The sequence below is a fragment of the Hemicordylus capensis genome, chromosome 2 (genome assembly GCF_027244095.1).
Source record: "Hemicordylus capensis ecotype Gifberg chromosome 2, rHemCap1.1.pri, whole genome shotgun sequence".
NCBI lineage: Eukaryota > Metazoa > Chordata > Lepidosauria > Squamata > Cordylidae > Hemicordylus > Hemicordylus capensis.
This window is the reverse complement of record NC_069658.1, coordinates 157,820,686-157,964,864: the sequence shown is the minus strand read 5'-3', so window position 1 is coordinate 157,964,864 and position 144,179 is coordinate 157,820,686. Positions and strand designations below refer to the sequence as shown.

General features: G+C 45.6%; 2 protein-coding genes and 1 pseudogene across 9 annotated transcripts; 1 reads left to right on the top strand and 2 right to left on the bottom strand.

Moving 5' to 3' along the window:
* Positions 1–45,177: 45,177 nt before the first annotated feature.
* Positions 45,178–125,560, bottom strand: LOC128347162 (C-type lectin domain family 12 member B-like). Of its 8 annotated transcripts, none has more exons than XM_053301381.1 (9): positions 125,442–125,560; positions 117,698–117,970; positions 70,636–70,728; positions 68,331–68,375; positions 66,610–66,708; positions 64,968–65,111; positions 60,660–60,814; positions 46,893–47,008; positions 45,178–45,548 (listed from the first exon to the last, which is right to left on the bottom strand). In XM_053301381.1, the coding sequence occupies exons 2-9, from the start codon at positions 117,894–117,896 to the stop codon at positions 45,413–45,415; spliced, it is 987 nt and encodes a 328-aa protein (XP_053157356.1). In that variant the 5' UTR covers positions 117,897–117,970; positions 125,442–125,560; the 3' UTR covers positions 45,178–45,412. The 8 variants fall into 8 exon arrangements, with proteins under 8 accessions (XP_053157356.1, XP_053157360.1, XP_053157357.1 ...); XM_053301385.1 differs by having other exon boundaries at positions 60,660–60,745; XM_053301382.1 differs by lacking the exon at positions 125,442–125,560 and adding an exon at positions 123,920–124,182.
* LOC128347161 (olfactory receptor 10T2-like) lies at positions 84,406–85,969 on the bottom strand (annotated as a pseudogene).
* On the top strand, positions 119,176–120,144 carry LOC128343697 (olfactory receptor 10T2-like). The gene has a single exon (XM_053293132.1). It carries the CDS (start codon positions 119,176–119,178, stop codon positions 120,142–120,144), a length of 969 nt encoding a protein of 322 aa, XP_053149107.1.
* Positions 125,561–144,179: the final 18,619 nt, after the last annotated feature.

Genomic DNA, 144,179 nt, shown 5'->3' with positions numbered 1-144,179 from the left:
GTAACCTAGAACTGGTAGCCCGCCTTAATTCCAAGAAAGGAATCCCCGTTTTTCAATTCCAAATGGGAATCAAAGTCCTTAAACCCACCCACCCCCAACTCTTCTTCCCTTCCAGATCTGACTACTGGAGTAGAGAAAATGGAAAGAGCTGAGGTAGGGATCCATTCAGAAAAGGGCCTTCCTCCCTAGAGCCCAGGACAGTTCAGCAGTTCCTCTCCTGGCTGAATAACTATTGTTCCCATCAGCAAACCAAACAGCAACTTTGTCATTTTTGTCTAAATCTATCAACAGTTGAGGGGAATTCAGAATATTTGGGGGTAGTGCCTGAGTCAATAACAAAACTATTCCTCTCATTTCTGGTTGCTACATTGAAAGACTTGTCTTTTTGAGTCAGTCTCTCTTTCTCTCTCTCGCTCTCGCTCTCGCTCTCTCTCTCTCTCCCCTGTTCTTTCAATCCAACCTGCTGTTTGCTTCTCTGTCTGTAAAAAACAGGTATCCTCCTTTCTATTGTATAGACAGACTGTCAGTCATCTCTGGAGCTATGCTGACCAGGTTTTCCTCCTCTAGGTTTCTTTCTGCAGTTGCCGCCTTTAGGATCTGGGCAATGAGCGTTCAAGCCTGGAGCATGTGCCTTTCCTGAGAGAAGTCCACCATCAAGTGTGTCATGTTGTCACTCACGTTGGGGTTCAAAGGCAGGTTGGAAGCTGGTGCCATTGTGACACTGAAGAGCAGACATCAGGAAACAGACTTCCCCAAGTCTTCAAACGTCATCAGGCAATGGCTATGCTGTTCACCATAATATCAGTTGTCAGCTCTACAGCCCTATGAAAGCAATGTAGCTGCAGCTTATAGCAGCGAGCAATGTTGGTATCCAAGCAGTTGTGGAAAGCTAAACAACACTTGAGATTGACCCTCATGGTTGTCCACTGGCCCTTTTTCGGACAGGGAACTCCCTCTACTTGTAAACCTCATGAGCTGGTGAGGACTCAGCCGTTAAGAGTTCAGAAAACTTTCGCTCTCCACCTGAAAGAGACATCCCACTTCTCAGAGAAGTTGAAGGTCACCCCTTCAAACCTGCACATACACTTCACTCAAGCCATTTCCAGACTTCTCTTCCTTGGGTCTGCACCCAAACGGACCAACACCAGCATCCATGAACTCATTCTTCTACCTGAATATTGGCCCCTCCAGCTATGACTGATGCATTGCCTCCAAGCAGGCTTTGAAGTATGACTCCAGAGGCAGCATGGAGAAGACAAGTGGCTGCCTCTCTGTGGTTGACTGCTGCACTATTACGTCAGTAGCCTCCTCCCTCCTTCACTTCCACGGGGTCTCCTCCTCTCCAAGCATGGGAAGGAGAGCTCTGCTGTTCCCCAAACAAGAGGGTCCAGAGGGAAGCCAGGCAGCTGTTCAGAGCTTCCTTCCACTTGGGGCATCAGCTCTTGGCTTTGAGACTCAGAGGGAGGGAGGGAGAATCCTGCTGCTGCGTCTTCCGCCATCCTCCGCTGAATAATGCCAAAGTCAGCGATGAAGAGGCAGAGTGGAGAAGGCTAAGCAGCCACCGACCTGCTCCACGCTGCCTCCTGGCAGGCAAGTGACAGCATCGCCACACTCTGGAAAGAGCAGAGAGCAGTGGCCAGAGGGCAGAGCCAGCAAAGTGATGTGTGTCCCCTCAGGTGAGAATCAGTGTCAGGATTGCGCTGAAGGAAGGAGTCCCCGTGTCGGGCTGAAACAAGAGCACATCCCAGCAACCAAGGTGGCTCTCGGGATGAATGGCAGTGGGCGGAGGTGGAGGGGTCTGCTCTGAGGGGCCTGTGGTGGTGGTTTTGCTTTCAACATGGTGGGGAAGAGAGTCCTCTGATTTCTCAGATCAACAGACATATGAACAGGAAGGGTGAGGTTTGGAAGAACTTCTACTACTACTACTATTGATATACCGCTTTTCGACACAAGTTTCCAAAGCAGTTTACGTGGAGTAAGAATAGAGGAATAAAGATGGCTCCCTGCCCCCAAAGGCTCACAATCTACAGAGAAAGCTAAGATTGACACCAGCAACCACCACTGGAGGGTTACTGGGCAGGGGGTGGGTAGGGCCAACTGCTCCCCCGTGCGGCCTCTGTTCAATAAAGAGAATCAGCCCTTTGAAAAGGTGCCTCTTTGCCTGCTTGGCAGGGGATGCCTCCAAGTCCTGATGCAACCACTAGAGGCAAGAGGACCAATGGCCATTGCTGAGGCTCATGACACATCCTCTTTTATGACACCTCCGGGGCTCAGCTGCTCTTTGTGGGTGAGTTAGGCGAGGAGGGAGGAGGTGAGGTGGAGAGGAGTTGGAAAGATAGCGAGGAAAAAGTGTATTAGAGAGTCTGTTTCTGTTTCTGTTTATCCATCTATTTATTCATCCATTTCTTTATTTATCCATTTATTTATTTATCTATTTATCCATTTATTTATCCATTCAGTGTTACAGTTACTGTTAGTGTTTGTTATTTTGTTGCTTGTTGTTTGTTGTTTGTTTGGGGTGGTTTTGGGAGGGGTCTAGGGGGGAGGGGGGACAGTCAGCTTTTAGTAAGAGGAGGGATAGTTAGTCAGGGGGGAATAGTTAGACAGGGAGGGAAATGGGGGAGAAGACGAAGAAACGCTTCTTTGCACGGTGAGTAGGATTCCATAACAGCTTTGCCTTGCTCCCTCTGTTCAGGGCCAGGTCTGACTAGAGACCCCCGCCTGCCTGCCTGCCCACCTGCCCGATTAGGAAGGGCACCAGCTCTGAAGATGCCTACTGTGACGTGCTTCACGGAGGTCCCAATTGTAGGGGGGAATAATTGAATCAACCCCTCCTTTAGCAGAGCTCCCGATTAAATGAGCTCAGAGTAGAGGAGGAGGCTGGGTCGCAAGCAGGAGGAGAGGGCTGGAGCGCCTAGGAGTGTGCAGTCCGGCACCAGCAGCACCACCTCTAAGTTCAGCTGCCTGGTGTCCCTGGCAGTGCCTTTGGAGCCTGTAATTCTGCCTCCGTGTTCCACCCCTCCGCTCTTTCGTGGCCCTTTTCTGCACCTTTCCCAGCTCTAACATAATCTGGCTGAGCTGGACTGACCAGAACTGCACCCCATTTGTCAAAGGTCTCAGCCCCAAAGCGTTGGAGCAGCTGTCTCCACCCAATTCCTCAGCCAGAAGGAGGACGGTGCACCACCTGGAAGCCTATTGGGCTTCCTATATTGCTGCCCCACCTTCTGTTCTGCACTCCTTCCCTGCCCCATTGGCCCCCTCTCCTGCAAATGTCTGTTTAAGGGTCGCATTCTCACCTTCTCCCTGCTCTCTTCTAGGTTGCGAAGAGTCTGCCTTTGCTTTAGGCAGATCTTTAAGTCCTCCCCCACCAGTGACTCCGAAAAGGGCAAGCCCCCCAGAGGGAGGTTCTGGCGACGTATTGAGCCAATTCCAGCGCCACCTCCAACTCCCTCAGGGGTCACTCTGGAAGTCTCGGGAGTCACCATCGGTGAGGAGGTGCCCCAGGCTCCTGGGGAATGGTTGGGACTGGGGCTGACTCTTTGGGGAGTGTGGGACAGCTGGTGCTTGGGAGCCCGGGAGCCAGCCTGAATTCCAACAAAGGGAATTCACCTTGCTTAATTCCTCATGGGAATTCCTGAATCCCCCCTCCCTTCCCATTCTTCTTCCTTTCCAGATCTGACTACTGCAGTGGAGAAAATGGACAGAGCTGAGGTAGGGAACCATTGAGTAGAGGGCCTTCCTCCACAGAGCCCAGGACATTTCTGTGATAGGCATTTGCCCCATCCGGGATCTGGGAGCACCCACTCTCTGCTTGGATCCTTTTCCCAGTTCTGCAGTCTCCCTGAGAAGCAGCAGCTGCAGAATATTCTATGGAGCGGGTGGTGTCCCCAGAAAGGACTTGAGAGCAGCCCACCAAGTCTGGGTGCCCACTCCATTTACAGGAAGGCACGGAGAGTCCTTCCATCACTAACAGTTCAGTGCTTCTAATTTTCAGGTCATCTACAGCTGCCAGTTTTTGTCATCTGTCATCCAGGATGTTAAAGATGCCAAGTCATCAGGCTCTAATATGCTTTCCTATAGTAAAGACGATGCCATGGAGGCCGTACTCGTGAATGAGATGTGGCAGGGAATGGAAGGGAATGCCCAAGCGAGGGCTCAGTCCAAAGTGTGTGTTTGGGGATGGAGCTATCCCAAGGAAGTCCGTGGGTAGTGACCAACTCTCTTCTGCTCTTTGATCTCTGCCAGGAAATTATGGAGGATGTCAAGAATCATCCAGACCCTGGGTTCCTGCTGCGGTTAAGCCTGGACGCCGTCACGGAACTCAGCTATACTTATAGCTCACAGGGATTCTATAGGAGGGGGTTGCGTCACGGAAGGGCAGGGGCAAACCAGGCAAGATCTGTAATTGGATCTCCCCTTTGAAAAAAGATAGCCATTAATTTTAAGGTTTTTGTTGTATGAAAAAATCTGGTTAAGTACTACGGCTTTTTGCGAATACGGACTCCACAGATCGGGATTGGTCTTTTGGGGGGAAAGAGGCGAAACCATCACAGACCAGTCATTGTTTTTTTACGCTTGCTGGGTTGCCATGTTCCTATTCTGTAGCGGAGCTTCCACTGGCTGGATCACCAGCCCTCCTCACACTACAAAATCTAATCTTTCTCCCTCCAGCAAAATGAAGCCGGCTATGGCATTCAATCTAAAGGCAGCAGTCCTGAACGTGGCGGTGTCTGGGATGAACCAGCTGTACCTGGGATTCAGCCTGAATTCCAACAAAGGGAATTCCCGTTGGTTAATTCCTCATGGGAACTCAAGTCCTGAATCCCCCCTCCCTTCCCATTCTTCTTCCCTTCCATGTCTGACAACTGTACTGGAGGAAGTGGACAGAGCTGAGTTAGGGAACCATTGAGTAGAGGGCCTTCCACCACAGAGCTCAGGACATTTCTGTGAGAGGCATTTCTTCCATCCGGGATCTGGGAGCACCCACTCTCTGCTCGGATCCTTTTCCCAGTTCTGCAGTCTCCCTGAGAAGCAGCAGCTGCAGAATATTCCATGGAGCGGGTGGTGTCCCCAGAAAGGACTTGAGAGCAGCCCACCAAGTCAGGGTGCCTGCTCCATTTCCAGGAAGGCACGGAGAGTCCTTCCATCACTAACAGTTCAGTGCTTCTAATTTTCAGGTCATCTACAGCTGCCAGTTTTTGTCATCCGTCATCCAGGATGTTAAAGACGCCAAGTCATCAGGCTCTAATATGCTTTCCTATAATAAAGACGACGCCATGGAGACCGTACTGGTGATTGAGATGCGGCAGAGAATGGAAGGGAATGCCCAAGCGAGGGCTCAGTCCAAAGTGTGTGTTTGGGGATGGAGCTATCCCAAGGAAGTCCGTGGGTAGTGACCAACTCTCTTCTGCTCTTTGATCTCTGCCAGGAAATTATGGAGGATGTCAAGAAGCATCCGGACCCTGGGTTCCTGCTGCAGTTAAGCCTGGACGCCGTCACGGAACTCACGTATGCTTATAGCCCACGGGGATTAAATAGGAGGGGGTTGCGTCAGGAAAGGGCAGTGGCAAACCTGGCCAGATCTGTAACTGGATCTCCCGTTTGCGAATCAGGGCCTCTCCAGGTAGGGATTGGTCATTTTTGAAAAAAAGAAGGGAAACCATCACAGACCTGTCGTCGTTTTTGACGCTTGCTGGGTTGCCATGTTCCTCTTCTCTAGAGGAGCTTCCATTGGCTGGATCACCAGCCCGCCTCACACTACGAAATCTCATCCAGCAAAATGAAGCTGCCTATGCCCTTCAATCTCAAGGCAGCAGTCCTCAACGTGGCGGTGTCCGGGCTGAACCAAGTGGACCCAGGGACCCAGGTAAATACTGTACTTCTTGGGCTTTTTTCTCTTGCGAAGAAAACGTGATACCACTGTCAGTACCAGTGATTTTTCAATCTTGTATTCTCAAGACCGGTTGTGTCTCCTACTCATGACTGAGCTTCTCTTTCCACCCTCGAAAGAGAACATGGCATCCTTTAAGGATATGCTCAGGGGGCTGCTGGAGGAGGCCCCCTCTGTCTACAGCATCATTGGCATCTTGAAGGTAAGCGCAATGAAAGCCCTATTGGGATGTTAGGTAGTAGATGCGTGCAGGTGTCTGAACGCTGGTACGTGCATGACTGTAGTGGCATTTCTTTTCAAAGTGAACCTGGGCACGGGCCCCTCACAGGCCTGGTACAGAGAGGGAGTGTCAAGCAATGCCTCTATTCAACAGCATGTATGAATTGCAGTCCCTGTGTCCATACCTGCCCTGTGCACTCTCCACTTTTGGTCCGAGTGTGCAACATAAGGTTTGAATGGGGCTTCTGTCTTCATCCTCTCCGACATCCAAACGTGGCCTGACAGAAAGAGGCAGCAGACCCCATCCTCTTGGTGTATTTAAGATACAAATAGGTCACTTCCTTATTAGAAGCCAACTGGCTGAGAAGACAGAGAAAACCATCACTCCCATAAGCAACTTTCAGAAATATTGAAGATCTTGTCAACTTTATTGGGGGGGGAGATGTTTATATGGAATTAGATCCTCCTTAGACTCCATTGGGACGCAACCAAGGGATGTTCCTGTAGTGGAACAAATTCCTTCCGGGCTTAGCTCTCAGTAGCATGGCAAGGGATGATTTAGGCCAGTGCGATGACTCTGAGCTGCTGTTTCAACCCACAGGAGCTCCACAGGTATATTGAATCAGAGGAGCCCCGGCTGCAGGCTCTGGGCCGAGAAGCCTACGTCTACGTCCTGCAGCATGTGGCCAGACTGCCCAATGTGGAAGTAAGTACCCTGCTGTGGACATGGCTTGGCTCTGCTTCAGCATCCTCTGGGACCCCTTGTCAGCTTCCAGGTTCAGAAGAAGACCTCCCATTGGTCTCTGGTCACACGGGGGCTGCCTGGCAGCACACTTGCTGGAGAGGGGCTGTTTCCACTGGGGCTCACCGAGGAACAGGAGGAACAGGACAGAGTTTTCACCCGCCCCCACCCCATGTCTCTTCTGGCTGCCCAGTGCCCAGAAGAGCCACACTCCATCTTTGGGAATCCTCAACTTTGTTCCCAACTGGGTCATCTTCAATTCTTCACTGTTTTGGATATGGTGTCACATTGACATGAAAGAAACATGTCTGTCTTTATTTCTACAGCTGACCACACACAAGGCTCTCTCCCGCATTGAAGATGACTGGACTCATCATTTGATTAAAAGCACCATCAAAGGTAATGCCAATTTCCAGGGAAGTGGGGCGGGCAGAACTGTCTCCTTGGAATCCCAGAATGGGCCTGGGTGACAAAGGTCATCATTCGACCAAGGAGCCCCAGTTTTGCTCTGACCTCTCTGTGGCAGGCCTCCCAAGTGGGCATGTCTCAAACTCCCAACCCCTCTCACATGGGCAAACACGGTTCTTCTTGGGAAAGTCCTTGCAGCTAAACTGTGAGGTCTGGAAGCCATGCTTGTCTTCCGCTTTGGCAAGCCCAGTGCAAAAAGTGACCCATTAGAACCTCCTCATGTATTCAACATGGACCTGTCCCTCCTTAACTCTTCTCTTAGCCAATTGAAAGAAGAAAACCCAATCTTTTCTCTTCTCTTCCCTTCAGACGATCTTGTCCTGGAGGACTTCGACGAGGAGGAGGAGTTTGAGAATTGTATGAGTATCAGAATGGAGAGGGTAGGAGTGGCTGAATAGCCATTTGAGCCGGAGACTCAATCTTTGGTCTTTTTGTTTGGTTTTCTAGGCTGAGAGAGAACAACCACTCCAACAATAATAGAACTTGGTTACCCAGTGGCAGTAGCTTCAGGACAGACAGCTTTGCACAATGCATCTTTATGTTGCGGGATTCCCTTGGAGATGTCGGGAGTGCCACCGGCTTCGCTGAAGAATTACGCCAATTAATGGAAGATAGGTCTGTCGATAGACAGGTGAGCTCTGGGGAGCCCGGTGAAGGATTGCAGGTATCCCTCTGAGGGCTGGATGCTGAGGAAAAACAGAAGAAAGAACAGGGAAAGGCGGAGAGGACGTGCCCCAGCTTGTGGCCCATTTTATCCTCCGATGCAAATCTCTGGAAAAAAGATGCTTTCCCCCTGCTTAGTTGCCTATGTGCCGTGAGCTTTTGGAGTTGCTTCTTGTGAATGGGTTGGTTGGTGGGTTGGGTATTTTTTGATCTCCCCTTTATGATACTAGTTGGAAAGAAAGTCACTTCTGCTGTATTAGATTGACTGGCCTGGATCATGTGTCGTTCTTTCTTTCTTTCATGACAGGCTGAAACTACTGATGGTTGGGCTGACAGTCCAAATTCCAAAACAGCCATCCCACTTCCTAGAGGAAAGGGCTCTCTCTCTCTCTCTCTCTCTCTCTCTCATTTTATTGAATGTAAGTACAAATAGCTGGCTCTTTCTTTCAGGTTTGAGGTCATTCAGTAATAAGTCTTCCCCAATGCAAACTATTTTGAGGGTTACAATTTTATGTTTTGTCCCCCCCCCCAGTGTTATAGTAGTGGTGCTTGTCAAAGTGAAAGTGGCTCTCATATGGAAACCCTGACACCTTCCGTGCACACGTAAGAAAAGGATCACTGGTTCGTGTTCCCATATGGAATTGTACACAAACATTGAATGCAGGTCTAAACCACCCAGGATCCACCAAGCCAAGTGTCGTCATATACGTTGGCCCACCTGGCCTCAATCAACCTCCTGTCTTGGCTGCTGTCTTTTACTCAGCAGATCCCCATTTCTGTCATCCTGATTCCATCCCTTCGGTCTTGTGTTCCAGACAGCAATTGTGTGTAGGATCTGTAGAGCTTTTGCTCAAATTCCAAGCACAGTGGTCTCACCCTACAGACACACCCTTCAGGTTACTCCTGAAATGGGAAAAATGTTCTTTGGCTCTAATTTCATTTTCTGACATTAGAAACAGGATAGATCCAATTTGTAAGTATTTATTCTTTATAATTTATTCTATTTCTATACCGCCCCTCCAAAAATGGCTCAGGGCAGTTTAAACAGAGAAATAATAAATCAATAAGATGGATCCCTGTCCCCAATGGGCTGACAATCTAAAACAAAACATAAGACAGACACCAGCAACTGTCACTGGAGATACTGTGCTGGGGGTGGATAGGGCCAGTTACTCTCCCCCTCTAAATAAAGAGAATCACCCCATTAAAGGTACCTCTTTGCCAAGTTAGCAGGAGAAGCTATATTACTTCTAATTTGAAAAAGGTACATGATACAGAAACCCAATATTGATGCAAAGCAAAGAATTCATTCGACAGCAAAATCATTTTTTATTATGAACATTTTGCCTTTCCATTATCAAAATGATGTGGTCGCTAAGAGTTGACACCCACTTGACAGCAATCCATCCATCAATCACATGCGTGCCACAAAGAAGCAGTTCTTTTCTGCCCGCATTGCTTCTGCAAGCTCACATTCAGCAGAGTCGTCTCGAGTTGTGAAAGCGTTAGTACATGACCCTCCTCCCTTGAATGAGTATTTGGATCCATCAGTTACCCACTTTAACATTTTAAACGAGATGTTTGCAGATGAAAACTCTCTTCATCCAACGGAACTAGACTCGACAGGTAGTGCAGAGCCTACTGTGGAGGTGTCCGGCAGCTCCTCTTGCACTGTGAAATTGGATCATTTTCCATTTGTGAGCACGGAGGATGTGGACAAGCTGCTTGGGAGACTTCACTTGACTACCTGTTTTCTTGATCCTTGCCCAACATGGCTTATACCATCTAGCAAGGAGGTGATCGGATTAGGTCTTGGAAGCATCATTAATGCTTCTCTGAGGAAGGGCAGGATGCCTCCTTGCCTCAGGAAGGCCATGATTAGACCACTGTTGAAGAAACCTGCATTGGATCCCATTCTAGGCCTGTCTCCAACCTCCCATGGTAGGGCAAGGGGATTGAGAGGGTAGTGCCATCTCAGCTCCAGGAGTCTTGGAAGAAGGAGATGATCAGGGCCCATTTCAAAATGGCTTCCGGGTGGGCTATGGGGTTGAGAAGGACTTGGTCCTTGGTTGGGTGATCTCCAATTGGGAATTGACAGGGGGAGTGTGACCCTGAGGATCCTTGTGGATCTCTCAGCTGATCCTTTTGATATCAGTGAATCATGGCACCTACTGGAGCTCATGAAGGGGTAGGGAGAGGGGTAGGGAGTGAGAGGCACCGCTTTGCGGTGGCTCCACTCCTACTTCTCATGTAGGTCCCAGATGCTGTTGCTTGGAGATTGTTGCTCTTCCAAAGGAGAGCTATTGTATGGGGTTGCACAGGGCTCCATTCTATCTCCAATGCTTTTTAATATCTACATGGAACGGTTCGGGGAAATTGTCCGGGATTTGGAGCAGGGTGTTATCCTATACTGACACCCAAACCTCTTTCTCCATCTCAACTTCATTAGGAAATGGACTAACTTCCCGAAAGACTTACCTGGAGTCCGTGATGAGCTGGATGAGAGAGAACAAACTGAGGCTGAATCCAAGGAAGACAAAGGTACTCATGGTGGGAAGTTGGGACATAGGAAGTGGCTTAGATCTGCCTGTTTTGGATGGAGTGACACTCCCAGAAAGAGCCCGTATGTAGTCTGGGAGTACTTCTGGACCCAAGCCTCTTCCTGGTCTCTCAGGTTGAGGCACTGGCCAGGAGGGCTTTCTATCAGCTTAGGCTGATACGCCAGCTACGTCCATTCCTGGAGATAGACCAGCTGGAAACAGTGGCGCATATGCTAGTAACATCCTGCACTAGTGCCATGCACTGTACATTGGGCAGTTTTTGTCTGCAGTATGCAGAATGTATGTAGAATACAGCAGCCAGGCTGGTCTCTGGGGCTTGGGCCCAAGATATTAAAGGAAATGCTACCTTCTTCATGAACCCTGCTGCTACCTATTCAGATCACCTGGTGAGGTTTGGTTGCAGTTGCCACTGGTTCAGCTGGTGCTGACCCAAAACCGAGCCTTTTCTAGGGTTCCCCAGGACTTTGGAATGTGCATCCTAACTAAATCAAATGTTTCTATATTTCTTTCTATTCTCAGAATTTTTCACCAACTACGAATGAAAAGATTCCTCAGGCAATGCACACACGACACTGTGCTGTCAGTACAGTGTCGCCCGTGAAGCTCGTCACTCCCACCCTGATATCTCTATTGCCTAAAGTCCACAAAAAAGTCTCAGTCATCAGCTCTGATTCCAAAAAAGCTGACTTGGGTATCTACAAACCTTAAGTCTGCACAGTGACTTCCGGGCCAAGACAGGGATCATTACCATCCCAACATAGACTCGAGAGACCGCTCTACTCTCCAAAACACTATCCCATAGGATTCGGCATATTGCTACTGAGAACCTCGACACTGGGACTACTCTCCATCTGATCATGCCTGATCGTTCCACTAACTTCTTCGACGACAGATCTGGCATTGGTGATAGAGGACGCTATCTTCACTCTTGCTCTTGGGCTCCACATCGAAACCAATATCTGGGGAGATTGGACCATCCAGACGCTCGGTCCCGATCACATTCTCCTCAGCACTGCCGGTCTTGGTCTCAGTCAAGACATAAAAGAACTCAACCACCTAAGCAGCCGGACCTTGACCCTCTACCACCAAATTCCTGAACTGAAGAATCCGCCTCAGAGGAAGATGCTGAAACAGCTCTGGACATCGCATGGGGTTCCACACCTTCAGATCCAATTGGAGATCCCAGGCCTCTGTCTCCCTCGGAGTACCTGAAGCTCTTTCAGCACCTGGAGCGAAGAAAGGGAGGGCCAAACTGAATAGCATGCCCTACCATTTTTGAAAAATGCTGGAGCCCAACTTGCCCTCATACATACAAAAAAGGATATTCCCAAGGAGGTGTTAATTCTCTTGGAAGGGTCAATCATGTGGAGCTTTGACTGCAAGAGGATGGATGGCAGAAGAATGTTCTTCAGAGCTGTGTAGTTATTGGGACCATTTTCAGCATTTTTAAAGTGCCAAAATGTCTTCAGAATCCGGTTACAGAATTCAGCTTCTTGAGTCTCAGCTTTCTGTCCCTCTTTGAAAGAAAAAGCCAATTTCTAGCCCCTGTGATTTTAGAAAGCTACGCAAATGGTTCTTAAGAGGATGTTGATACTGTTGAAAGACCCCTGGGCCTTGAATGCTGAAGGACCCTGCTAACGGGGCAAAGAGGCACCTTTTTAACATGGTGATTCTCTTCATTTAGCAGGGGGAGAGTAACTGGCCCTATCCACCCCCAGCACAGCACCTCCAGTGACTCTTGGGTTTCTTTTTAGATTGTCAGCCCTTTGGGGACAGGGATCCATCTTATTTATATATGATTTCTCTATGTAAACTGCTTTGGAAACATTTGTTGAAAGCGGTATAGAAATATTTGTTGTTGTTGATTTCCAGTGTCCAGAGGCCACAACTTCATGGCTGTGTACCCTTCCCTTTCCATTCCTATAGTCAACAGAAGCACAATAGTTTTGTTCAAAGTGAGAGAAATAATGGGAAGTGGTTTAATTTGCACCAGTTATCCCATCGCAGAACTCAACCTTGCCTGTTGCAGAATTTAGGCTGTTGGTGCACACACAGAATTTAAGCTGACAGCACACACAGTGCTGTCTGCATTCAGTTCTTCCACATAGCAGCATCATAAGAAGTTGTGCTCCAGTTCATGGCAAGGCTTTTTTAAAAAATGCATTGCGTTAACCCTCCTCCCCTTTATCTTACATAGGTCCCTGTTTTCCAAATCCACACTCTGTTGGACCGAGTTTATAGAACTCAGGGTACATGTACCGTGTGAAGACCTCAAGTACATCGATGCCGACCATGGTAGATACCTGTGAAGGCATGAGACTGGAAGACCTCAGTACCCAATATACAGGCCAATGGGATCTGGCCCATTGATGAAAGGGAAGACGTCATTCAACTCTACTGACCTGTCTATAAGACACAACAACCTCGATCAGGGATGTCCAACTCAGGGTCTGTGGGCTAGATCTATCCTGTGGCGCTCCACTGTCCAGCAGCCGAGCAGGTCCAGCTGATTCCTGCCGTGAGTGCCGCCACATTCCCTGTCTTCCCTCTCGCCAGCACCGCTGCAGCGACCGCTGAGCAGGGGCCAGGAAGTCCATCACCACCATGGCCGAGAAGCAGCCCTTATCCAGCTCTTCTTTCCCCCATCAGGAAGTCATGGCCAGAAGACTTTTTTCCCTTTTGAGATGCTTTCTTTATTTGCCGAACAGACCCAATAAAGGATGTTTTAATTGAAGGATTTTGTTTTCAGTATCATACAAAAATTAGTGTCTTTCACATTTTCACACCAAGCAAGGACAATACATGGTTTTAATGGTTTTTTTGTTTGTTTCATGTGTACTGTTTATTGTAAACCTCCCAGAGACATACGTTTTGGGTGGTACATAAATACATTCAATAAAATAAATCAATTGATAATGTAACTCTGATCCTGGAATCTTATTTTCTCTCTCTCTCGGAGTAGTTCTTCAAACTGGCCATCATGCAAGCACATCACTTGGAGCATGTGCAGGCAAGGTGTCAGCCTGGGCACTGCTGCCTCCGCTCCTTCCATAAAGAGAGCCAGCGTGGTGTAGTGGTTAGAGTGCTGGACTGGGACTGGGGATACCGGAGTTCAAATCCCCATTTAGCCATGAAAGTAGCTGGGTGACTCTGGGCCAATCACCTCTCTCTCATCCTAACTTCTTTTACAGGGTTGTTGTGAAAGAGAAACTCAAGTATGTAGTACACCGCTCTGGGCTCCTTGGAGGAAGAGCGGGATATAGATGTAATAATAATAATAATAATAATAATGAAACAGTGGACCACCTATTCAGCTGTTGTATATGGCACGTATATGGACATTGCACTCTCGCACTTCCTAGGGTGCACATCCCCCCAAAAAAGATTAATTTCAACTTTAAAACTGCCCAATCTTCCTACTATTGTATTGGCATCCATTCATGCAGTAGTGCTTCAAAAAATTAATCTGTGAAGTAATTAACTTGTGAATGAAGTGGTAATTAATAGAACCTGAAGGGGTTCTGCAGAAAAATATAGTCATAAACATTTTCCATTTCAGAAAATGTTTTGCTCCACATGGTACACTGTGTACAAATATTAGCTGCTTAGAACAAGACGCAAGTCATGTAACATGAGGCCTGAAATCCTATCCACATATACAAGTCCTCTTGAACTGGGATTGACTAAGTTCTGGGTTAATAAGCATAGAACTGAATGGAAATACAGTAGGACACGCAAAAAGCATGCTTTGATTTCATTGCAAGTTAGGGGCCTTTTCAGACAATCTCTGACTTGGCACAATAAATGCACATTAGACAATTGTTACATAGGATTCCACATTCCTCAAGACAATGAATGCTGCAAGAACATTGCAGTTTCCCAGCACTAGCACTGCTAGGAAATGTGATCTCCCCTGATCTAGCTCATCTGAATGCTATGAGAAGAATGCACAACTGGAAGAAGCCCCCACTGGAATGATAAGCAGTTTTTCTCAGCTGCTAGAAATTGGGGGTGGGGGGGAGTCAGGAAGTGTGCAGGGTACAGGGGATCTTTCATCAGAGCTGTGCACAGATATTTGACAGAAAACCGGAGAGCTGGTGTAAATATAGTGGTGACTGAGAGTGTTGGCCTTGGACCAGGGAAACTTGGGTTCAGAATTCAAATCCCTGCTCCACCATGAAGCTCCGTGCATGGGGAAATCTTGGCTGAGTTACACACTCTCTGCCTAACCCACCTCCCAGGGCAATCCCATGTGAGAGCCAGTGTGGTGTAGTGGTTAGAGTGCTGGACTAGGACCGGGGAGACCCAAGTTCAAATCCCCATTCAGCCATGACACTTGCTGGGTGACTCTGGGCCAGTCACTTCTCTCTCAGCCTAACCTACTTCACAGGGTGGTTGTGAAGAGAAACTCAAGGATGTAGGACACTGCTCAGGGCTCCTTGGAGGAAGAGCAGGATATAAATGTAAATAATAATAATTAAAAATGTACACCCAGAATACAGATTTATTCATAACGGTTATAGTTATAGAACACCAGAGAGAAATGAGGCCTCTCATTCCAGTGCGGCTCTACATGCCATTCCAGACCAAGGTACTACTTCCCTTCAGATCAGTGTGGCCAACAAGTTGAAATGATCCCATCTCAAGCAAAAACATCCGGTAATTTGCCTTTCAGGTGCTTGCCCAAGAGTGCTTCTTGCTTGCCCAGTAAGTAAGTAATTGCCGGTCTGAAAAAGCCCCCTTGACCGTCCCCCATCATCTGAATTACAACTCCCATCATCTCATGGGGATGATGGGAACTGTAGGTCAAGCCAAGGTTGCCTCCCCTGTCAAAAAGGCTACTGTTATTATGTAACACACAAAAACCCACAAAAGACTCCAGCCAAGTTTAGCATATGCTTGGATGGGCTGGGGTGGGCAGGCTATCCCCATCAAGCCCTGAACAGCTGCTGATGCTAACCAGGAAGGGAAGAGTACAGACAGGGAGCGCACAGTCTTCCTGGGTAAAAGGGTTTCCCCTCCCTCAGGCAAGAACTTTCTGAGGGCTCCTTCTCCGGCTGACCACTTGGAAGCCAAAGGAGCTCCAGGAGGGGGCAGGATATTTCCGGCTGGAGCAAGCAGGGCTCCCTCTCACCCGAATTTCGCCATTGCTCCAAGAGCTCCTCAGACTGGGAAGACAGAGGCAGTCCCTCCCCAGGCCATGGAAAGTGTCCCCGCCCGCAGGAGGGACGAAATGAGGTCTGGAGATGCTCGCCGTGTGGACCTTCACAGGCCAGCATGGCTGGGTGGCCCCGTCTCCCACATGGCAAGGCTCCCCCAGTCGGGGTTATCGTGCTAGATGGGACGGCAGGGTCGGCTCCTAGCGGGGGCGCGTGCGCGCGGCGGGGGCGACAGGCAGCAAGTCTCCCAGGGCTGGGCCCTGGTTTCTTCCATGCCTCGCGCGGCTGCCTCCCACCATAAGGCTCCCTCCCACTTGTTGCACCCGGCCACCGCCGCAGCAAACTTCGTGGCCTCGCCCGGGTCGCCCAGCAGGCCACCACCACGCCCAAAGCCACCCCCCACCCCACCCCAGCCACGAGGGAAAGTGACAGGAGGAGGAGGAGCGAGAGGCGGGAGGACGGTGCGGGGGAAAGCAGCCAGGCCCGCCTCGGCAAGAGGCACGCTCGTCCCAGGCTGCAACACGGAGGAGGAGGCGACGTTCGCCCGCTCGCCCCCTGCTCATGCGGTGCGCCGCCACCCAAACTGGCCTCTGTCCCCACCACCAGCACCTCGCTCCCCGGCGCCATAGAATCGCCCAGGGAGGGGGAGAAAGGAGGAGGCTGAGCCCCCCAGTGGGCATCGAAAGCCTCTCGCCGAGCAGCAGCAGAGCTGGCAAAGGAGACCGAGGTGGAGAGTTGGGCCAAAAAGCAGAGTCACAGGGGCGCCTCCTCCCGAGTCCCCAGGAAGGAAGGAAAAAAGGGCTTCTCCAGGGGCGTAGCTATAATTGAGCGAAAGGGTTCAAAGAACATGGGGCCCCAGCTCCTAAGGGCCCTCCGGCTCCACCCCTCCCTATTTCCTTCAATATCTTCCTCACTCTGGGGGGCCGCCAGAGAGAGGAATGAACACGCCCCCCCCCAGCTACACCCCTGGGCTTCGCCCTGCTTTGGCTTTCGGGCTTCCCCGCGGGGCAGCCTGGCAACGCACCCAATCAGGGAGAAGACTCAAGCCCCCAAAGGCCGGAACAGGAGGAAAGTCAGCTGCTGCTGCTCCACGAGGCGAAAAAAGGTGCGCAGCTGCAGCCAGACACACACGGAGAGGCAGGCAGGCAGCCGTGCGCGCGCATGCGGGGGGGGCTCGTCTGGCGCCTCGCCAGACTCGCAGAGACCGAAGCCAGCTCGAGGTGTGCCGGGGACCGGACAACAAGGTGCCTGCTGCTGCTTCGGCCACCACAGACGAGTCCCTGGCGGAGCGAGCAAAGCGTTCTACCCAACGGCCCCCTTCGCCCACTCCAAAGCAAACACCGAACAGTTCCGAGCTCTGGGGTCAGCGACTGTTGGCTGTTGTAACTTTATTTCAGTTCCCAGGTCTGATAGTGGCAGTCCTGCTGTCCCAGTTTTCCATCTCCCCCGTTGCCTGTCAGCTTGACATGGCTTCAGGGTGATGCTCAGGCTGCCCTCTTCCCAGAGGAGGGAGAAGCATCAGGGGGTGTCGCACACTGCACCTGCTGGAGCTTCTCGTTGCTCAGGAAAGAGGGCCGGCCGGCCAGCCAGCCAGCCAGCCAGCCTTTTCTCTAGGCAGATCACCGGCCAGTCATCCAGGCCAGGGGCCACCGGATGTCCCTAAATGAGGCATTAATAAAGACTCAAGTGTTCTGAATGGGTTATGCGGTAAAAGTTTGGTTAAAACAGCAGCATCTGCCTCCACTACTTGGGAAAGAGTCTTCCAGGGCTCGGAACCGTTAGGTGTTTGCTTTGGAGAGGGCGAGGGGGGCCGTTGGGTAGGACGCTTTGCTCGCTCCGCCAGAGACTCGACCGCGGCGGCCGAAGCAGCAGCAGCTGCCTGGTCCGGTCCCCCGAGGCACCTCGAGCTGGTTTCAGTCTCTACGGAGACTGGAGAGGCGCCAGACGAGCCCCCCGCATGCGCACAGCTGCCTGCCTGCCTCTCCATGTATGGCTGCTGCAGTGTGCCTTTTTTCGCCTCTTGGAGCAGCAGCATAGGTGTAACGATAGGGGGGGCAGGGGGGCACGTGCCCCGGGTGCCATCTTCCCTGGTCACGTGGGGGGCGCCGCCATGACCCCCGCCTATCCAAAAATTTTAAAAATTTTTTTTTTTAATTTTTTTTAAAAATATATATATATACAAAGTTCTCCGGCAGGGGAGCGCGTCGGCGCTCCCCCCGGAACGTCCCTTCCACGCCCGCGGGTGGCCCCCCCATTGCTTTGCTGGCCACCAGCCTGCCTACCTGGCTTGGTGGCGGGCGCCGCAGCGGGCGCCTTGCTTACTGTGCTGTGCACTGCTTACTGGCGCCGCTGTGGCTGCTGGCTCGCTCTAGATCAGGCGCCAGCCAGAGAGGCCCTCTAGTGGCCCAGCCGCCGGGTCTCTACACGCACGACGCACGCGCGACTCGGCCGGCGGCGTGCCGAGTCGCACTGAGCATGCGTGCGTCGCGTCCATCCTCCCAGCTCCATTTGCCTGGCTGGCTGCACGTGGCACGGTCGTGGACTCGCGCGGAGCTGCCGAGGCGAGGAGAGCGTCATTGCTGGGGCTGCCTGGGGGCTGCAGCAGGCGCAGGCAGGGCAGGACACGGAGGCACACACAACAAGAACGCCGGCGCGCGGGGGAACCAGACCAGACCTCGAGAGAGTCATCATTATTTAAAGAAAAGAAGCCAGCGTGGTGGTGGTCACAACAACAAGGTGTGTGTGTGTTTTTTCTCTCTTCTGGTCTCTGATGCTCTGAATACATTTACTGTTGTGGATGGGGCATGGGGGTGATTGCTCTTCTTGGGATTTGTCTTGAGACCAGAGGCGTAACTAGGGAAAACGGCGCCCGGGGCAAGCAAAGAAATGGCGCCCCCCCCCGCGCCCCCCGCCCCCCCCCAACATACTACATTATACTTAAGTTTTTCCTCACAAGCACCCGCCGCCGCCAAGCCAGGCCACTGACTGGCCGCCAGGTGCCAGCAAAGCAATGGGGGGGGGCACGGGCGGCGTGGAAGGGACCGTTTGTGGGGGAGGGGGCGCCAACGTGCTCCCTTGACTGCTGCAGCACTGCTGCACTGAGCAGGAAACATTTGTATTAACAAAAAATTTAAAAATGGCGGCGCCCCTCACGTGACCAGAAAAGATGGTGCCCGGGGCACGTGCCCCCCCTGCCCCCCCTATAGTTACGCCTCTGTTTGCATTTACTTCTCTACTATCCAAAGATCATGATTTAAGATAGCATTGATTCCATCCCCCACCCCAGCATTCTGGTCCCAAAAAACTGTATTGAAATCCAATTCCCACTTTTTCATGTAATTGCGGCCTGTTTGGTTCCATCTATTTTCACAGAGAATAGATGTTAAGCCTTTAGAACAGAAAATATTGTTTTTGATAAGTTCTAAAAATCCATTGGTTTTCTACCCAAAATCTTAGAGCTTTCCAAATGTAGTATTAAGTTCCTAACTTGAAAACACTCAAGCATGGTATTTCCCCTTAGGAACATAGGAAGCTGCCTTATACTGAGTCAGACCATTGGTCCCCCCAGCTCAATATTGTCTACACTGACGGGCAGTGGCTCTCCAGTGTTTTAGGCAGGCCGGGGTGGGGGGTCCTCTCTCAGCCGTACCAGAGATGCTGCCAGGGCGTGTGTCCCTGGGGCCTTCTGCATGCAAGCCTGCAGGTGCTCTTCTTCCACTCAACGATGGGCCCATCTCCTAAGGGGGGTATCTTACAATGCTCACATGCAGTCACCCAAGGTGGACCTGCATAGCCAAGGGGACAATTCATGCTCACTACCACAAGACCAGCTCTCCTCCTCAGACCAACTCTCTATCAACCTTTTTTGTATCTCGTCCTTAGTGACTATATTGACATTTGATAATATATTATGAAATTTATGCAAGCAGTTCTTCCCCAAATAAGAAGATCTTTTGCATTCAACCCAGAAGTGAAATAAGGTTGTCCTAGAAAGGTACTGATGTGTTTTAGAAAACCAAAGCAACTCCATTTTATTTAGAAAACCTAATTCTAACTTAAAGTAACCCCAGCTCAGAGCCATCAAGGCCTCACATGATCAACGTCATATCTCTCTCCACTAAAATGTATCTAAAGAAACTTGGTTCTCACAGGATTCTCACTGTTCTTTGCTGACAGTTTAGAAAACAGGATGTAACCAAATAAGGAGTGATCACCAGATGAACAATGAATCACTCGCATGCGTACTGTGCCTTAGAACAGTTGGTCAACAGTTGGTCATGGAACCGACCAGAGAGAAGGTGACCTTGGATCTAATTCTGAGTGACACCCAGGACCTGGTGCGTGATGTCAGTGTCATCGACCCTTTAGGGAACAGTGACCACAGTGCCATCAAATTCAGCATACATGTGGGGAGAGAATCACCAAGGATGTCAAACAAAGACATTTTAAATTTCAGAAGAGGAAACTTCTCCAAAATGAGGAGTATGGTGAAAAGAAAGCTGAGGGGGGAAATCAGGAGAGTCACTTCGCTCCAGAGTGCATGGCGTTTACTCAAAACCACAATACTAGAAGCCCAGTTAGATTGTATACCCAAAAGGAGGAAAGGTACCACTAAGTCCAGGAGGATGCCAGCATGGCTAACGGGTACCGTCAAGGAAGCCATAAAAGGGAAAAAGACTTCCTTCCGAAATTGGAAGGCCTGTCCAAACAAAAAGAACAGAAAGGAACACAAACTCTGGCAAAAGAAATGCAAGGTGACAATAAGGGAGGCAAAAAGAGAGTTTGAGGAACATTTAGCCAAAAGTATCAAGGGGAATAACAAAAACTTCTTTAAGTACATCAGAAGCAGGAAACCTGCCAGGGAGGCGGTTGGGCCATTAGACAATGAGGGAGTGAAAGGGATTATTAAGGAGGATATGGAGGTTGCAGAGAAACTGAATGAGTTCTTTGCGTCTGTCTTCACAGCAGAGGATACTGAGCATATACCTGTTCCTGAACCAGGCTTTTTAGGGATGGAGGCTAGAGAGCTGAGTCTGATAGAAGTGACAAGGGATGATGTTCTAAACTGTCTGGAAAAACTGAAAGCTAACAAGTCACCAGGGCCAGATGGCATCCATCCAAGAGTCCTCAAAGAACTCAAATGTGAAATTGCCGACCTCCTTGCTAACATATTTAACTTATCCCTGAAATCGGGCTCTGTACCAGAGGACTGGAGAGTAGCAAATGTAACACCGATTTTCAAAAAGGGATCCAGGGGCGATCCGGGAAATTACAGGCCGGTTAGCCTAACGTCCGTTCCAGGCAAATTGATGGAAAGCATCCTCAAGGATAAAATTGTAAAGCACCTAGAAGAACAGGCCCTGCTGGGAGTGAGCCAGCATGGCTTCTGCAAAGGTAAATCTTGCCTCACCAACCTTTTGGAGTTCTTTGACAGTGTCAACAAGTATGTGGATCAAGGTGATCCAGTTGACATAGTCTACCTGGACTTCCAAAAAGCTTTTGACAAAGTTCCTCATCAAAGACTCCTGAGGAAACTTAGCAGTCATGGAATAAAGGGACAAGTACATGTGTGGATTGCTAACTGGTTGCAAGACAGAAAACAGAGGGTAGGTATAAATGGAGAATTTCACAATGGAGGGAAGTAAGAAGTGGGGTCCCCCAGGGATCTGTACTTGGAACGGTGGTTTTTAATTTATTCATAAATGATCTAGAAGCAGGGGTAAGCAGCGATGTGGCCAAATTTGCAGATGATACCAAACTCTTCCGGGTAGTGAAATCCCAAACGGATTGTGAGCAGCTCCAAAAGGATCTCTCCAAACTGGGGGAGTGGGCGACAAAATGGCAAATGCGGTTCAATGTTAGCAAGTGTAAAGTGATGCACATTGGGACGAAAAACCCCAACTTCAAGTATATGCTGATGGGATCTGAGCTGTCGGTGATGGACCAGGAAAGGGATCTTGGGGTTGTGGTTGACAGCTCGTTGAAAATGTCTATTCAATGTGCGGCAGCTGTGAAAAAGGCAAATTCCATGCTAGGGATCATTAGGAAGGGGACTGAAAATAAAACAGCTAACATTATAATGCCCTTATACAAAACTATGGTGCGACCACACTTGGAGTACTGCGTGCAATTCTGGTCACCACATCTTCAAAAGGACATTGTTGAACTGGAGAAGGTACAGAAGAGGGCAACCAAGATGATCAGGGGCCTAGAGCACCTTTCTTACGAGGCAAGGCTACAACACCTGGGGCTTTTTAGTTTAGAAAAAAGACGACTGCGGTGAGACATGATAGAGGTCTATAAAATCATGCATGGCGTGGAGAAAGTGGAGAGAGAGAGAGATTCTTTTCCCTCTCACACAACACTAGAACCAGGGGTCACTCTATGAAATTGATTGCCAGGAGGTCTAGGACCAACAAATGGAAGTACTTTTTCACACAACGCGTGATCCACTTGTGGAACTCTCTGCCACAGGATGTGGTGACGGCCAACAACCTGGATGGCTTTAAGAGGGGTTTGGATGCCTTCATGGAGGAGAGGTCTATCAATGGCTACTAGTCCGAGGGCTGTGGGCCACCTCCAGCCTCAAGAGTGTGCCTCTGAGTACCAGTTGCAGGGGAGTAATGGCAGGAGAGAGGGCACGCCCTCAACTCCTGCCTGTGGCTTCCAGCGGCATCTGGTGGGCCACTGTGCAAAACAGGATGCTGGACTAGATGGGCCTTGAGCCTGATCTAGCAGGGCTGTTCTTATGTTCTTATGTACTAGATACTTAGTCCACCATTTTGTTGCCACGTATACTATGTCTGGGGTGTCAGCATCATTCAGATTGTCTGTATAAATGTAAGATGCACCTATAACCAATTTGTAATCAGTTTAAGAGCGTAAAGCCCTCTGATTACCTGTTGCAACTGCAGTGCAATAAAATTGCCTCTAATGTATTCCCACTGGGTCTGTTTGATTGGCAAAAAGGCGGACCCAGGGACGAATCGAATTCACATCAGTACCAGCAGGTGAAATATCCGGCATCAAATGCTTTCATCTTTTATCCTGAATAGGTATTTATGGGCAAAACACTCCAGCTTGACATATACCCTGCTGGGGGTCTTATCTGTTGGTGAATGAACAGGAGAGGGATCCTGGGTGTTTTGTGAAATTGAAAGTGTCAGCTCAGTGTGCAGCAGGTGTGAAAAAGGCAAATCCAATTGTGGCATTTCCTCCTCACTAGCATCACCATCCCTGGGCATCCAGGCCTCAGAGGGATGGGGAGGGGCTTCCAAGCACCCTGTTTCTCCTCCATCTGCCAGGGAGAGGAAAGGCCTTGCTCTTCCCCGGGAGCCCATACAGGAAGCCACCCTCCATCTCCCCTGGCTTCCTCATCACTGGCTTCAAGCCCATTATATCTGTTCCCAGGGTCAGCCGCCACCCCTCTTAGCCCCTCCCCTTCCTTCCATTCGCGTCCTCCTGTATTCTGCCTGTTAGTCCTTAAAGGGGCTGCCTTACAGGACTCCATTTCCTCTTTCTCTATCATCCCCAAAGGTCTCTGCAGAGGGGAAGGGCCAACTAGTAGGGATGTGCAAACAGGTTCAACCCTGAACCAGTTCGATGTCGAACCTGTTCAGTTTGACAGTTTGGGGTCGAACCGAATCACCCCCCTTCGGTCTAACATCAGACCAAACCCCGACAGTTCGAGGGGTTCGTGATTTTTTTTAAAATGTGAACTCCCCTTTTTTAAAAATCTTTTTACCCTTTGGGGGAGTTCTTTGGGGCACTGTTGGGGGGCAGTGTCCACGGAGGTTCCCCCTTCCCCCGCTGGCCTCCTCCCTCTCCGGCCCATTCACCTGGTTCTTGAGCCCATTCGAGCCTCTGTAGTTTGGCGTGGTGGTGAAAATGGTGGCTGCCACACATGCGAAAATGGCCTCTGTGGGGCCTAGCATGGCCCAGGGACTCACAGAGACCATTTGTGCATGTGCAGCCGCCACAATTTTGGGCAACATCCCAAACTATGGGCCCAAAACATTTTTCCCCCACTTAAAAAAAAAAAAAAGAACCCCGCCGGGCCGGACCGAACGGGGGGGGGTTCGAGGGGGTGCTGGACTGAACTGGTCCAGTCAGGTTCGAGTCGGACTCCAACCGAACCGGGCCTGGAGTTTCTGTGCACATCTCTATCCACTAGGTCCTGGCTGCAGCCAGGCAATGGCTTGTCAGGCCATTCTGGCCCAGTCATGGGCGGCCATCCTCCCAGCTTCTTCGCCCTCCCCCGCTTCCCAGCATGTTTGCCGTCAGCTTCGTGCATGGCAGGGGGGGGGGTAATGCTTTCAATTTATCATGTATGCATAAAAATTCTGACTTTGAAGAATTTTTTCTTAAAACTTGTGGTCTGTTGATAAGAGAATAATATCTTAGTTCATCACAATAACGTGTCGTGTGTTCACAAAACTCTTTCCTATTCATCTTCTTAAAGAGGTCACACTGGCCAGTTTGTGTCCTGAAAAAGGCACAAGATGGCATTTTTTTCACAGAAGCGAGATGGAGCAATTCAGAGCAATGAAACTAATTCCAGCTGGTCAAGGATGGTGGGGCATGTTTGTAGAGTGGTCACACACCCCATTTCTGCCCCCTCCAAATGTGCACTACGGCTGCTCTGTATGATTGCACCCTTGGAGCAATTAAGGGTGTGCAACCTATACATGATACATGATACATGATACATGATACATGATACATGATACATGATACTCTACTATCACATACCAATGCTAAACCAATTTAAAACTCATACTGGGCATGTCGGGCAATTTCAGAGATGTATCACATGACCTGGGCCCAGCATTCCTGCATTCCTATGATGTAAGCTAGGTACTCACCTGAACCTAGGGTCTTATATATATTTGTTTGTTTGTTTGTTTTTATTTAACATATTTCTATACCGCCCAAAACTTACGTCTCTGGGCGGTTTACAACCAGATTAAAAACAAAGATAAAACATTAGTTTAAAAAAAAAAACAAAGAACAAAAGAAAACAAAACAAAATTTAAAACACAGCAATTGAAAAACAAATTTTAAAAGAATATTCTAAAGACAACATTAAAACAATTAAAACAATATCAGTTAAATGCCTGGTTGGACAGATGTGTCTTTAAAAACTTTTTTAAAATTGTCAGAGATGGGGATGCTCCTATTGCACTAGGGAATGCATTCCAAAGCCTCGGGACAGCAACAGAGAATGCCCGTCCCTGAATAGCCACCAGACGAGCCGGTGGCAAAAGCAGACAGACCTCTCCTGATAATCTCAATGGGTGGTGGGCTTCATGACGAAGAAGATGTTCTCTTAAATACCCAGGGCCCAAGCTGTTTAGGGCTTTATAGGTTATGACCAGCACCTTGTATTTTGCCTGGAAACATATTGGCAGCCAGTATAACTCCTTCAATACAGGAGTAATATGGTCTCTCCTAGATGACCCAGAGATGAGCTTGGCTGCCACATTCTGGACCAACTGTAGTTTCCGGACTACGTACAAGGGCAGCCCCACATAGAGTGCATTGCAATAATCCAGTCTGGAGGTTACCAGCAGATGTACCACTGTTTTGAGGTCGTCTATCTCAAGAAATGGGCGCAGCTGGCGTATCAGCTGAAGCTGTCAAAAGGCACTTCTGGCCGCTGCCTCAATCTGGGACGCCAGAGAGAGACTTGGATCCAGAAGCACCCCTAGACTGTGTACCTGTTCCTTCTAAGGAAGTGTGACCCCATCCAGAACAGGCAGATCAAAATCGTCTCTCAAATTTTGACCCCACACAATGAGTACCTCCATCTTATCTGGATTCAGTCTCAGTTTGTTATCCCTCATCCAGCCCATTACCGACTCCAGACAGGCATTTAGGGAGGTTATGCCCTCTCCCAATGATGCCAACATGGAGATATAGATTTGGGTGTCATCAGCATACTGATAGCACCCTGCACCAAATCTCCTGAGGATCTCTCCCAGCGCTTTCATCCCCTGTAACGACCCATTGACCTGCCAACATTACTTCTTCGGTTTCCCACCACCACTGAGATGGCTGCCCCACAGTCAGTGGACACGCCCCCTGTCGTCTCATCTCCATATCATTCTCCTTTTATTTATTTGTATTTGTAAGGGAGGTACCCTTCTCTTGCTACTTCTAATGGTAGATAAATGCATGGTGGTCAAGGCTCCTGGTCTTTTTCTATCCCTGCATTTGGGCTTTTGGTGATGAGGTGATGAAGTGAAAACCCACTTTTTTGTTTGGAAAAAGATTGGTCAAGTGGAAAGGAAACAGAAAGATGGATGGATGCTCAGCCATGCAGAAATGTTACGTAAAGGAATTGAAGTAAATATCTGGAAAGTTCCTATGATGAGTTGAGCAGTGAGAATCTTCCAAGGCAAAGAAAGGAGGTCTTTCAACATCTGCCTTTCAGACCATGAAGCCCCAAATGCTACTCAGTGCCCAGCTTAACTGCCAGATCACACAGGGATTGCAGTCCAGTCTCTGGGACTCACACTGGGTTTGGTGCTACAGCGTATGCACCAACTCAGCTTTTGATCATATTGATGATATTTTGATCATCTCTCTGAGATAACCTCCCAACCAGTGCTGCACCTTTGGATAATTTTGAATTAAAGGCCTTTGGAGCCCTCCCCCTCTGGAAGTTAAGCATCATCCCCTTACAGACGCACACACAGACACAGACACACACACACAGAGACACACACGGTATTTTTAACACATGGGGTCTTGAGGGCACAAATAGCAACTGAACTCACAAGAATGTAATAAAATAAAACAAGTATATTTATGCAAATATGCATTAGCAGAGACATTTCAACACACAACATAACATAGTCCCGTCTCACATATTTCTTTACGCACTCCCCCCGCGCCCGTCTCTAAAGAATCCAATATTTAAGCAACTGAATTTGCAAGAATGTAAAGATGTAAAAAACAAGGCTGTGTTTTTGTGTGTTTTTGGAGGGCGGATGGAGAAGAGCGTGGGATTTTTAATTGTGTTTTCATGCAGCTTGGGGGGCTGGGTGGGAAAGCAGACCCACCATTCAGAAATGCAGGCAAGAAGTTCGAGATGCTTCACTCTTCTCTTGCAGTGTTGCAATAAATGTGACTAAACCAAAGGGTTGTTGTTGTTTTTAAAGAAAAAAATTATGAAGACGATACTTCCCACTGACCTGCACATACCATATTTTGCACTGAGAGTCCTGGCACTTAAATTAGCTGAATGCAATTGTTTTTACACCCTCCACCCCTAAAATAATTTCCTCATTTGAAAAGGAGAAGCTGCACACACACAGCAGAAACAGAGGCTGAAAAAAAGAACTGAGAAGCAAAGGGAGATCAGAGCCAACATAGAAAGAAGCATCTATTCTTCCTACTTGTTTGGCATTTTCCTCCCCGCTCCCTGCACTTTCCTCTAAACAAACTGATGAGAATTTTTACAGCATGAGTGGTGTCCTGAGTGGTGTCTCTTGTTATTTCCTTGGGCTTAAAGCCCACCCGCAAATTCACACCACCAGAAAGAAGAGGGAAACACGGGCTCTGCTCTCACAACTTCAGCAGATGGTTGTATTGTAAATACATCAGCTCAGAAACAAATCTTACACATATGCAAAGCTGGAGAGGAGCTGAAGCTGTGAGGAGAGGGAGACCCTAACTTTAAAGAGGCAAAAAGCGAAAGTGATCCCCAGAAGAAGAGAGTTAAACAGCAGCTTCCAAACAGAGCAGTGGCAAGAAGAAGAAGAAGTTAAAATGCAGGCAGCGGAAGGTGGGAGGGAAGAGCACCTCTGCTCCCAACTTTCCTGACAGTCCTAGTACCTGCCTAATATTCCCTCCCACCAGCCATGGGGGCACAGTTACCCATGCCAACAATGGATTGGAATCATAACTAGCCAAAAGGGGAAAACTGTTTTTAAGATGGCGGCGGAGGCAGCTGCCTTTTAGAATCGCTCTCTGATTTTAATTAAGGGGTTTTAGATTATTTGATGAACCCTCCCTGTTAGTTGACAGTTGGCTGTAATTATATTGCTGTGTTAACGCTGGATTCTTGAGATTTTTGCTTTTTCTCTCCCGGGTCGTTACAAGCTGCATTTTTCTTCTATCTGTGGCTGCGGTACAACTAACAAGATGGGAAGCAAAAACAAGAATAAGAAACGACCGGACCAAGCAGATAAACAACAGAAAGGAAAAAAACAACAGAAAATGGACAGTTTTATGACAACAAAGGACCTGGAAATGGTTACAAAGTCCTTTCCAATAAAAAACAACTTTGATCCTCTGGAAACTTTACAAAAACAGAAGGACGATTCGCTGGAAGAATGTCAAGGGGAGCCGCTACTGATGTCGGACTCCGTTGAGCCAGAACATCCAGCAGACTCTGAGCAAAGAGAATTTTGTAAGCTATTTGCAAATCACACTTTTAGTACAATGGAAACACTTATTTCCCTTTTGGGCTCTCTGCAAAATATTGAATATAAGCTAGGGTCATTAGAGGAGTCAATGGGGAAGCTATTAGAGGACTATAAAAGGAGAGACAGAACTACTCTAGTCCAAAGCAATTTGAACCAGAAGGAGGAACTGTCTTTAGCTAACCAGCAAATTTGAAATGCTGGACCCCATTTGGAAACGAAAAATCCCAGGGTGCTACAATCTAAAAACATTGTGCTCTGTATTGATTGGGGGAGCCCAAGAAGATTTTTATGGCAGGATAGGCAGGGGGTTCTGGCAGCCCTGAGAACACTTCTTAATGTCTCTCTCTCATCTGCTGAGGTGAACTCTGTGTATTGGCTCCCTCGCTGTAGTTTTTACAAAAGGATAATGATCAAGTTTAATACACCTGGAGTTCCAACAAAACTCATGTACAGGTCCAGACAGTTAAATGCCTGTGGGATTTTCCCAATTAGAGTCTTCGCTGACTCAGAGCCTGTCCCTCTATTCCCTGGCATACAAGGGGTTAAGGTCAAATCAGCACCTGTTGCTGCAAATTCTGACCTTGGACATTCCGTAGACCATACAGCAAGGGCTGGGCTCCTGGCCAAAAGGAGTTTGGCAGAAGGCCCAGGCTTACTGCCTGAGAGCTGGAGAAAGAAAAAGAAAAGTAACAAAAAGCAAAGCCCTGTCTCACTTAGACATGCAGGTAATATAAAGGACATACTTGCAGCATATAGAGGAATCAAGAAAGATTGGGGGCTGGAAGCGAATACTTCAGAAATCCCTCCTGGCTCTCCCAGGATCCAACGCGTGGCAGACACCATGGTGAACCGAGTAAGTCCAAAGAACACTAAAGACTGCCTACAGTTTTCCCACACAAGGGTGGAACCAACAGCTCCGTTTAAAATAAAGCCCCAAGTAACCAACAAAGTTGATAATCCCAGTGCTGACAAGGAGAGTAAGACAGGTGTAGCCCCAATAGAGGAAGATCTTGCTCTGGTACAACACAGTAATACACTTGCATTGGATCTACAGCTGGATGAGAACCCGACTCAGAAGCCTCCTTATTCCCTCAGCCTCCACTTATCAAACACTTCACTACCTTGGGACTCCTGGATTGATGTATCAACCGATGATTCTCCGGCGCACTCATCTCGAATAGAGACATGTATACAAAATGATGCCCTTTGTGCGGAGGAGAGAACTCCAGTGGAACTGGAAATAGACTCGAAACCCCTGTTTGAGACATTAATTGCTCATCGCAATGAAGTCCCTCCCAAGTCATTGGTAGCAGAGATTGCAGAGACGGAAAATAAAACTCAGATCAGTCCATCTTATTCACCTATGGTGGTGAACTTGACTGATCAGGGGGAAAAGTGACATTCACAGGCCAGCCATGCAACCCAAACCATAAAATTACTTTCATGGAATGTCGGCGGTTGGCTACAAAAGGATCAGGACCCCGAGCTATTTGCCTTTATTGCTAAACACGAGGTGTTCCTCCTCCAAGAGACCTGGAGGACTGACAACTTCGATGTTCCCAATTATAAAGTTTTTTTGGCTCCTGCTTCCCGGAGCACCAAAGGAGGCAGAAACATGGGGGGGCTTGCAATAGGTATCTCCTATGGGCTAAGAGCAGAAACCTTGGCTCTCCCTTGTTGCTCTAATATCGCGATGGCAGTCCTGCTTCGCACACATGTAACACAAATTATTATTGTCAATCTGTATATGCCTATTTCACGTCTCAGAATACATAGTAAGTCTCACTGGGGTGACTTGGAAAGATACCTCATGCAGCTGATGATGGACTATCCGAGGGCAGCAATAATGATAGGGGGCGACTGTAATGCCAGAATCAATGCGCTTGAAGATTCAGGTATTGGGGATATGCCCCACTTGACACCAGAAGATTCACCTCTTGCATCAACGCGTATCCTGCTAGACCAGGGCAGTAACTTTACTGGCAGGCTGCTGATACAGCTGGCTAACAAACTAGATCTCCATATTCTTAATGGAGCTGTCAATGGAGACTGCCCTGGCCAATTTACCTTTTTTCTCAGTACAAAACGCTCGATAATAGATTATGTAATGGTATCTAGAGGGCTGATAGACAAAATAATAGAGCTGAAGTTTATTCCAAGACCAGAGAGTGACCATTTCCCTCTGAGGGTCACTTGCCGGCTAACCAATGAGTGGGTCATAGAACCCTCACTCAACCGCAAGGATGACCCAGAGACGAAACCCCCTGTTTTGGCCCAGAGAATTAAGTGGTCCCCAGAGTTGGAGGCTAGACTCACGAGCTGGTGTTATTCAGAAGTGGGGATGGAGGAGCACAAAAAAATAACCCTAGTTTGCATTAAACGGTGTGAAGAACCTGCCCCCGAAGGGGCGTTGGTGTCTCAGACTGAAGTGATTGTCAATTACGAAGCCTTGATTTCCCTACTTATCCCTTTTCTGGTCAGAGGCACTCAAGCCAGGGTCAGGGCTGCCTCACACATATCTTATAACAAACCCTGGTTTGACCAGGACTGTAAAAAGGCGAAAAAAGTACTGTTACAACTCTCGGCTGACCGCAAAATAAATAATACCTTATCTCTAGACACGAAATTCAAACAATATAAGGGAAATTACAAGTCTCTGATTAAAGCCAAAAAGGAGGCCCTGAAAGAAAGACAATGGTCAGAACTTATAACGGCCCTTAATAAAAAGGATGAAGCCAGTTTTTGGCGCTTAGTATCCGGGGTTAATTCGTTCCCCAGACAAATTCCAGTGCCAGAGGAAAGATGGGTAAATCATTTCACCAAAATCTATGCTGCCCCACAAGCACACTTAACCTTTCCATCTCGGCCCAGCATCCCCCCGGAGGAATTGCCTGTATGGCCTCCAGTTACCACTGAAGAAGTGGAGAATCTGATCGGACAGCTAAAGAGAGGCAAATCTCCAGGTAAAGACTACATTCCCCCCGATTTCTTAAGGGCCAATGTTAGCTGGTGGGCTCCGCTCTTAGCCTCCATATTCACTCATATAGACCGAACAACAAATATGCCCAATGGCTGGGGACAGGCAATTGTCGTTCCAATTCACAAAAAAGGCCTGTCTGATGACCCGTCGAATTATAGACCCATAAGTCTATTAAGCGTAATTGGTAAGCTATACGCTAAACATCTAAACTCAAAATTGTTGGACTGGATGGAGAAAGAAAACATCCTAGAACAAGAACAAGCGGGATTCAGAAAAGGAAGATCTGTGATGGATCACTGTTTGGTCCTCCAGAGTTTAATAGAGAAATACGTTGAGGGCAGAAAGGCGCCGTTATATGTCGCCTTTATAGACTTTAAGAGTGCCTTTGACTCAATATCCAGGGATGCTCTGTGGGAGAAATTTGCAAACTCTTCTATCGACAAGAGATTGCTATCTCTAATATATAAACTCTACGAGAACACGAGTCTGAGAGTAAAATGTGACCACAATGGCCAATTATCCAGAGAGATCCCTGTAGAAAGGGGGGTCCGGCAGGGATGCATACTAGCCCCAGCTCTTTTCAATTTCTATGTAAATGGTCTAATCACCCGTCTACGGCAAGTTGAAACTCACGCGCCAAAGATAGGGGACAGGTGTCTACCTATCCTGATGTATGCAGATGACACAGCCTTATTGTCACAGACCAGAGTTGGTCTAAAAAGAGCGTTAGAATGCTTGAGTTTGTTCTGCAATGAGGAATTTCTGGAAATTAACTACACCAAAACTAAAATCGTGAGATTTGCAAAGAAGCAACGGGTTTTTAGATGGTCCATAGCTGGTGCCAGAGTGGAGCAGGTGAAGTCTTACAGATACCTGGGGGTGGTGTTCCAGTTTAATGGTGGTACCTCTACGCACACCAGTGCCGCTAAATTGAATGCCACTCGATCTTCCATGGCAATCAGGAAATTTTTCTGGGCACAAGGTGGTGGCTATATTCCGGCAGCTAATAAAGCCTTTCAGGCTAAAGTGATACCTCAGCTGCTATATGGGATTCAGGTTAGACCACCAAAAGACTTACAAGCTTTAGAAAAAGTACAATCGGGCTTTCTGAGATCACTATTGGGGGTACCAAAATGTGTCCCGAACTCCTTAATACGGATGGAGATTGGGCTATGGAAATTGGAGACCAGGGCCTGGCTGCTCATAATCCTGTATTGGATTAAGACTTATCTTTACCTGGCAGGACTTATACCTCATCTCCTTGCCGCTACCCCACAACCCCGTTGGTGTATGATGGTTGAGGAAAGACTCCGGAAGATGGACTTCTGCCCAGTACAATTGTTAGAACAGGGCGAGTCAACAGCAAGATCCCTAGTCAAACAAAGGCTTAGGGACATAAATTTCCAGGAGGAAAGGGCCTCCGTAAATAGGCCGCTACAATTCCTAAGCACTAAGAAAGACTGGGTCACAGCCTCCTATTTCTATACAATCTATTCACCAAAGCTGCGCTGGGCGTTTACAAGAGCTCGCTTGAATGCTTTACCCTCAGCGATGCTAGTAGGGAAATTTGAGAGAAAACCCTATGAGGAGAGACTATGCCTTTGCGGAGCTGCTCCCGAAACACTGACGCATTTACTGTTACACTGCCCACTTTATACAGATGAGAGAGATTTATTTTTATCTCAGTATCTGAAAGATCTCCAAAGCCACTCAGTGGAGACAATTCTTATATGCTTATTAGAAGACAGGGACCCAACAATATCCCTGGCGGTTGCTAAATTTTGTTACACATTGACCAAACTAAGAGAAGCTAGAGCACAGCAATTGGTTACTGTCAAAGATTCCTGATTTTATATATTTGATGACATTTTAGACTTTGTTTCCATTATTTTCTTTTTACTGTGTATATTCTGCATATATTGATGTTTGATCTAAGATCGTAAATAAACAACAACAACAACCAGCCAACCAAGAAGCAAGGAGATCACCAGCCAATTGGAAATCACTGCCAGAAGACCAATCAGATTTTGTGATGATAGGCAAACAAAATGACAACAAAAATCAACAAATCGATTGGATTCAAATCAGAGTCAATTCGATTGGACCTCAAAAAGCACCACTGAGGCCAATAGTGATTTGATTCACAGCAGGAAGCTGCATGTGGCAGCGGAAAGCAGGAAGGGACCTGCTCTCCTCTCTTTTAAAGATCCCACTCACTGCTTCTGAGGTGTGAATTCTCATTCTATCATAGCAAATGAGATTTTTTTCAATTAGACAACTCTCATGACCCCACTTTCACTTTTTCACACTCTCTACTACTATGAATATGAGGAAGTAATCAATTTAGCACACTTCACCTTATGAAGACAAACCTCAGAAATTCACCAAAATTCACCCCTCTGCCCAATCACTCTCAAATTGGGGACGGGTGGTAGCCTCCACCCATTAGGCACTATCTACCACCCCACCCCACTCTTTTGGGGCAGATCCACTTTCTGCCCCCAAACTGCCCCAAAGTCACTAAAACTTCAAAAATTCTCAAAAAATCAGCCCTTTGTCCAATCCCCCTGAAATTGGGGTGGCAGCCTCCAAACATTAGGCAATACCACCCCACCCCACTATTATGCCCCAGGCCCCACTTTCTGCCCCAATCTGCCCCAAAGACATGAAAACTTCAGAAATTCCCCAAAAATCACCCCTTTGCCCAATCCCCCTGAAATTGGGGTGGTAGCCTGCACCCATTAGGCACTACCACCCCACCCCACTCCTTTTGCCCAGATCCCATGCTATGCCCCCAAACTGCCCCAAAGTCACTAAAACTTCAAAAATTCCCCAAAAATCAGCCCTTTGCCCAATTCCCCTGAAACTGGGGTGGTAGACTCCACCCATTGGGCACTACCACCCCACCCCAAAATTTTGCCCCCGGGACCATTTTTTACCCCCCAAATCAATTCAGATTCAGATTAAATCCAAATCCAAACACAATCAAGGGTGATTCGGGTGGCCCATATTCGGGCACAAAACAGAACAGGGGTGATTCGGTTCGGGTCCCGAACTGAATCACTGAATTCCCGAATTGCACACCCCTAATGCACATCCCTACAGGACAAACCAAAGGAAGAGTTCATTGTGAGTTTTGTGCCAATGAAGGGTTTCGAACAAGGAGACATTGTAACTCAACAAGAAATGAGGCACTTAATGAGGCCAAGCAATTTAGGGATTCCATTGAATAGACTCATATATTGCTAAAAAGGAAAGACACAAGAATCTTGCATGTTTGATGACATTGATGAAATACCAGTAAGTGAAGGTCACAATTGGAGAGAAGCTGCAAAAGAAGGAATTGATTCTTTACACAAAAATAATACATGGACACTCAGAGAGCTGCCTCCAGGAAGAAAGACGGTAGGAAGTCCAAGAGAAAGGGTTTGTGGAGCTAAAAGATTGTCCAGCAGATAATGTGGTGGCAGATAGACTAACCAAGCCACTGCCAAGAGACCGTCTTCACACTTGATGAGAGATGATGGGACGCATAGATTGATGAGGAGGAGTGTTGGAGACTCCATAACCATGGATTCTCAGCACTCATAGATTAGGAATAGAGGCAGAGAGAGTAGGACTGTCCCCTTGTTCTCTCGCTCTGTCCATTTCTACTCTGAGTTTCATCTGATGGGCTGACACTCCTGGTACACTCCCTTCTTCCTTGTTCTCTCTGTTACTTCCTTCCTTCCCTCCCTCCCTCCCCATGAGCTAGTTAGTACAGGGTGCAGGTTTTCTATCTAAGTTTATAACTTCTTTAAAACAAACCCTTGCTGTTTTAGACTTTAAAAAACATTCATCTCCCGACCTCCTCTCTGAGCTCTGTTCTCATCCAACTGCTAAATGAGGAGTGGATTCAAATTCTCCCTTATAATTGGGACATCTGTGAAGCAGGTCACAATAGGCGTGTTCACAGCTGTTGCCCGTCCTAATTGGGTGGGCAGGGGACCCAAGTCAGACCTGGCCCAGGAACAGAAGGAGAAAGGCAAAGCTGTGATGAGATCCTACTTACATTGCGAAGAAGTCTTTCCTCATCTTCTCCCCCATTTCCCTCCCTGTCTAACTATTCCCCCCTGACTAACTATCCCTCCTCTTACTAAAAGCTGACTGGACTTGCTTCAGGACTTGGAGGCCTCCCCTGCCAACCAAGCAAAGAGCCACCTTTTCAAAGGGCTGATTCTCTTTATTGAGCAGAGGCCGCACGGGGGAGAAGTTGGCCCTGCCCACCCCCTGCCCAGTAACCCTCCAGTGGCGGTGGCTGGTGTCAATCTTAGGTTTCTCTGTAGACTGTGAGCCTTTGGGGGCAGGGAGCCATCTTTATTCCTTTATTCTTACTCCACGTAAACTGCTTTGGAAACTTGTGTCGAAAAGCGGTATATCAATAGTAGTAGTAGTAGTAGTAGTAGTAGAAGTTCTTCCACACCTCACCCTTCCTGTTCATATGTCTGTTGATCTGAGAAATCAGAGGACTCTCTTCCCCACCATGTTGAAAGCAAAACCACCACCACAGGCCCCTCAGAGCAGACCCCTCCACCTCCGCCCACTGCCATTCATCCCGAGAGCCACCTTGGTTGCTGGGATGTGCTCTTGTTTCAGCCCGACACGGGGACTCCTTCCTTCAGCGCAATCCTGACACTGATTCTCACCTGAGGGGACACACATCACTTTGCTGGCTCTGCCCTCTGGCCACTGCTCTCTGCTCTTTCCAGAGTGTGGCGATGCTGTCACTTGCCTGCCAGGAGGCAGCGTGGAGCAGGTCGGTGGCTGCTTAGCCTTCTCCACTCTGCCTCTTCATCGCTGACTTTGGCATTATTCAGCGGAGGGTGGCGGAAGAGGCAGCAGCAGGATTCTCCCTCCCTCCCTCCCCTCTGAGTCTCAAAGCCAAGAGCTGATGCCCCAAGTGGAAGGAAGCTCTGAACAGCTGCCTGGCTTCCCTCTGGACCCTCTTGTTTGGGGAACAGCAGGGCTCTCCTTCCCATGCTTGAAGAGGAGGAGACCCAGTGGAAGTGAAGGAGGGAGGAGGCTACTGACGGAATAGTGCAGCAGTCAGCCACAGAGAGGCAGCCCCTTGTCTTCTCCATGCTGCCTCTCACCAGGTGCCCCATGCAAAGAGCCAGCAGCGATCAGCAGGGGGGGGAAACAGGGCCTTTCTTGTATCCCTAATCTAATATGAAGCCCTGAGGAACACCATATGAAAGTTCAGTTTTTGAAAAGCAACAGTCTCTGAGGGACACCATGTGAAATCTGCCTGTGAGGTCGGAACGGAACCACTGCAAAGCAATGCCTCCCACCCCCACCCCCCTCAGACACTCTAGAAGGATACTGTGGTCGATCGTATCAAAAGCCGCCAAGAGATCCAAAAGGATCAACAGAGTTACACTTCCTTTGTCAATTCCCAATTGGAGATCATCCATTAGGCAGACCAAGGCATTCTCCACCCCATAGCCTTACCCAAAGCCAGTTTGAAATGGGTCTAGATAATCAGTTTCTTCCAAAACTCTGTTCTGGGGCTGCCGACAAGGAGGGAGGCTTGGCTGTCTTGCACGCGGGACAGGGCCTTCTCTGTGGCTGCTCCCAGACCCTGGAATGCTCTCCCTGTGGCTATTCGCTCCTCAGTCTTGATCACATTTTTTAGAAAGCATGTCAAATCTGGGCTTTTTACCCAGGCTTTTATATAATTGTCTCTACTGCTGCCTCTTTGTATTTTGTATGGTTATTTTATACTTGTATTTTAAATCATATTTATGTTTTTATATTTTAGCTTAATATTTTAATTGTTTACTTGTATAGTCTTGTTTTAATGTTTCTGTGTGAACTGCCTTGGGATTGTTTGAATGAAAGGTGGTATATACATTTAACAATAGATTAACAAAAATATATGACTGGCTGGAGATAGTATAAGCCTTGTCGAACAAGGGTCAGAAGAAGAGGTGGTAGCTGCACCGTTTCAAGCAGCGTGTCCACATCCTCAGGAGTCACAAACTGAAACTCATCAGCCGAATCACATAAGAGGAGTCACTGGAAAGCTCTGTATCAGACATGGGAGTAATTGTGGGGTCTGAGAGATTGCAATGTATAGGACTTGAGGTGAGTCTTACTCCACTTGTGCTCCAGTTGTCTACCTTGCAATGCAGAAATGAGAAGAAATGGAAGGGGGTGAGGAGATGTAGAGGGGCAGGAGGGTAGTACTGAACCTGGTCTATTGGTGCTGAGCACGTCTCCTCACAGGTGGAAGGCAGCAGAAAAGCAGGAAGAAGGAATGACACGTGACATACAGCTACCATTCACAAGCTTGAGAACCAGTATGCAAAAGATCCGTATAGATTCGGATTCAGTTCTGATCCCAAGAGCAGGGGCTGGGCCAGGAGGACTTGTACTCCAGAACCTGCTTGGAGGCAATGCATCTAGAGGGGCCAATATTCAGGTAGAAGAATGAGTTCATGGATACTGGAGTTGGTCTGTTTGGGTGCACACCCAAGGAAGAGAAGTCTGGAAATGGCTTGAGTGAAGTGTATGTGCAGGTTTGAAGGGGTGACCTTCAACTTCTCTGAGAAGTGGGATGTCTCTTTCAGGTGGAGAGCGAAAGTTTTCTGAACTCTTAACAACTGAGTCCTCACCAGCTCATGAGGTTTACAAGTAGAGGGAGTTCCCTGTCCTAAAAAGGGCAAGTGGGCAACCATGATGGTCTATCTCAAGTGTTGTTTAGCTTTCCACAGCTGCTTGGATACCAACATTGCTCGCTGCTATAAGCTGCAGCTACATTGCTTTCATAGGGCTGTAGAGCTGACAACTGATATTATGGTGAACAGCATAGCCATTGCCTGATGACGTTTGAAGACTTGGGGAAGTCTGTTTCCTGATGTCTGCTCTTCAGAGTCACAATGGCACCAGCTTCCGGCCTGCCTTTGAACCCCAACATGAGTGACAATATGACACACTTGATGGTGGACTTCTCTCAGGAAAGGCACATGCTCCAGGCTTGAACACTCATTGCCCAGATCCTAAAGGCGGCAACTGCAGAAAGAAACCTAGAGGAGGAAAACCTGGTCAACATAGCTCCAGAGATGACTGACAGTCTGTCTACACAATAGAAAGGAGGATACGCTTTTCTGACAGACAAACAGCAGGCTGGACTGAAAGAACAGGAAACAGAGCGGAGGGGGGGGGGCAATAAAAAAGACAAGTCTTTCAATGTAGCAACCAGGAATGAGAGGAATAGTTTTGTTATTGATTCAGGCGCTACCCCAAATATCCTGAATTCCCCTCAACTGTGGATAGATTTAGACAAAAATGACAAAGTTGCTGTTTGGGTTGCTGATGGGAACAATAGTTATTCAGCCAGGAGAGGACCTGCTGAACTGTATTGTAGGCAATTTGAAGGGGAAGTTGAAAAGATTTTGATCCAAGATGCCCTCTTAGTCTCTGATATGGAGAATAACTTGACCTCTGTGGGACATGGAGTCAATCAAAGTTGCAAAGTGACTTTGGAGGACAAAGTTTGCTACATCACCAAAGATGATGATTTCATTATGACAGCCTATGTGCATGCGTAAAGATGTGCTTTTTCAATTGGACTGTGTAACTGAACAGACCAGGCTTGCAGCCTCATGCAAACACAAGAACTGTTCTACCATATTGCCTAAAAGACTAGCACATAGGCAAATACATGTGATAAAGGAGCTTGGGGAAAATGGCCTTAGTAAGGACCTTAAAGTGGAGTCATGCAGAGAAGCTGCCACAAGGGGTCAGTGTTGCTTTCTTAATAAAGGGGTGAGACCCAGCTTTTCTGCACAGAGACAGACAGAGTCATACCATCCTTTGGAGCTCATACATTCTGATGTCATAGGAACATAGGAAGCTGCCATCTCCTGAGTCAGACCATTGGTCCATCTAGCTCAGTATTGTCTACACAGACTGGCAGCGACTTCTCCAAGGTTGCAGGCAGGAATCTCTCTCAGCCCTACCTTGGAGAAGCCAGGGAAGGGACTTGGAACCTTCTGCTCTTCCCAGAGCGGCTCCATCCCCTAAGGGGAATATCTTACAGTGCTAGTCTCCCATTCATATGCAACCAGGGTGGATCCCAACCTTCTCCCAACCTTGGAGAAGCCACTGCCAGTCTGTGCAGACAATACTGAGCTAGATGGACCTATGGTCTGACTCAGTCTATGGCAGCTTCTGATGTGTTCCTAAGTACTTGCAACTCAAATTGCCAGCCAAAGCAATAGACAAGACAACATCTGAATGATGGCTTGGGCACAAACCCTCTCTAAAGCATGTCAAAATGTTTGGATCCAAAGCTTATGCATACGTCCCAAAGGCCAGGAGAATCAAACTCAACCACAAATGCGAACTGGGAGTGTTGGTTGGATATTCGCATGGCCCAAAGGGATAGAGAATCCTTGATCCTACAAAAGGAGAGGTCAGGATCTGCAATGTGGTGTCTTTTGAGGAGAGACAAGGGCCAACTAGAGGTGATGTGCCAGAACTTGTGCCAGAGATGCAGGTGAAAGAGGAACCACGTGAGTGGAGTCTCATGATGCAAGAGCCAGACAATGAACTCAAAGAATCTGTGCCATAACCAGAAGGAGGTTCAGAAGGGGATACAGATTCAGAAGGGGCTGCACAGCCTGAGGCAGAACTGAGGTACTGCTAGAGGCCCAACAAAAGGGTTGCACCCAAAAGGTTCTCACTTGTGACCAAAGGAGGAGAACTACAAGAACCCACCACATGGTGAGAGAAAGAAAAGATGCCAGCTGACACAAGGTGAGACTTGGACAAAAGCAGCATTCGAAGGAATTGATTCCCTGCACAAAAATGAGACTTGAAGACTTGTGTCAATACCCACAGGAAGAAAGACTGTGGGATGCAAGTGGGTCTTCAGAGTTAAGCAGGATGCAGAACAGGAGGTAGAGCGCTACAAGGCAAGGCAAGTAGCCGAGGGATACTCCCAGATCTATGGTGAGGACTACAATGGGACCTTTGCACCACTTGTGCATACACTTCAATTAGGACACTGCTCAGCGTAGCAGCAGCTAGAAAGATGCAAGTTGAACATATGGATGTAAAGACTGCCTTCCTTCATGGGGAAACCAAGGAAGACATCTACATGCCACAGCCACCAGGCTAGGAGGTACCTAGAAAGAAGGGGCTTGTGTTGAAACCGGAAAGGAGCATCTATGGCTTCAAACAAGCAGCCAGAGTGTGGAATGAGAAACGAAATCAACTGCTACTTAAGGAGGGGTTGATGCAAGGAAAAGCTGACCCCCGCCTATATTCCAGATTCAGAGACAATAGATGGACTTACATCCTGCTTTGGGTTGTTGACTTGATTATTACATGTGAGGAAAAACAAGACAGCCATGAGACTGTACAGCACCGGAACAAGGAAAGAGAGGTGAAGGAACTTTGAAACATCTCCTATTACCCTGGCATACAAATACAAAAGAGAAGGGGATGGGACATTCCTTCTCCACCAGAGGCAGAAGATAAAGGATCTTCTCCAATGCCTGGTAGCTTCCTTGGTGCTTTGCTAAATAATCACAAACCCCAACAACAGCCTCCTTGAAGTGAATGACCTTCACTGGGTTTGTTTATGTGTACTTGGTGAAATTACAATGCAGCAACCACATTGTAAATCTCCACAAGCCCATTCTAAGGAGACATGGAGAATCCCAGTGCGATTGTCAAGTTGTACAGAAGGCTTCTGACTGTTAGCAACAAGATGGAGATCAGATCCTAGGAGGCCGTTTTCAGCAACAGTTCCCTGGTGACCACCAGTACCAGGTCTGACCTTTCACACTCTGATTTGCTTGAAGAAAAGTTTTTCCATATATGGGCAAAGCTTAAGTACACCAAAATAGACCTGGGATAACAATAGGGCTGGCTCATTATAAGAGAATAGCAACTCCCGCTTGTATTGTGCCTGCAAAGATGCAGGTCTTTGATTAGAACATTGAAGTCCACTCCCCTCTTCCACAATCTAGTGTGATTTCGGTGCATGACAAGCCACACCAAATAGTTTGAGATGTCTCATGTGCAGCCTGGCTTGCTCTGTACAGGCCTCTGCTACAGGGTAAACTTGTCTCAAGCTAGTTAGATGGTTGTGAACAGGTTCCAAAGCCCAGATTTCTAGATCATATGGGAGTTTTGATGCTGACCATGAAACTTTGATGGAAGAGAGAGAGAGAGAGAGAGAGAGAGAGAGAGAGAGAGAGAGAGAGAGAGAGAGAGAGAGAGATCCAACTCTGCACAAGAGACTCCCATGCTCCTTTGGAATTAGGTCAGAAATTGCACTTACTGTAAAGAAGCTACTATTATTAGTGTTGGACATGGAGTCCCAGTGCATCGACCTTTTGCACTAAGCTCTCCTAGTGACCCCTTGGGGTATTGGGAGTAGAGGTAGTTAGTGAGGGTCTCCTTACCTGTCCCTGCTTGCCTCTACTCTATGGCCCCTGCCTCAACTCTTCAGGTATTTCCAGTAAAGAGTCAGTCCACTTCCTTAGAGAGTAGATGGAAACATCTCTCTCCCCCTTCCTATTCATTATGTAGCTGATAGATAGGACTAAGTTTTCCCTCTCTAAATGTACTTCACCAATACATCTTTTTAGTTTAGATTGTACAACAATCTCCATGCGTGTTCTTCTAATAACGGCAACAACTAAACTCTCCACTCTACTCTGTAACTGGTGTGGGTAGCTTCCTTTTGGCACTTTGCTAAATGATGACAAACCCAAACAATTGGTTCTGCTGTGGAATACATGGACATAGCAAAAAATTAGACCGTGAGTGTTATGAAATGACCTCAGAGGTTATTTCCAGTCATCCTCATATAGTGCGGATAGTTTCCAGGTTCTGTCCAACAGTGCAAAAAGTAGTGAAGTCCCGGGGAGCAGCGAAGTACGTGCATTCGGAGTTGCTGCCATCAGGGGAGATCCTGAGCTGCACCAAGTCCACATGAATCAATCCCAGAAGCAACGGATCAATAAGATGCATAGGTATGTTGTGACCGGACATCTAACCATAACCACATTTCATAACCACATGCTGAGAAGACAGGGATCTATCTATCTATCTATCTATCTATCTATCTATCTATCTATCTATCTATCTATCTATCTATCTCAGGAGTGGATATGAAAATCTTGCAACAAATACTAGTGAGTGGATGCGTTTTTGACCACATTTTGTCTGTTCCTTTTGCTCTTTTGGTTGATGTTGTTTTTGTTTTGTACTGAACGTGTGAAACAACTTTTAATTCAACTAATTACAAAGTAACATTTCTTGTTATAGCTAAAGGAAAATGATAGCTTCTGTTGACTCCACCCCATGCCTATAGGCTTTGCTACCTTTAAAAAAGTTTGCTTTTGCAACAGAAAGTTGGAAGGCCATTGTGGTAGATTCAGTCTAGAACACACAAGTCGACTTGGTGGCAGTGGTTAAATGGGTAATTGGCTGGGAGATCCATGTCTCGTGTTAGCAGCAGAGCTGATCCTCCCAGAGGTGCACCAAGGTAATTTGGGCATCCAGACCACCCAGCTGTGAGCCCCCACCCCCACCCGAGGCTCCCCAAAACCTCCTATGGGGGGCCCACGCCACCAAAGCTCCATTAAAAAACCAAACAAAAAACTCTTACTGTGGCTGAGGGGTGGCAGCGAGGGGGGCGGGACGGCATGGAGCAGTCCATCTCCCTTCTCTCTCTCTCCCCCGGCGGTGATGGGGTGGTAGCAGGAGCCACACTGGGCTCATCTGTTCGGGCCAGTGTCTTTAAGCAACTGAGATACACGCCTGTGCAGTTTAGAGATCGTCACAAGCCCGTGACGTTACGGGTGGCAACTCAAGTTGTTCGGAGGGCAACTCAAGCCATGATATTGTTAAAAACTGAGCCGGCTTCATCCAGGTCAGGGTCTCCTTGGAAGTCCAACTGGTGCTGCCCCACTCCATGATGGAAAGATGTTGCAGAAATGGAATACAGAAGCAAACAACTACTTATTTATATCTCATGTTTCAACACAACTGTTCTCAAAGTGGTTTACATACAAAAAGGAGAAGAAAGTGGCCCCCTGTCCCCCAAAGAGCTCGCAATCTAAAAAGAAGCACAAGGGAAGAAGCTAGTGCCAGTCACGGAAGGAATGCTGTTCTGGAGTTGCCTAACAGAAAACCTGAATTGGTCATAAAGGTCTGGTGCCAGCTGTCCAATGTCTCGGCATGAAATAAAGAGGGCTTGGTGCTCGCATCACCAAGTTCCAGATGTCCTCTTGTCTAATCAAGTGCTGAGCCTCCAGCAGGATTGTAAACTGAGAGCAGGAGCAAGCCCCAAATCCAGCCCTATGGCCATTGGTGCTCCTGTGGAGACAGAGGGGGAACCTTCATGGACCCTTCCCCACCCCACTGCCGCCTCAGACAACTCCCCCAGAAGCGGTAGGGTCTTAAATAAATAAATAAATAAATAAATAAAACTCATGAGCTGGGCGGGGGGCGGGGTGAGGGGTGCCGAACTGAACTGGCCCAGTCCGTTCCAGGTCCAGTTCAGACTCACACCAAACCGAACCAGCCAGTTCACACCAGCTGTGCACACCCTTATCACCCACAAGGTTGCCAGATTTTGTGCAGCTGCTAAGATCCGTCAACAGCTAATTTTCATCCCTTCATCCCAAAGAACTCAATGTGCTTATCCTCAAGTAAGTGTGCATGTGACAATGTCTGTGACTCACACACAGAAGCAGATGCTCTCTTGTCCCTGGGGAACGCATTGTAATGGAGAGACCTCCATTACAATGATGTAATTTACATTACATTCAATCTTCTTGATGGAGATTGAACATTCGGGAGGCAGGAAGTTGGTTGTTTCTACATGATGTATGTTCTGAATGGGGAAGAGTGCCCAAGAGGACTGGCATATTGACCAGTGTTTCTGATACAGCAGCACATGGCAGTAGATTTGAACATTCCTGAGCACAGAAGAGGTGGGGTGAGTGAGCACGTACTTAGACAGACACAAATTCACTCATACAGAGGGAGAGCCACAGATACAGATACACTCACATAGCTGCCTATGCTTGTGCCCCTCCATTGCAGCATTTTTCTTCACACACACACACACACACACACACACACACCCAATCGGTGCTGTTTTCATGACTGCTGACACCACTGCAGTGACTGGCTTGCTTCCCCCAAAGTCTCTTCACAAGAAAAGATGGGCCTGTGTTTATCCATCATTATCCATCAGTGATGCTATGTGGAGGGGAGGGCGAAGATCCCATGAGGCATGCAGAGATTCATTGCATGTTGCAAAGAAGGAGGTGGTGGTGGGTTGTCATTTGTTTTGCTGCTGCATATCTTTTGACTTTTTCTCTGAATTGTGTACAGAATGCAGCATATGTATTTAAAAGAAATAATAATGTCTCCTTGCACTAATTTGAGTGTTTTATATTATACCTCTCTCAAATGCACAAAAGAACACATGTGCACACCAGCTTTATAATCATGTTGCTACATTGCGTGGTGATGTCATCATAACACGGCATAAGAGGCGGCTGTCCAGAAGCAGCCAGCCGCGGCAGCAGAGCGGTGAGGGCAGCAAGTGGGCAGCTGGGAGGGTGATGGAGACCACCCTCGGACAATGGGCTCTGCCCAGCCACCTAACCACTTACCCAGATGACGGGAGGCAAGGGGGCCAAAGGGGGCAAGGGGGCCAAAGCCAGACTTTGTCTGGAGCACCAGTAATCCATGGCCCAGCCCTGCAAACAGCTCTTTTTCAATTAATTAGAAAAGGACCATGTTTGAGAAATCACTTTGCACAAGAGGCTGTTTCCAGGAGTAGATGCCCAGATTTTAGGATTAGTGGGATCTGGGAACTACAGTGTTGGTGACGTTTTGGTGAATATTGTGCTTTGAAGATGATGTTTCTTCTACCTTCTGATACTTATTCTGTCTCCTTAAAAGAGAGAGAGAGAGAGAGAGAGAGAGAGAGAGAGAGCAAAGAACAATAACAACAACAACAACAACAACAGACAATAGTAGTTACTCTTTTACAATATTTATCTGTTTTGCATTTCTGAAGGAGCCTGCAGTGAGGCACAACATTTAAATATAATTTACAGTAAGTTTTAGATTTTAAACGAAATTATAGATAGAATGGTTCATGCAATCCCCTCCTTTCAACAGGGAAGCCAATTCAGCAGAGTTTTCCTAACAACAACAAACAACAAACTATTGCTTCTTAATAAGCAAACATCCTGTTAGTCAGACCTTCTTCTTAAGTCAACTCATAGGCTGCCTTCTCACATATCCAGTGATGGATCGTTTCCGAATGACATCCTGTTTCGCTATAGACATACCAAGAGGACAGGTAGGCACATTCCTCCTGATTCCTGACATTTCTGAGGTAAAACCTAAAGGGAGACAAATGACACCTAATGAGGTTGTGCATCTGTGAAATTTATCCTCTATAAATTCAACATGTAAATGTTTAATCACAATAACAATATCACAAAAGTTTCAATCACTGCTTTGATTGTTGGGATTTATGCCTTCTGAATAGAAGGCAAAGTTCTGAACCTCTTGAGTGAGGTGATAGAATTCTCTGTTGCTGCAATGCTGAGACCAGAAGCGGATCCAGAAGAAAATTACAAGGGGTTCAACAGGAATTTTCCCCCATAAAAGATTCCCCCCACCCCCATATAAAAACATTGGGGCTTGGATTTTCTCTCTTTTGCAAATGCACTATGCCAGTGAGTGTCAAGCTCAAATCTGGTGGTGGGCCAGATTAGATTCTGATGCACCTCTGGGGAGCCACACATAGCCTTGCGCCCACCTCACACCACCTATCTTCCCCCTCCTCTCTGCTCTTTCTCTCATTCTCTCCCCGCCGAATTCACAACTTTTTACACTAAAACTCACTCAGGGAAAGCTTGATTTATTTTATTTTTGGAAGAAATTCTAAACATAGCTCCCAATATAAGATTTTGCATGGACAATCCTACCACTCTTCTTCTCTCCCTTAACAGAGATGTTGCTAGGTATTTTAAAGATCCAGGGCTTGGGCTCACAGCTTCCTCACATTTTGATAAATAAACCATTTCATGCTTTCTTAAAGATATCCAACACTCTCCTCCCTCCCCACTAGCTTGCTTCACAGCTAAAAATGAATCTTTTTCTCCTGCATCAGATTTCTCCTGCAATCAATACGCATACAATTGAGAAGCAGTGTGGTACAGTGATTAGAGTGTTAAGAAAAGGATTGGGGGAATGTGGTCCCCACTCAGTCATGAAACTCACTGTGGGACTTTAGCTGAGACACTCTCTCTCCCCACTCCAAATCTGCCTCACAGGATTGTTGTGAGGATAAAAGTAGGGAGGAAGAAATGGAGGTGTGCATTCACATATCAGCCAAATTTACCCCGAAGTCCCTGAGAGCTAACTCATATACACACACAACACACATTCTGTTCTTCCTCCAAAGAGGTCAGAGTAATGTACAGGTTAATATGATATGTGGTAGCATGTAGTAGTTAGCTGCAATCTAGGACATGCAGCATAAAACCCTCTTTGTAAGTATGATGACAGTCTCTTTTAGACACAATTTGATGCTATCCCTAGTTTTGGACTGAAATTTCATGTCGGATGTTGGACTATAGCTTGATTTGATTCTGAATGCTGGAACAGTTTTGGAAACAAGACTGATTATTCTCAGAGGCAAGATGTAACTTGTTAAACAAAGAAAACCCCAAACATACCATGACATTGAAAGGTACTTTTTACTGCAAGGTACTTCATTAGTCTCAAACCATTGGCCACTTCTGTCCTTATATATTCCAATCCAAAAATTTGTTTGTTGGAAAGTGTTCTGTACCTTAATTGTGAGAGAATGGAAGGTAAGATTAATCTCTTCTTTGTTGTTGTAATTAAAAACACAGGGAGGGAAAGAAAAACATTTTTTCAATAACTGACACATGGATTGCCTGTTATGAACTATATCACTGAATAAGAGAATAATACATTGTGAAAGAATATAAACTATTGTATGTATATTTTATAATCTGCCAGGGAGTGGCAATATTCTATTGTGATTCCATGAAGATTGTAATAAAATACAATCAATCAATCAATCAATCAATCATAATTCAGTCTCACAGAAGGATTTCCAGAAATGATACTTTTGATTGTTCTGCTTCATATGCACTTCATCATGATGCCAGCCAATCACATGCTTTAGCATAGTTTCATATTCATGGAATCTCACATAAAACCCCTTCAGAAAGTAAATATATAGTAAATATATTTATTCCTTGTCCAAGCTGTGTTCCTAGAGTTTGGGTAATCTTAATTCTTAGAGAATATTAACTTGAATATTAACTTGAAAACACAGGGAGCTCTTTTTCCTTTGAAAGACTGATAGCTAATTGTATTTTAAAGAGACACGCTTAATCCAGGAATTTCAATTTGTGACTTTTGAGGATGTGGATAAACTCCTTGGAGGTGTTCAGCCTACCACTTGTCCTTTGAATCCATGCCCAACGTGGCTTATAACATCTAGCAGGGAGGCCTAGTTGGCATCATAAATGCCTCCCTTAGGTAGGGCAGCATGCCTCCATGTTTGAAGGCGGCAATTGTGAGATTCTTTGCTGAAGAAGCCAGCCCTAGAGCCCTCAGTGATGGATAATTATAGGCCAGTCTCTCAACCAGGGGTGTAGCAAGGTTGGAGTGGGCCCAGAGACAAGATTTTAAAATGCCCCCCCCCCGAAGTAAAATTTATATAGATTTATATAGATATATAACCTTTGTGCCACAATAGAACATCATCCTAAATTATTTTTAAAAGGTTTTGTAAATTGTGGACGATGCAAGTCATTTAATGGTACTAGAGAAAGACATACTGTTCTGGTAGCACCAGGTCTTAGCATTTACATCAATTTCGGATGAATACAACTGAAGGAAGCCTGGGCGGGTGCACGACTGGGTGAGTCAGTCTTGTGACTTGCCTCTGGGCCCCCCCCAAGGAAGTGGGCCCCCAGACAACTGTCTCCACTTGCCCTGTTATAGTTACACCCCTGCTCTCAACCTCCCTTGAGTGGTTTAGATAATTGAGACGGTGGTGGCTGATCAATTTCCAGTTTTGGAAGATACTGATTATCTAGATCAATTTCCAACTGGCTTTAGAGCAGGCTATGGGGTGGAGACAGCTTTGGTCGGCCTGTTGGATGATCTCTACCAGGGAATGGACAGAAGGAATGTGACTGATGGTTCTTTTGGACCTTTATGCAGCTTTCAATACTATCGACCATGGTATCCTTCTGGGGGATTTGGGAATAGGTGGCACTGCTTTGCAGTGGTTCTGTTTCTATCTCTTCGGCAGATTCCAGATAGTGTTGCTCAGAGATAGTTGCTCTCTGAAATGATAGCTGTATGGTGTCTCTCAAGGCTCCATCCTATCTCCAATGCATTTTAACATCTACATGAAACCGCTGAGTGAGATCATCAGGAGATTTGGAGCAAGTTGCTATTAATATGCCAATGAAATCATCTTTAGGAAATGGCATACCCCCCCTAAATACCTGCCTACAAGTAGTAACAGACTGGGTGAAGGATAATAAATTGAAGCTGAATCCAAGCAAGACAGAGGTACTCATGGTAAGGGGTATTACTTAGAGTGGCACAATAGATCTTCCCTTTCTGGATGGAGTTGCACTCCCCCCAAAGGAACAGGTACATAGCTTGGGAGTCCTTCTGGACCCAGGTCTCACTCTGGTTTCTTAGATTGAGGCTATGGCCAGGAGCAGTTGTTATCAACTTTGGTTGATGTGACAGCTGCATCCATTCCTTGAAGAAAGTGATCTCAGGACTGTGGTGCACTCTCTGGTAACCTCTATGCTTGACTACTGCAGTTGCTCTCCATGTGGCTGCCTTTGTATGTCGTTCAGAAACTTCAGTTGGTTCAAAATGCAGCAGCTAGATTGGTCTCCGGGGTGTCTCGGAGAGATCATCTTATGCCTGTTTTAAAGCAATTTCATTGGCTACCAATAGGTTTCTGGGCAAAATACAAAGAGCTGGTGATAACCTTTAAAGCCCTAAATGGATTAGAACTGGATTCCCTTGGAGAACTCCTTCTTCTGCATGATCTCTACCCAGGGGCGTACCAAGGTTGGAGTGGGCCCAGGGATGAGATTTTAAAATGGGCCCCTCATTGCTTGCTATCATCTATCTATCTATCTATCTATCTATCTATCTATCCATCCATACACACACACACACTTCACAATATATAATGCACTCACCCTCACCACTCCAGTATGAATATGGCAAATAGTTATAAACATAACTATATAGTTATAAACATAACTATATAGTTATAAACATAACTATATAGTTATAAATATAACTATATTTATATAGTTATATAGTTCACTGCCAGAACGATGATCTGAGGGGGGAAACACTGTTGAACTAATGATGAAGTACCAAATTTGTTTCTGGTTGATTATACAGCTTTGTTCTATCTATCTATCTATCTATCTATCTATCTATCTATCTATCTATCTGCTGCAGCTAATGCATATCCCAGAAAGGCTCCTGCCACTGAGTCTTCCCTAAGCACCAGAGCGCGCGTGCGTGCGTGTGCGTGTGTGTGTGTGTTCTAGTTGCTATAGGATATTGAGGCTACTCCCTTGGAGACAGGGAAAGAAATGTCAAAGAGGGCTTCACAGACTGAGCAGGTATTGCAAAGAATGCTGTTTAATGCAGGGACCAGCACCCATCACGTTTGCTGCAGGGCGTCTAGGGGGGTCAGTGCAAGAGGAAAATGTCCCATCCATATCCAGGAAGGCTTCCCTCTCACCATCAAAGAGCTTTCAAAGTCGTAGATCCAGTCGGCTACTCGATGCCTTTGGCAAACAGGAAGCCGTCAGTTGCCCTTTCCCTCTCCCCACCTCCTAGGTCCAAAGGCCAGGCTGGTTTAGCTTCATCCTCTCTTTCTTTCCCCAGCCTCCTTTTTTTCCATCAGGCACATTTCAAGCCATTTTTTGGCTTCAAATCTCAATGTTTGGTAGGACTTGTTTCCTGAAATCTAATGCATATGGAAGCAGCAGGGGTTGGGAGGGGGGCAGAGGAGAGAGGTGGCCGCGACACCCACTATCACCTACCTATACCTATCCCAATATCTTGGGGTAATGGAGGGAAGTGACCTTTGACTACAGCAAAAGCAGCAGCTGCTGCTGCTCCACAAGAGTTGGTGCTATTCACTTGAGCAGAGCAATGACAGCAGGAGGCAACGGTAACTTGCAAAACGTTTCACCACTCTCCTAGCTTTGGACCTGCCTCCTTCTCTCTCTCCCTTCCTCTCGCAAGTCAGCCAGGATGAAGGGGAGCTTCATGAAGAGGAGCCACCGTGCAGAACCAGGGCGGAGCAAGCCACAGTCAAGATGGCGAATTAGTTCGTTAGTTCGATCACCATGCAGAACCAGGGCAGAGCAAGCCACAGTCAAGATGGCGTGTTAGTTCGATCGCTCTCTCTGTCTCAGCCCATTTATTAGACCTGGCCTTGAGAGTTGGGCAGCTGCACTTGCTAATTTGAACTGAGATTAAAAGAAAATGTCCAAGAAAGAGCCGAAACGAAAAGGAAAAGGAATTAGAGCCTTCCTGGATGATTTGAAGCCAGCTGATATGCCCCCCCCCCTTCACAATGTAGAGGAGGAAGATGATGAAGAGATCCAAGAAGAAGCTCAACCAGAGTTACAAAAACAAGAAAAGCCTTTGGATACTCCCGGGCAAACACTGGAACTACAATCAACTGAACACCTGATAAGGCAGCTTAATAAAGAAATGCAAGTGGAATGGAGTAAATCGTTTACAAAGTCAAGATCTGGCAAGTATAACTGATAAAATTAACAAGCAATTAAGGACCTTGCAATGCAAATCTCTGATATCGGACAAACAGCTAGCAGCACCTTTGATTTGGCTAATAAGAATGGCCTAGAATTATCTACCACTCAGAAAAAGGTGGAGGAGCTAAGAGAGGATATGGTCTTTCTCCAAGATCTCCAATTGCTCTTCAAGGAACCTGAACCGCGGGAGAAGGAAGGGTCCCAAGGGAGGGACAAGGAGAGGACAAAGCGCAAGCCCATTGAGCATAATTGGGCCAATTGGGTGTCGGGGTACACAATCTACATGGGCGTCTGACTGCAGAAATACCCAGAGAGGGGCCCAGCGCTTGTCAAATACTTTGACATCATCCACAGAGCCTTTATGGACTTTGCGGGTAATGCCTGGGAACGCTACGATCAGGCGTTCCGCGAGCGCGCCTCCAACAATGCAGGCATATCTTGGGAACGACAACACCCCGAACTATGGCTCCAGATTATGACGCCCGCCAGGCCTCTTGTGGGCGAGCGCGCTGACAGCAGGCACCTCATTTCCAAAACTCCGGCGGCGTCAGCGGCTTCAGTCGCGGGCACCCAGGGGGTTCGAGGGCCCCTGGTGTGCTGGGAGTTTAACAAGGCCGGGAAGTGCACGCGCTCCCCGTGCAAGTACCGGCATGACTGTGGTTTCTGCGGCGGGCGGCATGCTGGCCTCTACTGCCAAAAGGCCAAAGCCATCAGAGGAAAAGGGGGAGCTTACAACCCTGGGGGGGGGGAGGGCCCAGCAGCTGCTGCTGGAAAAGGGCCCCAGCCCAATTAGAATCCCGGCACTCCGGAGGATTTTGCGCGACTACCCCAAAAGGGAGCACGTACGCTACATAGAAGCAGGTTTTATTGAGGGATTTCGGATACCATGCCAATCCAAGCGGGTCCATAGCTTCGCCCGCAACCTAAAATCCTTGGAGGGAATGGAGCACATAGTAGCTAAAAAGATTGCCAAGGAGGTGTCGCTGGGTAGGGTGCTAGGCCCCTTTACCAGGCTGCCGCTGCCGACGTTGCGTGTATCCCCTTTAGGCGTGGTTCCTAAGAAAGCGCCGGGTGAGTATAGGCTCATCCACCACCTGTCCTATCCAAGAGGCAACTCGGTCAACGATGGCATACCGGCGGAGCTCTGCTCAGTCCGGTATACATCGTTTGATGAGGCCGTGGCCATGATCAGGGGCTGCGGGCCGCGGGCCTTGATGGCAAAGTGCGACATTGAGTCCGCCTTCCGCCTGCTGCCTGTACACCCTGATGACTTTGACCTATTGGGCTTCGCCTTTAAAGGAGGATACTACATCGATAGAGCCCTCCCCATGGGCCGCTCGGTCTCCTGCGCGGCCTTTGAAGCTTTCAGCACCATGCTGGAATGGGCGCTGCGCCGGGAGGCGGGGCTCGGCTCCTCCGCTCACTTTCTAGATGATTTTATTTTTGGAGGAAGGGAGAGCTCTGGCCAATGCCTACACTTGCTGCATATGTTCAGGGCACTCTGCAGTGACCTGGGTGTGCCTTTGGCGAAGGACAAGGCAGAGGGCCCGACCACGAAACTCACATTTTTAGGGATAGAACTGGACACGGTGGGGCAGTTCTCCCGCCTTCCCGAGGACAAACTTGGGACACTGAGGGAGCTGATCAGGGAATGTAAAGGGGCCAAGAAGGTCACGCTACGCAAGTTACAGTCGCTGGTGGGCCACCTTAACTTCGCCTGCAGAGTTGTAGCTCCTGGCCGTCTGTTTTTACGGCGTCTGTGTGACGCCATGTTAGGGTGCAATTGACCCCACTTCCTCATCAGGGTGACCGCCGCCATGAGAGATGATATGGGGCTCTGGCTTACATTCTTAGAGTCATTCAATGGGGTGTCCTTCTGGCGGTCCTCCCAGCTGCTCGAGGCCGATTTTCAGGTGCAGTCCGATGCAGCTGGGGGCCTCGGTTTCGGCCTGTACCTGAGAGGGCGCTGGTGCGCAGAGCGGTGGCCGAGCGATTGGGCCGCGCTTGGTATCATGAGGGATCTCACGTTCCTTGAGCTCTTCCCTATAGTGGTGGCGGCGCACATTTGGGCTGAGTCCTTCAGGGACTCAGTGGTGCGGTTTTGGTGGGATAACATGGCCGTGGTCCAGATCGTCAACAGCCAGACATCCAAGTCTCAGAGGGTGATGGGGTTGGTGCGAGCCCTGGTCTTAACATGCCTTCGTCACAACACGCTCTTCACTGCCCAGCATGTTCCCGGGGTCCAGAACGAGGTGGCAGATGCCCTGTCTCGCTTCCAGATGCAGCGCTTCCAGATGCTGGCCCCCGGAGCCGCCAAGGAGCCCAAGCAGGTGCCCGAATGGTTGTGGAACCTTGGGATGTAGAGGCGTTTAGGGCCATCCAAGCTTCTATAGCGCCCAGGACACGAGTTGCCTACGACAAAAGGGTCAGGGCTTTCCTACAGTTTAGATCCCAGGTAGGATTGGTCCATGTGTGGCCAGTGCCACCCGAGCAGCTTATGCAATACCTGGTGCACCTTCGCGCCCAGGGGCTGGCGGTGAGCACCATGGCCGGCCACCTTGCCGCGCTGGCGTTCTTCCTTAAGTCTAGGGGCCTCCCCGACCATTCCGGGGACTTCAGGGTCTGGCGCATGCTGGAAGGATGGGCAAGGGAGACGCCCACGCAGCCGGATCAACGTAGGCCGGTCACCCCGGAGGAGCTGCAGCTGGCCTTGCAACAACTAGCTGGGGTTTGTTTGTCCCCGTATGAGGAGGCCTTGTTCCGGGCGGCAGCCCTGGTCACCTTCTTTGGAGCCTTCAGGGTGGGGGAGATGTTCCCCAGGGGCAGGCGCGGCCCCGCGGGCAGGGTACTCCAATTTAGCCATCTCATCATAGGTGACTCCAGGGTAGTGCTCCACCTGCGGTTTTCAAAAACTGATCAAAGGGGCAGGGGTCAGAGGGTAGTGCTGCACGCTGCGGGCAATCCGAGCTTTTGCCCCGTGCGTGCGCTGGGGGCCTACACGGCAGCCAGGGGAGTGGCTATGGGTTGCCTCTTTGTCCATGCCGATGGGCACCATGTTACCCAATTTCAATTTTGGGCGGTTATGAGGAAGGCTTTTGTGGAGGCCGGGGTGCCCACACAGAGCTTGGCCCCCCACTCTTTTTGGATTGGGGTGGCCTCCACCGCCGCGCGCATGGGTTACAAGGGCCCGGAATTACGGTGGCTGGGCAGGTGGCGGTCTGGGGTCTACCGCATATGCCCCCCCAACCCCCCCTGACTGTCTTCTCATAGCCATCACTAGCATGTTTATGTGTGCCACTCACCACGCTTTCTCCTCTTGCACAGGGCCTCAGCCAACGGGACCGCGGGCGGCCAGGCAGCGCGCCAGAGTCCTCATACTGGGCCATTCCTTTATTTTCTGGGCACACAAGTGGGCCCAGAGCACCAACCCTGGAACCCAGCTTGGTTAGGGGCGTTGGGCCACGGTAGAGTGGCTAGGCCAGAGGGGCATGTGGAGGGCCCAGTTCCTGCCGATGCTGCGGGAGTACCTAGATGGGAATCCGGCACCGGATGTCCTGCTGCTGCATTTTGGAGGCAACGACCTGGTGGACCAGTCTGGCATTTCACTATCAAGGCAGATTGTCCAGGACCTGTCGGTCATCCTCTCCTGGTGCCCTGGGCTGGTGGTCATTTGGTCTGACATCACCCAGAGGAGAGTCTGGAGGGGGGCGTTAAAGCTGAGCAAGGTAGACAGGGCTAGGCGCGGAGTGAACGCGGCCGTGGCATGCTTTATCGCCACTGAAGGGGGAGGGTGATTCCGCACGATGACGTTGTGTTCTCGCTCCCCCAGCTGTTTAGGGGTGACGGTGTGCACTTGTCCCCCCGGGGTATGAGGTATTTCCTAGATGATTTGCGGCTGGGGCTGGCAACAGTGCTGTTTGGCATGTGGGGTGGCGGGGCGTCAAGCTAGGCTGGGGCCCGCTGTGGCGGGCACAGTGCGGAGGTGAACGGCTAATGCGGTGCGGCACCTTAGGTAAGCTTTTAGCTGTAAAAAGGAGGAGGGGTGGATCCCTTGAGGCTTGACAGATCAGGGATGCCGCCTTGCTCCTACTTCTCTGCAACCGACACCCTTCCGTATGGCTTTACAGCGTCGGGCGGGTGGCGTCTATTGCAGAGACCTGACCTTAGGACGGCGACGAAGGGCGCCCCCTTCTGGGAGGGGGGCCGCCTGGAGCCAAGGTGTCTGCGCCATGAGCCTTTAGGATGGGGCCGCCACGTGGTGGACGCCCCATTCGAGTCCGCACTGTTGCTGCAGTAAATGCCAACCCCAGCTGCCGTGCCCTGCAGGCACTGTTTAAAACTTGTAAGTGGCCAATTCCTCCATAATGCTTTGGTGTCCGTGTCTCCTTGGGTCTGGGTGCAATGAGAAATTTTTACTCTTTCAAGATATAAGTTCATCAACATTGCAGAGATGAAAGGATTTCAAGCCCCTGATGGAGGCTCTTCACGCAAAAGGGATTCGATACCTGAAGAGAAGCAAATCATTTCACCCATACATGAAGCAGCAGCTGAGTTGAAACACCCAGCAGGGAACACAACAGCACAACCTTGAGCTAACTGGCTAATAGCAGAATGTGACTGATAAGACATGAGCTTCTGCCAACCCCGCTCCCCCCCCCCGAAAAACACAACTCTTTTCCTCCCCGCCTTCTCTTTTGTTTTCTTTTTCTTTTTCTTTCTTCTAACAGTCTTCTTGGAAACTAGGCAATGTGACTGTGAAACTGTGAAAACAGCTGGAAGATTTGGTTCAACTTGTTAAATTTCTATAGTAAGGGAATTTTAGGGGAGAGATGAGGAAGAAGGGAAGAGTGTGCTGGGGTGATTAGCTGGGCTGGGGGATTCAAATTAGAGGAGAAAATTCTATTTACCCCAGTGTGGCGATGTAAACCTAGGTTACTTATGGACCGGGTGGCAAAGCAACAATTGGCCCAAACACTAAGAAATATTTTTAACGAAAATGATAAGGAACATACAACACTAGCAATGAGGTGGGATGCGATGAAAGCTGTTATTAGAGAGGAGTGTATTAACCAGATGAGTAGGATTAAAGAACAATTAATACAAGTGAGCGAAAATCTTGAGTTGGAGATTAAACACCTATTAGCAATATTTAATAGAACAGGGTCAAATTGTATCTTTAAGCAATTTAATTCTACAGGAAAGTTATTAAATATTATTTATGCCTCCAAAGTCATCAACCTCCTTAGTGATATGCTCTTCGGACATATTTAAAGTTTTTGACTGTTTAGAGCCAATCTATTTAAAACACGTTTTAAAGAAATTCAAAATTGGCCCCGGATTTCTACGCTTGATCAGGTTTATGGTTTAACTAAAGCCCAAATTAGAATTAACAGCTTTGATTTTGAATGGTTCTCAGTGTTTAGGGGTACTAAACAAGGATGCCCCTTGTCACCTCTATTATTTAACTTAGCATTAGAAACCTTAGCAATTGTGTTGCGAACAAATAACCAAATTAAAGGAGCTAAACTAGGAAATAACATATATTTATTGAATTTATTTCCTGACGATATGGAAATTGTTGGAACCCTTGCAGAACCTAGTTACTCTATCGAATACGTAAAGAAATAATTATATGAATTTGCGGAGATATCAGGGCTGTCAATTTTAATAAATCCCAACTAATGTTTTTTCATATCCCCCCCAATATATAAAGGGAAGTTTCTAGGGATCTGGAAATCCCAATAACGTATAAATTGATTAAATAATTAGGCATTAATATAAAAATATAAAAGTATTTAATAGTTATACTATTAGCCAAGCCAGTTTGGGAAAAACTTAATAAGGATATGAACCACTGGAAAAGACTAAATCTTAAAATATTGGGAAGAATAGCAGTAATAAAAATGAAAGTTCTCTCTTAAATTAATATTTTATTTCAAGCTCTTCCGGCGGAAATGCCTGATAAAATATTTAGGTTATGGAAAAATAAAATTGAGAGATTTTGTTTTAATTTTTTTAAAAAAAGATTAAATAGGAAAATAATTCATAGACCTCAAAAAGAAGCTGGATGAGGACTTCCAAATTTAAAACTGTACTATCAAGCTGCCCAGTTAAGTCATATGGTAGCATTTATAACGGAGGACATATCAAAACAGTGGATACAAATAGAAGAGACACAGGAGCCAGAAAAAGTCTTGAGACAAATAATCTTTCATCCAAACAAATTCAAGGCGGCCAAGAAAATTAATAATGTATTTACTAGGAATATGATCCAGATATGGAAAAAAAAATTAGAATATTAATAGGAGACACCTCTCCTCTAACACCTTTATTAATTTATCTGGATACTGGGGCAGATAAATATGGATTGGCCTTTTTGAAGAAGTTGAAAGAAAATATTTTAATAGAATTTTACAGAAATAAAATGTTGCTCAAGAAGGCAGAGACTGAACAAGAAATAGGCTCTCAAATTCCCTGGCTAGTTTGGGTTCAAATTAGATCCATACTGATGGATACTAGTGTTGAGAACTTTGCTACCAGAGCACTTACAAAGTTTGAGAAATTAGTACTTAGTTATTTGGCTCAACCTAAAGCGATAAGCTCTAAGATACACAAAATGTTAATACAAATAGCGATCGGAGACCCCCCAACAGGGTTAAGGAATGCATGGGAAATGGATTTAGGTAAAAGGATACAGGAGATGCACTGGCTCTCAGTATGGAAGTGGGGGCTTTCTCTTATCATCCATTCAAGAACTCCATTGGAAAACACTACACTGCAGGTATCTAATACCTTCAGTATTAGCTCAATTCTCTCAACAAAATTCTATACAGTGTTGGAGGGATTGTGAATAGGGATGTGCAAACTGGTTTGAATTTGAACTGGTTCAAATTCAAACTGGTTCAGTTTGGGCGTTCGATTTTTAACCGAACCAGGCATTGGGGTCGACCTGCTAGTATGAATTCGAACCAAACAGAACCTGGTTCATTTTGAACTGGTTTGAACCAGTTTGAGCTGGTTCAAGCCTCCAAAACTGGGTTGGATGGTAGGCATCCATGGGTGCCAACTACCACCCAGACCCCAAAGCAATTGGATACTCTTACGATATTTAATGAATTATTATTATTATTATTGCCCATTATTCCCTGCGTGGAGTACCTAGGGGCAAAAACTGGGGTGGGTGGTAGGGACGTAGGGTTGCCTACCACCCACCAAGCAGCAAAGCAATCGGAGACTCCTGCAATTAATTGTGAATTTTTGGGTTTTTTCATTTTTAAAATTCCTTCTATAGGGAATAATGGGGATTCCAGGAAATGTATCACTTCACGTCGGGGGGAAAGGGGTGGACCAGAGTGGAGTGCGGTGGGTGGTAGTGCCCAATGGGGGCAAGGAAGCTACCAGAATTATTTCAAAGGAATTGGGCAAAGGTCTGGTTTTTTGTGATTTGTTGAAGTTTACGCGTCTTTAAGGTTTTTCCCATAGGGAATAATGGAGGTTTCAGCAGCCCCATAACTGCAGTTGGGGGGCACTGGGGTGGCCCAGAGTGAGTGGTGGTGTAGTGCACAGAGGGTGCCAACTCCTCATAGGTTGCTAACCCATGGGGTGCCGGGTTTTGTTGTTTCTGAGGTGTTCTTTCTATAGATTCTCTGGCAGCATATGAGATTTTCAATGACAAACCATGAATCCACTCTCATTTGCTACTAGAGAATCTACACTCAGAACACTTACCACCCACCCCAGTTTTTTGCCCCTAGGTACTCCACATAGGGAAAAATGGGCAATAATAATAAAAAATTTAAAAATTCATTAAATATTGTAGGAGTGTCTGATTGCTTTGGGGTTTGGGTGGTAGTTGGCACCCATGGGTGCCTACCACCCAACCCAGTTTTGGAGGCTCAAACCAGTTCAAACTGGTTTGAACCAGTTTGAAATGGTTCAAGCCAGGTTTGAATTTGAACGGAAGAGAGGTTCGAGCAAAACCATAACCGAACCTCCCCACCCTGGTTCGAACTTGGTTTGAATTTGAACCAAACTGGGCAAACTGGTTTTGTGCACATCCCTAGTTGTAAACAGAAAGGTACATATTACCATATGTGGTGGACATGTGAGGAAATTAAAACACTTTGGGAGAAAATTTTTCTTGAAATTAGTAATATAATGAACCAAAGAGTAGAGTATTCTCTAGACTTGGCTTTTTAACATATTTTTACAGGAAATAATACTAAAGTTGAAGATAAAGTATTAGTTATTTTCTTAATCCTGGCTGCTAAAGCAATTGTGGCACAGCAATGGAAACTACTAGACAACCTAAATGTGGAGAGATGGTACAATAATGTATGGTCATGGGCAATTTTAGAAAAAATTTCAGATAAGCTAAAGATAATGAAAAACTAGAGAAAAGAATCACAATTCTATTGCAGCTGGGCGGGGGGAATCCTTTATTTAGAGCGTAACCAAGGTAATTCTGACCTTATTCATGAAGCATGGAAGCTATGAGTACTTTGATACATTTAAAATAGTAGTTTTACTTCTAGTAGTGGTCTTATAATATCTATATAGTTTCGTTGGCTCATATTATGTATGCTATATTGATTTGTATTGAGCTGTTGATTTGAATTAATTGGAATCAATATAGGTTGAAGTGTTTCAATAAAAAAAAAATCTGGGGCGGTGGGGGGGGGGATCTGCCACCATGCAATGTGACTGACAGGACAGACACTGAGCATGCCTGGAGCTTTTTGAGACATTCTGGGCCATGTAGTGTCCACTGCTTGCTCGCTCACTTGCTCGCTGGTGTGGAGTTAGAGAAGGAGGACTACGATTCCTCACTGGATGGCTGCTTCTTGCCCTGGCGTGAGATGGAGCCAGGCCCCGCTGCCAGAGGTGCCCTCAGAGGCTGTGGGGCCAGGAGACATTTGTCTCCTTTTATCTTATTAATGGCACACCCCTGTCCCCACTGCTTATTGAGATCATTGAGAGAGGTCCATCTCCGTATGCCGCCAGCTCAACTGGCGGTGACTCAGGAGTGGGCCTTTTCTGTAGTTGCTCCTAGGCTGTGGAATGCCCTCCCTATAGACATTCTGGAGAAATGATTGTGGAGAAAGATTCTTCCAACATTGGGAGTGGATTCGATACCATACTGAATCATACTGACATGGTATAGAATAGGAACGGTATGTGGGGACGGGGCTTACCTTAAATGAATAGCTGACTTCTGTGAAGAAAGATTATGCCTTCCAGTAGCTGCAGTGGTAGCAATTCAAAACACTGCCTTTCCCTCCATCTTCTCCGCCTAGAGTGCACAGGACAGGAAGCAACGTCATGACGCTGCTCCCTTTCCCAGTGCATTGTAAGGCGGTATCAGGAAAGGAAAGATATTATTTTGTAACATTGCTGCTGCAGCTGCCAGAAATTGGCTCTTAATATAAGGTAAGCCTCTCTCACCCCACCCACCCCTCAGCATCCTGCTGCGTCAAGCCAATAAGGATGATTGGCTCAATGCAATACTGGCCACCCTCTGCATCATTTGCATGATGCAAAAATGGCCAGGATTGCTAATCTACAGCCCTGTTAATTACCTGTACATTAAAAATGAAAGAAAAAATAATCTAGGGAGGCACATACCCAGTTTCTGCTCTTCTCCTGAGGGATCAAAAGGGTGGAATTCCATGAGGAACAAAAATTCTTACTTTCCTGCCAAGTCTTCTTGCCTGTTGAAATATAGTAGCATGTGGCACCAAATAAATGCCAACTGGTGGGACAGAGTGTGCACTTCAGATCTAGAAGAGAAAACAGTGATCATCCTACTTAACAGGAGCATTTTGCTATCTGTTGTGCATTGCCTTGACACCAAAATAGCATATTTATGTTGTGGTAAATCAGAGCTGAACACTGGCCTTTCATCAGCACAATCCCTAAAGCATGTGCAAAAAATTCAACCAAATCCATTTGAATTTTATTCAAATTCAAATTGATTGATCTTGAAACAGCTTGCACAGAATGGGATTTCTTCGAACTGAATTCACTCAGATTCAATCTGAATTCAATTCGAGTTTAGGCAAATTTGAATCAATTCAAACAAATCCCATTCTGTGCAAGCAGTTTCGGGTTGAATCAATCCGCTCGATTTTTTGCACATCCCTAATAGGGTGTAGAATATACACAAATGAACAATGTGAAGCAGGCATTTTCCTAGTTAAATGAGGTCAAGGAATGTGTACAACATAACAAGAGTATTTTATATATCACCCCTGTGTCTTTGCATATTCTCCATTTCGCCATTATGCTCATTCGACAGTGTATGAAATGCAAAATATTTAAACTGTTATAATTTCATCTGTTTATTAATTATTTTTATTATTGCCACCTGACATTTTCCACAGAGCTATGAAAACAGAAACCCTGTGTCACTGCAAAAAAGAGTGAGATTATCAGCTCTACAGTCTTTCTCTGCAGTCTCAGCAGGTGAAGATTGGGAGGAGGGCACCATTTTTGTTGCTCTTTTCTCCCTCCATGGCGCTTTCCAGATTACCCTCTGCAACGTTGTCGCTATGGATCCACTAAGTGTGCTTCCGCACTTCCTGTGTTGTGACACCGCTGTGGCTGCGCTGACAGCAAGGGCTGTTCACATATCTGATGCCTTCCTTTGGATTTTATTACTTCGTCATAGTGCAAAAACATCGGAACTCAGTTGCAGAAAAGTAGCTGTTTCTTCCGTTGTGGGAGGTCTGCCCCATCACAATGTGGTGTTGAACTGATGTTCCACATTGCGGTGCGATGCTTTCCCCTCATCGTCATTATCAAATGTTTTTGCTTCCTCCTCTTTTATTGCTTTCTCTTTAGCTCTTGGAAGGATCATCTTTTGAGGGGAGGAACATAGAACATAGGAAACTGCCATATACTGAGTCAGACCATTGGTCTATCTAGCTCAGTATTGTCTTCACAGACTGGCAGTGGCTCCTCCAAGGTTGCAGGCAGGAATCTCTCTCAGCCCTATCTTGGAGAAGCCAAGGAGGGAACTTGAAACCTTCTGCTCTTCCCAGAGTGGCTTCATCCCCTGAGGGGAAGATCTTGCAGTGCTCACACATGAAGTCTCCCATTCATATGCAACCAGGGCAGACCCTGCTTAGTTATGGGGACAAGTCATGCTTGCTACCACAAGACCAGCTCTCCACTCCAAGAAAAAAATAGCTCTTCAAAAGACCCCTGAACAAGTCAAGAGATTCTTTCTAAACCTTTGGAAAGAAAAACCTGTGTAATTTAACCAGCTAAGGGTTTATTGATTTCTGATTCCCCACTCCTTTTAGGAGATTTTTAAAAAAAACAATTATCTGCACAGAATCTTGTGCTATGGCCCAATCTCCTTTTTATTTGCTTTGTGGTTTGGGTTTTGCGTTTTGCCAATTGTACCTTGATCTCGCAGACTATATTTCAGTGAAATATAAATTCCATTCCCTTCCGACAGCAGGAACAATCGCTGCATTTGCATGGCCTTTTAAATTGAGGGATTGTGAATTGTTCTGAGCTGAGAATTTATCTTATGCTCGGTCCCTTGGGGCATAAAACTGTTTTGGAATGTCCCTCCATTTAGGACATGGCTTATAGGTTCCCCCTCTCTCTGTCAAGAGAACTGATTTAGAAAGAGTGCTAAGAATGCCCTCTTTCCTAGCATACCATTGACAGTTTGGGGGTGGGCTCAGGCTTCTCGGGGAGGAATCTCTTCAATATCTAAAGAAAGATCCAACTAAGTTAGTGGTCTATTTGTGTGAGGAATTATTGCTAGTTGGAAATTAATGTTTAAGAAGAGAATTTTTCAACCGAGGTGCATTTGTATTCCTATTGCTGAGTGAGTGTGCATTGTTGGTGATTTGGAAAGGGGTATACCCATTGAAAGAGCTTCCAGTTCCTTTTTTTTAAAAAAGACTTTAAAATCATGCTAGCTCTAGTTATTCAAATAGTGATTATTGCAATAAATGGCAAACAGTTACTGCTGAAGGCAAGTGTCTTTCTCTGTGGGTGTGGTAAGGCTCTTCGGAAATCAGACTTTCAGGAATGCAGAACCTCTTCTCAATTACACTGCGTTAAAATTTGACTTTGTTTAGGAAGACATTGGCCAAAACTGGGTGGGAGGAGGGAGCGGAGAACAGGATTCGACAGGGATATGTGAACAGACCTTCTTGGGGGAAATGTCGCAATGGAGGGCAATGTAGGATGGCCTGCCCTGCCCTACTACGTCATCAAAAATGATTTTGACTGTGGTTTGACGAGTGTTGCAGCTTACACCACTTTTTACCAGTGTAAAGCGTGTGATCTGAAAAGTGCCCAGATGGAATTTTTCACACCAAGATTCTGTCCCTGAGGGCTGTACAGATTCAAGCAACAGCCTGCCTATCTCACCTCTCAGGGTTCTGATCTCAAGCCATGCAGATATTCTGAGGCAGCCTCCAGTAAATATCTAACTGTCTCCAGTAAACAATGCCATGGAGAAGCACTCTATTTTGATTGCCTTAGGCAGTGTCCACATTATCAGAAAAACCAATGCAAGAGGAAGCAGAAGAAAGGTTAGTTCAGCACAGGGTGGCTCAGTTTGGTCTTGTGATTCCTCTTGGCATTGTGTCTTTGCACATCCAGGGTTAGCGGTGTGCCCGAACCGGTCCGGCGGCCATTCCAAAGAATGGCCGAACTGCCGGACCGGTCCAGCCCTGCCTGGTTCGGGTCCGGGTGGGGGGTATGCCTTTAAGGGCGGGAGGGCTTGCTTAGCCCTCCCGCCTCCTTGCCCCCGCCAGCGCCCGTATTTAACAGTATAGGGGCGCTGGAAACCAGCCGTCCCCCCGCCGCGGCGAAATAACCCCCAAATCCAGCCAGCCAGCCCTCCATCCCTCCCAGCTAGCTGCCCGCCCACCCACCCACCCACCCGCTCGCTCACCCGCTCACTGGATAAGAAACGAAAGGAGCTCCGGCACAGAGCTCCTCTCGTTCGGAAGGCCTCCTGCAGAATGGTGGCTTGCGCGCGCGCGCATGCACGCGCCGCAAAGCACGCCATTCTCCGGAGGCCCGGTCTACCCACCGGGAAAGGGCCGGGTAGACCGGGCCTCCGATCGCTGAGTAGACCGGGCCTCCGATCGCCGGAGGCCCGGTCTACCCAGCGATTGGAGGCCCGGTCTACCCGCCGGGAAAGGGCCGGGTAGACCGGGCCTCCGATTGCTGGGTAGACCGGGCCTCCGGCGATCGGAGGCCGGGTCTACTCAGCGATCGGAGGCCCGGTCTACACGGCCCTTTCCCGGCGGGTAGACCGGGCCTCCGGAGAACGGCGTGCTTTGTGGTGCGCGCATGCGCGCGCGCACAAGCCGCCATTCTGCAGGAGGCCTTCCGAACGAGAGGAGCTCTGTGCCGGAGCTCCTCTCGTTTCTTATCCAGTGAGCGGGTGAGCGAGCGGGTGGGTGGGTGGGTGGGCGGGCAGCTAGCTGGGAGGGAGGGAGGGCTGGCTGGCTGGATTTGGGGGTTATTTCGCCGCCGCGGCAGGGGGGGCGGCTGGTTTCCAGCGCCCCTATACTGTTAAATACGGGCGCTGGCGGGGGCAAGGAGGCGGGAGGGCTAAGCAAGCCCTCCCCGCCCTAAAAACAAGGCCCCCCTTCGGTGCCGGTCCGGACTTCTCCGGACCGTGCACATCACTATACAGGGTGTGGCATTTACAGCATATAATAGATTGCATCTGCAGCGCCCCCAGGCATACATAATACCACCAATGAACAACTTGCTAGTGGTTTTGCATAAACGCAGATGGAGACCTAGTAGATTGTGACAAAAATCTGACAATTTCTCTTTTACCACACCTCTGCTCTTTATATTTTTGGCTGAAGAGGTTTTGCATTTTGCATTTGCATGTTCAAACCTACATGATGGGTCAAAGTAGAAGAGACAAAGTCCTCTCACCACTGTTTGTGTCCACTTTCTCTCCTTCCAGGCACAAATTTGCTTTAATGTGTAAGATTTTCCTTGATGAATTCATTTTCAGATCTTCCCAAGCCAACTGGAGGTCTCTGTGCTGTACCTGCAAGTCCATGGTAACCTGGATAACTGAAGTTAGGCAAAAAGTTGCTTAGCTGCAATGTCAGAGCAAACCTTGTGCAGTTTTTAAACCCTTTTAAGCAAGAACAAGAAGTGCAGAATGGAAACACATTAAGAAATTTGGCACCACTTTTCATGGTTTAAATAAGGATTGTTGACTTACAGAACTATAAAAAGCAAGTACTCTCTCTCCCATTTGATGCTACAGGAATTCTTTAACATTCATTCAGATATTTATATCTTGAGCCCATTCTCACAACTGAATGAGAGGGCTTGAGGGTGGGCAGTGGGGAAGGCAGCAGAAGCTCACTTTCCCCCAGATGAGCAACCGGCCCCCAGAAATCCCGACAATGCACCGTGCAAGTGCCAATGCTGACAGCATCAATTCAACGGGGTAAAGGAAGCGCTCACGCTCCACTGACCTCGTTTAAGAGCCCGGCTTCTTAGCTGGGCTTGCTGCCGAGGCCCCGCCGGAGTAACTTGGCTCCCGGTCATTCTCATGGGCAGCCAAGCCGGGGTTTAGCTGCCCTAGCCCAGTTTTGGATGTTCGTGAGAGTAGCCTCATAGTGTTCATGGCTTGCAGTTCAGTGATCAGAATGTAACTTTTGCATTCGATTATCTCAAATGTTTACAATATTTGTAATGTTTACAATAAACAAACCGCCTTGGGGTTATCTTTTTAACGAAAGGCGGTATATAAATGCAAAAATAAAAATAAATAAAATAAATAAATATTAACCTGAACTGAAAATGAAGAATAGGTTTTAGACCATTAGGGGATGTGAAGATGGTTTGGTGGGAAGCAGGACTTAAAGTCATCTCCAGCTTTGATTAAAATATAAGCAGAGCAAGAACCTTTGGGTCATGATGCTGGCCTTTCGTTGGAGTTGAGCATTATGAACCTGCCTGATTCAGTTTCTGAGCTGTGCTTGAATATTAATGCTTGGCAGCATCGCTAGTTGCTTTTAATGTTCTATTTTGAGTTGAACTCTTTATTGACAGAACTGGTTGATGTATCTTTGGAAGCTGTTGTTACGGATGCTTTTTAGCTTGTGCAATTGAGGATGTCAAGAGGATTCTTGGAAATCTGAGGCTGACCACCTGCTTGTTCAACCCTCCCCCATTCTAGCTAGTTAAGGCAACCAGAGGAGAATTGGCCAAACGAGTGAAGAGAGTGATTTAATGCAGATCTACCATATGAATCACTGAAAGGGGCCCTCTATGCAAGGTCAAAATAAGGTGATAATTTGTCTCAGCTCTAGTTAGAAGCAAAGCTGAACAAAAATTACTCTTGCATTTTTTGGTTTGGGTCAGATTCACATTTTGACAAATATTTCTCCTATTTGGAAGGGCTTCCATATTTTTATTTGGCTTACTGTATATGTGAATCAGCCCAATCACAGAGAACATCTCCATGCTCACACCAGTTTCCACCAGGAGCATCATTTTCTAGCAGTTGAGGTTTAGTGACACCAAACTGACCAATTAGAGATGTAATAATACTTACACTTAATACCCAGCACTAGCAGGCCTACCAGTAACAGTAAACACAGAATTAATGCAACCAATGCACAAATGCGCCATCTAAAGGATGATGTGGGAATATCTGAAAACAAACAAACAAACAAGAATTGAAATAAGGAAGTGCAAGCTTTGATCCAGGGGCAAAGGGAGACAAATGTCTCCTGGCAAAGCCTCCTCTGAGGGCTCCCCAAGGCCAGTCCCCCCAACAGCACCCAAGAAGCCTGGCAGTCTGTTCCCCGCCCCCCTTGATTGCACTCTCCCCATCAAGCAATGCAATTTCATATCTCCCCACCCGGCTTTTTCCCCACCCTCTCCCCCACTTGCAGGGAAGATGGTATCTCCCAGCATGCTGCCTTTGTCTGTGGAAGGGTGTCACTTGCTCTCAGGTGGAGCTGTGAAAAGCTGCTGTTGCTGAGGGGGAGGAAGGCGAGAGGATGGCAGTGTGTGGGGGCTGAGCCGCAGGTTCGTGGGAGGTGGGAGAGATGCAAGACATCGGGTGCAAAGAGGCGCGGGATCCCACCCAACCTCTTTCAGTCAGAACAGCTCTCTAGCGAGTGCTGAAGCTTCTCTGCTCGAATCCCCCAAATAGGTTTAGGGAACCACCCCGACCCCATACTGGGAGAATGCCCCCTTTTGATGTGCACAAGTGTTCACAATGCGGTTGAGTGGGGGGTGAGAAAGCAGCAGAGGTATAGAAAGAGTGGAATCAAGAAAACACAGGGTTAAACGGAGTGTGTGGAGGGGAGGGGGACTGCGCACGTGCACTGATGAAGGGGTTTCCACCACACTAAACAAAGGAGCTCTCAGAAGCCATATAAATGCCCACTTTATGGCTTAAAGCTTCTACAGTACATTAGATCTACTTAATTCAGTAAATTATCAGATTGTCAAATTGGGGTCCACAGATGTTGTTGGATTAAAACTCCCACCTCCCACCAGCCCGAAGGCCATTGTAGCTGTGGATGATGGGAATTGTAGGTCCAACAATAATTGGAGACCCAGTTTGACAATCTCTAGGTCAGATATAATTTTTTATCCATTTCTGAATTTGGCATGTGTTCTTTACTCATATCACTGGGCTGGGCGCAATAAACTTGGTTCAAATTCTAAAACTAAGCATAAGCACCCCACATGTTTTAAATGGCGCCCCCACCTCTGAGCTTCAGGCTGCCATTCAAAAATGGCTGTTGTTGCCTGTTTAAATAAGAAAGATCCACTTTTAATTTTAGAAAAAAGGGGAAATCTAAGCAGAGATCTCATGCCATTTTTACTTTCCCCCACTCCCAGACACTCCCCTGATCCCCAGATCGTCCTTTCACTGGTCCTTCATGGTTTCAGAGACAGAAGGGGCAGTGGGTAAAGAAATATGTGGTGATTCTCTTTATTTAGAAGGGAGACAGCAACTGGCCCTATCCATCCCTAGAACAGCATCCCTGCAGTGCCTGTTGCCACTGTTGAAAAGCAGTATATAAATATACCGCAAGGGGCCCATTTTAAAATCTCATCTCCGGGCCCACTCCAACCTTGGTATGCCCCTGCTTTGATCCTTCAGTTTTGCAATCTTCAGATTGTTTCTGCCTTCTTGTTTAATATCATTTGGTTATGGGATGTCCAGTGCAGAGATATTTGAATGGAGCAGTTTCCACCAACTCTCACTGCAGGTAAGACAGAAGCATGAGCAACACTTAGCTGATATCAACTTACCCTGAAAGGGTTCTTTGCACTGCAACTCTTTTGGTTTCAATGGCTCTGTGAATACAAGGAAATATAAAACTTAACATTTGCAAATGTATACACTGCTTGGAATATGCAAGTTATTTATCTCCAAGACTGACCTTTGGGAGAGATGGCCAATAGGAAATCAGCAGAACAGAACAAATTATATCCTAAAATTTCCTGTAGAACAGCAATGAGGACTAAAATCTTCTCCCCAACAGTAATCACCTTCCCAGTTATTGCAATACTTTATTTGTGCATGGGGAGATCAATATAGCTCTTACTATGGGGACTACTAATGGAATTGTAAAAATTTTATTTAAAGTGTACTTTTTATAATATAAAAAGTAATATTTTTTATAATGTAAGAACCACAAAATGTTCTTAAATTGCTCCCCCCACGTGCTACAATTTAAACTTGAATTTAAACTTTGCATGATCCTTTCTTTAAATCTTTCCTTCCTCCACTTGCCCTCCAAAACTTGGTTTCCTTCAGAAATGATGCCTGTGTGTTTAGTCGACAATCAGTACAGTCATCCCTCGCCAACCACTAGGGTTCCATTCTGGCAAAACCTTTTTGTTGGCAAATTTGTAGTTGGTGAGGCATTAAAGTATATGGGAAACAGGGGTTTAAGGGAACCCTGACCGCAAAAAGACCTACAAATAAAGGGGGAAATACAAAAAAATTGTATTGTAAATGTAAAAAAAATGTTAAGAGAGAAATAAAAAACAAAAAACAAAAAACACCCTCACAAAAATCTTGTAATATTGTCAAGAATCACCAAAAAGAATGAGCAGATCAAACCTCTGGAAAATTTAAATTGGCAAGGAGCAGCAAGGTCAGCAAGGGTCACCAAGAGGAATGAGCAGATCAAACCTCTGAACCCCCCAAAATCGCTGAACACCCCCCCCCAAATCATTGAAAAACTTTGCCAACTGTGGATATTTGGGTTGCAGTTGGCAAGACCTGTCACAATTTCCTATTCGCATATACTCAAAACCTCAGTTGATAAAACTGTGGTTGAGAAGGGATGACTGTATATCAGTGGTGAGAGATCCTCGTTTTAAACTTCAGAAAGTTTCATGACATCATGGGCTTGTAATGATCTATTGGAACAGTGGCGGTGGGAGGGGGACCTCGCAGTGGGTGAGCCTCATGGCGAGGGTGGTCCAGGTGCCAAAATCATCTAGGTGTGCCACTGCTTGCATTTGCACCCTACCATCGGTCTCTGCACCCCACAGTGCCTGTGTTCAGTTCATTGCTTGCCCCGAGCTTGAGCCAGCCAGAGAGAAGGACCCCAGCTAGAGCAGGTGGCTGTGAAAAACAGCTTTCCTCTTTCGCTCCCCCACAAGCTTCTTTCCCCTTCCCAGGGCTATGTGCTTTAAGCAAATCACCCTCCTTTCACATTCTATCTCCCTATTACCCCCTCAGTAAAGGAACTCTTCATTTTCAAGGCACGTGTCTACTCTCTTTTCTCCATTCCAACATACCCACACTGTGACCAACTTTCCCAAAGTACTTTAAGGTTAATATAACTATTGGCTGGTCTGCACCCATTTGAAGCTAATTCCCCTCACTTAGAGCAAAGCACGGCCATGGAGGGTAGTAACTACCATGCTTCCACACAGACCTGTTAACAACATAGACATCTATAAAATCATGCAGGAGTACTTTTTGAGGTAAACAAGAAACACCTGTTCAGCTTTGCATATCTGATATACACATCACAGATTTATCAACAAAAGGCACAACCCATTCAGAAACATATTTGCCTCAATATGGCCTAGAGCCTTTGGACTCAGGCAGTATGTAAATAAAATAAAATAAAATGAATGAATGATGAATAAATAAATAAATAAATACTGGGCTTCATGAATAGATAAATTCTTCTATATTTATCTGTTTTTAACATTTACATCCCACTCTTCCTGAAAGGCTCAGAGTGGCTTACCATATTCTTTAGCATTAATAATTCTGTCCCCAAAGGGCTCACAATATTTTTTAAAAAGCAAACAAACATTAAAGGGGGGGGGTTCAGAGGGGGGGTCCAGAGTGTACTTCATCCTCCCCAGGCCTATGGAGGGGCCTTGCTGCTTGCCTCATGCTCTGCTGCAGCCTGACGACAATGGCAACAAACACCCAAATTAGCCCATTGGAGAAATCAAAGTCAGCAATGAAGCACATTATAACAAAATAATCAAGTTAGCCTGCTTATTCTATTGTCCAGTCAAAACCCCTTCTTTCATACCTAAGTTATAGCCACCAGTTTACAAAAGAACATAGATAACGTACCTTTCACTTCAACAGTATGAAGTTCATGGACATTTTCTAGTCCATGAGATTTGTGAAAATTCAGCTGTGCATATTCTATTTCCTCTGTCATAGCTGAAGAGAAAAAATTTGCAAGTGAACTAAGAACCATAAAACATTCTGGTCCTTAGGAAGTTTTAGGAAGTTTTGAAATAAACACATCGCAGAGAAGGTTCCCTTTTTAACAAGTGAGCACAGAAACAGAGCAGACAGAAATATTGTAACATTGTGGTCTGACACCATTTCCTAAGCACAGTCATAGGGCATAATTAAGCATTACTAACTGACAGCATAACAATGAAAATGGGCTGGAATTGCTCTTGATTTGGTCAATAGAAGCAACAATGCAGTCAAGACTCCAGCAGATGGCAAGGGGGAGGGTTAAAGCTTTCCACTGAAAATTGTCCCTTCCCCTGAGGCAGCTATTTGCCCCTGAAGGAGCTATTTACTGCCAAAAAAAAAAAAAAAAAAAAATTATCTGGTAGCAAATGAGATTTTCAATACAAACCATGAATCCACTCTCATTTGCTACCAATGAATCTACACTCAGAACACCTCAGAAACAACAGAACCTTGTACCCCATGGGTTAGAAACCCATGGGGGCGGTTGGCACCCTATTTGCACTACACCACCTCTCGCTCGGGATCACTCCAGCACCCCCCAAGTGCAGTTATGGGGCTGCTGAAACCTCCATTATACCTTATGAGGAAAAACCTTAATGCATAAACTTTAACAAATCACCAAAAATCAGCCCTCTGCCCAAATCCTTTGAAAAAATTCTGGTAGCTTCCATGCCCCCCTTGGGCACTACCACCAACCTCACACCACTCTAGCCCACCCCTTTCCACCCAACGTGAAGCAATACACCTCCATTATACCTTATGGGGGGAACCTTAAAGATGCGTAAACTTCAACAATTCACCAAAAATCAGCCCTTTGCCCAACCCCTCTGCAATTTGGGTGGTAGCCTCCACCATTAGGCACTACCACACCACACCACTGTTCTGCCCAATATCCTGCCCCAAAGACACTAAAACTTCAACAATTCACCAAAAATCAGCCCTTTGCCCAACCCCTCTGCAATTTGGGTGGTAGCCTCCACCATTAGGCACTCCCACCCCACCCCACTCTTTTGGTCCTAGGGCCCACTTTCTTGATCTGAATCAATTCTGATTTGGATTTGGATTTGGATTAATTCGAATCCGAATCCAATCTGGGGTGATTTGGATGGGTCAGATTCGGACGCAAAAATGAATTGGGGGTGTAACGATTCAGATCCGAATCAAAACACCAAAAATCCAAATTGCACACCCCTGCTCTAGGGGAGTGTACATAAGACAATTTTAGTTCAAAGCCCCATTCATTTTCAGGACTTGATTTTATATTGGGCTTATTTGAGCTCTAGGCTGTTCAGCTCAGGACGCATAGATAATTCTTTGACCCACAGACAATGTTTTGTCACTAACAGCAAAGCATCATTTGGAGGCCCCACCATGGGTAAAACAAAGTTGGCAGCCAAAAGAAGGAGTGCTGCTCTTGCCAGTGGCAAATCTCCCCCTCACTAAGCTCAAAATGCCCCTCAATTTTATTGCCTACAGGTGGACCAGAGAAATGAGGGGGGGGGGCATTTTATTCCTCAAATGACTGTAATCTCCTGCACATTGTAATTCTGTCATACACGCACTAGTCTCTTTAGAAATAAGGAAATGACAAAGTTGTGAAATCAAAGCAGCACATGATGACAATTCAGGATTCTTGGCAGAATTGTGTCACTGCAGAGTAATATTTGTGCTAGAGGCTACAAACAGCCAATGTGTGCTGAACATCATGTTTTTATCATCCTTTTGTAAGAGCTAAGCTTGGCATGTGATTAGCTTTCTTGCCCACTTAAGAAGAACTCTGAATATTCTATCTACTACCACGTAATGGTGCAGCAGGGAAGTAACTTGCCTAGGGAGCAAGAGGTTGCTGGCTTGAATAGGAAGATTCTGAAAGGCATCATCTCATGCTGCAGATGGCAATGATAAACCCCTCCTGTATTCTACCAAAAAAACCCACTGGCTCTTTGGTCTCCAGGAGTCAACACCGACTCAACGGCACAACTTTACCTCTACCACCATTACCTTTCTGACCCAAAGTTCCAATAAGCATAAGTACCGCAAAGACACTTGCCGTTTGCCTTGCAGCTTCTTTGAATCAAATCAGTAAAATGAAGCAATGAGAATATGGAGGGAGGGAGGAGAGGGCACCAGGAAAAATTGGTAAAGTTCATCAAAGCAAACCTCCCACTCACATTCCTAGACATTTCATATCCAGGATGGCACTTTCAGATGCGTAACCAGGGTGAGGCAGGCAGGGCACGTGCCCTAGGCGCCAGCTGAAGGGGGCGCAAAATGCCTGCCATGCCATGCCCCCAAGCAACACAATTTTTTAAAAAAATTAACCCCCCCAATTCAATCCCAGCGAGCGCCACCAGTTGGGCCCGCTGCTCACCACTGCCGCCGTACCACAGCCCGCACCCCCACACACTCATGCAGGGCGAGTCGCGAGATCTCTGAATCCTGGCGCTTGGCTCCGGTGGGTGGGCGTTCTCCCATTGGCTTGTGGAGAGCATGGGCGGCACCCCGGTGCCGGAATCAGCACATGCCTGCACGCACAAGACGGCCACGTGGGTAAGAGAGACAGAGACTAGGAGCTTGCTGTGGTCGGTACGTGCGATCAGTGTTTGTGTCCTCTCTGTAGGAAAACTTAACCTGCTGCTATGTCGCTGCTTTGAGTCTTCTTTCTCTTCCCCACCTCCCTCCAAGGAGCCCAGGGGGCATATATGCTCCTCTCCCTCACCCCATTATTGTTATTGGAACTGTCTTTTAGTCAGGGCGCAAAGTGGTGGCTTGCTCTTGGTCAGCTAGTGAACTTTATGAGTGGGAGAAGAGGATTTTCAGCTGTAGTCCATCCTCCTCCCCCCTGCCTCCCGTCCCTCCCTCCCTTCTGCTGCTGCCGCCGGGGAGGCTTTTGTGTTTCTTCGGGGTGGTGAGAGAAGGAGAAGCAGGCTGCGGGACTTCTACTTCTGAGTAAACAAGCACTGGCAGGGGCTGTATGGCTGCAACCCTGTGCACATTTCCTTGGAGCAACCCGCGGGGCTCAATGGGGCTTGCTTTTGAGTAGAAGTGCTCAGTCGGGCTGCACAAGGAATGGAGAAGTTAGTTGCTCTGTGCTTGCTCAAGGTGCCTTGCAACCTGAGAAAGAAAGTCCAGGGTCCTGTGCAAGCGGAGGGAGGGAGGAGGAGGAAGAGGAAGCATTTGTGCTTTTGTTTTTTATTCTATTTGTCCTTGTGGAGGAGGGAAACCTCTCACCTCCTTCCCTTCAATCACCCCTGAGGGTTCCTCCTCCCTCCCCCGGACCCCGACCTCCTTTTTTTGATGGCAACATCGCTTCTCTCCCTCTCCCCCCTGTGTTTTTCTTCCACGGGGAGCCTCGGTCCCATCCCCTCTTCACTGCTGCTGCTTATTTCCTTGCTCTTTCTCTCTGTCCTGAGGCAGGAACGAGTATATTGGCTGCATGAAAATGAAGAGCAACCAACTTCTCCATTCCTTGTACAGCCCGACCGAGCACTTTTACTCAAACACAAGCCCCATTGAGCCCCGCGGGTTGCTCCAAGTAAATGTGCACAGGGTTGCAGCCCTGCCAGTGCTTGTTTACTTAGAAGTAGAAGTCCTTCTGGATTGAGTGCTTGCTCCCCAGTAAGTGTGTTCAGGCTTTCAGCGTGAGACACAGCAAAGTTTTACTGCTGCCTTCCAAAAGTGTCCCTCTTCTGACTGAGCCACCGACAAGCACATTTCAGTTTTTTGCCCGTTCCCTGGAGAGTTTTTAAATTCCAAAAGCAAAGTGGATGGGGATGCAGAGAGATAATTTTCTCTTTCTCCTTTTGCTAAATGACTTCAACTTATAGCGTAGCTGTCTACTCGGAAACTGGAGACTAAATTGATATTTAGATATTGATAATTGAAGGGTTGTATTCTTTAACGGGCACTCTCTTTTTTAGTAAACTTTATACAATCCATTAACAATCCTCTCTTCATTTCTCATATCATTTCCATGTTGCTTTTTCAAAAGTTTCCAGCATTGCTAGACTTGCTTCTTTGCTTGAGGTGGGCAGAAATGCAAATCTCTTTATGCAGATTCTGCAGGTAGAGTCTGAAAGGGCTTAGAGTGGGAAGAATATCAAAACACAAGAGTGACTAAACTTACACTGAAGTCTTTGCTCTCTGCTTAAGTATGTTTGTCAGCCACAAGTGAGGAGCATATTTCTAGATAACTCTGCAATGTTGTGGTGTGGAAGGTTTCATTTGTCAAATGAGCGATACACCACAGTTCTAGCTGCGCTCTCTCTCCCTCTCTCTCTCTCTCTAAGAACATAAGAACAGCCCTGCTGGATAAGGCTCAGGGCCCATCTAGTCCAGCATCCTGTTTCGCACAGTGGCCCACCAGATGCCGCTGGAAGCCACAGGCAGGAGTTGAGGGCATGCCCTCTCTCCTGCCATTACTCCCCTGCAACTGGTACTCAGAGGCACACCCTTGAGGCTGGAGGTGGCCCACAGACCTCTGACTAGTAGCCACTGATAGACCTCTCCTCCATGAAGTCATCCAAACCCCTCTTAAAGCCATCCAGGTTGTTGGCCGTCACCACATCCTGTGGCAGAGAGTTCCACAAGTGGATCACGCATTGTGTGAAAATCTCTGAGATGTGATTGCAGCACATATGTATGGCTATAAATTATATACAGTAATTGCATTAAAAAACAACAAAAATTCCAAGGTCTCCCCCATCCTCCCTCAAAAAAAAAACCCATTACCTTGTTTTTATTTTTACATATTTATATTCTTGGAAATTTAGTTGTTTAAATATTGGCTTCTTTAGCGATAGAGAGGGGAGTGGATAAAGAATTATGCAGAATGTGTTAAGTTGTGTGTTGAAATATTTCTGCTAATGCATATTTGCATGAATATACTTGTTTTATATTATTACGTTCTTGTGAGTTTAGTTGCTGTTTGTGCCCTCAAGAACCCACGAGTGCCATGTTGTGTATGTGTGTAGGGGGGAAAGATGCTTGACTTCCCAGTATTGTCTACACTGATGGGCTGCAGCTTTCCCATGGTTTCAAGCAGGAGTCTTTTCCACTCCTACCTGCAGTCTGGAGATGCCAGGGACTGAACCTGGGACATTCTCCATGCAAAACTGATGCTCTTCCCAGAGTGGTCCATTCCCCTAAGGGAATATCTTACTGTACTCATATGTATATATGTATGTATATATGTATTTGATTTCTATACTGCCCTTCCAAAAATGGCTCAGGGCAGTTTACATTAGAGAGAGAGGCTACATTACATGTAGTCTCCTATTTGAATGCAAACCAGGGTGGACCCTGCTTAGCAAAGCGGACAATTCATGCTGGCTACCACAAAACCAGCTCTCCTCCTCCTTGAAAAGAGGCTTGGACAAATTCATGGAGGAAAGGTCTATCAATGGCTACTAGTCAGGTGGCTATAGGCCACCTCCAGCCTAAGAAGTAAGATGCCTCTGAATACCAGTTGCAGGGGAGCAGCAGCAAGAGAGGGGGCATGCGCTCACCTCTTGCCTGTGGGCTTCTCAGAGGCATTTGGTGGGCCACTGTGTGAAGCAGGATGCTAGACTAGATAGGCCTTGGGCCTTATCCAGCAGGGCTGTTCTTATGTCCTTATATTCTTCACTTGTAGCAGCTGGGTCAGTATCTGAGAGAGTGTTTGTTTCTGCCCTCTCCACAGGTATATTTGCCTTGGGACTTGCCAGAGGGGTGGGCTTTTGGTGCAAAACAAAGGACTGTCAGTTTTTGGCTCTCACCTGTGGTATAAAGTCTGTAAGCAGTGGCAGTAAGATATCTTCAGAGTCCATCAGTAATTTTGAATTTTAGAAGTTGAAAACTTGGTTTTTTTAAAAAAAGTAATGGTTTGGACAGGGGCGCAATTTCAGTGCTTGCCCTAGGTGCTATTTTCCCTAGATACACCTCTGGACACTTTTCCTACATCCTGGACAGGACGTTGACTTATGGACTGTCCAGGCCAATTCTGAATATGTGGCAACCCTAGGTGGAACAAATGACAATTGTAGCTACTAAGTGTTATACCTGGTAAACATATTTTAAATGTCAGAAAATGCCTTCCTCTATGGCATATATTTTGTGGTATTTCAAGTCACAGGTGTTAAAATGAAGGCCCAAAGCCTTTCAGTGAATGATACTGCATGGATGTTTGGCACTTTGTGTTATGGGGAAAGGAGGGGCTACCCAAACTATTACAAAAGGTGGACAGACATCGCTACAGTGCAGACCTCCTTTCCTTCAATGCTTCTTTCCTACAATCCTATCTTCCTTTCAACAGTAATTCACTTATCCTGAAATGCATGTACATCTGACTGCTTCTCAGGAAAGCTATAAATGTGTTGTTTATGGCAGGAAGGAATAGCAGGACCCTATTACATATAGGACCGGTGGTTGACATGACTACCATGAAGTAAGTAAGATGGGAACCCGAGGTTCCCGAGGAGTGTGCGCTCCTGCAGGGCATGTTGTTTGAACCCACCAACCTCTGGTTCCTGTGCCAGTTCCTGACTTCTGCCCTATTTCCACCCAAGATTCTCTGCCCAGCTTCAAATGTCAGTGGCAAGTTGGGCAAAGAATCCTGGGCAGAAGTTGGGAACAGGTGGGGGAACTTGTTCTGAGAGGTAACATTGTGTATTTCGTATTTCCATTAGAGGTGTGATTTTCCAACTTTGCCTAGCTTGCCCAAATGCCTTGTCACACAGGGCTGTCACATGGATGAGAGCAAAAACTTGTTGCTTGCTGCCTTAGCAGGCAGAACTAGATCTAGTTGGCTTAAGTTACAAGATAGAAATTGGCTGAATATGGAAAGAAACTCTTAATGGTACAAACAATTCAACAATGAAACAAATTATCTAGGAGAACAACGGGCTCTCCCTCACTGGAGGTCTTTAAGCAGAGGCTGGCCAGCCAACCATCTGTTGTGGAGGCTCTAGATCTGGGTTTCCTTTATGAAGCACAGAGTTGGACTGGATGGTCTTCTAGGCCCCTTAGAAGTCCAAGATTTTACTTCATGTGATCCACCTTGTTTTATAGCTGCTTCCCTCATAAACACAAGAAGAACTTCATTTATGATCAATGATCAGATACACACACAAAAGTCAAACACCCACCAAATCAGTAAGTATAATAATGGTAGCAAGATCAAATTACATCTCGTCGGTGGTCCTTTGTCTGATTTTCATGGCTGTCAAACAAAAGTTGGCTACCTTTTGGGTAATATCTACACACTCACCAGAGATAAGAAAACGTGTGTAATAAGACCCATCCCTACCTGGCCTATTCAATAACAAGGGTGTAATCAACCTGGCATAGAAGGAACAGTACAAAATAACATGTTGTATTGTCTCAAGCATTCCTTCACCACAAGGACAGATCCTATTGGCTTGAGGTGTTTTATTATACCTGCCAAAAGGTACTGCCGAGGGGAGCACATAAAATCTGGCTCTGAAGAATGCTTTATGTAATTTGAAGAAGGTAAGTAATGATAGATATTTTGCTGGAGAATAGCTGATATTTACATAATACTCTCAACTGAGATCATACTGAGATCCTTTTGGTGTTCTACATCCTCTAGTCCATGCCTGCTCAACTTAGGCCCCCCAGCTGTTTTTGAACTACAACTCCCATAATCCTCAGTCACTGTGACCAATAGCCAGGGATTATGGGAACTGTAGGCCAACATCTGCAGGAGGGCCGAAGTTGAGCAGCCCTGCTCTAGTCTCTGCGCAAATACCCTCTGGGCCTGGACAAAGCCCAAGGACAACAGGTACTCAGGGGACAGTCCATAGGACAAGCATTTGTCCCTAAGCACCATCTCTCATCCCAGTTTATAATTGTCAGTGGGCACCAGAGGGGCCAAACCCACAGGGCACAATTTGAGCTTCAGCCAATAGTTGCCCATCAGCTTCCATACTCTTGCCTCCACTCTTAGAATCCCTGACTCCAACCACAAACTTACATTGGACACACATCTAGGTGCACGAAGAATTGCCCTCAAAAATCTGGTTGGACAGTCTCCATCTCCTTATGTTTGATGTAAATTCCTAGTTGTGCGCCATACAAAATTTGGGCCAACTTGGCCTCAAATGGCTTCAGGGCAGCTAGTACCAATTCCCCTCCTTTGCCATAGAAGGATCTTAATATAACTGTGGAGCTCCTCTGAGCTGACTGCATGGTACTGCAGATGTGGGGCTTCCAAGAGCCCGTAGCACTAAGAACTATCCCCAAATATCTAAAGCATTACACCTGTTTGATTTTGTTACCCCCAACTGACCACTTGATTATCTGATGTCCTTTGGTGAATATCAGAACTTTTGTTTTCTGGTAATTAACCTCCAGCTAATTTCCAAACAATACTGTGAGACGCTCCTAAGAGCCCTTTTCAGGCCAATTGGTGTGTGCGAAATTACTGCAGTATTGTCCACATAAAGCAAAAGGGGAACGTGGATACCTGCCAAAATTGGAGCATGAAACAATGGCTTATCCAGACTAGTGGCCAATGAGGAAATGTAAAAATTGAAAAGAGAGGGGGCCAGGATACACCCCTGTCTGACTCCCTTCTTCACAGATATTGCATTTGATAACAACCCCTGAGGGTTACATCTTACTCATAAGTTATCAGAGTACAACTTCTGAATAAGTAAAAGCAACTTCTGAATAAGTAAAAGTCTGTCTATATTGGTTGCTTTGTTTCCCCCCCATAAAATCGACCTAAAAATTGAACCAAACGCAAACCTAAAGTCCACAAATGCCACATAAAGAGCGGACTTGGATCTATCATAATATTCCGCTACTAAATACTGCAGCACCAACACTTGATCAACTGTAGAGTGCCTTTCTCTAAAGCCAGCTTGTACCTTGCCAAGAAAGTACTCTGTTTCTAACCACTCCTAAAATTTCCAAAGGAGGTGTCTTGCGTACAATCTGCTTACTACACTTAGCATACTCATTGGGCGATAATTGGCTGGGTTATCCTTGTTGCCACTTTTGTATAGAGGGACTATGATGTCATTCCCCCCACCCCAGTCATTGGAGACATGTGTTCTGCAGTCCATGTGGGTGAATAATGGGGCCAAAACTGGAATCCACCATTCTAAATTTGCCTTGATTGCCTCTGGTAAAACACAATCGCTTCTGAGGTCTTACATATCTTCAGTGCATCTATTAAGGATTTTATTTCAGGCAGGGGCGGAGCCACCATTGGGACAATGGGTTCAAAGAACCTGGACCGTGCCCAATAAGGGGCCGCGGCCCCGACCCCCCCCCCCCGCATCTGACGTCTGATGGTGCTGGTTTAGCTCCCGAGCGGGGGCCGCACAGCCTCCATTCAAGAGTTAAATGGCCACTGCATTCACGGTGCGGCCAGGAGCGGCTCTTCCCTGCCTTTAAGGCAGGGAAGAGCCGCTCCTGGCTGCACTGCAAATGCAGCACCAGCCTAGGTAGCTCCTGCAGGGGTCATGCCAGAATCTTATAGCGGAGTTCTGAAACTGATCAGCCCATATGCGGACTGCCACCACTATAGGAAAAAATTCTAGGAAGGTCAGGTCCCTGGTAATACCCATGACCTCCCACTGCTTAGGCCACCCAGCCACACACCAGCACCTCCTAAAAAACACGCCAAACCTAAAGCCACCCACAGCGTCAGACTGCACTTGAAGCTCAGCCTCTAGCAGCATCATATCCCACCAAAATGACACCCCGTTATATGAGCCAAGAAAGGTTGTCCACAGTTCCAAATCTGCCCTCATAGCTGCAGTAACCCAAATGCAGAAATGCAGCTCCCTAATCCCTTTCATCGCATCTATAAGGCACTGCAGGAAAGCCTGACCAGGTGCCACCACTCGATAACCAAAATTAAGATGGCCTGCCAGGTAACCTTCCAAACCTGCGAACACTTAGCCAAAAGGGCCCTTAAAGACACCAACTTCTCCTCCAGAAGCTCAGAGCACCCCACCCTAGTATCTAACTCAATACTCAGGAAGGTGAACCTAGTAGCAGGCCTTTCAGTCTTTGCATGGGCCAAGGAAACCTCCAACTCAGTACACAACCCAACATTGATAGATACCCTCCTTTCCTGAAAAAAGAAAATCATCTAAAAAATGAACAGAAGAACTAAGTCCCATCCTGCACCTCACTGCCCATTCCAACATGGAAAGTTGTTCCCTCAAACACAGAGCAGGACACGGAACATCCCAAAGGAAGGGCCTGGTTGATGTAATATTGCCCTTGAAAACAAAAACCCAATAGGTCAAAGTTGGCAGGGTGCACATGAAAGAGGCGGAAGGCCGATTCTATGTCACACTTGGCTAATAATGCACCCCTCCCACAAGAGTAGACCATGTGCACAGCTTCATCAAATGCTGTATACCTCACTGAGCAAAGCTCCTGGGGTATCTCATCATTCACAGAAGCACCCCGAGGGAAGGATAGATGGTGAATCAACCTGAACTCCCCAAGGTCTTCTTGGGTACCTAACCACGCCCAGGGGAGACACTCTCAATATGGATAGAGGCAACTCGGGAAATTTATTTATTTATTTATTCATTCATTCATTCATTTATTTGAGACATTTAATATACTACCCACTCCAAAGGCAGTGCACAAAAAGATGCAAACAGGCAACATTAAAAATTACATTCTAAATTAAAAACTAAAATAACTACCAAAGGACAGAAAAATAAACAACAGGGCAAAAGCCTGGCGAAAAAGAAAAGTCTTCAATAGCGATCTGAAGATTGGTAAGGAAGGGGCTAGCCAGATCTGTAGGGGGATGTAACTGGATGAGAGAGGCGGGTCTGTAGGTGGGCAGGCGCCAGGTCTTGCAAGGCTTTGAAGGTCAGAACAGGACCTTACATTGAGCTCGGAAGCGAATAGGAAATGGACCCAAGACCTAGCCAAGTGTTACTTCCTTCCAAATTTTCCTGACCACCACCTCTTCCATGCCCTGCACTGATCTTAAGTTTCATGCTGACCTATGTTACCTAGGGGGAAGAGCACAGGATGCGAAACCCAAAAGTAAAACCATGCAACAGATAAGATGCCCTGTCCTGCAGCAAATACTTGCACAACAGGCAGACCAGCACTGGGATCTTAATTGGGCTGGGTCCCTTTTCCATTACCTCCACCCTTCTTGTTGCCTGATTGCTGTTCCCTGAAGCCCCCTCTGAACCCTTTGGCACAAGAGGAACTGCTCCCTGAGTGTTGTCCCCCACAGAACCCACAGTTGTGTCAGAATCTACAAGGTGAGCAAGAGCCCTTGGCGGGCTGCACCTGCAACACCACCCCCATGTAAATCATGAAAGTGAACAGCCAATTCGCCCAATTATGCATGATAGGCTTCCGTCTAGACTTTTCCAGATCCCTATTCTCCTCCCCTTATTTGACTACTGGTTCTAGTTCTCTGAAGAGAAGGTGGAACACATCAATGAATTTGTCCCTCCATATCCATTCCTTAACTGCAGGTAAAAGATGATCCCACAAGGGCAGAGACATCTCTCCAGGCAGGCAATGTTTCTGTGAAACATTTCAACACACAACATATTCCTGTGGAGGAATAAGCAGCCTATCCCACCAACTGGAGAATCTATGGAGATTCTGTGTGGAGAATCATGTGGAGAATGTGTGGAGAATCATGCCCTGCTGCTACCATGAGACACCCATCTCCCTGAAAATTACAAGTTTAACTGCTGCTACCAGGTAGACATTTAGGCTTTAGCTGACTCAACAACAACAGCCTTTCAAACCTCTGTGGCCAAAAACAAACTTTAGTAGAGTAGTGGGGTCTATAGGCATGGGGTGGAGTAAATAGAAGCTACAATTTTGCTATAAACAAGTACTTTTACTTTGCAATTAGTTCAATTTAAATTTAAAGTTGTTACACAAGTTTAATACAAAAAACAATAACCATCAACCAAAAAAACATAGGGAATAAACAAAATGTGGGCATAAAAGCATCTATTAACCTGACTCTAACCTAACTTCCTTGAAGAATACCTTTAGCAACTATGGCTTGTCCTTCTCTTGACCTGGTCACAGTACAGGCCTAGGGTTCAATCCAGCCTGGTTATTCTGTGATTTCAGCTCTTGTTACAGCCACAGCACTGATTCTCCCAGCCTGGGCTAGCAATTCTTCAGCTTTGACTGGCCTCACATTCTCCACTTTGACTGGACCCAGTTCATTCAGCTCACCAAGATGTACTTCTTCAATCTCTGAGGCTATTCACATGTGTGTGCAAAACTGGGCTAAAGGAGCCCAGCCTGGTTTTGCACACGCATGTGAAGCGCCAGGATCATGTCCGATCCCGGCAACACCACAGTGGCAAACCCGCTTGTGGAGCCTCCCCTCAAAATGGGGTTAGGAGACTGAGCACTCTCCTAACTCCATTCTGCCAATCGTGTGTCAGCTGGCTGGCAGACTTGGGGGGAGGCAAGAGGGATCCCAATAATGCATCACACACTCATTAACGCATTATTGTCACTCGCCCAGGGGGAAAGAGCTCCTCGTCTGCAGGGAAGGTACGTCTAACCTGCCTTCCCTGCAGTCCACTCTGGAGCCCTTCTCACTGCTCGTGAGAAGAAGCTCACTGAGTCCCCAGCTGTGTCTTCAGAGAGACTCTCCTTCTCTCTCTTTTCCAAAACTGCACACTGCCTTTTCCCAGGACTCTCCAACTTTGACTCATTCTCTGCAAAAACAGCCTTCCAGGGGCGTATCTACCATTAGGCAAGGGGAGGCAGCTGCCTGGGCCCCCCCACGTTTCGAGGCCCCCCCCCAGAGGCAAGTCACATGTGAAGTGTGTGTGTGTGCATCAGAGAGGGGCCCATTTTAAAATTTTGTCTCTGGGCCCACTCCAGCCTCGTTACGCCCCTGCAGCCTTCTATATATACATAATTTTCTCCAACAGTTTTTTAAACAACCCAGTCAGTGTAACACAAAGTTCCCTCCATTTTCCAAAAAGGTCTTCCCTGCAAAACCAAACTGTCAAACTGACATCCTAAATGTGAAACTAAAATACAGCAGGCATGAACTCTTGGCCCTGCCTGCATTCTTTGCAACATAGGGACTTTGCAAGCATTTTATACATACTATTTACAATAAAAAGGGTTTTAGGAATATCAATGCAATAATAATACAATGCATCTACAAGGGCTTATTTACAAAACCCAAGAGGTCTAGGCCTCATTCCTCCACAATTCCGATCCCAAATATTTATTTCCCCACTTTTCCCTTTGTCTCTAAAGCCAAGGTCACATTTGGCTGCCCAGCACAGGTCACAATAAGCACACCTGGTGCAGTGCTGGCCGGCAGTGTGGTGACCACACCATCCGAGACAGACAAAAGAGGATTTGGGAGCCCCCTGGGGGTGTGGAGGCCTTGGACCTTGGCCTGGAAGTCTAGAGGTAAGAGCACCTATGTAGGAGAAAGAGAGGGGACTAAATACAGCACTCTATGTCATCCCTCTCAAGCAACTGATTGGTAGATATCAGGTTCTTAAAATGGGCTCCACTTGTGCAGCTCTAGCACTGATTGTGAGGAGAGCTTCATAGTCTTCTCAAACCATTTCATGTATTTATTTATTTATTTATTTATTTATTTAACAGGAAATTAGAAATTATTTTTAAAGTTAAAATAAACAAATGAATATTGAATATTGCAAATGAATATTGAATATCCAGATAAGTAGGCAGATAATTAAAAATTACTTTAAAATTATATTTGGTCCATATAGCTACAACTATTAATTGCGCACCATACTTCCTCTTCATGGGATAACATTGCTTCCTTCCCTATAACACAGCATTGGGCAAGATGGGTGCATTTCCAGAGGTCCATTAATACTACTTCTCTATCAGATCCTCTTGCTACATATTCTTCTGCCTATGGATTTCTTGAGTGCTATTTGGACATCTTTGTTTTTCAGGCTGTAAACCAGGGGGTTCAGCAAGGGTGTCACCATTGTGTAAGAGACAGCTATCAATGTGTCCTCGTCCAGAGTATATCTGGATTTGGGCCTTAGATAGATAATGGAAGCACATCCAAAGAGCACAACCACCACAATAAGAAGAGAGGCACATGTTGAAAAGTGCACAACCACCACAATAAGAAGAGAGGCACATGTTGAAAAGGCTTTCCGCTTCCCGTCTGCTGTGGGGATTTTCAAGATTGTGTTCAAGATTAAAATATACGAGAGAAGAATCAGTAGGGATGAGCAAAATACCACCAAAAAACAAATAACAAAAATCACAACTTCCCCTATATAGTTTCTGGCACAGCATAGCTCAAGCAAAGGGGCTAAATCACAGAAGAAATGGTTTATTTTATTTGGTCCACAGAAAGGCAATGTAAATATGATTATTGTCTCTGTTGTGGAAAAAAGAAATCCATCTGTTGCTGAAAAACAAACCACTTTGGTACAGAGTCTTTGGTTCATTAGAACGTGGTAATGTAAAGGTTTGCATATGAACACATATCGGTCATAGCCCATCACTGCCAGAAGCATGCAATTTGAGCACCCAAAGCCTAGGAAAATACACATCTGAGTAGCACAGCCAAAGAATGAAATAGTCTTATTTCTCTTACAAGATTTGCAAGCATATTAGGGATAATGGTGAGTGTGTAACAGATTTCCGAAAATGAGAGAATGGAGAGGAAGAAATACATGGGGTGTGTGAAGCCTGTGGTCAACCCTTATTGTAGTGATGATGATGATATTTCCAGCCAAAGTGACCATGTACATGAGGGAGAACACCACAAAAAGCACAATCCGCAGATATGGGAAGCTGGAAAATCCAGTTAGAATGAATTCCATCACCACAGTTTGCTTCTCTGTTTCCATTTGTGTGAAATCTGGGGGAGAAACATTAAAATGTCACAAACTGCAAGAGTGCAAACTAATTGACAACATATACAAAAATATTTGGAAAACATTACACACATGGAAAGCATTCCTTGCAACTCAGCAAGGCATTACAGCTGGTATATACATTTCTATAGAACATTCCTATATCTATTTCTAAAGAAATAAGATATCCACAGTGAGAAAACAATTGGCACAGTTAATGACCTCACATTGAATTTCTGTTAACATGGCTTAACATGGCATCTTCTTGAAGGAGGTTCTGCTGCTAATGGTTGCCCTGAGGACTTCTATGCCTTACTAGGTGGTGAAGGAGTACAGAGACCTGGCCTTCATGGGCAACTAGGAGCTGTTATAAGAAAGTGAATGACGTGAGCTAAAGGAGACTTCAGTAGCACTACAACAGGAATGCACAGCTCAAATGCCCTGGTGGGCCACAAGCACCTATGACTTGGTGTGTGGGGGCCAAGCACATTAACTCACATAAAAATTATCTACATCGTAATGTAAACTATTATTAGTTACTTGTGGATCTCTGCATCATGATGGGACTCACAATTTTAACCAAGATTAGTGACCAGAAAATCAGCCCTGTCCCTGCTCAGTCAATGGGGCCCCTGAACTGCATGCCAACCCCAGGACGGAGTCTGGGGGTAAGGCGAGGGGGATGTGGGATGGTGTCCATGGGCTGTGGCTATGGTGGGAGAGGCCAACTGCACTGAGCTGCAGCTGCTTGTCAGCAGAATAGGCTAAGAGATCTTCATGGCTCCTGCTGTTGCTGTAAGATATTCTTATGCCTTGTTTTGCAGGCCAACAAAACAGTTCCTGCAGGCTGGATCCAACTCCTGGGCCTTATTTAGTTAGTTAGTTAGTTAGTTAGTTAGTACATCTGTATACCTCCCCATACAAAAAAGTCCCTGGGCGGTTCACAGTATAAAGAAATGTGTGTACACAAGGCCTGCACCACAAGGTATTTGAGATTCTGCCGAATACATTTTTTCTCTTGAAACAAACAGAAATTAGGGCACACTAGAGAAAACACCAGTTAAATAAAGTTTTCTTGAGGAGTCTTCCTTAAAAATACTTTCCCCCATTTTACCTTTCCTACCTAGTTGACAATTCAATACAGTGTTGCAAAACCTATCCTCAATATATCCAACCATCTTCTAATCAGTCAATTCATTAAGCACAGGCTGTCTATTCAGACTTGCAGGATCTCTCTGAGGTCTCAGGCCGAGGCCTTTTCCAAATGGGCCACCCAAGATCCTTTTAATGGGAAATGGCAGAAACTGAACCCCAGTCCTTCTACACTCTCTGTCGCTTGGCAAAGTATAGCATTTATGCCTAAGTTTAAAAAAAAAACAATCTGATAAGAATATGGTTAATTTAAAATGTTTTTAAAGCTTAAAGTGCTGTAGAGCATTTGGATGCTTGAGCATTTGTGATTAGAATAAAACATTGAAAGATCTCAAAATATATTGATCAATTATGGATTGAGCAGAAGTGTATAAAGCAGAAAGCTTACATGAAGGCAGACTGTAGGATAGCTGTTCAAAATGACAGTAATTTGCCAAAATATATTTCTTTTTATAGGAGTTGTTTCCAGCATGGAACAATGTAAACAAGTTTCTAAATCTCACAGGATATTGTCTCTGTGGCATTCCAAAGGTTAAAATAAATCAACCATTGCATCATCAGTGGGAGCTGTTAACATCTAGAAATGCATCTAACAGATATGTCTGGGAAAAGCTATATCCAAGGGAATAAATGCACAACTATTCTGACCAATCATGCTGTATCAGAGAAGTCTATGCACACGCGCGCGCGCACACACACACACACACATTCATTGAATTGGTGGGGGAAGTGGGACTGTGCCCATTGGCCATCGCCCATACCAATGTGCTTACTGGTCAAGCCCCCCAGGACTTTGTTATGCAATCAAGAACCCTGATTACCCAATATTCAAGATTTCATGGAGGACCTCTATGTGCAAATAGTTGTACATGCACAAAACCCCTTTCAGATTAATGCTGAATGTGAGGCCAAAGGGGACATGGCCAGTAAATATGATCCAGTTCCCTCATGTACATTCAGTTTGGAAACAAGACTGTTAATTCAGAACTGCAATATCTGAAGAGAAATTAAAATGAGGCACAGGCAGAGCAATGTGCATTTCTGTGGGTGTATGTGTGTGCGCGCACATCTCTGTGTGTGTGTGTGTGGGGGGGGGAATTTGTCTCATATGCTTGATTTTTGAACAAGAAATAACTGTATATTTTTCATTAACATGCTTAATACTTCTTTTAAACAAGTCCTATTGATTTTGATGCAATCAAAAGTTCTTTTTCCCACCCAGTTCCATCACTGACAGATGAAAGTGAGCCAAGTGAGCCTCTTTATATATTATAATAAAGAAAGACACTTTGAGGTATGTGAAAAGTGCTTTCCCTTCAGGTAACCACAGAGATACCGCAGTGGAGGAAATGGAGCCACTTGCTCCCTTCATGTGACACGGATGGCCAGATTAAAATGGCAAGTGGCCTCCACCCAGCTCATGAGAGATCTGACTGGGTAACACAATGTCCAATTCTCTCAGTACCCTCAATTCTCTGAATGTGGGCTAAATGAAGAGAGATATGAAGATGAAGATATAATATTAGGAAATATAGATATAATATTAGATGGGAGAAAAGGTTGGTGACCACGAAGAGCTGAGCAGAGCAGATGAGAGCTGAGAGAAAAAAATAATCACAGAACAACAGAACTCATAGATAGAAAGGAACTTTTTAATGACAGGGACTGTGGAGGAATGAGGCCTAGACCTCTTGGTTTTTTGTAAAACAAACCCTTGAATTGTAAATGAATTGCATTGGTATTCCCCAACCTCTTCTTCTAAATAAGCCTTTGCATTATTTGCACTACCCCTGCTAATTGGGCAAAGAGGCACCTTTTTAACGTGGTGATTCTCTTTATTGAGCATGGGGAGAGCAACTGGCCCTGTCCAGCTCCAGCACAGCATCCATCCAGTGGCTGTTGCTAGTGTCTGCCTTACGTTTCTTTTTAGATTGTGAGCCCTTTGGGGACAGGGAGCCATCTTATTTATTTATTATTTCTCTGTGTAAACCGCTTTGGAAACTTCTGTTGAAAAGCAATATATAAATTCTTCTTGTTGTTGCATTGTTGTATTAATATTCATAAAACCTCTTCATTATTGTATTCTGTGCTCAAAGTCCCTAGGTATGAAAAAACTAGCACGGTCAAACAGTTCATGCCTGTTTTTTTCAGTTTCACATTTAGAATGTCAGTTTGACAATTTGATTTTGGAGGGAAGAGTTGCAAAAGATCAGTTTGTAGGAGAGAAGTCAAGAAGCCATCAACAGGAGAGTCCTGGGAAAGTCAGCAGAGGGGCCTCTCTGAAGACACAGTTGGAGAATCAGAGTTGGAGAGCTGGAATCACACAAGAGCTAGGCTGGATTTAGCCCCAGGCTTGTGCTGTGACCAGGATACAAGACTGCACAGCAGAGGCGTAACTAGGGAAAACGGCACCTAGGGCAAGCACTGAAATTGCCCCCCCCCCCGCTGCTCCCCCCAACATACATCAGACTGACACACACAGTAGGGAGGGGAGAAATCTTCTGTGATAGGGAGTTCCACAGAGTTGGCACCACCACTGAAAAGGCCTTCTCACATGTCACCACCAAACAGCCCTCATAGAGTAAGGCAACATTTGAGAGGCCCTTCCCAGGTTATTTTAGGAGGCAGGCAGACTTCCATGGGAGCGGGGACACAATCCCTAAGCAGTTCTGGACTTCAAAGATAATGATCAACATATTGAATCATACCCATAAATGAAATGGAAACCAGTGCAACTGAACATTAGTATCATATAGATGATACTTCTCTTTTTGGAATTAGTCACTGGAGAAGAGATTTATGTTGAGCTACAAAGATCAGAATTCATGTATGCTCAAGCCCCAGTCAGATGTTATGTTCAACACTCATACGAGTGTGCAGTATGCACAGGTACGGATCTGTGCACAGGTACAGTGTTTCACATGTTATGTTTAATGCAGGTATAGCAGTACACTTCCTATCTGTATCGTGCATTCGAGGGGCCTGCCCAAGGTTCACTTTAAAAATGAACCCAGGTACAGTCATTCACACAAAAACATGTATGAATGTTCAGATATCTGTACACATGTACAACATAATGTCTGAATGGTTTTCCATTTTTGGAGATTCACATATGGTGAAAAGTTGGTCTTCACCATGAATTAGAAGAAAATCTTGTTCTTCATCAGTTCATGACTGTTTCTTCCACAAGCTAAGTTTCCCCTGCATTTCCTAAAGTACAATTATTTCATTTTAAAATAACACTTAATAGTCTTCCAGTACAGTGGGAATCAAGCATTCGTCCACCCTAATGAGGGCTGTATATCTCTTTCCTCCCGAACCTGAGGAAATGTCTGTGCAAAAGGACATTAGCCAGCTAACTTTACCATTGAGCTGTCACCTTTGTTCCTGATAGAGCACTTGTTTCTTTAATAGCCATATAACAGGCTGAAATTCAACAGATGCCATCCTATCACTGTGTGTCTGCAGGAAAAGAAACAGAATCACTGCCAGGAAAAGGGTGGCAGCTATAGCCAGTTGAGTGGAAATTCATCCAAATCTGGATGGTAATTGTTTTCCAGAACCAGTTTTCATTTGAGACATGGTAGTCATATATGCATTAATTAAAAATAACTGAGAAAGCTATGCTTCCCATTATGATGCAATTAATTGCCCAAAGAAGCAGAAATATAATCAGTTGCATGCATTTATGTATGTCTAGTTTCTGTAATGAAGGACTGGAGAAATGGGGGACTGGGATGGTCTATGCATCAGCAAATCTCTGAGTGCATCTACTACCTTGTTCGTTTTTTGCTTTGTATACTTCAAGACCTCTTTAAAGGGGGCCTTTTGCAGCCGGCCATCCCCTACTGACTACAAATTAGCAATAGCACTTAGCACTTACATTTATATACCGCTCTATAGCCGGAGCTCTCTAAGCGGTTTACAATGATTTAGCATATTGCCCCCAACATTCTGGGTACTCATTTTACCGACCTCGGAAGGATGGAAGGCTGAGTCAACCTTGAGCCCCTGGTCAGGATCGAACTTGTAACCTTCTGCTTACAGGGCGGCAGTTTTACCACTGCGCCACCAGGGGCTCATATTATCAGTTACCTGATTGCTGCAATGGGGGAGGGAAAGGAAATGGAAGGCAAGGGGGTGACCCCAGCACTGCAGGGCTGGCCAGACTCCCATGGCTCCTGTCTGCCTGTATTTGCATAAACAGCTGTCTCAGACCCTTCCCTCGGGAATAACAAAGCCACCAGGTTGGTATGGCTTCCTGTGATCTCGAGCATTTCTAAGCCCCAGGGAAAGTAGCATTTAGTAGGAAGGGATCAGTTGGCATCCATATTAATTCTGGGCAACTGAGCAAGAGTGGCTAGCAAGATGATTGCCCTGCACAGTTGATGAGGCTTTTGTTTTGGGGGGAGTGGAGCAGGAAGCAGGAAAAGGGACTTTTGCGTGTCCCACCCCCCATCTACCATTGATACGTGTGTGTGTGTGTGTGTGTGTGTGTGTGTGTGTGTGTGTAAAAGGGTGGGTTTTTTTTGAACACCGGTTTCTCCCATTTCAAACCCACCCCCCGTTTTTCATTTGCAAAAGGAGGAGAAATGCGCTTGATTCATTCGTTTAAAAATACACCAAAAAAACTCCCCTCCAAGGTGTGGGGTCCATTCTCTTTCTCACCTCATCCTTCACTGCCATATCGGTTTTCTCAACCATAAAGAACCTTTTATTGCAGGTTCCGTGACGGGCGGGGGGAGTCATTGAGGGGTAGGTCTTGCACTTTTATAAACAAACCTAAATTGGAATAAACGTTCTGACTCGAGGGGGGGGATACCCTCCTTTCTTATAAATGAAAACCCGAAGGCACAGCGAAACAGCTTCCCCCCCGCTCCCCACAAACCTGGAGAGCCCTTTAGAGCGTTGCAATGATCCGGCTCAGACGCAAAGAGAGGGAAGGAAGAAGGCAGCGCGCAGTACAGGGGTGTGGCTGGGGTTTGTTGAGTCTGCACTGGAGTGTGTGGGGGGGCGAAGGCTCTTGCTCTAATGAGACTAAATAAAAACAAGCTCGCTGGAGGCTTCGCAGCGAGTGGTGGAGGAAACAGGCTGCGGGGTGGGGGGTCAGGTTGGAAAGGCAAAGATTGATAATCCAGTGACCTACTTTTTGGACAATCGGCCCCAAATCAGTTGCTGGAGCTCAAAGAGACCGCAGAGGGAGCTGCAGGAGCGAAGCGTTAGAGCAAAATGGGGGGAAAAAAAGCAATAGTTGGGGAAAGGCAGAGGCGTAACTAGGGGCTGCCCGGCTGCACTGGCCGCCGCGGCTTCATCGAGGAGGAAAGGAACACCCCCCCCTGCTTCCCCGCCGGCACCCCGGAGCGGGGCTAGTGAGGCTGGGCAGATTTGATTTCACAAAAGACAACACACACCTATGGTTAAAAATTGTTTGTCCTCTTGCTTGTCCGCCGCTGGCCAAATCCTTCCTCCGCTCTGCAGTCCGCTCCTTGCCCGACGCACCGCACGAGACAAAGTGCACGTGCAGGTGGCGAGCTCTCCTCCCAGGCCAGACACGCATGCACGGCGTGTCCTCCTCCGTCCCGACGCATGCGCGACTGGTGGCGGGGACTCATCAGAGACTCGGAGACCAGACTATGAAGATGCTGTGGCGCCCAGAGCTGAGCAATGGTGGGGCACCGGGACCGGGGGAGGGGGACTGCTCCTTGCGGACTTGTGTGCCAAAAAAAAAATAATAATAATCACAAAAAATAATTTTTTTTGGCAAAGGCAGGGGATCGCCGGGGGCATTTTTGGGCGCCCCCTGTCAAGTGCCGCCCAGGGCACGTGCCCTGCCTGCCCCCCCTATCATTACGCCCCTGCTGCACAGCCAGTCAGTTGATGAGAAGAGAGTAAATGCAGAAGACTGTGTAGAGACCAGTTTAGTATGCGTTAGTGGATGGATTGCCCCAACCTTTTATTTTTTTCTTGTATTGCTCTTATGGTAAATGTTTTGTGTTCACATTTTTGCTGCGTAAAGAACTCCCAAAGATAATGATTTAATTGCACAATCCCCCCACCCAATTAAATGTTTTTATTACTATTAAAAATCAGAAACTTCTTTAGTTGTCTCCACCCCACAGCTAAAAGCATTTCCACTGTACTGAGTTTTGTTTTGGGTATTTTTTGCAAACATGTAAGGGCTGTTGTTGTAGACCCAGCATAGAAAAGAAAAGTCTACTTGGTGGCAGCTGTTAAAGAATTGATATCACAGGGCTGGTGAGATCTGTAATTCCTCCACACGTGATATCACAAAGTTGGGATAGGCAGCTATTCCTCCTCAGGGACTAACTGCTTTTGTAGTGAGTAACTAACATTGAAGCTGTTCTCATGAGCAGTCAAAACTGCCTCCCAAGTGGCAAACCTGGCTAAGAAGCCGGGCTCTTAAATGAGGTTAAGGGAGCGAGTGCTAACTTAACCCCACTCAGTTGACTGTGGGGCTATTCACATGCGTGTGCAAAACTGGGCTAAGGGAGCCCGGCCTGGTTTTGCACACAAATGTGGATCGCTGAGATCAGGCCTGATCCTGGCAGCTACATGGCGGCAAACCTGCCTAAGTATCTTCCCTTCTAAATGAGGCTAAGGGAGCGAGTGCTCCCTTAACCCCATTTTTGTGACCATATGTCAGCCACAGCTGCTTGCAGCCATGACTGGCACACTCAGGGAGGGAGGAGGATCCCTTACGCAGTACATTATTGGAGCTCCAGTGTTGGGAACCAGGCCTGATTTGTATACTAAATCTGCTTATGAGCTAGCATACAAAATTAGGCCTGTTTCATCAGTGTCACAAAGTGACCAGTTCTTTTATACGGTGACCATGTAGGATCTGTATGCAAGGAAGAAAGGAGATCAAAGCAATCCTAAATGATTCAATGGGCTTTATTGAGTATAAAAGAATAACAACATCAATCTAACTGAGCAGAAAACAGAACAATCTATCAGTGTTACTAACAATATTTCAACCCTAGCCAGCAACAACATTCACCCAGTGTTCCTAACTAACATATGTGTGTGTATTAAATCCTCCTAGAGCCTAACAGAATTCAGATACAGACGGAAAAAGAGGGGAGTAAGGAAGGCTGAGGGCTGGCATGGTTTGGGGAGATCAGGAATTAGTAGAGGGAAGAGAGGGGGAAGGAGAAGAAGGGGAAAGGATGGGGGGGAATCCAAGGCTTGTGGGGTGGCATATTACCAGGGTCAGAGGCTTGAGCGCGGTGTGGCCTTCAGCTGTAGGAGAGAGGCTGTGGCTGGATGGAAACAGGAGCTCGAGAGTGATGATCAAGTGGGCAGTTTGCTCAGAGCAAGGCTGAGAATGAGAGCACCATGGCTGGGGAAGTCTTGATTTCTCACTGCGCAGCCGAAGTCAGACAGTTCCTGTCCATGGACAGAGTTCCTGCTGGTTGCCCCGCGGCTTAGCAGCAAACTCTGGGATGGCTCTTGAGCAAGTATGCTGGTTAGGCAAGATTTCTAGTAGGCAAAAAGCTGCTAGTAGGCAAAAGACTGCTAGCTCTCTGTCCAGTAAGCCCCATTCTTTATAGTTGTATCTTCCTTTGAGCCCCATAGAGTCTACTCAAAATATACTCATCCTTCCTGGGTCCCCAGAAAGGTGACAACTTCCTGTTATCTTCTGGATATTGTCTTTGAGATCTGAAGCCCATCTTCTGTAAGCTGTAAACTTAGAAAGGGAGGGGGGACATTGCCCAAAGCAAATCTGCATCTCTGAGTTGCAAATGGGCACTTTTTCTTGTCCCAGATTTGCCAGCCTGGTCCCAGAAGGTGTAAAAAGGTGTTAGTACAAGGATTAAATCTACAGGTGTTTTCCTAGAGTGGGCTTTCTATAGACAGCAACTGAATATCCCCTTTGGGCATAGCAGAGCAATCATTGACAAAGATTAATCTAGACACTTCTTCCAGACATTATCTGATAATGGGTTAGATTTTAACATTTGGATTGTTCTGGCCTGGCTTTTGTGCTTCTTCGAGTACCCATTTCACAATACAATGCTGGATAACCTCTTCCTTCACAGAGCAGTTGAGACCTGGGTGTCAGTTCACCCTGAGTCCAGGCATTTAATTCATTTCTTAATAAAAAGGAACCAGACACAGGCCTGAATTCCACATACTTCTGGGTTGGTATCTCTGGGTCTAATGTTGGGGAGGGAGGTGTCCCTAACACCAGGGGTGGGGCAACATGCAGTGGCACATCCCGGCACCCCACCTGCAGCAGGAACGGCCACTTGTCTGGGCGGGTGATCCGCCCTCCCAGGGAAGGAATGGAGATTGTCTGTGGGGAAGGCAGGTTAAACCTGCCTTCCCCGTAGACTGTACTGGAGTTCTTCTCACTAATTGTGAGAAGAGCTCCTGTGTGTCAACACTGGCTGCTTTCAGCCGGCTCTGAAACACTGACAGGCACCCACCCAATGCTGGGGGGTTCCCACAATGCATTGTGGGATTTCCGGGAGCCAGGATGACACATCGTGACCCTGCACCTCTGTGCTGCCCACGGCAGCCCTGGATCATCTGGACATGGGAACTCCAGGTTGCTCATCTGCGAGGAAGGCAAGCTTCTGCTGCCTTTCCCGCTGCCCACCCTCAACCCTCTCTCTCAGTCGTGAGATAGGGCTCATTGTTGCAGTGTAACCCCCACCACAGTGGTTTGGGGATGGGTTCATACGTGTTTTCTGGTTATTCATTGTTATAATCGTCAATTGCTTGCATTAATTGTTAAAAGAGCTGGGCCAAATTTGTCTGATAGGGTGAGTGAGAGGCATGCCTATTGGACCCCCTAAACTTCTGAGCCTTGATAAAGGCGGGCAGGGCCAGGCTCAGAAGGCAATGTGAAGATACCTTGTGGGGTAGGAGTTTTATTTTCATCTGGCATCTCCCCCACCCCACCCCTGAATCCCCTTCTGGTTTGGGAGAGGAACTTTGGCTGCAGCTGGGATTTTATCAATCCTCTCTTCTGACTGCTACCTGTTGCTTTCTTGCCTTAATTGCTAAAAAAAATCCTGCAGCTGGGCCAAGTTTGCCTGATAGGGTGAGTGAGAGGCACGCCTTTTGGATTCTGTAAATTTCTGGCCCTCCATCAAGGTGGGCAGCACCTGGGGTGTAGCTGCTGGCATGGCCTGCTTGGGGGAGGGTTACCTGCAGGCAGCTGCCAAAGACCACCACCAAAGGGGGCCAGCCTTTGGCAGTGGCTTTTGGAGATGGGACTTAGGCCTGGGGCATACCTTGTGTCTGTTTCCTAAAGGAAAGAGTCCTGCTTACCACAGTGCTGCTGTTGCCAAACACATTGTTGGGACTAGTGCAGGTATGTGTCTTGGGAAACAAGAGATGGGGAAACAGGGAGTGACTCTGGCACAGCTATTCCAATGATGGCATTGTTAGGTCAACAGGTCACTACAGGGGAAGGAAACAAGAAACCTGATAGATGTTCCTCTTTCCAGCTAGCCTTCCACCCACAGAATTTCTCCTTGCTACTTTGTAATGCCAGGTTGCTCCAAAATAAATCTGAGATCATTCATGACCTGATTATGGATGAAGGAGTCAACCTGGTGTGTAGTACAGAGACTGAACAGGAGCCGCTAGTGATCCGTTCTGGTCTCAGCTTCTCCTGGTGGGATATTCTGTGGTGGAGAAGGTGAGAGGATGTGGATGGGGAGGTGGTGTGGCTGTGGTCTACAAGAATACCATCTCACTTACCAGGATCCCTGTCAGGAAACTGGCCTATGTTGAATACGTGTACCTAAGCCTTGAGAGAGGGCTAGTACTTTCCCCCGCTCCCCTTGGACTGAATTTTTGAACTTTTGATCACCTGCTGTACTGTTTTAATGACTTTTTTGCAGATAAAATCTCTCTTATTCAGTTTGAACTGGATTCCACATTTATTGTAGAGTCTACTAGGGAGGTGTCCAGCAGCTCCTCTTACGGAATCAGATTGGATCACTTTCAGTTTGTGATTTCTGAGGATGTGAACAAACTGCTTTGGACTGTACATCCTACTACCTGTTCTCTTGACCTTGCCCAACTTGGCTCATTTCATCTGCCAGTAGCACTATCAGAGAGGGTCTGCTACATATTATAAATGCTTCTCTGAGGGAGGGCAAGATACCTCCTTGCTTTAAGGAGGCTATTATTAGACAATTTTTCTTTCTTTGTTTTGAACGTCCCCTGAAGTGAAGTAAGTTTATTGTGGTCACAGAGCAGATTAACGATTAATAACAATTAATAGTATTAATAAGAAAATCCAAGAAATTTCAAAGTTTGCAAAATCACAAACTGTTCAAATTACTAATATAGTCTTTATGAGTCCATTGAGTCCCTGGTGGCGCAGTGGTAAAACTGCCGCCCTGTAAGCAGAAGGTTACAAGTTCGATCCTGACCAGGGGCTCAAGGTTGACTCAGCCTTCCATCCTTCCGAGGTCGGTAAAATGAGTACCCAGAATGTTGGGGGGCAATATGCTAAATCATTGTAAACCGCTTAGAGAGCTTTCAGCTATAGAGCGGTATATAAATGTAAGTGCTATAAATGTAAGTGCTATTATGGAGCTTCGACGGCAGGAAACAGAACTTTGCCACATTATCTGAAATTACAGGTTTAAAACTGGTCAGCATAATTTCCGAATAAAATTGGTCTGTGTGACCAGGATAAATGGCTAAAATAGGAGCAATAAATTTGTCAGAAAGCTCCTAAATTTTGGTACCAAGATCTGGTCTAAATATTCAGCCGGTTTATAGTTAAAAGTTTGAGAATCTAAGTATATTCCCTTGGGTAGCCATGCGGACTCCGCCTGCAAATCTGTATCTCAGAGCAATTGCTTTACAAAGCAAAGCGTCTGCTCTAATCCTTGCCCAATCCGAGCTTCTTGAGACGTGCCCAAATGATGCAATTTTAATTTCAGAGCTGATTTCCATTTGGAAATGAAACTGTCTGATAACACTAAAGGGGCAAGGCCAGCCGGAAAGAAGACCAGGCAACCATAATTTAATTATGCAAAACCATACTTTTGCTTTAAGAGTGGTGACCCCTGCTTCCCTACGAAGGACAGCATTTGCTGTACCGCTGGGTACTTCAATCAATCAATCAATCAATCAATCAATTGGGTACTTGAAAAACAGCCCTCAGGAATTTAGTTTGTACTGTTATAAGCTGAGAGAAGTTTTCCAGAGGACCAATCTGCACCCCATAAAGAATTTGGGGATATATCTTGGCATTCAACAATTTTATAGCCGCTGGTACGAAAAAGGCACCCCTGAAGTAATAGAAGGACTTAATCACATTTGCCGTCTGTTGAGCACCTTGGGAAATATAATCAAGATGGGCTTTACGTGTTCCAGTTTGGTGGAATACCACCCCCCAATACTTAAAAACCTTAACCTGTTCAATACTATGCCTGTTTATTGTCCCTTTAAATATTTTGGGGTGCTTTGAAAACGCCATTATCTTGGTCTTAGAATAATTGATCTCTAAAGCCTCCTTCTCAGTATACTTACCTAAGGAAGTTAAAGCACGACTGAGACCTATCCTGGTTTGAGATAAAAGGGCAATATCATCCGCATAGAGCAATAACGAAACATGTCTGCCAACAAGTTTGGGGGGTGCAAATCCAAATCATTAAAATGCAAATCTATTGAGTTTATGTAAAAATTAAACAAAACTGGGGAAAGGAGAATGCCCCCTTATTTTGGATAATTTATTTTGGATAGTTATATCACTGCGGACTGCTGGGTGGCCCATTTTAAATCATTATATACAGCTCCTGTACAACCCACGTGGTCTATGTAGGTAAAAGGTCTGGCCAGAACTAGAGCCCACCAGTCAGATCCTGCCTTCAATAAAGGGTCCTTTCCCTTGCTTACATTATTTAGACTGCCTTCCCCCATGGCCTCTGGTCATGGAATAAGAAACTCATAATTTAATTTCCCAACTACAACCTGGTAAGGCTCCTGGCATAGACCTGATTTCCAGGGAATTGTTGAAGGCAGGATCTGACTGGTGGGCTCTAGTTCTAGCCAGACCTTTTACCTACATAGACCATGTGGGTTCCGGAGGATTGGCACATGGCCATAGTTGTCCCATATATAAAAATGGACTACTGTCAGACCCAGCCAATTATCGGCCAATCAGTCTCTTGTGTGTCATCAACAAATTATATGCGAGGCATTCATGTTATAAACTCATAGACTGGGCAGAGCAAAATAATATTATAAGGGATGAACAGGCTGGCTTTCGATCAGGCCGGTCTATGCGGGATCAGATTTTGACGCTTTCACATCTAGTAGATAAACAACTTAGCAGAAATGTGCCCCTATATGTAGCCTTTATAGATGTTAAGGCTGCATTCGATTCGATCCCTAGAACCCATCTATGGTGTAAACTCGCTAAAACTTCATTAGGCCCCCATTTGCTATTCTTAATTAATTCATTATATGAAAAAACCTTTTTAAGAGTCAAATGTGACATCCAAGGACACTTTTCAAATCCAGTGTGTACATATCTTTCAAAGATATGTAGCCTTTATAGATTTCTGTGAAGAGGAGGCACTGTCCATCAATACCCAAAAAACAAAATTAATGGTTTTTAGTAAGCGTAGGAGATCTTATAAGTGGTCAATCAATGGTAGGAGCCTTCAACAAGTCAAAACATATAAGTATCTGGGCTTCATATTCCATTTGAGGAAATCCTGGAGACCACATTGTGAGTTTGTAACTGCAAATGCCCAAAGATCCATTGTTGCTATTAATTTTTTTTTTTAACTCTAAAGGCGCTCAGAACATCCTGGCAATGCTAAGGGTATATCATGCGAAACCTCGGGCTCAGATGCTATATGGTGCCCAGATTCTTTTAGCTGGGAACTTACAATCTTTTGAAGTTGCTCAGTCAAGGTTCTTACAGGACATCTTCCAACTCCCCAGCTACATCCAGCCCATTACCACCTCCCGGCAGGCATTTAGGGATTCAGTTTTAGCTTAGATATGTGGGTAGAGGGTGTCAAGAACAAATCTGAATTGTATCTGCAATGATAGAACTCATTTGTAAATGGAAACTTCTTGATGGTGGACATGGTGCCGGAGGGCTGTATCTTTTTCTGCTCTTCCCTTTGATCCCCCTTTTCTCTGCAAAAGTTAGTTTTCATTATTTTTAACCACACCTGGAGATTTTTAAACATTTGTGGCCAGACACCAAGTATGACCTTTATGGTTTTTAACTAACAATCACTCCAGGATAGGGAGAAAGAAGCGCCCTCGGGCTAGCCCTACTGCCAGAGCTGCGGAGTTGGAGAAGCAATCGAAGCAATCGAGATTGGAGAAATATTTAACTGCTGACGTAAGCCTTCCATCTATTTTACCATCTCAGAACAGATTTGCTACCCTTGGTGCTCCTGATGACTCCGCCACAGTTAATTGTAAAAAATTAAACACTGACTGGGTACTGACTGATGTTTTGCAGTATCCTCAGGCTGTTCCTGATTTGAATGCCACTCTGTCTCAGTTTTGTAAACCAACAGCGGATACATTGCAATATGTCCTACAACGTATAGGCCGCCTGGAAATGAAAATAAATGCTTTAGCCTGCTCTTTCTCTCAAAGCCAGAGAGGTGCGGTAATAACCCACAGGAATAACTCTTCCCTGTGCCTGGTAACAAGTTTAACTGTATATTACAACCCAATTGCATTACCTTAATGATCTCTCGATCACCCATAAACCACAATAAATGGTTACACAAAGAGGCAATTCTCTGCTCTTTGAGACTGTTAACTTGCTGCCCCATTTACAGCCAGGAACTCATTGAGTTTGAATACCTTCCTGATGTTAATTATAGTCAAAGGATTAAACTCACTTTCAGAAATGACAGAATTCCACATTTACTCTTTAATTGGAAGATGCTTTTAGCTGACTTTGGAATTCAAGCACAGAAGTGTTTTTCTAACTCTCTGGTAGCTCCTCTGATCACAAGAGAGTTGAAGTCACAGCCTCTACCTCCCCATCCCCACCCGGGTATTGATGTCAGCTCCAAGATATCCAGGCAAGTTCTGGTGTCTACTGGCTCTCAAGGCCAAATGACTCAGCCTGCTCATGACCAACTTGCAAAACGAAAACAACTCAGAGACCAAGTAATCTCCTGCTCTGCTATGGCTGCTAATCTCAGTGATCACAATTCCTCCCACACCTTTATTGACATGCTCTCCCAATCGTTATTGGAGCTGCAAGTCAACTCAAAATCCTTGCTAGAGATTGTGGATGACCTGGCGTTCCTGGGAAAGCATAATGATGCAGCTTCCCAATAAAAAAATCTTCTAGAATTTCAGGATATCGAGGCGTGTCCTGTTCCACAGTCTGGGAGGAACTGCCCCCTTGACTCTCAGCCTCTGGGTGACCTCAGCTCCAACCCAGATGTACTCCAGCAGCTCTCCTTGGCTTTCCAGGAGAATGGTCATATACAGAATGACCAGTGGGCAGGCCTTCTTGACAATCCCCACTTCACTGCTGTTTCCTCTATTCTGGACCCTAAATGTCACTCTTCTCTGATGAGAGAGTGCCATCAGCTTGATTCTGATTGACTTGAGGGCTCTTCTCACAAGCGTTCAGTGCTGACCTGGAATGTGAATGGCTGGATTTCCAAAACCTGTGATCCAGATTTCTCTGCTTTTATCACTGGCTTTGACATCCTGCAATTCAGGAAACTTGGCTGATTGGCAATATTTTTCTGCCTGGCTATTCTCATTTTGTATTGGATGCTTTGCCTGAAATAAGAAGAGGAAGACCTATGAGGGGTGTAGCAGTTTTTGTTTCCACCGTGCTTTGCTCCAAAGCGTCCTTACTGGGGAAACTTGGACTCTTTGGCATTAGCTGTTCTAATTAATATTAGAGATTCTAATCTCATCCTGATTAATGTTTATATTCTGCCAGCTGGCTCACAAGCCTACAAGAAGGAGACATTATCTAAATTGGAGATTTTTATCTTAGAAATTCAGGATAATAACACACACGATCATCTGGTCATTGCTGGCTATTTCAACGCCTGCACCAGCACAGATGCTATTACTTTACTCCTCAAAGAATAAGATGGTCTGAGGCCCAATCCTTGCGTATCACTGCTGCACTTAACTCACCCAAAACTTGCCACATGTGTGAGGACATTATGGCTGGATCTTCCAATTTCTTGGAGAGCTCTGTGCTTGATTGTTATGATAGTATCCAGTCCTTACTGTATCCTGTGCTTGTTAACTTTCCTTCCTTATCTAGAAACCATCTAAAATTCCCCTCTCGCCCATGGTTCGATTGGGTTTAGGTTGCTAAAAGAAACTTACTAGGTGCACTTAAAATCTGTGCGGAAGGCTCAACCATGATTAGTGCCCAGGTAGTACATATTATGAAATTACAATATAAGCAACTGTTAAAGTATAAGAAATTCCAGTCAAATAGACAGTCTTGGAGGAAAAAGATTATCTAGGTCCATTTCAAACTGGCTTCTGGGCTGTCTATGGGATGGAGACTGCCTTGGTTGGCCTAGTGGATGATCTCCAATTGGGAATGGACAGAGGAAGTGTGACTCTGTTGGTCCCTTTGGACCTCTCGGCAGCTTTCGATACTATTGACCATAGATTCCTTCTGGAGCATTTGAGGGGGTTGGGAGTGAGAGGCACTGCTCTGCAGTGGTTCTGCTCCTGCCTCTCAGGCAGGTTCCCGATGCTGTCCCTTGGAGACTGTTGTTCTTCAAAATCTGAACTTTTGTATGGTGTCTCTCAGGGCTCCGTATTGTCTCTGATGTTGTTTAACTTCTACATGAAACCGCTGGGAGAGATTATCAGGAAATTTGGTGCAGGGTTTTATCAGTATGCTGATGACACCCAAATCTATTTCTCCATGTCAGCATAATCAGGAAAGGGCATAACCTCCCTAAATGCCTGTCTGGAGGCAGTAATGGGCTGGATGAGGGATAACAAACTGAGACTGAATCCAGATAAAATGGAGGTACTCATTGTGCGTGGTTGAAACTCAGGAGACAATTTTGATCTGCCTGTTCTGGATCGGGTCACACTTCCCCAGAAGGAACAGATGCGCAGTCTGGGGGTGCTTCTGGATCCAAGTCTCTCCCTGTTGTCCCAGGCTGAGGCAGTGGCCAGAGGTGCCTTCTATCAGCTTCGGCTGATACACCAGCTGCATCCATTTCTTGAGATAGATTACCTCAAAACAGTGGTACATCTGCTGGTAACCTCCAGACTGGATTACTGTAATGCGCTCTATATGGGGCTGCCCTTGTACATAGTCCGGAAACTACAGTTGGTTCAGAATGCGGCAGCCAGGCTGCTCTTTGAGTCATCTAGGAGAGACCATATTGCTCCTGTTTTGAAGGAGTTACACTGGCTGCCGATATGTTTCCAGGCAAAATACAAGGTGTTAATTATGACCTATAAAGCCCTAAACAGCTTGGGCCCTGGGTATTTAAGAGAACGTCTTCTTCATTATGAACCCCACCACCCATTGAGATCATCAGGAGAGGTCCGTCTGCATTTGCCACCGGCTTGTCTGGTGGCTACTCAGGGACGGGCCTTCTCTGCTGCTGCCCCAAGGCTTGGAATGAGCTCCCTAGTGAAATGAGCCTCCCCATCTCTGACAATTTTTAAAAAGTTTTTAAATACACATCTGTTCACCCAGGCTTTTAACTGATACTGTTTTGATTGTTTTTACTGTTGTTTTATAATATTGTTTTAAATTTTTTCAAATTGTTGTGTTTTAAATTTTTTGTTCTTAATTAATGTTTTTATTATTATTATTATTATTATTATTATTATTATTATTATTATTATTATTATTATTATTATATCTTGTAATAAACCACCAAGAGATGTAATTTTGGGTGGTATAAAAATATTTTAAATACATACATACATACGTACATACAGAACAATTGCACTGAACTAATAGAGGTGGCCAAATTGAAAAATTCTGCCACGTTTTGGCAGCTTATTTCACCCTCCTTGGAGAGAGCCCCTTCGCCCTCTCCATTTATCATATCAGCAGAGTTTTGAGAGTGTCATTTCCTTGCCCTGTATAAGAAGTCTGATGCTGCAGTGTGTATTATTGACCTGAGTACTAATGATTTACCAAATTAGAATCCTGTCTCCTGCTCAGAAGTCAAAAATCTTATTAAGCAGTTTTAAAAGGGTAAAGCCCCTGGAATTGACTTTACCTCTATCGAAGTTTTGCTGGCTAACCTGGATTGGTGGGTTCTGATGTTAGTTTCTCTATTTACCTATATTGACAACGCGGCCAAAATCCCGAAGAATTGGAGTGTAGCAATAATAATCCCCCACTACAAAATAGGTAAAAGAGATGAACCAGCAAATTACCGTCCCATAAGCCTGTTAAAAACAATTATTAAAATTTACACCAAACATCCTCCAGGTAAACTGATTGACTGGATAGATACCAACAATATTCTAGCCCTTGAACAGGCAGGCTTTAGAGCAGGTTGTTCTAACATAAAAAATACCTTCACTTTGCAGTTTCTAGCAGAAAAATATACCCATAAATCTGGCTCTGCCCTTTATGTAGCTTTTATTTACTTAAAGTCAGCCTTTGATTATATCTCCAGGGAATGACTTTGGCAAAAACGGAAAGACCTTTCTACTGACAATTGGATCTTGCTTTTAATTTCCAACCTATACGTGAACTCTTGTCTGAAGATCCATTGTAACCCGAGAGGCCATTTATCGTCAGAGATCGCCACTTCCAGAGGAGTGAAACAGGGCTGCAACTTAGCACCCATCTTGTTCAATATCTATATTAATTCTGTGGTGACCCGTCTATCTGTCCCCTCTATTCAAGCCCCGAAATTAGCGCACAGGCAAGTCTCTATTCTCCTCTATGTGGGTGACAGGGGCGTATCTAGGGTAGGGCAGGCAGGGCACATGCTCCGGGTGCCACTTTAAGGGGGCACCATTTTCTAAAATTAAAGAATTAAAAAAAATTGCCACCAAAAAGAAAATGGCCACTGCGCATGCTCAAATGGCCTCTGTGAGGCCCTAGGCCATGCCAGGCCTCACAGAGGCCATTTGAGAATGCATGGTGGCCATTTTGTTTTTTAAAAAAGTATTTTTAAAAATGGCCACCACACATGCTCAAATGGTCCATGTGAGGCCCTAGAGGCCAGCGGGGGGAGGGGAGGGGGAACCTTTGCAGACCCACTATGGCCTTTAGTCACTGTACACATTTTCAGATTGGCACTATGCAGTGGTATAGCAAGGTTGGAGTGGGCCCCGAGACAAGATCTGAAAATGCCCCCCCCCACTGAAGCTCAGCTCATGAAGTAAAGAAATCTTAAATGAGACTGAATAGTGGTAACAAAAAGCATATATAGATATAGATATAGATATAGATATAGATATAGATATAGATATAGATATAGATATAGATAGATATATAGATATCTCCTATGTGCCACAATAGAACATCATCATTGTGGACAATGTAAGTCATTTAATGTTACTAGAGAAAGACATGCTGTTCTGGTAGCTCCAGGTCTTAACACTCACATCAGTTTCGGAGGATGAATACAACTGAAGGAAGCCCGGGCGGGTGCGTGGCTGGGGGAGTCAGTCATGTGACTTGCCTCTGGGGGGCCCCCAAGGCAGTGGGCCCCCAGACAACTGTCTCCCCTTGCCCTATTATAGTTACGCCCCTGGCACTATGTACAGAGAATCAGGACTTGTGAATACTGAGCTGAAGCTTATGAGCTAGGATTGTATTCATTTGCTCTTACTTTGCTTCTTGTGATAAGTGAGTTAAATGTGATGTCTTAATAATATGGCTATTAATCGTGAGTTTGTCTTTGAGTCAGTGTGAAATCCTTACTATTAAGGCCCCCTGGAAGTTTCTTTCTTTCTTTCTTTCTTTCTTTTTAACTGTCTTTCTGAAATACTAGAATATATTCCAAGCAGTGACACAGTTTACTCTGCATAGCCTTTAATTATTTTCAGAGTATCTGGGAAAAGTCAAATTCTCCATTTATTTTTAAAACTTATGTAACAGTGGTGCTACAATGCATAGTAGAGAATTAGACAGGCACTTCTGTTTAGTTTTCCAAGTACACCTCCACATAGCATTTGGGTATTTCATGAGCCCCAGCATACTGAAATCTGTAGTTTTCCAGCATTTTTTGCTCTGGCTATGTCCACTGCTAAATAGTTTTTGAAATATTAAAAGATTAACGAGCTCGACTTGTATTTTTCAGCTGATATTATGGTAAAGTTATCTGAAAGATGGGTGTCAGATATTTGGACAGGGGGCGTAATTTCAGTGCTTGCCCTAGGCGCTATTTCCCTAGATACGCCTCTGGTGCGTGACATGGCTATTATGTCCCAGACCCCTATAGGATTAAAACCTGCTCTTGGCTTACTCAGTGACTTTTGTGTTGATGAGTCCATCGAAGTCAATTACCATAAAACAAAGGTATTGGTATTCGCTAAACGTCCAAAACACTTTAAATGGGTCATGCATGGACATATAATTGAACAAGTTTACTCCTTTAAATACTTAGGAGTAGTTTTCCATTCATCTGGTTCCCAGAATGCTCATTTAAACTCTATTATACAGAATGCCCAACTCTCAATAAACAAAATCAAATCATATCACTTCACCCTGGGGGCCTCATTTTTCCCAGCTGCGATTAGACTTTTTTTTGCTAAAGTATACCCTCAACTTTTATATGGAGTTCAATTGAGGCCTTTTAATAACTCTGCACTGCTGAAAGTCATCCAATCCAAATTTATCAGAGCTATCCTGCAGGTCCCCTGCTGTGTGCCCAATGCTTTCATTAGACGTGAAGTAGGTCTTCTTGGGTTGGAGTCGTGTTACTGGAGATGCATTATAAAGTTCTGGTTAAAACTAGCCTTTACCCAAGTGGGTTTGGTCTCCTTAACAATGACTGATGGCTTCAATTGCAAGCGGAAGACTCTGGTTAAAAACAAACTCCTCCAATTCGGCCTTTCTCAAGACAAATTTGCCAGATTAGAGCCAGATCAGGCATTGAGGGTTATTAGTCAACGCATCTTGGATATGGAATTACAAGTGGAAGTGGCTAGCTTTAGGTCTGACATTTATATAGGGAATCAATTTCTCAATTTTAAACCAGCAGAGTACTTGGGTACTTGTACCCAAGGCATGCCCTTACGCTTGCTTACCTTAATGCACTTCCTATGGCTGTTCTGAAAGGAAGATTTATTTGGATCTCGATTTAGCTCTCGACTTTAATTTAGCTCTTGACTTTGTCCATGCGGTTCTGGCGCTATAGAAACCACCCCACATGTCATTTTATATTGTGATTTTTACAGGGATGCTTGCTCAAGATTAATTTTTCCTCTTCTGGAAAAATTTCCTGGACATCCCAATGAATTTTACTTAAAATTTTTGTTGACTAACTCCAACAAGGGGATTATCTGCAGAATGGTAAGGTTTTGCTATATCATTTGTAAGATTTGCTCTGATTCTATGTAATGGTTTTTTATTGTCTGGTCCATGAGCGAAATAAAGATTACTTACTTATTTACTTCTAGATGGTACCGGAGTAGAGGACTGTTTAAAAATAGTCTGGGACATATTATTAATGGATATGCTAACCTTTTCATTTTACCTCAGGAAAGGAAGCAATGATAAGATGAATTTCTATTTTAACAATTGAAATATGTTAGATATTTGAATACATAGTTTAATTAGAACATCCCACCTGAATTCTTTTATTTGATGTATATTGATGTATGCGTACTGTGCATTCTTACCCCCAAATCCTTAATAAAAGCATATACAAAAAGCTGAAGCAAAGACATGTTAGCAACATCTGCTGGTGTTACCTTTGTGTAGTGCACTGACCTGAAAGCTGATTTTGCATCAAAATTATACAATTTAAAAAATGCTAAGCCAACTAATGAAACAATTTTGCTTCTGCAGATAGGATATGATCAACTGAAATTGTGCAACATGCAAAAGAAATATTCATCAGATTTGGTTATTATTATTGTCTACCACAGGAACATAGGAAGCTGCCATATACTGAGTCAGACCATTGGCCCATCTAGCTCAGTATTGTCTTCACAGACTGGCAGCGGCTTCTCCAAGGTTTCAGGCAGGAATCTCTCTCAGCCCTATCTTGGAGGCACCAGGGAGGGAACTTGAAACCTTCTGCTCTTCCCAGAGTGGCTCCATCCCCTGAGGGGAATATCCTGCAGTGCTCACACTTCTAGTCTCCCATTCAAATGCAACCAGGGCAGACCCTACTTAGCTAAGGGGACAAGTCTTGCTTGCTACCACAAGACCAGCTCATTGAGGCTCACAGACAGGCAGTGATATAATTCCAGACTTGCCTTTGGTGAATGAGAGTCAACAAACCCCTGGCTCATAGTGTAGAATCTCCCGGAAGGAGCAGGTACGCAGCTTGGGGGTACTCCTGGACCCAGTCCTCACCCTGGTATCTCAAGTGGAAGCTATGGCCAGGAGTGCTTTCTATCAGCTTTGGCTGATTCGACAGCTGCGTCCATTGCTTGAAGAGGATGATCTCAAAACAGTGTTGCATCAGCTGATAACCTCCAGACTTGACTATTGCAATGCGCTCTACGTGGGGCTGCCTTTGTATGTAGTTCAAAAACTTCAGTTAGTTCAAATTGCAGCAGCCAGATTGGTCTCTGGGGCAACCCGGAGAGACATATTATGCCTGTTTTAAAACAGTTGCACCGGCTGCTGATATGTTTCTAGGCAAAATACAAAGTGCTGGTTATTACCTTTAAAGCCCTGAATGGCTTAGATCCAGGTTACCTTAGAGCGCACATTCTTCTACATGATCCCCACCGCAAGTTAAGGTCATCTGAGGAGGTCCATCTCCAGTTATAACCGATATGTCTGGTGGTGACTCAAAGGCAGGACTTCTCTGTAGCTGCTCCTAGGCTGTGGAATGCACTCCCTGCAGAAATCCGTAATTCGAATTCATTATTGGCCTTCAGGAGAGCCCTTGAGACCTATTTCTTTGGCCTGGTTTTCCAAGGTTTTAAAACTGTTTTAAATGTTTTATTTGTTTTATTTTTATTGATTTATTTTTACATTTTATATCCCGTTCTTCCCCCAAGGAGCCCAGAGTGGTGTACTACATACTTAAGTTTCTCCTTACAACAACCCTGTGAAGTAGGTTAGGCTGAGAGAGAAGTGACTGGCCCAGAGTCACCCAGCAAGTATCATGGCTGAATGGGGATTTGAACTCGGGTCTCCCTAGTCCTAGTCCAGCACTCTAGCCACTACACCACACACACACACACACACACACACACACACACACACACACACACACACACACGTATATCTTGTGAACATCTGTGTTTATATACTAACACAGATGTTCAGAAGATCCATAAATACTATTTCCATCTCTACTGCTGTAGAGGTCTGTGACTGGACAAATTATCCTGTGTACTCTTCCTTATTCCCTTTCACACTTATTTTCAGGTTCTGGGTGGATCAATCAACCCTCAATTCTGTCCGCAGAAGCATGATTACAGACTAATACAATCATTCCACACTTCAGTGTACATCTTAACATAATGCTAATTCTTTATAATTTTAACCAGCCTTCTTTTCACACCATGTGGCTCAATCTGTAGGAGGGCTTTTCATGTAACTGTACGGTTATAAAAAAATTTCACAGCCCTATGTTTATCAAGGTCTTTTTGTTGAAACTAATTCTATCAGAGTTTCTCCTCACCACAACCCTGTGAAGTAGGTTAGGCTGAGAGAGAAGTAGGAGAGGAGAGCTGGTCTTGTGGTAGCAAGCATGACTTGTCCCCATAGCTAAGCAGGGTCTGCCCTGGTTGCATCTGCATGGGAGACTTGATGTGTGAGCACTGCAAGCTATTCCCCTCAGGGGATGAAGCCGTTCTGGGAAGAGCAGAAGGTTTCAAGTTCCCTCCCTGGCGCCTCCAAGATAGGGCTGAGAGAGATTCCTGCCTGAAACCTTGGAGAAGCCGCTGCCAGTCTGAGAAGAAAATACTGAGCTAGATAGCCCAATGGTCTGACTCAGTATATGGCAGTTTCCTATGTTCCTAAGTTCCTAAGTGACTGGCCCAGAGTCACGCAGCAAGTCTCATGGATGAATGGGGATTTGAACTCGGGTCTCCCTGGTCATAGTCCAGCACTCTAACCACATTTTAACTGTTAATTGGTTTTATATTGTTTTTATAGTTTTTTATTTTAACTGTTAATTTATTTTAATTGTTTTTATTTTATTTATTTTCATTTTTGGAAGGGCGGTATAAAGATCAACCAACCAACCAACCAACTAATCAAATTTATAAATGGTTTTAGATGACTTGTAATAGCAAACACATGAGTGGCTTGTGCAATATAGATCTAATCAAATGTCTTGCACAACTAACAATTCACCTTACTGTGGACATTTGGATTTGCATTCAGTGTTGTTACATACATATTTTGCAATGCCCAAAATTAGTAGTGCCTGCAGGGGCACAAAGCTTTTGAAGGGTAAGCCCTTCAAACAGTTAATAGTGCTTGTTGGGGGTCACAGCTGTGCATGTGTGTGTGTGTGTGTGTGTGTGTGTGTGTGTGTGTGTCTTTCTTAAACCCATGTAAGCCAAAAATTCAGAGTACAGCTCATTAATTAAAAGAGGAAGAAGTGTGTTAAGAACACTCGACATGTTAAGCAATGAGCAGTGAGAACAAGAAACAGAGTGGGAGGAAGTTAACATGATGCAATGTCACAAGAAGAAGTGATGATACAGATCGAGGGGAAAGAAAACATTTATGAAATTGGCACACTTTGAAAAGCAGCAAACACATATATGTTGTCTCTAAAGAGCAAAGCTTAATGTATATTTCAGAAGAAAAATAATTACTCTCAAAGTGTCTTGTTTGCCCAACAAAACATCAGGGAACTCAGACAATTAGAAGTTCAGGTCCCTTCAGGAATCATTTATTTGAAAAGTGCTGACTCCCTAATCATGCCCGAGTGGCTTATCTCTCTTTTCATCTGGGAATAAACCTGTCTTCGTTTGAAAGGTGCTATGAGGTGGGGGGCAGGTGGAGGGAATGATGCATTATTCAACTTTTACGTGGTCTCTAACTACACCTAGTGCAGCACATTAGGAATGTGCAAAAATTGATTTTTTCAATTTGATTTGTGCCTGGATTGAATCACCCCTGATTTGTTTTGTGTCTGAATCTGTCCTGCAAATCACCCCAGATTTGATTTGGATTCAATTCAATTTAGATTTGTATTGATTCAGACCACTTATAAAGGTCCTAGCGGCACCATATTTTGGTACTGGGTAGGTCCCTATGAGTGCCACCTACCACCCACATTTCAAGGCAGTGGGGCACTGATTTATTTATTTATTATTTTTTACAGGTTTTGTATATTTCCGCCATAGGAAATAATGGGGATTCGCAGTCACCCTATCCGAACCCTAACATGGATCCCCAGCTTTAATTTATTTTTTATTTTTTATTTATTTTTATTTTTATTTTTTTGAAGATAAGCTTTAGCCCTTGTAGAAGTGGAGTTATGGAGCAAAATGTGTGGTCACTATTTTTCAAGTGTTTGGATTCTTTGGTGTATAATAACTTTTCCTCATACTGAATCCCTATGAGGATTCATTGCACACCTTAATTTCTTCTGTTCATTTCGACTGTCAATGGACAGTGCCAACAGTCAACTGCCATGTGCCAACTCTCTCCTGCAAGGCAGTGAGGTACTCAGTTTATTATTATTTTTAGGAATTTTTGAACTGTTTAGACTCTTTGGTGTGTGATGAATCTTCATAGGGATTCGTTATGAGGAAAGGTTATTAGACACCAAGCAGTCTAAATTCCTAGAACATAAACTGAGTAGTACCCCACTGCCTTGGAGGTGCGAGGGGGGTGTAGCTGGCACATGGCAGTTGACAGCTGGCAGTCAACTGCCAGACATTCAAAATGAATAGAAGAAATGACGGTGTGTAATGAATCCTCATAGGGCTTCATTGAGGAAAAGTTATTATAGACCAAAGAATCCAAACACTTGAAAAATAGTGACCACACATTTTGCTCCATAACTCCACTTCTATAAGGGCTAGAGCTTAGCTTTTTTTTTTTTTAAATGAAAGCTGGGAATCTGGGGGGAATGATAAGAGGAATCCAAATCTCAAAGCAATTTGAATTGAATCTGGCATGATTCAATTTGTACCCAAATCTAGCCAATGGACCTCAGAAGTGATCTGTCTCAAAATCACCCAAATCAGCTGGATTCAGGTACCTGAATCGGTTTGCACATCCTTACAGCACATGGATTTCAGGTATCTGCCTCTGGGAAGCCAACAAGAAGGAGATGAAGGCATGCCTTTCAGAGGCATCCTACATCTAAGCCTAGAGGTAGCCTGTAGCCATCAAGAATCCTAAGGGTACATCACAACCTAAACATTTGTTATTTATTGGTCCCTACAATAACATACATTCTGAGGTATCCTGCACCCTCTTTTTCTCCCTCCTCCAATGTTCTTCTAAGAAGGGAGACATTTTTTGTTGCCATTAGGGAAGCCACATATACAGGTGAAACTCGGAAAATTAGAATATCGTGCAAAAGTCCATTAATTTCAGTAATGCAAATTAAAAGGTGAAACTGATATATGAGACAGACGCATTACATGCAAAGCGAGATAAGTCAAGCCTTAATTTGTTATAATTGTGATGATCATGGCGTACAGCTCATGAAAACCCCAAATCCACAATCCCAGAAAATTAGAATATTACATGGAACCAAGAAGACAAGGATTGTAGAATAGAACAATATCGGACCTCTGAAAAGTATAAGCATGCATATGTATTCAGTACTTGGTTTGGGCCCCTTTTGCAGCAATTACTGCCTCAATGCGGCGTGGCATGGATGCTATCAGCCTGTGGCACTGATGAGGTGTTATGGAAGACCAGGATGCTTCATTAGCGGCCTTCAGCTCTTCTGCATTCTTTGGTCTCATGTCTCTCATCCTTCTCTTGGCAATGCCCCATAGATTCTCTATGGGGTCAGGTCAGGCGAGTTTGCTGGCCAATCAAGCACAGTACACTGTATACTGGGGGTGCTGGGGTGACCCAGAGTGAGTGGTGGTCTAGTGCAAAGAGGGTGCCAACCACCCCCATGGGTTGCTAACCCATGGGGTACTGGGTTTTGTTGTTTCTGAAGTGTTCTGAGTGTAGATTCTTTGGTAGCATATAAGATTTTCAATGACAAACCATGAATCCACTCTCATCTGCTAACCTTAAAGACACATAAACTTCAAAAATCACTTAAAAACCAGCCCTTTGCCCAATTCCTTTCAAATAATTCTGATAGCTACCTGGCCCCCCTTGGGCACTACCACCCACCACACTCTGCTCTAGGCCCCCCCTTTGCCCCCAACGTGAAGCTATACATTTGCTGACACTGCCATGCTTTTTTTATGGAGAAAAACCTTAAAGACGCATAAACTTCAAAAATCACTTAAAAATCAGCCCTTTGCCCAATTCCTTTCAAATAATTCTGATAGCTTCCTTGCCCACCCTAGGAACTACCACCCACCACACTCCGCTCTAGGACACCCCTTTCCCCTTGACATGAAGCTATACATTTGCTGCAATCCTAATTATTCCCCATGAGGAATTCAAAAATACTTTTAAAAATCACCAATAATCAGAGGAGTGTCCAATTGCCTTGGGGGTTTGTGGGTGGTAGGCACCCCTATCTGTCTACCACCCACCCAACTTTTGTACCCCTAGGTGCTCCACAATAGTAGATATGGGCTGGTTTTGGTCCCATTATACTCTATGAGAAAATAATTGAAAATATTTCAAATATTCATAAAAAATTGTAGGACATAAATAGCAAGGGGAGCAGTCTCGCAGCAACTAACAACCACCAAAACAGCAACTTTTTCACACCGTATATACGATGTCCTAGCTCTATATTGCAGGCATTAGATTCGAAACAAGGCATTGGAAATGTGAATGGTACCCTGCTGTCCGCGTAGGGACTGCAGTGTCACGACACAGGAAGTGTGGAAGCACACTTCCGAGATATATCCTGACCCTGTTGTAGGGTCTAGTCTGGAAAGCGCTCAGAAGCACACAGTAAAAAGGAATCTGTCCCTCCCAACACAGATCACACGTTTCAAAAACAGTCCAAAAATGGCCAAAAAGGAATCACTGATGCAGAATGCACTGCCAGCCACAGTGGAGTAACATCACTGGCACAAGTTGCTCTCTCACACACAATTATGTTTGCTTACTTCCTAGCACTGCCGCAGCTGCCACAACAGCACCTTTACCAGCAAGCATAGCCAAATGCTCAACTAAAGCAACTTCAGACACAATTTTTGTTGGAAGTGAAGGACTTTGCGCTGTCTCTTGTCTCAGTGACATAGGAGGACAGACTAGTGAGTCAGAGGGCTAGAGGGTCAAGATATTGATCATCCCTTCTCTACTGTTCTGACACTATCCCTTTGGAATGTAGATTGCTAATCTCAGGGACACTTCCTCTCTCTTCTCTTCCTGTCCTTCTACCTTGCAACATGCAAGCAAGCTCCTCTCCCTGCACCATGTGTGCAGAGAAGATGCAAAATCCATCTGCATCCAGCTAGCTAGCTAGATTAGAGATCCTAACTCCTCACTTTCCTATCCAGAATGGAGTTCTCTAATAAATGCCATATATATTGATTTGAAACTATGAACTGGCTCCAAGTTACTTTACTCTCAGCATACACCTAACTAAACGCCTAACTAAATCCTCTGTGTTGTGCCTCTGTGCACTCTGCTATAATGAAAAGGGGATTCTCTTACCAGAGAGAATTCCCAACATGTTTGGCCGAGTACAACTTGCAATGCAGATTGCAGAGGAGACCAGAACAGTGGGTGAAGCACAAGTTAGTCTCAAGGCCAGACATGGAGCTCATCACAGCAATCACCAAGAAATCTCTCTCTCTCTCTCTCTCTCTCTCTCTCTCTCTCTCTCTCACACACACCCCTCTGCCACTGTCAATTTCTTGCCACAACACCATCTCTCACAAACAAAACAAGCCACAACTCAAGGAAGGAAGGCACCCATGTTCTGCCTTTGTCAATCTGAGAGTCAGCAAAACCAGATAGTTATAGCAGCAAAAGCACAGCAACAGCATATTATACTTGGTGCAGAGAAAACTGTGAAGATAACACAGAGCCTGGACACCATGTTGAGCTGAAACAGAAACTAACTTTAATCTTCCCTTTCCAAACCTTCCCTTTCTCCACACAGAGTGTCATTTAGTTGCCCTGAAATATATACAACTATTATCACAAAACCCACAAAATCAACCTTCCTTAATTCCTTCATCCTCTCTTCCAGATCTATCCTCTTCAAGAGAGGCACACATGTCTCTCTCTGCTCCCCCAGTCCCTTTGAATACATTTTGAAACTCCCGCTTTTTGTGTACCTGCCCCCCCTCCCCAGCCAATGGGGGCACAGTTGCCTATGACAACACTTGATTTGTATGATAACAAGCCAACCAAGAAGCAAGGAGATCACAAGCCAATCAGAAGCCAGTGCCAGAAAACCAATCAGCAAGGGGAAAACAGGCCTCCAAAATGGCACTCGGAACATCAAAACAGGATCCCATTAATACTCTTTTGTCTCCACCATTCCCTGGTATTCATATGCTTACAATCAGTAATCCATGTCTGAATACAGGAGGAATTATTGTTTTCCAGTTCCTTAGAGTGAGCCTTTTGGTCACTTGAAGGTAATGATTCATCTATAACTGCTGCTCACATGGCGGTTCCAATGCAATGAGGCTGTTCCCACAAGCAGACAAGAGCAGGCTAAGGCAGTCAAGCCCACTCTTGGCTGCTTGCGAGAAGTAGCAGGAGGCAAGCAGCTGTGGGTTCCACTACCACGGCAAACCTGCCTGCAAAGCCCGCACTTAAAATATCCCTTAGCCCCCTTTTTTTCCGATTGTCTGCCAGTCGCAGCTGCAAGCAGACTGCAGGATACCCACAATGCACCAGGCACTCGCATGGTACATTATGGGAGTTTGGGGGAGGGGAACAATGCATTCCAGCCCCCAGCCCTCCACACTGCCAGAGGTAGTGGAGAATCTGCGCACCCAGTGCCCTCTGTGGATCGTCAGCGGGGAAGGCCAGGGAACAAAACCTTCCTCCCCACCCACCCGCGAAGCCCTTCTCACAGATCGCGAGAAAGGGCTCGATATCTTTATTGTGGTCAGCAACCAATAGCTGATATATAAAACTTAAAACAAATTAAAATCAAGATAACTAGTTTTTAAAAAAAAGGGGGGGAGCAGTTCTTACTCTGATGACCAATTCTACAAATTTGATGATGAATTCTACAAATAACAACACAAAATTGTGCAACCTTACACGTTATTTCAGTGTTCTGATCAGACAAAACCAGGAAATATAAAATTCGTCAGACCAACCAAGTAACTTTTCAATTAATGGGGTTATTAATTCTCTCCAAGAATCCGGATATATCTGATTCTCAGAGAGAATTAATAACCCCATTAATTGAAAAGTTAATGTAAGGGACGCAATTCCATCTCATTGTCAGTTTATTTCGCTGATCCCAACCACCTCTCACTATGCTCTGAAATCCTAGCAATGTCATTTTGTCTGTCTCTGTCTGTCAGCCGCTGCTTCACTGTGATCTTTAACTTCTCCAGTTCTTCTTTGGCTTGAAGTAATGAGCCCATCCCAATAACATTAAATTCCTTAACCATGATGTTCTTCCATGATGAATTAAATCCATCTTTTAAAACTAAAGCTGCCACCCCTCCCAGCTGTGCAATCTCAATTTCAGCCAATACTGATCATCATTCAGGTCTCAGTTTTATATAAGCCTGTGTCTAACCATAGATTTCATTGGATTTTAATGATTGTTTGGAAAGTGTGGATCTGCAGAGCATCAAATAAATTTGTTTTATTTGCTGGATATCCTTGGTGAGTGATATCAGACTGGAGAGAGACTGCCTCTGGAATTCATAAGTACCTGGGGTTTACTAGAATGGCAGTTCCAAGAAGCAGCCCAATATTCCTCAAAGTCTGTTTTGAATACTTAATTACCTCTTGCCAAAATAGTGTCACAACTGGATAATATGAATGGGACATATGTCAAAGAAGTCATCACTCCATTGCAATGCCATCTGGGATCTGAAATGATCAAACTTATGTACTTTAATGACATTTTTGTTGTTATAGGCCTTAATCTAATGTTCAGAATTTGTTTTTAAAAACCAACACCTGCATGTTTCCATTGACTGCACAATTATGTTTTGCAATTTTATGCAAAACAATTTTATGTTCATTAATATGAACATTTTGTAGTTCATCTAAAGCAGGGGTGCACAACTCAGGCCTCCTTGCAGATGTTGTACTACATCTTCCATAATCCCTGACTGTTGGCCACTGTGGATGATGGGAGTTGTAATCCAAAAACAGATGAGGGGCTGCAGTTGTGCAGTCCTGATCTAAAGGAACAGCCTGGCTAGAGCTGTTCTGATAGATGAATGTCTGATAGATTGTCTTTTTGCTGAAACACTGGGCAGACTCACATATAGTCACAAATTCAGGCACTGAACATGGACATGTGCAACATATTTGAGCCAACAAAGGGCATATACATATGCTGACATTCAGAATTTACTGCATTAAATGTATCTCTCATTTCTCGGGTTGTGCAGGTCTGTGCTACATAACATATTAAAGAATGTGCTTAAGTCTTTCAAATGAAATTAATGAGGCCTTAGAAACTGAACTTAATTGTTTTGATTAGAATGTGGAACAAATTTTGATCTTGGCTTGTTTTTTCGGGTGTTTCTATAATTACCTTCACCTAGGTATGGTTTTTGCTGCTTTCTTGGAACTGAATCACCATTTCCAACAATGCACTTGAGATGGTTTTCCCACAGGGTGTCAATACAATAAACGTATATAATATCCTTTATCAAAGAACAGTTTCTTTTAAACTCATCCAAGAGGGCATCTTCAGACTTCCGCCAAAAGTGTCTTCTGAACTTTTCATTCATGTTTTTCTCTTTCACTCCTTTTCCCTCTCTTATGGATTCTTGTTTTTATGAATTCTTTTGATATAGTTCTTCCTCTGTATTAGAAAATAAGGAACATCATTACTAAACATCTTGTAGGTGTTATGTTGTTGAATGGTGTTATGATTATTTTGGAAAGGTGGTTTTTAAGAAGGAAGGAATAGCTGCTCAGGTGCTACGGTAAACTCTTATAATTAAAATAATTTGCATTCAGTGGCAGTAGTTGATATTTCAAATATAGACATATATAATCTATGCATTCAGTAACTGTTTGCTTGTAGTTTTGTGATCTGTTATTTTTTTGATTTTGATTTTGAAATTGCACAGGTTTTGAAATATGTGCACACAAAAGATGTTGAAATGTGCACACAAAATCTCACAAATTTTGAAATATGAAATGCAGGAAGTTGTAGACATACCACTCTTTCTGTTTTCTCCTGTAACAATATCCGAACCCAGTTGACAAATGTCTAAAATATGCCGTGTGACATAATTCCTGATATTTACCAGAAAATGCCATGGCCAAGCTTTTCTCTTTAGCTAATGATCTTTTAAAAATCCTCTCTCCATCATTTGTGTTGGCATTTACTTAGACATGCTAGCAAATGTCCAATACAAGCTCCATTAAACAGCCATATGTCCCCTTTTTTTCCCTCTTTAACTGAGGGGTGTAGCTATAATGGTACGGATGTGTTCAAAGAACCCAGCGGCCCCAGATCCTGAGAGCCCCCAGCTCCACCCCTCCCAATTTTCTTCATTATTTATTCTGAGGGGCCACCGGGGAGACATGCGAACACGGGCCCCCTCTCCCCTAGCTATGCCCCTGCATTGAGCATTGGTGTGCCTTTCAGCTTGGGATATGATAGAGGGGTGGTGGGGCTGTGTAGAAAAACGTAGTGAGTAGCAATGAGAGATACCTTTGGCCCAGGCACAGAGTATACAGAGGTGGTAGGTTTTGGATTGCCTCTGTTGCCAGCCATCATCCCTGCACCATCTGGTACTGAGATTCAGCCTGTTCATGGTTGTGGGAATAAGTATCTCTGGGAGACAAGGATGAGCTGAGCTGAGCAGAGGAGGGAGAAGCATGGAGCACAGAGCAGGGTATTCTTCTAGGGTACCCAAATATCTAATTGTCCTGGAGATTTCCTGAAGGAAGCTGTATGCATATGCTAATTTGTTTTTAGATGAAATGTGTAGCCAAGTTCCTGTTCCTCCTCTTGAAATGCTAATGATTCATTTATAGACCCAAGGCCTTGCACCAATGAAGAGAAGAAACGAAACTGAAGTTACAGAATTTGTCCTGACTGGATTTTCAAACTTCCCAGACTTGCAGTTGGTGCTGTTTGTTGTATTTTCCCTCATGTATTTGGCATCTCTTTCTGGAAATGTTATAATTATGGCTATAATCTGGCTGAATCGCAGTTTGCACATTCCCATGTATTTCTTCCTCTCACTCTTGTCCTTCTCAGAAAGCTGCTACACATTTGTCATTGTCCCCAACATGCTGGTAACTCTTCTCTTGGGAAGGAAGACGATCTCTTTTGCTGGATGTGTGACACAAATGTTTTTCTTCATCGGCATTGCGTGCACTAACTGCCTAATCCTCATTGGGATGGGATATGACCGCTATGTGGCCGTGTGCCACCCCTTGCATTATCATCTTATGATGAACAGGAGAGTTTGTTTGCAGTTGGGAGCTTCTTTGGCAGTGAGTGGCTTCTTTTTCTCATTTATTGAGACATACCTTGTATTCCACTTGCCCTTCTATGGAGGAAACAGAATTGACCACTACTTCTGTGATGTTGCACCTGTGGTCAAGTTGGCTTGCCCTCCTGATCAGAACACTGAAGTTGTGATTTTAGCACTCTGTACAATATTTATCCTTGGCTCCTTTCTCTCTGTCATCCTTTCTTATTTTTTCATCTTTGTCACTGTCCTAAGAATTCCCTCTGCAGAGGGGAAGCGCAAAGCATTTTCTACCTGTACCTCCCACCTTATTGTTGTGATTGTGCACTTTGGATGTGCTTCTGCCACCTACTTAAGGCCAATCTCCAGTTACATCCCTGGAAAAGACATCATGGTGTCTATCATGTACACACTAGTAACTCCACTTTTGAATCCCATTGTCTACAGTCTTAGAAATAAAGACATCCAAACTGCTCTCAGAAAACTCCTTATCAAAGAAATCCTCAACTGGAGAACAGGGAGAATTCATGCTCTTGTGTTGTGAATTTATAAAGGAGCATGAAGAGTCAGGGACATAGCAGAACAAGGGTACCAACGAAAAGTAACAACCACAACCAAGAGCCAGTTCAGCTGAACAGCCTCTGCTTCATGTGACAAGGATGGAGTCATGGTGAGAACTTGCCCACCCAGACATCATTAAAAGACATGCTAATGCAATCTCAGCACATCCTTTAATCACATGTGAGGGGTGTTCATCAGAATCGACCTGTTTAAATAGGCTTTTGGAGCTAAATAGGGGTGTTTTTTTAGAGGGGATACACATGTGATTAGAGGACATAAGATCACCTTTTGTTTTTGTTTGTTTGTTTGCATTTCTATCCCACTCTTCCTTCAAGGACCCTAGAGTACATAACCAGTACATGGTTGGTTCTGAAGGTATATCCTTCAGTGATGTGGGGCTGGGTGTGTTCTCACCACAGCCCCATCCTCCTTGTATGTAAAGGAGGATGTTCAGCTGAATCAGCTCCAAGGGTTTCTGGCATAGGCTTTCTTTTCTTTGCAAAATGCTGAATGTAAGAGAGATTCCTTGGGTTTGAAAAAGCTTTTACATAGTAAACGTTTTACATAGTATGATGTGACTGCTGAAACTGCTTTTGAATGCATTCTCAATAGTAATGGAGGATGTTCTGCTCCCAACTATAAGTATCAAAAACTACAGAAGCACTTGTGATATTTTTGGAAATGTATTTTTAAGAAGTATTCAACAAAACTATTAGTAATTTTGTCATAGTCATTTCAATTTTTAGTTTCTCATTTCAAGCTTAATTTGTTTATATTACTTGATATGAGTACATATTACTTAATATATTACTTAATATTTGTTCATATTAATTACTTGTTTTATTCATATTACTTAAGGGTGGGCCACTACGTCTGGTGCCACATAGTGTATATTTTAGTCCAGTTTGTATTCCTTTCTTGTAGGTTGTGCTACCTCTTTCCTGAGTTTTAAAGTCTCTTATTTTTGTGGATGAACCTATGTAGGTTATTTTTCATTTTTTCCTTTCAAGTACTGTTTGTCACTGATTAATTAGATGCTTCCAACAAGATTTCATGCTGTTCTTTAAAGAGCCACCCAATTTGAAATCTCGCATTGCATTTACTAGCCACTAGATGTCACTGATGCTCTCTATACAGCAGAAATTCTACAGAGAGAAAAGTTAGACCAACAGAAGTGCAATTTTTCAGAATTGAGGACTCTATTGAAGTTTGCAGTGGCATTCAAATGTGTGAGAGAGACATCAAAGAAAGCTATAATCCCAGGGACATGGATACAATCCAGCCAAAGTTAAATATTTCTGTAGAATATTCAAAATGATGTGTGGGGGTGGGGCAGGCAGAGAGGGTTTGGTATAAGATGCTGCCTTGGGTGTTGCCTACTATGAACTATGAACTCTATGAACTATGAAGTAGGTGTTGCCTACTATGAACTATGAACTCCGCCCCAAAGAACTCCCCCAAAGGGGAGAAAGGTTAAAAAAAGGTTTTTTTCACTTTTAAAAAAATCACGAACCCCCTGAACTGTCAGGGTTTGGTCCAATGTTGGACCGAATTGCTGGGGGATTCGGTTCAACCCCAAACCATCAAACGGAACTGGTTCAGGGTTGAACCTGTTTGCACATCCCTACTAGTTGGCCCTTCCCCTCTGCAGAGACCCTGGGGGATGATAGAGAAAGAGGAAATGGAGTCCTGTAAGGCAGCCCCTTTAAGGACTAACAGGCAGGATGGGAATGGAAGGAAGGGGAGGGGCTAAGAGGGGTGGCGGCTGACCCTGGAAACAGCTATAATGGGCTTGAAGCCAGTGATGAGGAAGCCAGGGGAGATGGAGGGTGGCTTCCTGTATGGGCTCCCGGGGAAGAGCAAGGCCTTTCCTCTCCCTGGCAGATGGAGGAGAAACAGGGTGCTTGGAGCCCCCTCCCCATCCCTCTGAGGCCTGGATGCTAGTGAGGAGGGAATGGTGATGCTAGTGAGGAGGAAATGCCACAATTGGATTTGCCTTTTTCACACCTGCTGCACACTGAGTTGACACTTTCAATTTCACAAAACACCCAGGATCCCTCTCCTGTTCATTCACCAACAGATAAGACCCCCAGCAGGGTATATGTCAAGCGGGAGTGTTTTGCCCATAAATACCTCACAGCTTAATATAGAGTTGTGGTCTCTGAAAAATTACTCTCCTAAGCAGGGAATATGGCAGAATAGAAATGTGTGGCCTCCTGTTTCAAACCCTAGTTTTTGAGCAACCTGATTTATTCAGGATAAAAGATGAAAGCATTTGATGCCGGATATTTCACCTGCTGGTACCTTTCTAGGACAACCTTATTTCACTTCTGGGTTGAATGCAAAAGAACTTCTTATTTGGGGAAGAACTGCTTGCATAAATTTCATAATATAATATCAAATGTCAATATAGTCACTAAGGACGAGTTACAAAAAAGGTTGATAGAGAGTTGGTCTGAGGAGGAGAGCTGGTCTTGTGGTAGTGAGCATGAATTGTCCCCTTGGCTATGCAGGTCCACCTTGGGTGACTGCATGTGAGCATTGTAAGATACCCCCCTTAGGAGATGGGCCCATCGTTGAGTGGAAGAAGAGCACCTGCAGGCTTGCATGCAGAAGGCCCCAGGGACACACGCCCTGGCAGCATCTCTGGTACGGCTGAGAGAGGACCCCCCCCCCGGCCTGCCTAAAACACTGGAGAGCCACTGCCCGTCAGTGTAGACAATATTGAGCTGGGGGGACCAATGGTCTGACTCAGTATAAGGCAGCTTCCTATGTTCCTAAGGGGAAATACCATGCTTGAGTGTTTTCAAGTTAGGAACTTAATACTACATTTGGAAAGCTCTAAGATTTTGGGTAGAAAACCAATGGATTTTTAGAACTTATCAAAAACAATATTTTCTGTTCTAAAGGCTTAACATCTATTCTCTGTGAAAATAGATGGAACCAAACAGGCCGCAATTACATGAAAAAGTGGGAGTTGGATTTCAATACAGTTTTTTGGGACCAGAATGCTGGGGTGGGGGATGGAATCAATGCTATCTTAAATCATGATATTTGGATATTAGAGAAGTAAATGCAAAGCTTTTGAGAGCCAGTGTGGTGTAGTGGTTAGAGTGCAGGACTAGGACCGGGGAGACCCGAGTTCAAGTCCCCATTCAGCCATGAAACTAGCTGGGTGACTCTGGGCCAGTCACTTCTCTCTCAGCCTAACCTACTTCTCAGGGTTGTTGTGAAAGAGAAACTCAAGTATGTAGTACATCGCTCTGGGCTCCTTGGAGGAAGAGTGGGATATAAATGTAAAATAATAATAATAATAATAAATTATTATTATTATTATTATTATTATTATTATTATTATTATTAATCAGAGGCAGGACTCGGCCTCACTTAGAGGAACTGTTGGGAGGGTGGGCCTGCCCTACAAAGGGAAGAAAGCCCGGGAAGTTCCAGTCCAAGGGACCAATCCAGAGGGCTGGGCTGGGTTTTCTGGCCCCACTCCTTTCTGGAGCAGAGGGAGCTTTGCTAGGCTGCTGCTGGTTCAGGTCTGTCCCAGGAGGGCCCTGAGGAAGCCGCAGGCTGAGCTGCTGGGGATTTGGGAAGGCCGCAGCCTGTGAGTAATAAGGACCAGTGCGAAGCTCGACGTGTTAGGAGGACGGTGGCTTTTCTTTTCTGTCATTGCTTGGAGTGTGAGTTGCCATGGAATGAAATCTCTCTCTTGCAATCTGCTGTGTGAAAAGACACTTGTTCTTATGACATACCTTTCCCTTTCAATCTAATCATAAGTCCTTGTTACTGAAGTGTGCTACTCTTCATGTTGGGTCTGTCACACGCCTTTGGAGGCCTAGGACTGCTCAGCCTTTGGGGGGAGGATTGGTTTGTGTGTAGTTGTGTGTTGTGTTTTTCCCCTCCCAGGTTGAAAAGGGGTATGTGAGCAGCCTGTGTGATTTGAAAGCCAGCCAGTTTATGTGTGTGTGCTCTCCTTACATTCCCAGCTTCCTCCTGTCCCTGGTCTGGAACTCGTGCATGTGTGTGTGTGTGTGTGTGTGAGAGAGAGAGAGAGAGATCCCCACCACACACACACTTCTTGTTGAAGCCTCTGTCTCTGTGTGCATGATGTGTGTGATTTACCATGTAGTGGCTGGTGTGTTGGGTTTACTTTGAAGACTATTGCTTATTGCTCTAATCTGGTGGTCTCTGTGTTCTTAGAAATCCTCTTGACTTGACAGTAATGGCAGGGAGAAACCTTTCTGGCCTCCTGTCTTTGGTTGGTTGGCTTCCCATACAGTGCTGCTTCCGGACGGTATATGACTCTAGATGTGTTTGGAAGATAGTTTGTCTTTCCCAATGGAGAGACTATTTTAAGAGCATAAGAACAGCCCGGCTGGATCAGGCCCAAGGCCCATCTAGGAGAGCATCCCGTTTTGCACAGTGGCCCTCCAGATGCCACTGGAAGCCACAGGCAGGAGTTGAGGGCGTGCCCTCCCTCCTGCCATTACTCCCCTGCAACTGAGGCTGGAGGTGGCCTTTAGCCCTCTGACTAGTAGCCAATGATAGACCTCTCCTCCATAAAGTTATCCAAACCCCTCTTAAAGCCATCCAGGTTGTTGGCTGTCACCACATCTCGTGGCAGAGAATTCCACAAGTTGATTATGCGTTGTATGAAAAAGTACTTCCGTTTGCTGGTCCTAAATTTCCTGGCAATCAATTTCATGGGATGACCCCTGGTTCTAGTGTTATGGGAGAGGGAGAAGAATTTCTATCTACTTTCTCCATACCATGCATGATTTTATAGACCTCTATCATGTCTCCTCGCAGTCATCTTTTTTCTAAACTAAAAAGCCCCACCAGGTGTTCTAGCTTTGCATCATAAGAAGGGTGCTCTAGGCCACTGATCATCTTGGTTGCCCTCTTCTGCTCCTTTTCCACTTCTACAATGTCCTTTTTTAGATGTGGTGACCAGAATTGCATGCAGCACTCTGGGTGTGGCTGCATAATATTATAATGCCCTTTTGTATTAGGGCATTATAATATTAGCAGTGTTATTTTCAATCCCCTCCCTAATGATCCCTAGCATTGAATTGGCCTTTTTCACAGCTACCACACATTGAGTCAACACTTTCAACAAGCTGTCCACCACGACCCCAAGATCCCTCTCCTGGTCAGTCACCGACAGCTCATATCCCATCAGTGTATACTTGAATTTGGGGTTTTTCGTCCCAATGTGCATCACTTCACACTTGCCAACACTGAACTGCATTTGCCATTTTGTCGACCACTCACCCAGTTTGAAGAGATCCTTTTGGAGCTCCTCACAATCAGTTTTGGATTTCACTACCCAAAAGTTTGGCATCATCTGCAAATCTGGCCACCTCGCTGCTTACCCCTGCTTTTCTCTTCTCTCACAACAGCCCTGTGAGATGAGAGTGTTCCCTCCTCCCTCCTGTATTTATTCAAATAGAAGATGATTCCAAAGTTAAGACAACCCCCTTGAAAAATACAGTTATAAAAGGAACAGGTGTCTAAATTTAAGACACACACACACACGGGATGTGCACGTAACCACGAAGGCACGGTCCAGCGCTGGCGGGGGTCTCCCTTTAAAGGCGGGGGGTTGCACTTACCTCTCCCGCCGCTTTTCCCCTGCTGTCGCTCTGTTTTTTGGAAACGATTTTGGGGCAGCAGCATTCCTCCCTGCTGCCCCTGCTCCCATTGTTAGCTGGAAATACCGGAAGTATCAAGCGCCCATGTACTTCTGGTATTTCCGGCTAACGACGGGGAAGGAAGGAATGCTGCCGCCCAAAAATTGTTTCCAAAAACCGGAGCACCAGTGGAGGAAAAGCGGTGGGAGGGGTAAGTGCAAACCGCCGCCCTTAAAGAACCACCCCCCGCCAGCACCGGATTGCCGGACCAGGCCAAGTTCGAACCGGTTCAGAGGCCTCTGTCATGGCCTCCAGATCAGTTCAGGTAAATATGTTTGCTTGTTTTTTAAATGCAGGTTCCCTCCATCTTTCTTCTAAATTTTTATCAGGCATCCAATAGCATACAAAATCCTGTACATGTAAATTAAGAGACCCTGCTAACTGAACAAGAAAAATCTTTTAAAGTTGTGATTCTCTCTAATATATTTTATATTATAGAGGGAGATAATATCGGGGAGAGCATCTGACTCTATCCAGCCCCAGCACAGCATCTGTCCAGTGGCTGTTGTGGGTGTCTATCACATATTTCTTTTTAGAGTGTGAGCCCTTTTGAGACAGAGAATCATCTATTTATCCACTATTTATTTTTTCTATGTAAACAACTTTGAGAATGCTGATTGGAAAATGGTATATACAGTAAATGTTCACTGTAGTGTTAGCTGTGAGTTTGTGGCTTGGTCTCCCATACTCCAAAATTACTACTTCCCCATACCTACCAGAACACTGAAGGGTTTATAAAATTCAGAACTGGTAGACACTCCATCCTAACATACAAAATCGGCACCTCAGACATTTAACTATTTTTAATTACCTTACATTATTTTATTTATTTATTTATTTATTTATCAGATTTATATACCACCCAAACTTTCGTCTCTGGGTGGTTAACATAAAATAATTAAAACACATATAAAAAGTTAAAACAATTTAAAATCAACCACAAAATTAAAACTGACACATTTTTAAAAGCTGAGAAAGCTTGGGTGAAAAGATGGATTTTCAGATTTATTTTTTTTAATTGCCAGAGATGGGGAGGATCGTATCTTAGTAGGGAGCGCATTCCACAATCTCGGGGCAGCAACCGAGAAGGCCCGTCTCTGTGTAGCCACCAGATGAGTTGGTGGTAACTGGAGACGGACCTCCTCAAATGACCTCATTGGGCGGTGGGAATACCTGAGGGACCGCCTGCTTCCAAGGGTTGCTGCCCGCTTGACGAGGTCATCTGAGGGGGCTCTGCTCCAGGTGCCGACAATGAGGGAGGCTCAGTTGTTGTGCACGCGGGACAGGGCCTTCTCTGTTGCTGCCCCCAGACTCTGGAATGCTCTCCCGGTGGCTGTTCACTCCTCGGTCTCCATCACAGCTTTTAGAAAGCATGTTAAATCCTGGCTTTTTACCCAGGCTTTTATTTGATTGACTCTGCTGCTGCTCTTTGTACTCTGTATTGCTTTTATGATTTTGTTTTAAATTTTTAGCTTGATAGTTTAATTGTGTCTTTCTTACAATCTCTTAAAAAAAATTTTGCTGTAAACCGCCTTGGGGTTGTTTTAATGAAAGGCGGTATATAAATTTAACAATAAAATAAATAAATAAATAAATAAATAGTGGAGAAGAAGCACTCTTAAATACTCTCTCTTAAATAAAAATTAGATAATAAGACATTCTCTTAAATAAAATGTAAGTGTCATTGTTCTCAGTGGAAGGACTACCTAGTCAGCCAATACAGCTTTTAGGCAACTTGAGTCCTGTGTAGTGTTTTGTCCTAAGCACTGCACAAAAGGCAAATTGTGGCATCTTCTTTGGCATAAAGAATGTATCAGCTAGTAGAAGAACCCCGGTTGCTATTGGCGCTTCCAGAAGCTAATCTTTTTATGCAATCCATAGTAGATCCTGGGACGGCCCCATGTACAGAATAGATGGCTACTAGAATCGTATAGCTACTTATCTATAGATCTATACAGAATAGGTGCCTAGTTATCAGTGGCTACTAGTCTGGAGGCTATAGGCCACCTCCAGCCTCAGAGGCAAGATGCCTCTAAATACCAGTTGCAGGGGAGCAACAGCAAGAGAGAGGGCATGCCCTCACCTCTTGCCTGTGGCTTCTCAGAGGCAACTGGTGGGCCACTGTGTGAAACAGGATGCTAAACTAGCTAGGCCTGATCCCACAGGGCATGTTCTTATGAGTGAGTTTGGGTAGACTGAGGTGGGGGGCGGGGGGCGGGATTCTGTAACTTGCAAGTGGTTCCTGCTACACAGAACCTGATGCCTGGAAGTTACCAAAATACGTTTTAATATTTTATTAAAATGTACTGAATGAAATAAACAATAAGACATACAAATGTATGGATTTTAACTATATACAAACTGGGTGGGGAAAAGGTTTTTAACTATATAAGAATGGGGGGGGGTTGCGCCAGAGCAACATTGGCCAAGGGTGCCACAACCCCTTGAGCTGGCACTGCATCTCTCCACGCACAGGGTTGTCCAAGGCGGTGGAGGGAAGGGAAGGCAGGAAGGCAAGAGGCGCCCGCCCGTGCCGGAGAAGGATGGGGATATTTTATATGCCCTTTTGGATATCAATAACACTGAATTTTGTTTGTATATTTTTAACGTGATGCATTGTTCATATTACTGTTCATTTTAAATGAGCAAATGAAACATGTTGTTGTTGTTATTGAAATCCCACCATACTACAGCCCTGACAAAAATAGTTAAGCTTGGGGAAGAAGCTTCCTTTGGAACCCACAGAAGGAGAGGAGAGCTGATCTTGTGGTAGCAAGCATGAATTGCCCCTTTGTATTTCACAAAGCTGAGACTGTTGGATGATTTGGTCCTGCTGCTCTTTACACCTTGTAGCTGTAGTCTCCTGTCCTCTGTTAAGCTGCTGCTGTACTATATTACACATGTCCTTAATGTTCGTCTGCAGCAGAGACATGGGGCCAGGAGCAGGAGAGGAAGGCAGCGAGGGATCCATTTAAAAATCTTGTCTCCAGGCCCACTCCAACCTTGGTACGCCCCTGTATATAAAATAAATGAAATACGGCACTAAGTTTGAGATATTAATAACAGCAATAGAACGAAAAATACACTGAGCTTTTCAGTTAAGGCTGCAATTCTGTACACACTTACTTGATTGAAAATCTGATTGAAACCCTAAGCAGGCATGCATCAAATGGATTGCACTATAAATCCAAAAACTTTAAACATTACAATACACAGATAGCCAATCAATCACTCAATCAGCCTTTATTACGGTCATAGACGAGTATAAAGTATAAGGGTGATTACATGATAAAAATGGGAGTAGATAAAAAGTGTGTGGTACTTAAGGTACATATTAATACTAAAACTACTAAAAATAGTAGCAAGTACACCAGAAGCATGAGGGCATAAAAGCCTGAAAATACCCTGAATACTCCCGCTGAATAAAGGCCTGAATACCCCTGCTAACTGGGCAAAGAGCCACGTTTTACTGTGGTGATTCTCTTTATTTAGCAGGGGGAGAGTAACTGGCCCTATCCACCCCCCAGCACAGTATTTCCAGTGACTGTTGCTGCTGTCTATCTTATGTTTCTTTTTAGATTGTGAGCCCTTTGGGGACAGGGAGCCATCTTATTGATTTGTTATTTCTCTGTGTAAACCTCCCTGAGCCATTTTTGGAAGGGCGATATAGAAATCGAATGATTGAATGCATGAATGAAAAGTAATAAAAGGCATGGGGGGGGGGATAAAATGGATGTAAAAAGATTAAAAGACATGAGAAGACAGAAATACATAAAAGCCTAAGTATTAAAACTGGTATTCTATACCATTTGCATGGTATATGGTGCATGTTGTTCTGTTGATTGATTGATTGATTAATTGATTGATTGATCTTAATCAAGTTTGATTGATCTGACATCAAGTTGGTGTCAACCCTTCGCAACCACATGGTATTCTATACCATTTTAGTAATAACCTTTGCATTTAGTTCTCTAATATCCAACGATAATGTTTTAAGATAGCATTGATTCCATCCCCCACCCCAGCACTCTGATCCCAAAACTGTATTGAAATCCAACTCCCACCTTTTCATAGAATTGTGGCCTTTTTGGTTCCATATATGGATATATGTTTTTAAGAGAGAATAGATGTTAAGTAGGGTTGTGCATTTTGTTTTTTTGTTTGGTTTGGTTTTTGGAACGAATCCAAAACACCCCAATTTTGTTCTTTGTTCGAAATTGCAAAATCTGAATCCGAAATGTTTTGGATTTTAAAAAATGGCCCCAGAGAAAAACTAGTGGGTGTGGGTGGTAGTGCCCAATGGGTGGAAACTACCACCTAAATTTCAGAGGAATTGGGCAAAGGGCTGGTTTTTGGTGAATTTTTGAAGTATAGGATTTTTCCCATAAGGAAGAATGGAGGTTTTAGCAAAAGTATAGCTTGATGTTGGGGGGAAAGGGGTGGCCCAGAGCAGAGTAGGGTGGGTGGTAGTGTCCAGTGGGGGCTAGGAAGCTGCCAGAATTATTTCAAAGGAATTGGGCAGAAGACTGATTTTTAAAGATGTAATGGAGTTTGCGTGTCTGTGAAGTTCTTCCCCATAGGGAATGATGGACCTCCATAATTCCTGCCCCATAACTGCACTTGGGGGGCCCAGGTAGCCCAGAGCAAGTGGTGGTGTAGAGCACATAGGGTGCCAACCACCCCCATGGGTTGCTAACCCATGGGGTACTGGGTTCTGTTGTTTCTGAGATGTTTTGAGTGTAGATTCAGATTCTCTGGTAGCATATGAGAGTGAATTCATGGTTTGTCATTGAAAATCTCATATGCTATCAGAGAATCTATACTCAGAACACCTCAGAAACAACAGAACCCAGCACCCCATGGGTTAGCAACCCATGGGGGTAGTTGGCACCCTATGTGCACTACACCACCACTCACTTCCGGCCACCCCTGTGCCCCCCAGGTGGCGTTATGGGTCTGCTGAAACCTCCATTATTCCCTAGGTGGAGGGGAACCTTAAAGAAGCGTAAACTTCCAACAATTCCTAAGAAATCAGCCCTTTGCCCTATTCCTTTGGAATCTGGGTTGTGGCAGGCACCCCTTGGGGCACTGCCACCCAGCCCACTGTTTTGCCCCTCAGGCCCACTTTCTGCCCTGAATCTGCCCCAAAGACATTTCAACTTCATAAATTCTTTAAAAATCAGCCCTTTCCCCAATTCCTTTGGAATCTGGGTGGCAGTAGACACCCATTGGGGCACTACCACCTGAACCACTCTTCTGCCCATAAAGCCCCCTTTCTGCCCCCAATCCACCCCAAATAACATCAACATCACACATCAATAACAGCAGAGATTTGGAAAAAATCAGGCAGATTTCCAAAGGTCATGCACATCCACATCCCCCCGCCGCCCGAAATGCAATTGATCTACACACAACAATGTGAAGCAACAACAACGAAATGCACACTGCCCCACTGGCCAATGAGAGTAAATGCACACTGCCCCACTAGCCAATGAGGGTAAAATTTACCCTTAAATTTGCTTAAAAGGAATAAGGAGGCAATTGCCAGCAGATCAGCCTGTGCTTTCGCTGGCCAATCTGCGGGCTGGAAGGGCTGGAAATTCAAACAGATGTCAAAACTCAAAATGGAGACTGAAGGAGAAAGACTTTCTGCGATTGCAAAATGGAGTTCCAAAACAGCCGAAACAACAAAACGTTTTGTATCCAAAACAGGGATGTTTTGTTTTGGCTACAAAATTTTCTCTTTTGAGCACTGGGTGTTTTGTTTTGGCTACAAAACAGCCAAAATGGCCTGTTTTGTGCACAAAACGTTTTGTATCCAAAACAAAACACACATCCCTAATGTTAAGCCTTTAGAACAGAAAAAAATATTGTTTTTTATAAGTTCTAACAATCTTTTGGTTTTCTACCCAACATCTTAGAACTTTTCAAATTTAGTATTGTAAAGCTCAGTAAGTATTGTCTACACCAGGGCTGCTCAACTTCGGCACTGCAGCTGTTTTTGGACCACAGCTCCCATCATCCAGCCACAGTGGCCAGTAGTGAGGGATGATAGGAGTTGTACGCCAACGTCTTCAGGAGGACCAAAGTTGAGCAGCCTTGGTCTACACTGATGGGCAGTAGCTCTCCAAGGTTTTAGGCAGGGCGATGGTGGGGGAATGTACCTGGGGCCTTCTGCAGGCAAGCCTGCAGATGCTCTTCCACTCAACTATGTCCCCATCTTCTATGGGGAGTATCTTACAATGCTCACATGCAGTCACCCAAGGTGGACCTGCAGAGCAAACGGGATAATCCATGCTCACTACCACAAGACCAGCTCTCCTCCTCAGACCACCTCCCTATTACCGTTTTTCCCCTAACATGTCCTTAGTGACTATATTGACATTGATGAATATATTATGAAATCTACGCAAGCAGTACAGTAGTAGTAGCAGTCTTTGAAATAAAACCATTTTGATCAGGATGTTTTTAATAAGCAGTCAAGCCATGCTTCTTCATTGCTAAAATAGATGTCAGTAATTTTGGATCTTGATTTAAGAGCAAAACTGGTCTATCAGATCCTCCAAAGGATTCGTATCTGTTATATGGATTACAACAATCCTAGCCTCAGACCAGGAGTGAGAGAGGCTATCAGTTCTTAATATTCATTAATTAGCTGACCTAATGTTAAAAAAAAAAAAAAGTCTGCCGCACATGTGCAGATGCCTCTGCGAGGCCCTGGGCCGTGCCAGGACTTGCGGAAGCCATATGTGCATGTGCGGCGGTGGACAAAATGGCCCCTGTGCCAACATACGGAGGCCCGAACAGGCCAAAAAATGCGGTAGGCCACAGTGGTGCTGACCAAGGTCGGTGGGGGGAGGAGGAACTTTCATGGGTCTCCCCGTGGCCTAGAGGAAGCCCCCCGAAGGGACTAAAGATTTTTTTTAAAAATAATTTTTTAAAAAAAAATCGCGAACTCCCTGAACCGTCGGTGGGGTTTGGTCCAAGGTCGGACCGAACCAGGGAGAAGGGGGGTTTGATTTGACCACGGAACCATTGGACCGAAGCCCTTTCGAACTGTTCGCACATCCCTAAACTAGATCTGGACTGGACATAACCTTCTGAAATTTGACCACGGAACCATTGGACCGAAGCCCTTTCGAACTGTTCGCACATCTCTAAACTAGATATGGACTGGACATAACCTTCTGAAACTAGATATGAAATGGACATAACCTTCTGAAATTTCTTGCAAAAATCTGATGGTAACTCATCCCTACTTTGCTAAGCTTTGTATTTGAGAGCCAGCATGGTATAGTGGTTAGAGTGCTGGACTAGGACCGGGGAGACCCGAGTTCAAATCCCCATTCAGCCATGAAACTAGCTGGGTGACTCTGGGCCAGTCACTTCTCTCTCAGCCTAACCTACTTCACAGGGATGTTGTGAAAGAGAAACTTAAGTATGTAGTACATCGCTCTGGGCTCCTTGGAGGAAGAGCGGGATATAAATGTAAAATAATAATAATAAGCTGATTCAGAAAAACTACTAGAAGAATATAAATGTTCATGATAAGTAGCAAATTGATTGGAAATATCATCTGACAGACAAAATATTTGATTTCGTTCTTGCAATCTTGAGTCCATTTCTGTATTTAATCCTCTAACTAACTGTGATTAATTTGCGGGATTTATGTATGAGAGCTCTTTTATATGTTTCATATGTTGTAGAACTATATATTTGTATGTATATATATATATTTGAAAAGTCAATGATTTATAAAAAATATAGAAAAACCTTCATTAGGCTCTGTTCCTATTCACCATAACATGCCATGTGCTCACAAAAGCCTCCATTGTCTGAGTGCAGAATTTGAGGTTTTCTCCTAAATGTTTGCAACATTAACAATATTTGCATGTGTTTACTGATATCAGTGTGAGTTGTTTCAAGGGGAATATTTCTCTCTTTTTCCTTGCATTTGGAAAAAGTCGATCCGATTCCCTTTGCTTTCACACCGCATATGTATGCATATGCATGGATTGTACAATGCAGGTGTCGGTTTTTAGGTCTCTGACTAAAGCCTCTTTCTCCAGCTGAGATATAGCTTGGGAGTTGTCTTGATGACCTCATCTTCTGTGCCACAGCTTTGATAACTCTCTCTGTACGAGCACAGTCTTGCAGCTTTGCCTTTTTCTTTCTCACAGTCTACTTCAAATAGGCCATTCACCCAAAGAGACTGTGAGGCGCTCCAAAAGGCTCTCTCCAGACTGTGGGAGTCGGTGACAAAATGGCCAATGTGGTTCACTGTAAGCAAGTGAAACGTGATGCATATTGGGGCAAAAACCCCAAACTTCACATATATGCGGACAGGGTCTGAGCAGTCGGTGTCTGACCAAGATTGAGATCTGGGTTTTTGGTGGACAGCTCATTGAAAGTGTCGACTTAGTGTGCGGCAGCTGTGAAAAAGGCAAATTCCATGCTAGGGATCATTGGGAAGGGGACTAAAAATTAAAATGCTAATATTATAATGCCCTTATACAAATCTATATAATGCCCTTATACCATAGTGCATACAGTTCTGGTCACTGTATCTTAAGAAGGACATTGTAGAACTGGAAAAGGTGCAGAAAAGGGCAACCAAGATGATCAGGGGCCTGGAGCATCTTCTCTCTGAGGCATGACTACAATATCTGGGGCTTTTTAGTTTGGAAAAGAGCAGCTATGGGATGATATGGTAGAGGTTTATCAAATTATGCATGGAGTAGAGAGAGTGAAAGTTTTATCCCTCTCTCACAACACTAGGGGCCATCCTGTGAAACTGAGGGCCAGGAAAATGAAAGGACGTATTTTTCCGCACATAGCACATAATTAACCTATGGAATTCTCTGCCACTGGATGTAGTGACGGCCACCAGCTAGGATGGCTTTAAAAGGGACTTAGAGAAAATCATGGAGGACATGTCTATCAATGACTACTAATCTGGTGGCTATAGGCCACTTCCAGCCTCAAAGGCAGGATGCCTCCAAATATCACTCTCAGAGGAGTAACAAGAAGAGACAGGGCATGCACATACCTCTTGCCTGTGGGCTTTTTGGAGGCATCTGGTGGGCTACTGTGTGAAACAAGATGCTGGAGTAGATAGACCTTGGCCTGATCCAGCGGGGCTGTTCTTCTGGAGTCCATTCATAAGCAATTCCTTTCCAGTTATAACCAAACAATGCTTTCCCTTGAACATTTCAGAGCCTTTCTCAGTAGCATAAGTACTGTCAAGTGACTGACATTAAACTGGCTTCGGGTAGGGTACCATATAAGCGTCTTCAACTCTTAGTTTAATGGTTTCTCCATTTCCCCAAGTTCCCAGTGCAACGTTGCAGGCCCTCTGCCTTCTGCAAATACTTGTGTTCCCTTTTCTAGATCAGGGGTTCCGAACCAGTGGTACTTCACATGTTGCTGAACTACAGATCCCATCATCCCTAGCTGCAATTTATTGTGGCTAAGAATGATGGGAGTGGTAGTTCAGCAACATCTGGAGTATGTTGAGATATGGTGAAACTCCACCTTTCTCTGGCTCCAGCGCCTACAGAAGCAAGAGGTGGACACATCCATGCCCTGGCAAGGAACTGGGCTTGGGAGTATGCCAACAGTCCAACGCAGACAGGAAGCCCATTTCCGAGCTTGTCTTGACACTTGAGCCGTTCCTTCTTGCAATGAGCAGCTTGTGTGCCGAGGCGGCTGCTCTTCTCCTGGAGAAGATGATGAGTGTGCTCCAGCCCTCCCTGACCACTGGGGAAGCACCTGCCCCCCTGGCAGGTCAGTTGAGGACTGGAGTGGTGGCATGGCTCAGCAGCAAGTTGGGTCAATTGGCAGAGCATGGTTTGGCCTGCCGATGTGACCCAACTGTGAAGGGCAACACCCAGGTGGAGGGCCCTCCGGGTTCAAGAGGTTAGGCAGGCAGAGGAGAGGAGGCTGGGTCTGAACCAGGAGGAGGGTGCTGGAGTGCCTACTTCTAGTGTGCAGTCCATACCCAGCAGCAGTGTCATCTCCACTTCCTAGTCCAGCAGCATGGTGTCCCTGGCAGCGCCAATGCAGCCGGCACATCAGTGGTAGCTGGAAGTGAAAAGCGACTCCTGTTTAAGTTACTGTTCTTCACTTCATCTTGTGGCAGCATACTCCAAAAACCCATCCCAAACATGATGCACGATGGTGCACCTCTCTCATGCCCCCCATTCTTTTCTTCTTTCTAAACGAAAAGGTCCCAGTTGCCTCCACCTTTTCCCTTCCGGGAAGGAGCTACACCCCTGAGCTCTTTCATGGTCCTTTCCTATACCTGTCCAAGCTCTAACATAAGCTTGGTGAGTTGGGTTGAGCAGAACTGCACACAATGTTCCAAAGGTCTCTGCACCAATGTATTTTGGTGGCTGTCTCTACTTAATTCCTCAGCCAGAAAGAAGACAATGCAATACCTGGAAACCTATTAGGCTGCCCCGGCTGTTCTGCAACCCTTCCCTGTCCCATTGGCTCCCTCTCCTCCAAATGTGTGCTTAAAGGTCTCTTTTTCACCTTCTCCCTGCTCTCTTCTAGGCTGCGAAGGGTCTGCAGTTGCTGCAGGGAACTGTGGAAAGCCTCCCCCACAGGTGACTCCAAGCCCCCCAGACGGAGGTTCTGGAAGAGGAGGAACTGGATTGAGCCGGCTCCTCTTCCAACTGTGGCTCCTCCTCCAAATCCAAAGGGGGCCAGACGTCTTCGGGAGTCACCATCGGTGAGGAGGTGCCCCAGGCTCCTGGGGAATGGTTGGGACTGGGGGTGACACTTTGGGGCGGATGGGACAGCTAGTGCTTAGCAGACTGGCAGATTTGTGGGCCTTAATTTAAAATGTGTGGGCCTGAATTTCTTCTTCCCTTCCAGACTTGAGCACTGCAGCGCAGAAAAGAGATAGAGCCAAGGTAAGCTATCATTGAGTAAAGGGCCTTCCTCCACAGAGCCCAGTTCATTGCTGTGAGAGGCATTTGCCCCACAGGGGATCTGGGAGCACCCACCCTCTGCTGTGATCCCTTTCCCAGTTCTGCAATCTCCCTGAGAAGCAGCAGAATAACCCATGGAGGGGGTGGGGTCCCAAGAACTTGAAGCAACCCACGCAGTAAGGGTGTCTGATCCATTTCCAGGAAGCCACAGAGAAGTCCTTCCATCACTAACAGCTCAATGCTTCTAATTTTCAGATCATCCTCTGGTGGAAATATTTGCTGGATTCCATAGTGGAGAAAGTACAAGATGCTGAATCAAGGGGCATTGATACATTGGAATTCAGCAAGGCGGAGGCTGTTGATGCCATTTTGGTGAGTGAGATGCAGCAGAGAATGACCAAGAGCAGGCTCAGTCTAAACCTGACTTCCAAGACTGTGTGTTTGGGGCATCATCTTGTTTGTTTGTTGTTCTATTTATTTTTTCTCTAAGTAAACTTTTGTTGAAAAACAGTGTGAAAATGTTGTTGTGGGATCTGTCCCAATGAAGTCCATGGGTACTGATCAACTCTTTTCTGCTCTTTACCTTCTCCCAGGAGCTAATGGAGAACATAACAATACATCCGGACCCTGGCTCCCTCTTACGAAGAGCCATGGACACCGTCACGTTGCTCAGGTAGACGCATAGTCATCAGGGATTAAATAGGAGGGGGTTGTATCAGAAAAGGGCAGTGGCAAACTAGACGAGATCTGTAACTGGATCTGCCCTTTTAAAAAAGACGGCAATTAATTCTAAGGGGTTGGGTAAAATCTTTTTAAGTTATAAGGCTAGAGGTAGATAAGGCTAGAAGTAGCCTTATCTGCATCAGGGCCTCCCCAGGCCTGGATTTGTCATTTTTGAAAAAAGAGGAGAAACCATCACAGACCAACCGTTTTGACGCTTGCTTAGTTGCCCTGTTCCTCTTCTCTACATGAGCTTCCCTTGACTGAGTCACCAGCCCTGCTCACACTATGCAATCTTATATTCCCCCCCCCCCTTCCAGCAAAATTAAGCCGGCTTTGCCGCAAAAACTGAAGTTGGCAGTGCTGCACTTGGCGGTGTCTGGGGCCAATTACCTGGAGCCAGGGACCCAGGTAAATTCTCGGCTGGTGTAGGAGGTCACCCAAGCTTGGGATTACATCCCCCCCACATGCTCCAAAAGGCAGGAAGTAGTCATACTTGAAGATCCTTAACCCAGTGCATGTGGGCGGATCTCCTCAGTTCTACTTCCTGCCTTTGCTCCAGAAGGCTCGCATTACAGCTCGCTGGCTTTGGCCTAGTTAACTAGGCCTCTTCTTTTCTTCTGCTTATATTCCTATTGTTTTTGACTATTTCCAATCTATTCTTTACCTTCTTTTTGTCCGGATGCTCGTCACCCTGCAGAGAAGGAGTGCAACCGGACGCAGGCTTTTCGTAAGTCAGATGCTCTTTTTGTGGCCTTTAAGGCTTCTAAGATGGGATGCAAGGTCTCTTCAGCCATTATTGCTCGATGGGTTCATTCATGCATTACGATGTTGTATGAAGCCCAGAAACTTTCGGTGCCTGGTCAGATTACGGCGCACTCAACTACATCGGCAGCCACTTCCACTGTGTTATCTTCACCGGTGTCCCATGAAGAGATTTGCAAGGCGGCTACTTGGTCGTTGCCTTTTACATTTTCAAGGCATTACAAGTTGGATGAACATGAAGCTGCCAGAGCAGCATTTGGTCGGAGGGTCCTGCAACAGGTCCTTCCGGGTCAGTAGCTCCAGCTTGGGTATTTTCCCTCCCGTGGTTGGTGCTGTGGTATGTCCCAAGCTTGGGTGACCTCCTACACCAGCCGAGAAAGGTACATTGGTACTCACCGTGAAGGTGTCTTCTGGCTGGTGTAGAAGAGGTCACCCAAGGCCCGCCCGGGTTGTGTTAGGCTGGAGCTGATGATCTGGTTGTAGGGGGACAGTTTTTCTGTCTTTCTCCACATTATTGTTTGTATATTGTTGTATATTCTCTGTTGTGTTCTGTGGTTTTCATTCCGTAGCTTGAGCTGTTTTAAGCACTGAGGAGATCCGCCCACATGCACTGGGTTAAGGATCTTCAAGTATGACTACTTCCTGCCTTTTGGAGCATGTGGGGGGGATGTAATCCCAAGCTTGGGTGACCTCTTCTACACCAGCCAGAAGACACCTTCACGGTGAGTACCAATGTACCTTTCTCATTGAGCTTTTTCCTCCTGCGGCACAGACTCCTGCTGCTTCTACTCCTGGGGCCCTTGCAATGGTTTGACTGCCTGCAGAGGTTCTTCCTTACATTTCTGAGATATAATGTGTAAGCTCTTCTTCCGGGATAATTGTGAGTGGCCTTTCCTACTTCCAAATATCCTGGTTCTTTCTCGGCCCAACTGGAATCAAACACGATACTGCCGTAAGCATGAGTGCTTTTTCAGTATTGTGTTCTTAAGACAGGTTGTCTCTCCTACTCATGACCGATCTTCTCTTTTCCCCCTAGAATGTGACCTTTGAAAGTCTCCTGAGGATGATCCGGGGGTTTCTGGAGGAGGCCCCCACAGTCTCCAACTTAAACAGCATCTTGAAGGTAAGTGCAATTTAATGTGCAATGTGCAATTTAATGTGTAATGTGCCCTATTCGGACATTAGGCAGTACATGTGGATAGGTGTCTGAACACTTGGACGTGATTTTGTGTGCATGACTGTAGTTGCATTCCTTTAAAAAGTGAACCTGGGTAGAGGCCCCTCCAAGGCATGGTCCAGATGGGAAGTGTCTAGCAGTGCCTGTCTTCCACAGCCTGTATGTATAGCTGTCCCTGTGTACACTTCTGCACCTGTGCACTGTCCACTCGTTGTCCGAGTGTTGAACATCAGGTGTCAATGGGGCTTCTGTCTTCATCCTTTCAGACATCTGCACCTGGTCTGACAGAAGGAAGCAGCAGACCCCATTCTCTTTGTTGATTTAGAGTATTTCTAGGCCACTTCCCAATTAGAAGCAAACTGGCTGAGAAGAAGGAGAAAAACATCAGTCCAATAAACAACCCTTCACAAATATTTAAGATCTTTTAAACTTAATTTTGGGGGATGTTTGTACAGGAATAGATCACCCTTAAACTTGTTTGGGCCATCAGTCAATGGATATTCCTGTAATGGGGCAAATTCCTTCCGGGCTTAGCTCTCAGTAGCATGGCAAGGGATTATTTAGGTCAGTGCAGTGACTGAGCTGCTCTTTCAACCCACAGGAGCTCTCGCGGTACATCAGTGCCAAGGAGCCCAAACTGAAGGCTCTGGGCCAGGAAGCCTGCAGGTGCATTTTGAGCCATGCTGCCAGCCTGCCAGGTTTTGATGTAAGTACCCCTCTGTGGACATGGCTTGGCTCTTATTCAAAATCCTCCGGGACCCCTGTCAGGTTCCAGGTTCAGAAGAAGACCTCCCATTGGTCTCTGGTCACACGGGGGCTGCCTGGCAGCACACCTGCTGCAGAAGGGCTGTTTCCATTGGGGCTCACCCAATGCCCCTTGGGACAGCAGCAGTGGCAGGAGGAACAGCAGAGAGCTGGGTTCCCCCTGTGTCTCTTCTGGCTGCCCAGTGCCCCAGAGAGCCACACTCCAGCTTTGGTAATCCTCAACTTTGCACCCAACTGTATCATCTTTTTGGTACTCATAGACACGGAAAAAGAAGTCCACATATTTAATAAATAAAATGCATCTCTATTTCTACAGCTCAAGACACTGAAGTATCCTTTCGCCATAAGGATAAAGAGCAGCATCCAAGGTAACTTGGGCTATTTCCAGGGAAGGGGGGGGGCAGAACTGTATCCCTGTAGACCCTCCTTCATTTATTCAACATGCATGAGTCCCTCCTTACCTCTTATCAAAGTCAATTCAAATAAGAAAATCAAGTCTTTTCTCTTCTCTTCAGATGATCTTGTCTTGGAAGACTTTAACGAGGAAGAGGAGTTTGGTAAATATATGAGAATCAGAAAGGAGAGAGTGGGAATGATTGAATAGCCATTGGATATAAGCCAGAGACTTCATGTTTTGTTTTCTGTTTTGTTTTGTAGGATGAGAGATATGTTTTTCAAATGAGATGTGCAGAAGAAAAAGAAATTGTGTCCACAGCACAACAGCTAAACAAAGGTTGGTGCAGGGAATTGTCCAAGATGTGTTCTCCAGTTGACTGTATCTTGTAAATGTGGTTTTTACAACTTTTACAACCCTTCCAGAGAGTTTCAAAAATCAAAATCTATCACAGAGAGGTAGAAAGAAGCAGCTTTTTAAAGGGAATCTCTTCCCCTCCAGATTCGTTTAGCCCCTTCCATACTGATCTTCAAATCTCTATTGAAGACTTTTCTTTTTCACCAGGCTTTTGCCCTGCTTTTTGTTAGTTACTTTAGTTTTTAATTCAGGATGTAATTTTTACTGTTGTCTTGCTTGCATAGTTTTGTGCACCACCTGGAGTCTTCGGAGTGGGCGGTATATCAAATGTTTCTAATAAATAAATAAATAACAAATAGACAGAAATCTTCCCCTGTCTTTCAGATGTACCCTGATGAGGTCTCTCTCGATGCTGCCAAATTCAAGGAAAAAGCCACGACACGGCTGCATCAAGTGATGAATATGTGTATGTGAAATAGCCTTTAAAATTGCTTGCTGTTGGGGACAGGGGGGTCGACATTTTTTTAATTGGTTCTTGCATCTCTTCAAATCCACTAGAGACTTCTCTCTCAAACTGGTACAGAGGATACATGTGCAGAGGTGACAAATTCAGATGTAGCATCTTCAAGATCTAATAATAACACCAGAATTAATAAGTGAAAGAGCAAAGAAAATTAAAAATTGGACTGCGCCAGGCGATGATGAACTGCATGGCTTTTGGCTTAAACACCTAACAAGCCTTCATAAACAACCATCAAAACAGTTCAATCACATTTTGCAGGTGGTGATATTGAACAATGGCTAACAACTGGGAAAACTCATCTCATAATGAAAGACCCAGCAAAAGGTACAGTCCCAAGTAATTATAGACCGATAACCTGCCTGCCAACCATGTTCAAATTATTAACTGGAATAATAGCAGATGAAGTGATGCAACACTTATTAACTGACAAACAGCTTCCAGTTGAACAGAAAGGAAATTGCCTGAACACCAGAGGCACAAAAGACCAGCTGCTGATTGACAAAATGAACTGTCTGACTGTGTAAATAAATAAATAAATAAATAAATATTTCAGCCCTTTTATTGCACCTATTAACTGAACATTAAAATTAAAACAGGGACAGGGATCCAGGCACGGCTTTCTCACTTCCCTACTGCTATTCATCATCATTTCTAGCTCCACACTAGATCTTAAGTCAAGAAGAAGAAGAAGAAGAAGAAGAAGAAGAACAACAACAACAACAACAACAACAACAACTCTTAACTCACTGGCCAGCACTGACTTGTCTCTGACAACACTGAAAAGTCAGCAACTTTTCTCTCAGCCTAACCCGCCTCACAGGCTTGTTGTGAGGATAAATAAGGTTACCATATACACTGCCCCTTGGAGGAAGAGCAGGATATCAATTTGGAAGTCTAAGAAAAGACATGTCAAATCACATGTCATGAACACTGATGCTGAGTTTCATTCTTAATCATATGAATGTTTCATTGCTCTCCTTTTCACAAATGTTCGGTCTGTGTAAGAATCCATCTGGCCATTTGTCTTTCAAACGACAAATTTCCACCATGGTTCTATTTCCCCGGTACACCACTGCAATGAGGATTGTATTCCGACATCAAAATAGAAGAAGAACCGCCCTGCTGGGTCAGGCCCAAGGAGGCCCATCTAGTCCAGCATCCTGTTTCACACAGTGGCCACAATCCTACAAAGCTATGTGTGGGAAATTATTTGTTTCTGCAGCTGAACACAGCTTTGAATTTCCTCCCACTTCCCCACAGCAACAACCCCCTATGCTCCACAAATCATCTTCTGAGCAGCAGGAGCAAACAGAACAGTCCACTTATTTTGCTTGGGCTAACTCTCTGCCTCCCCACATCCAGCAATCCTCTTGCTTCCCTGAACACAATAGAAAAAAACAGTCCACTGGTGTTGCTGACTCCCCCCCCCCCACCGCCACACTCCTCCCAACTCCCCACAATATGAATATGTCACAGATTTATGTACTGCTTTTCAGCAAAAGTTCCCAAAGCAGTTTACATAGATATATAAATAAATAAGATGGCTCACAAAAAGACACCCCCCTTTTTGAGTAGCAGCAAACAGAGAAGCGTCCACTTAAGTTGCTTTAGCTGCCCCCCTTTCCCAACTCCATTGCCTTTCCACTTCCCCACATCCAGCAAACCTCCCCACCCCCACCCCATCGCCCCTGCAATTGCCTGAGAGCAGCAGCAGAAAACATAAAGAGACAAGTCCACTGTCCAGAAGATCACTGAAAATCGGGCTGGGCTCCTCTAGCCCGGTTTTCAGTGATCGTCAGAATAGCTTCAAAGGAGTGTGCATGTAGTCATATTATATTTATAATTTAGTTGATGCTAAAGCATTACATTCCTCTTTGAAAGCTAAGGATTAATCTGTGGCTCAAAAACTGACAGATATGAAACCCAACATACACATGAAGTGCCATTTGAGAATGGATCCCTTAACCTGGGCTGGGGCTCCCACTCACTGAAGGTCTTTGAGCAGAGACTGGATCGGCAGCTGTGCTGGGGATTCTCTAGCTCCGGATTCCCTGCATCATGCAGGAGATTGGCCTAGGTGGCCCAGGCCGACAAGGCCCCCTCAAACGCCCCCATTCTACACTCACTCCAGACAGAATTGATGCTTCTCCTTTGGTTTCAAATATCTGAAGGCTTGGCAGGCAATGTCCCCTGCTTCTCAGCAACTGGAGCACAGCCCTTGGCAGAGCTCATCAAAGGCACACAAATAGGTTGCTAGCACTGTCAGTAGCAGAAAGGACACCAGGGTGATGCTACAAGATGTGTCGCCGTGTCGAGGACGTCCCCAGATGCTTGACCACCTCCCCACTGCGGACTTGTGCCTTGTAGTGGACACAAGAAGCACGGTTTGGGGCACTTGGAGAGATGTCAAAGTGCTTCCACACAATGCTGGCAGCAGTCATCTTGAAGCCCTCCATGATGGCGGTTTTACTGGGTCTGCCGGCTGCCCAGAAACCTTCTTGGAGAACGTTCTGTGGTTGCAGAACTTGATCTAAATCTTCTTTATCATCACAACCCAATGAAAATAGCTGAAGGCCTCTCTGCTTGTCTTTAGAATATCAGATTTGATCCGGGAAATGGGAAAGGAATGGTGAGATGCAAATGATCTATGAGGACTTACCCTCTTTATCTTCTTGAACCAT

Bases quoted from the DNA above. Each gene is read 5' to 3' on its own strand.
- LOC128343697 (XM_053293132.1), top strand. From the start codon at position 119,176: ATGAAGAGAAGAAACGAAACTGAAGTTACAGAATTTGTCCTGACTGGA.
- LOC128347162 (XM_053301381.1), bottom strand. From the start codon at position 117,896: ATGAATGAAAAGTTCAGAAGACACTTTTGGCGGAAGTCTGAAGATGCC. The intron at 66,709-68,330 runs GTAAGTTGATAT...GTTTGTTTTCAG, and splicing joins GTGCAAAGAACCCTTTCAGG to ATATTCCCACATCATCCTTT. The intron at 65,112-66,609 runs GTAAGTATTATT...GCCTAACTTCAG, and splicing joins GCTAGTGCTGGGTATTAAGT to TTATCCAGGTTACCATGGAC.